Here is a 144,179-nt window from a genome sequence, read left to right as displayed (position 1 = left end):
CTGCAGTCATTGGATGGCAAAGCTAGCTGGACAATGTGGTGTCAAAGGCAAGTTGAATGCCCTATGCGTGAGCAACACAAAAAAAGAGAGAGACATCAAGAATGTGAAACTAACATTTCCAAAACCCATTCACTGCAAGGAGTGGGCAGATACCAGATCACATGGGTGGGAAGGGGTTGGTGCCTCCATTCTAGTCAATACGACACTTAGGGACATCTAGTGGACCCAAAATCAAGAGAGTTTGCTGATGATGATGACAGAGATGCAAAGTGAATGCCAATGATGCCAGGAACTGCTTTATGGCAGCAAAGGCCTGTATTTTTCTTAGGCGTGCAGACAATTCCATTCACTTCCAATTGTCCCTCATCATCTAAACTGAATAATATTAATCTAGTGGAAGCTCTTGTTGCTCCTGGCACTCCTGGCTCTGGAGGCGATGTTCATTTATGTAGCAAATGGGCAGGCTGGCAGGTAGTCTCGAAAAAGACTCCTGCACCAGATGTTCCAGAAGCGAGCCCTGTAAGGTTTAGCATCCCAAAGTGCCGATGGCTTCTCAGCTGGCAGCTTTGTGGAAACAGCCATTTCCAAGACTCCCGTGATATACTCTGACTGGTAACAATTTCTTGAGGGCACAGCACTTTGGCGCAGTCTACTCGCTGTCACAATAGACAGAACACTTGTTTACCAACAGGAGGTTCCCTTTTACTCAAATCTGTCAATTTGCCAATGCAAAACTATTCCCAATCACAAATGGACGTTTCAGAAGTTCACTTGTGGAAGTTTTTGTTCAGTAATTTTTTTATTAAAAAAAATGTAATGGGGGATCATCTACAAATGAGGCATTTCCATAAACAGGGTTTAGGCACAATAAAAACATATACATCTTATTCATGTGTTCCACATCTAAACCCATTAATATTTTCACTGGGTACCTTTATGCAGGGACGCGGGTGGCGCTGTGGGCTAAAGCCTCAACGCCTAGGGCTTGCCGATCGAAAGGTCAGCGGTTCGAATCCCCGCGGCGGGGTGCGCTCCCGCTGCTCGGTCCCAGCGCCTGCCCACCTAGCAGTTCGAAAGCACCCCCGGGGGCAAGTAGATAAATAGGTACCGCTTACCAGCGGGAAGGTAAACGGCGTTCCGTGTGCGGCTCTGGCTCGCCAGAGCAGCGATGTCACGCTGGCCACGTGACCCGGAAGTGTCCCCGGACAGCGCTGCCCCCGGCCAATAGATGTGAGATGGGCGCACAAACCCCACAGTCTGTCAAGACTGGCCCGTTCGGGCAGGGGTACCTTTACCTTTACCTTTACCTTTACCTTTATGCAACACACCATTGCAAGTTGTGCAAGACATATCTAGCAATAAAATCTGCTCTTGTCTAGGGTATCCCAGACCAATCATATAGCAAACAAATGGATGGGCAGAAGGTAGATTGGGATCAACTAGTAGATCTCCAAGTGATGTGCAGTAGATCAGCAAGCATTCTGGCTCCCAGTTGTTTAGCAAAAGGTGGCAGGACTGTGGGCTCCCTTCTGATAGTGAAAACAAATTCCTGGGCTTAGCATATTCTCAACACATCCTGTTCCTTAATTCTAGGAAAGTGTATCTGACTATGGTTGGTACATCTTGAGGTTTGAGTAAAAATCACCCTAAATGCAAGATGCCTAAAGTCTGCCCACCCCTGCTCTGAAGGTACCCCTTAGAGCCTCTTCTAAAGATCTTAAAATGGCCTTGGCCAAACTGATGCCCTCCAGATGTTTTTGACTACAACTCCTGCCAACCCCAGCTAGCCAGCACAGTTGGACTGGCTGGGGGTGATAAGAATCATAGTCCAAAACATCTGGAGGTCATCAGGTTGTCCAAGTTTGTCTTAAGATGTGGGAAGGCTGGCAAAGCTGATGGCATCAGGTATTTGGGTTCCAAGCCTAGACTTAACATGGAATGACTCAAGTGGGGAAACATTGCAGGGACAGTAAGTATTAGGGAGAGTTGGACACTTAGGTCCAGAGGCAACAGGTTGGCTTCAATGAAGTCATCCCATTGGCACAAGGACTTCTGCCTGCACAACAGGACTCCTTCTTCTCCTCCTCTCCCTTTGCTCTCCAACACACCCCCAACCTTTTTGGAGGTGGTTCCCCCAACCCCCTAGAGCAGGAGAGGGAGAAGAAGTCCAGTTCCACAGGCAGAAGTCCTTGTGCTAATGGAACAACTTTGTTGGATACAAGCCAATCCTTTCATAACCATAAACTCTAAAAAGCACAGCTTAATGATCAAATCTTACTTGCACTTTTAAGCTGCTGCTTCACTTCCATATCAGTCTACGATCTCGCTCTTTAAAAAAAATAAAAAATGACATAAGCTAGATTGATTTAGTCCAGTGAATTAAGTCTTTTAAACAAACAGTACGTCCATCTTTTCAGTCCAATTGACAACTCCATCGCAGACCCCAAGGGAGGAAACCAATAAACTTTTAGTTACTTTGCTATTGTTTTCCTAAAACAATTTGACTTCCTTTGCGATAGCCCCAGATTCCTTCATTAAAAATAGAGAGGCTGGGAGGCAGAGGAAGTGCTCGGCTAGAGCCAAGTCACTGCTTACAATAAAGCCTTCTTGGGACCACATTTATAACCCAATCCACCACGATGACTCTATAGGAGCCCGACAGCTGCTGGGGGATGTCACACGGCACTCAGAAGCTAGGAGACCCTACAGCCTGCTTCCTTCAGGTTTTTTGGGAACCTCCTGGCAGCTGCCTGATAAGAAGTCGTGCTGCTCTGACACTCTTCTGAGATTTGTTTATCCAATCTGAAGAGTCCTCCATCAGACAAGGATCCCTCCTGGATATACAAGCAGAGAAGGTATGTTCCTGCAAGTCCAAAGATCAACCCCAAAGCTAAATTATTAGTAGAAACCTCTTCATCCGTCTATTTTTGTGCCCCTACCTCTGTCTATCGAAAATCTGATAAAATGAATGGGGGGGGAGTATATTTTGTAGGTTCTTTTTGGGGTCTTACCCTGAAATTCTTTTGTTTAATGAGGTTTGAGCAGATTTTATGGATTCAAGATGATGTCCTGTGCAAATCACACATCATCCCAAATCACACTTTCTGCTCTGGGATGGTGGGTAGAAAGGAATTTCTCTCTGACTTGGTAGTAAGTCACAATGCATTTAGTGAAGTTTACATTCAACTGTGCACAGAATTGCAGCTTTAACTGAATGAATGTTGGCGGATAACAAGGGAAAAAAGCATAAAGAATGTGCAAAATAGCTACAAGTGCTGAATTGTTTTGCAATAGCTAATACAAAGTTCACATCGGGGAAGTCCTTACTTTAGGAAATATAATTACCTTTGGTTTGCCACTTTGCAAACTAGAATTTTTGTTTCTTACCCATTATGCAAATAGGATGGTCTTATTTCCCCTTTTACCAGTTGTACCTCTGAGTGGACTGATTGCCTTGATTTCTTGTGGCTGTGGGAGAGGAAGGCTGTTAAGGTATATAAGTGGAGAATAATATGAAGATAATGACGACGAATCTAAAGTTATAGGATTTAATCTCCAGAAGTGATCTATGCAAAAGATTGCTTCTATTATCTCTATTTAGAATCAAATGCCTCAAACAGTTACTGGAGTATAAGCATGCATAAAATTAAATTAAAATGCTGCATAAGGTTCAATGCACATAAGTGGACAATCTGTGACAGTTGACAAGCAGTAGTAGTTAGCATTTTTTGATGGCTGATGTGCAGAAGCTGTCATCACTTGACAGCATCTGAAATGCAGCAGCCGACATGAAATTAGTGTTAAATATGACACTGGACAGGCTGTAGCAATCAATAGTTGATAGCATAGGTCACATGGAACAGAATATAGAAACTTTATTTTCATCATATTCGTTAATGAAATTGACCATACTCCTGAAAATTGAATGATTTCAGATTTCATTTCTGAATTTCAGATGTCACCATTTGAGGTAAAATTTAAATTTTGAGTATTTCCCTGATTTTGACATTTTTTAAGTCAGAGCTGAGAGCTATGAAAGAAAGGCAATCAAAATTCACATTTTAAAAATGAAAAATCTCTGTACAGTTGAATAGTTTAATTTTAATGTTTTCAGCCTCATAGACTTTGTGTTTACGTCTGTCTTACAGAGCTTATCCTTAAACTAATCATTTTGTGCTAAAATACATTTGCGAGTGGGTTTGTTTTCTTTGAAAAAAATAAAAATCTGTATTTCTTCCTGGCTTCTAAATTCGGCTGAATGGGTGAAGAAACAGGAAAGAATTATGCATGCAAGCACATGGAAGGGCAAGCCCTTTGTGCACAATATCCTCACCTTAATTTGTTCATTTTAGCAAGACTCCCCACTTCTCAGTTCTCTCAGCTGTTCAGGTCAGCTGAGCTGTCCAGTAGGAAATCCCTTGGAGAACTTCAGGCTGATCCTGAACTACCCAGTCGGAGGGGTATAGAAGGCCAGAGATCATTTGTGTTTTCCAAATGTGGATAGCCTCATAGCTACTGCAGTCCTCAGCAATTAATAAAGTTCATTTTCAGTAGCAACAAACAGCTGTCTTATACCCACATGTTAAAGGGCCTCTCCAAACTGAGTGAATGAGTAGTAAAATGATCACAAAGTGATGCATGTCGGGGCAAAAAAATATAAATCTTTCTCTCTCTCTTTCTCTGATTTACACAATTTTCACATAAAATTCCATCACATACCGTAATGGCCCATATATAACCCGCACTTTCCCCCCCAAATTCCAATCGTGAAAAGTTTAAGTGTGGCTTATATTTGGGACCTTATTCAGCTGCTCATCGTCCCCCTGCCGCCAGCCCCTTCCACTCTCAAGACACAGGTAAGCAGCCACCGGTGCTCATCCAGTGCTGTGGAGAAGGGAGGGGAGAGTCGTGGGGGGGGGGATGGCTTACCTGAGTAGAATGTGTCCTTTTATTTAAAATGCACCTCTGGGTTATTTGTGGGAATTCGTTCATTCCCCCCCCCAATATATATATATATATATATATAGTCCGGGCCCCCACAAGGTCTGAGGGACAGTGGACCAGCCCCCTGCTGAAAAAGTTTGCTGACTCCTGATCTACTTGCACTGGTGTGCTTTCGAACTGCTAGGTTGGCAGAAGCTGGGACAGAGCAACGGGAGCTCACCCTGTCACACAAATTCGAACCGCCGACCTTCCGATCAGCAAGCCCAAGAGGCTCAGTGGTTTAGACCACAGCGCCACCCGCTCCCCTTCTAGCTCAGTACCATCTATAGACCAATTAGCGATGGCTTTCCATGGTTTCCGCCTTTCCTGGAGATCCCAGGGACTCAACCTTGAACCTTACACATGCAAAACATGTGACCCACCACTGAGCTATGGCTCTTCCCCAAAGGTAGTGAATACCCTTTCTTCACACTTTCCCTTCCCTTAGTTCACTGCGCCAGCCACTTTCTTCCACTCATAGCTTACTCTTCAGAAAGGTAGAAAAATGGAGCAACAGACATCCCTCTCCTGCATGATTTATTTACTGTGAAAAGGAAGACAGCCCTGTTTTATCTGTGAATGGGGCAATGGCATGAATAGCAACACTGGAACACCTGTAGTTCGGTCCTCATTCTCAACTTCCTTATGTTTCCATGTCTCATATGGGCATAATAATACTTGCCTGCCTTACAGAGCTGTTGTAGCAAATGCTAAAGTAACCTATAGAAGGAAGCACTAGTGGAAAGTGCAATGTGTTTATTGTTGTGCGGTATTATCAGTCTGTCTCACATGTCTGCTACCATTCCTGCAATCAGGGCAGCATGTAAGGAAAGTTCCTATTTTGTCTTTGCAACAATCTTGACAGCTCTCTTTGTATAACAATCCTGTTTTCAGAGGTTCCAGAGACCTCCCTTTTGAACAAATAGTAAGAAACAGTATAAAGTTTCTTGGTCAATCTACGCTAAACCGCTTTGAGGTTGTTGTTGTTGTTCTTACAATCAAACAGTGTTTGATTTTTTAATGAAATATATAAATAATACACTAATTGGCAGTAGCTCTTCAGGGTTTCAAGTACAGAACTCTTCCAGCCTTCCCTGGCAATGCCAGGGATTGAACCTGATGCTTTCTGCATGTAAGATGTTCTACCACTGCCATTCTCCAAGATATATATGTCTTCTTTACATTATAGAGCCTGGCCAGCAGATTCATCTCTCCCTTCCCTCCATCTCCCCCTGCCCTCCCCATAGCTCCTTCTATATTTAGGCCTTGGAATGCTTTTCTACAGTTGCTTCCCCAGTTCCCTGACTTTTTTGCAGGCTTCATCTTCTCCCCCCTACTCTCTTCTGAGGTTCTTGTTTTTTCGGTTCAGTTCCTTCCCTTCTTCAGCTCAGCCCCATCTGGACCCTAGGCTTACCGTCTACTCCTTAGCCCATCTGCCTCCTGAAAACTCTCCACTTTCAGCTTTCTAAACTGCAATCTCCCTGCCTAGGCCCTCCTGTCCAGCCCTAGGATGGACGAGAGCTTTCTCCAGCCAAATTGAAGCTGCAAGCTATTACTGTGAACTTTCCCCAAGACAGTTAGAATGTTTGTACATATTACATGACATCACCACGGTTTAGGCAATCTGCACCTAATGTGTCTCCTCCTTGCTGTCATCACATCATCATAAAATCCATTACAGGGGCTTTCTCTCTCCCTCTAGCAATGACTGAATGGTCTGGGCCAGTCTATCAAACTAAATGTGTAGAATAATGCAATGAATGTTCATGCTTTGCTTTGCTGCTCTGCCTTTATCTGCAAGTCAAAAAGAGCTCATACTCTTGCATTATACATGGGCTTTTGAATAAACATGTGTCATGACTCCACAAGTTCTTCTCTGAGCCTAAAAACCAAATGCATATTTAAGTATTATTTGCATTTGTAAAAGACATCCTCCCTGAGACAATGCATTTCTTTCCTTGCCGCAAAGGGACAAACTGCACATTGTTAACAATAGATATGGAGTAGGAGAGCGCTTCACAAGAAAGTTAGCTTTCTCCGGCCAAATTGAAGCTGATCAAAAAGTGGAGAAGGTGCTTAACTCTTTTATCACCCACTGTTTTCCCCACTCCAAACTTTTCCCCATTAGCCTCTGCAATGGGGTCTCCAAGCATAAACACAGACTTGGAGTTTTGATAGTAAAAGATGCTTGGGGAGAGATCTGGAGCAGGAAATTGGCAGGTAGGGAAAGGGTAAAGTACCACACCATATTCCCTATTCCAAATCGCACAAACAAACCACAGCAAGGAAAAAAATATTCCAGTCTTTTTCTGCATATTGCCTAAAGATACTTTTTCACCCTTCTACGACACAGACACCCTTTATACACACACACACACACACACACACACACACACACACACACACACACCTTTTAAGCACCACATTGATTGATTTGTGTAGAGGTGTGTAAGAACCTGAGTGTAATTTCATAATGTCAGACATAGTTGAAGTGAAGACCATTTTAAAAATTCGGTGTTGCAATTCCAAGAGAATGCGGTGTGCAGGTGAGGAGCGCCAGTTGAGATGCATGGCTAATGTAGCTACAGCTGGCCGTTTCACACAGCAACTATATTGCTTTCTTCCCCCAACCTCTCCCTTTCAGTGTTTTGCATTAAATAATACACCAATTTATTATGTTGTGAGCCATTTTATGCATATCTCACTGTTGGAAACTGCCATATAAATACCTCTTTTATCCATGATTGTGGATGAGGAGGCCAATCTTGCTTGTATCACCGAGACCTGGGTGGATGAAGAGAGTGGAGCTGGTCCCACTCAGCTGTGCCCACCTGTGTACATGGTACAGCATCAGGCCAGACTTGAGGGTCAGAGAGGGGAAGTTGCTGTGGTCTATAGAAATTCTCTCTGTCTCTCCAGGCTCTCTATCCAGTCAGGTGGGGGAGGGATCTAGAGTGTGTGTTTCTGGTGTTGTGCAATCGGGACAGATTAGGGATTCTGCTGGTTTACCACCCATTTCGCTGCGGTCTCGGAGGCAATGTTGAGGACTCCCAGACTGCTGGTTCTAGGGGACTTCAACATCCACACTGAGGCGACTGGCTCTGGGGTGGCTCAGGACTTCATGGCTGCTGTGACGATCTCCTCTGGCTGCCTTCTCATTTTAGGCAGAGAACATAACACTCATAATAGCAGAACAATGTACGTTTTATTAGAAGCCACACATATGAGAATAACTTCAGGCATACCCCTCACATTTACCACCCTGTGGGGAATATCTCGCCATTTGAAAATTTGACAGACAGAACTGAAAAAGAGGACAGGGTGGGAGTCTCAAAGTCAACAAACGACAATATTTCGTCCAAAATGGAGGGCATGCCACACACTGAGGGGAGACCTATGAAGTGTGGTTCACTCTTCCTAGCACACACCAAGCCTAAGTAAAACCTGTTTACTACAGGTAACATCCCTCAGTTGACACTTTCATCTGTAACAAAGCTCTTGCTCTCCACTGAAGCTTTGATATTGATGCTGGGTCACTCTCTATGTTCTTCTCAATAGGCTGTTCGTGTTGCAAACATGATCCAGAACCCGCTCCTTCTATTTTTAACTTTTGACCCATGCACAAATGTTGATTTATGTGCATGCGTATTTCCTCTGCTCTCCCCCCCCCCCGCCAACCAGGCTTGCTGGAAAGTATTCTTGTCAGAATAAGGGAATCTCAGAACATTAGGAATTATGCTTTGATTGGTTGCGCTTTCCAGAATCAACAAGGGACAGCCTGCCTCCGCCCCTCAACCCTAACCCTTTCCCTTCTTCGGCGGGTAAAACTGCCTTCAGAGAGCTCTGGTTGCAGAAGGGGCATCACTGTTCCTGACTTTCAAGGAAAGCTTGATAGTGACCTGCTATTTGAAGAGCGCTTGGTGTGCAGCGCTTGTCTCTCGACAAGGGAGAAGAGTCAGCATCGCAGGCCTGCAGAGACAAGGGGAAGACCTCAGAGGAAAGCGGAGAAGGGGTGGAGGAAACCTATAATATGACTCCTTTTTCTAGAACAGTGACCAGGGGAGGGGTGAGAAAGACAAAAGGTGAGGAGGGAAGCGGGTATACATAGAGGAAGGAGATACAAAGGGGGTGTGAGAAACCACAGGTGAAGGAAAGGAGGAAAGAAAAAGTGGTGGGAAGATGGTTCAAAAGTCCATGGTAAGACTCTACACGAAGTAACACAACAACGAGTCGTTTAAAGGCAAGAGGCCATTCAGGTGAGTAAAATGGTCAATGTGACAAACTGCGGGAAGCTCAGGGAGTAAGAATTTGGAACTGGTTTTCTTTAAATTTAAAACAAGCAATAGTAAGAACCATCAGAAATCTGAAGTGAGGCAGCCACCATCTCTCTGTTTACAGAAAAAGGACGATATGTGCTGGGTTATTTATATACTTTTGGAGTATTTTTCCTTGTTTAATAGTGTCCATCTAATGTGAGAAAGTTCACGTCCTTATGAATGCTGTCCTTGTTAGTTTTTATTACCTCCTAAACAGTAAGCCGTTTATGCTTTCCTGTTCAGCTTTTTCATATAAGACTGATATCTGATAACCAAAGAAAGCTTTAATGTCTAGAGAGAGTTTGACGTTATTTAATTTAAACGGATTCTTGTTGCTGAGAAGGCTATCTGATAACTGCAGAAACCTATAACCACTAGAGATGAACTTTGCTGTCATATGGCTGGATTCTTCTTGCTAGATTTAGTTGGAAGCTTTACATTGTTTCTTTTTTGTATGTGCACATTTTGTAGAATATTTGCTCTTCATTACATGCATAGTAAAACTGACAGCACTATCTTATACATACTCTACTCAGAAGCAGTTCCCTTGCATTAACTGGAGCTTACTCCCAGGTAAGTGTGCTGCTAAACAGCCTGATCTAAATAAGAATATTTTAGGGGTGGCTTCCAGGTCTGTTCTGACTTAACAGAGGCAGCCTCCAAGACAGCAAGAGATTGTTGACGAAGGAAAAACAAGGATGATTGAGGGTAATTATCCTTGCAAATTCCCCCCAAGGAAGGGGGGAATGGGCTTCACTTGCAGTTTGTCTTGGTACCTGGCTCTCCCTCTGGCATGGAATGTGGGGGGCAGGGAGGCGCTGAGTATAAAAGCACTTTGGCTGGCAAAAACCCTCCAGTGCCACCATTAAGAAACAGAGGTTTGCCTGTTAATTAGAGCTTAATTGGACTAAAGTACAGGTGCATGCTAGAAGAGATGAGATCACAAACTGTGGAACAAACCAACTGCAAGGACTTTAAGGTGTGAACTTGAGATAAGACTTCATTTGGTGCAAGTGTTTCCTGCTTGGCAGGGGGTTGGACTCGATGGCCCTTGTGGTCTCTTCCGATTCTATGATTCTATAAAAGACGGTGGGGGGAGGCGAGCCTATGGTTTCTTTATTTAAAGTTTTCTTCTCTAAATTTATGATTCGGCAACCGTCCTCTGAATGTTAGTTCAAATTATATTTATACAAGCAAGTATGGAATAAATTGGATTATAAATATGGACTATAGCATCAAACGGAATTGTGTGTGTCGAAAAAGGAAAAAGGGAAGCTCTATTTTGCAAAAAATTTATTATGAAGACTTAGAGCTGATTTGTCCCCATCCTTTATTATTTATGAAGTGAATAAAATGATTACAGATGTAATTGAAATTAATAAGATTTTGGAAAGCAGGAGTAATGAAAATCATCAAACCATCAAATCTAGCTTGCGGGGGGGGGGCGTTCTTTAGCTAAATTATATAATTCAGTATTTGAACGATTGATATTAACAATTGCATTATAAATTGGGGGTTTTTTAATAATGAGGCTATTATTGGACTGTAATTGAAAACTAATAAAAATATTATATAAAAAGTATATTTTAGTGGGGGTGATGAAGTCTGACAATATACTAATTTTAGGGAGGGGAACAAAACAAAAAAAGTCACATGATTTGGAAGTAGAAGACAGGACAAGAGCTTTCTTCTAGTTGCCATAACCTCTAGAAACCAACAGACTGTTCTGAGGCATTTTGACTTGAGACTATGTCCTACTTTATTTAATGGGACTTAGAAGAACCTGTACATAGAATTAGAGATCAAGGGCTACCTATGGTTAGAGACAGATGAGTGGTCTTGCTAACAGAAGTTTCTTCTTGACTTAAGTTATAAGAATGCTGGAGCTGGCCTCATCACAGTCAGGGAGTTATGGGAAGATGAATAGACCAGAGAAACCAAATGCTCTTGGACCAAGCTGTGTTAGACCACCAAGTACAATTGCATTGTTATTCTTTTGAAGTGGTTATTACTAGAGGCAAGCTGTGCAAAACCAGCCAACGTGCCCATGATCTGAATTCAGCTGAAACAGCTCTTTTGATCTCCCACTTTTCAATTTATTTTTTGTTTGGAATTCCTCAATATCTCTGCCAATAAATTCCCATATGATGATTATGTAGTGCATGCCCCATGTGAAACTAGATATCTGGTTTGTGAGTGTGTGTGATGTATTATCCCACTCCTATTGAACGTATCTATGTGTAGATATTTGCATGTCAGTCGATGTATGTTAGGTCTCTGGAAAAATCGAGGCCCTCTTGACCCTCAGCTGTTCAGTAAGGGAAAATAAAAAGTCCCATTCCATCAGGACTGATCCCCAAATACTATCATCACAAACTTGTGCTTTCACTTGGAATGTGTCCAATTTCATTCCAGTTAACAGACCACAAGTACTAGAATTGTTCTGTGAGGTACATTAGGTAGTGGTAGGGTCACAACTGCTGTATGGCACTGAGTATTTGAACTCTTTCCCCTCAGCCTTTGTACAAAACCCTAACCAGCATGTGGAAGGTGTTTGTTTGCATGTTTGTTTATTATTACATTTATACTCCGCCTTCCCTCCGTGGAGCTCAAGGTGGCAAGCATACTTCTCCTCCTCATTTTCTCCTCACAACAAGCCTGTGAGTTAGGTTAGGCTGAGATTGAGCGGCTGACCCAAGGTCACCCAGTGAGTTTCATGGCTGAGTGGGGATTCGAACCCTGGTCTCCCAGGTCCTAGTCCAGCACTACACCACACTGGCTCTCAACTGCACATGCTTGATCAGGCTATTTCATGCTTGGTACTCAACATTTTACGTTGCACCAGAGGCTGCAGCAGCAGAGGAGTATGTTTGCCTGTCCAGATATGGTGGTGGTGGTGATGCAGCCCATCTAGCAGTTGCCCCAGTCACTCGAGGCAGCTTCCAACAAATTAAAACACAGTAAGACATCAAACGTTTTAAACTTCCCTATAGAGGGCTGCTTTCAGATGTCTTTGAAAAATCAGATAGTTGTTTCTTTCCTTGCTTATGGTTCTAGCACAAATAATATTACATGGCTCCTCTTTGTACCAGTCCCTACATTAGCAAATTCTGGGTGATGCACTATATATAAAACCAATCAGACACCAAACTGAACAGTCTCAGCTGCCCCTGTGTCTTCTCTCTGGATTTTCCAATGGTGAGACAATTCCTAAGGGTTCAGAGTTCAGAATGGTGAGATTCTGAATCCACAGTCTCTTGGGAACTATGCAAAGCATTCTCACTGTTGCAAGCAAGTTATGCATTATTTTTATCACATACATTTTATTTTATCCCTGTACTTTGCCCTTGGGAATGTCAGTACTCGGTTGGAAGGAATCTGAAGCATACCAGCATAGGCAATCATTCCTCTTCCAGCTCCTTTCTCTTTGGCCTGTAGGCTGATTTCACATACCCTCCTCCACTGTCCTTGTCTCCTTTGTGTCCTCACGGCACTTGAAAGAAATAGAACGGATGAGCAGTTACGGGAGCAGTGGGGATCAAGAACAGACCAAAAGATCTCATCAGAGAACCAAAAAGAAAAAGAAAAAGTAGTAAATTGATTTCCCCTCCTTTTAAAAGGAGACTTTAAAAAATACAAAAAGCCCCGATATTTAAATATTGAGTGAATATCTACTGAAAAAACAAAACTGCTCAAAAATGTGTTTGATTAATTTGCTCCCATAAAAATTAAAAACCCAGCCCCCTCTGGATTGTGTTATGTTTCCCCTTTCTAGCTAATTTGTATGTAGGTTAGAATGTGGACATATTGTCACATGTTTGACAATGGACAGAAACATCTGTCCATTTATCTACTAGAACAGGTGTGGGAGAAAGGAAGGTCAGGATCTATTGGTAGATTGCTGGATAATTTGCAATGTAAGGATTTCCCGTCTCCCAGTCACAAGTTACAATACCTTACCTACCCCACCCTAAATTAGGTAGTTAGAATCCCTGATCTGTAGTGAACTAGATTTGTACTTACGTATATACAGGCCATTGCACTCATAGGTAATTTACCTGGCCTCTTGAGCCACTGTTTTGCACCCAAACCACGAGCTCCAATTGAGGAATCTTGAGGTTCTAGTAAAAAAAGATAAACTAAAAACCATTGATTCAGCAAGCCAGCGAACACATGGTGCCTTAAAAACTCACATAGAAGTTATGGCAGAAGCTTTTGTGAACTAAAGCCCACTGTGATGCATGGAGTGTTACCCGCAGTTAGATATTCTCTCTCATACACACATACACACACGTACATGAAAAGAGACTGGAAGGGGGTAGAGTAAACAGTGGAGCCAAGCACCATGGAATCCAAGAAATACAGCTTGTGATGCATCTGTGCAAAATTCAGATGTTCCATATAATGCTGAGAAAGCTGTATGATGTCCTTCTTTAGACCAGTATCATGCTAAGTTTTTGCTACGAGGCATTTATCCATGTTGTTCCCTGCGTCTCCTTAAATAAACAAATAAAAGCAATCTCCCTTTTACTGACTGCACCACAATACAGCCTCAAAAATGAAACTGTAGTCTTCTCTTTCCACCGCGCTCAGACTATGTCAATACAGTATTTCTTAATCTTCCTGGGTTCATCCGTATTATTTGGCTGTCCTCGCTGGCGTATCCAACACCTCCCAATTTAGTACCAGACATAAGATTTACATGCTTTGTTACATGCCAGTTCAGTCAGCTTTGAACTCGCTGATAAAGATACGAAGTAAAACACCCATCTGTGCAGCAGCATTCAGCACACTCACACCCAAGGTATGATAACGCCACTTAGCATTATCCTTTGCTTGCAGTCCTTCAACTCAGTATATTCACAGCATTCATAAACATGGAGGGAGGCTTTTGGAGTATACTTTCCAATTCAATTGTTTTACAATAATCTCTGTGGTTTCAGAGAGCAATGTGTAGCAAAACAACAGAGACTCTTACAGCACTTTAATGATGAGTCAGAAGACTCTCTGAAATTTCAGAGCATCTCAGAGACAACTAGCCTCTTTTCCCCCTCTCCCTTTCTAGTGTGAGTTCTAGATTGATTATTGTTAAGTATCTCGTTTATTTGGTACAGTTTTAAAAAGCAGCAACATAATGTTGAATGCTGCATTGATTTTAGATTGCCCTGCTGTAAGTCATCCCTGAGAGTCACTTTTTATTTTAATTAAAATGTATGTGTCTATTTGAGAGATTTATGTCCCACTTTGGGGCAGAAGCTCTCAAGGCACTTACAAAAACAATTTGACACTGGAGAAACCTTTTCTTGATACTTCAAAGTTTAAAGGCACTAGGCAAAGTTGCCTTGGGATAAATTTCTATCATGGGTGCCAACACAGTAAAAGCCCTTTCAGTGGTTAACTTCCAAATATGAAATTATTCTTCCATGAGGTTCATCCCACAGTGTGGCCATAATGCAGCCTTTTTCAGCCTTGGGTCCCCAGATGTTGTTGTACTACAAGTCCCATCATCCCTGCCCACTGGTCCTGCTAGCTAGGGATGATGGGAGTTGTAGTCCAACAACATATGTGGACCAAAGGATGAGAATGGTTGTCATAATGTTTAAAAGCTCAGCACTGCATTGGTGGTGCCATTTGTGCAAGTCCTTCATATATGATCGTAGCTGAACCAGAATCAGGAACCAACACAATTGGCCCCGATTGCACCGTGCCATACCGTTAAATGTTACAACCACACCATGGGATGAAGCTACGGAAAAACTATTCCAAAGCCACTGCTATAACATCTAAAAGGCACCAAAAGCAAACGCCATCAATGTTTTCCTTTTGAACGGACATCCTTGTTAAAGAATATCCATACTAGATGGGCTTAGCTTCGAGCATTCCTTTTGTGCAGTGAATATTGTAATATCTTAATTTCACCCATCACAAGTTCAGCATCCATCACAAGAAGCATTTGACAGAGAAGGCCCTGAAGGCAGACTCATATAGGCCCTTTTCCCCATTGCAAGGGGATTTCATTTCCTAGTAGAGATCTATGTGGAAAGGGTCTATGTGGAAAGGGTCCAAAAGTCAAGGTTCCCAAACTTATATTGGCCATACAGATTTTCATTCAAATTTGCACCAGCCAACAGACTTCCATGTACCATATGGTAGGGAAACGGCCATGCATTTTAAAAAATACATTTAATCACTAACCCTCTTCTGCAGGGCTAACAGTCTTTGGTCACCTTTCTTGTGGGAAAACATAGTGCTAGCTGTTGAGGTCTGCTATTTATATCACTGCAGATCCAATTTTAGCTAGGCCTCCAAGCTTTCTGTGTGTGTGTGTTTTAAGTGAAGGATTCTTGGCCTCCCTGCAGCAAATAACAGAAGTTCATACAAAGAGAGTTCTCTGAAGCAGAAGCTTACATGGGTGGAATGGTCTGCCCACCTCGTAACAGGGAGTTCTTTAAACTGCTTCGCTATTCTTTGCTTGTCAAGGACGCTGCTTTGTCTGGAGCAAAGAGTAATGGAGTACGGTGTCTCTGTCTTCCCTCTCATTCAGTGCATGTGATACCACAAGCAAAAGGAAGTTATGGCCATGAAAACAAGGAAGGGAAAACTTCCCTCCTCTGAAAGAAAGTAACAAAAGGTTTTTATAGCTGGGTGATCTCAAAGAAACAGTGCCATAGGGATGTCGACCGCAACATCCAGATGTGTAGACGCCCGCTCTCAAATGAACAGCATTCGCTCACTCAAAGTTGTGTTCTGCTGCCCAACTTACAATGGGACTGTTTTGAGGAAGGGAAATAGATACGCAAGTAGAGGCGTGGTGAATGGAAACACTGGAGAGTTTGGCTACTAGGTTAAATGAGGTCATCACACAGTGAGTTCATGGTAGACAGGCATGGGTGTATGACCAAAGACTTAGGCACGAGTGGTCCCATGCAAGGTGGCTGAGAGTACTTGTGATATGCTTAAAGAGGTGCTTTGATGTATAAAAGAAGCAGAACTGCAAGCTTTAGGCTTCAATCCACTGCCTACTTTTTTTGGGAGTACTCCCTCCTGGATTCAATGTGACTTGTTTCTAAGTAGACGTGTTTAGGATTATAATATTGTTAATCAATTTCTTTGCTAGATTAAACAACTAAAACAACACAGTGGGGCAAAATGTGAATTGGTGATGCTGAGACCAAGTGACACATTTTTCAGCTTTCCAGAAGTACTTTGACTTAGTCATCCTACTTCAGTATAGTACAGTGGTACCTTGGGTTAAGTACTTAATTCGTTCCGGAGGTCCGTTCTTAACCTGAAACTGTTCTTAACCTGAAGCACCACTTTAGCTAATGGGGCCTCCTGCTGCTGCCGCACCGCCAGAGCACGATTTCTGTTCTCATCCTGAAGTGAAGTTCTTAACCTGAGGTACTATTTCTGCGTTAGCGGAGTCCATAATCTGAAGCGTATGTAACCCGAGGTACCACTGTACTATAATGAAGTGGTATAATGCTTTATCTACAAAAAAAAAGTTGCCTTTGTCTGCTTCCACAGTTGCTTTTGTGGCAGTTTTGGAGCCTTTCAAATGCCACTCTATCTACAGAGGAAGTACTATTTATTGGCAATTATTTCTCTTCCATTGCATTTGCATTTGCATTTTTAAAAATGGTGTTATATGTTATAACATTGTATACTGCCCTGATATGAGATGATATGGAACTACAGAAGTACTTTTATGCATAAATAAGATTATTTCAGCAAGACACACACACACTCTCTCTCCTCTCTCTCTCCCTCAGAGACCAGTCTCTCTGCTGAGCCAAAATGGGTGACTGGAGCTTCCTAGGAGAATTCCTGGAGGAAGTCCACAAGCATTCCACAGTGGTGGGGAAAGTCTGGCTGACTGTGCTCTTTATCTTCCGAATGCTTGTCCTGGGCACAGCCGCAGAGTCTTCGTGGGGAGATGAACAGTCCGACTTCATGTGTGACACCCGGCAACCAGGTTGTGAGAATGTCTGCTACGACAAAGCTTTCCCCATCTCCCACATCAGGTACTGGGTCCTTCAGATCATCTTTGTCTCCACCCCTTCCCTGCTGTACATGGGACATGCAATGCACACAGTGCGCATGGAGGAGAAGAGGAAGCTAAAGGAGGCCAAAGAAGCGTCGACAGCAATTCAGAGCAAGGGAGATTCTTTCCACCAGCAGGAGTACCAAGCGCCCGAGAAGGCAGAGCTGTCCTGCTGGGATGAGCCAAGTGGGAGGATCATTCTTCAAGGCACTTTGTTGAACACCTACGTCTGCAGCATTTTAATCCGTACCACCATGGAGGTAGCATTCATCATTGGGCAGTATATGCTGTATGGAATCTTCCTTGAGACGCTCTATATCTGTCAACGGAAGCCTTGCCCCCATCCAGTCAACTGCTACGTCTCTCGGCCAACTGAGAAGAACATCTTTATCATTTTCATGCTGGCCGTAGCAGCACTCTCCCTGTTCTTAAGCCTGGCTGAACTATATCACTTGGGATGGAAGAAAGCCAAGCAGAAGTTCTCCCCTTCTTACAAACGCAGCCCCAGCCCAGTCGCCAGCAAACTGGAAACAGACCCCCAAGCAAAGATGAGCCAAAGCTGTACCCCTCCTCCAGATTTTAATCAGTGTTTGGCCAACCCTGGTGGAAAATTTATCAGTCCCTTCAGCAACAAAATGGCCTCTCAGCAGAACACTGCCAATTTTGCAACGGAGAGGGTTCACAACCAAGATGACGCAGACAGGGAAGCGCCATTTATCCAAGTTAACTATTCTCAGGCTTCGGAGGCCGCCAATAGCTCCACACCCACCCTGGTTCCCAATGGCTACTTCCATGACAAACGTAGGCTCAGCAAAACCAGCCGCGCCAGCAGTAAGGCTCGCTCTGATGACCTGTCCGTGTGAATTGTGTTCTGTGGGGGCAACAGGAAGGGAAGACTCTCTGATGTGACAAAAACTTGCAGTGTAGATTTTGAAACCCTGGCAGTCTGGGGTCCAGTCAGCCAGTTCAACTCATTAAGTGAATGGCCTGGCATATTGCAAAAAGTTTATGTCAAAGCTTATTTCATTATTTGAGTTTGTTAACATACAGTCAGAAAGGAGAGTGATCTATTTCAAAACAAATACTAAAGTAAGCTTTGGTTACTAGAGAGAAGACTGAAGCTGATGTATACTTCGAGTAGATATCACTCTACACTTAAACCAGCATATTCATTCTGATTTTTCCAAAGAATGCCGGAGTGATAATAATAAAAATAATCATTTTATTATTTATACCCTGCCCATCTGGCTGGGTTTCCCCAGCCACTCTGGGCGGCTCCCAACAGAACACTAAAAACAGAATAAAACTTCAAACATTAAAAACTTCCCTAAACAGGGCTGCCTTCAGATGTCTTCTAGAAGTCAGATAGTTGTTTATTTCCTCAACATCTGATGGGAGGGCGTTCCACAGGGCAGGTGCCACTATCGAGAAGGTGATAACTTTAGTGGAAGTCCCAAGCCCTTTCATAAATCCCTATATCACTATAAATCCCTAGATTTCTTGATTGGATTTATGATGGTTTCAATTTGCAGTGGCTTCAGTTGCTATTTTGGACAAATCCCTAAACTAGCAGACCCTAACACTCTGCTTTAATAGGGCGGTGCCATTGATTATGATATCCACTATTTCTCTCCTCTCAGATAAAGCAGAGACACTGACTTGCTGAGCTAAACCTTTACTTCCCAGATGAGGCTGGTTTCTTATATGCAGCACTGACCTGATGACTATGGGCCTCTGCTCCTCCACTTCTCCACTTCCCTTCTAGCATCATTTTCAGACATTTTGCAAGCACACCATGGGGCAGCTTCCCTTTTCCTGGAAAAGTGAAAAATAAAGTGGTCTTTCCTTCTCAACTTTCCACTGGACCCCACATACTATTCCAGCTTGCCCTACTTACCGTATGCCAAGTAAATGTGCAATGAATTCTACTTGAATTTTTGATATGTCTGTATATAACTACTTTAGAATTTGAATAGCCTCCTAGATAAAGACTAGCTCTGTATGACAGTAACTGAATAGACTTATTAGAGTTGTTTCAACAGAAATATTTACTCAATGGAAACAATATTTCCCATGGAAAATAATACTTCAATGAGAAACGTGAAGAAACAATGCTTTATTTCTAATAATGAGAAATAATACTTTAATGAGAAGCAACCCAATGTGGGGAAGCACATTCATATTTTGTAGTTTTTAAAATTTTGTACTCTTTTTAATCCATTCTTACTTTTAAATTTAGCGGTGATGTGTGTGTGTGTTTGTTTGTTTTAAAAAAATGATCAGGCAAGAATACACTCAGGATCAAAAGTAGAGAATGCAAAGGTTAAGAGGACCATTCCAACTAGAATGGCCTCTTGTATGCACAAAGGAGAGGAAATGTTTCACCAAGAAACAGGAGCCAAGAGGATGTGAATTCGTGTAAAATTTGTGTATGTTAATTTATAGAGAGATGCAAATTTAGAACTGATTCCTTTAATTGGTAGTAGTACACTTTGAGTTCATTCACACTTCTGCTTGTCCCATGCCTAGGAAGCACAGGTCCAAGAGGTTTTCTCATGCTCTCTAGATACTGGTCCGAGCAATTTTCCGTTTGCCCCGAGAAAACCCGCTCTTCACCACTGAATTGGAGCAAGCATCAATCTACAGAAAACCCAATTGATGTTTGCTCTAATTCAGCAGTAAAGAGCAGGACAAACAGAAGTGTGGATCAGAGCTACATCTCACCTTAGTGGGGAAGTCTGTGTGCCTGCTCGGTTTTCTGTTCAAATGTTAACTATCACAGCCAACTTCAAGGCACCTGCTCTTCCTTCTTTTGGTTTTTTAGCTTTAAACTGGACTTGGATCCAGTGGTGGTGGTGGTGGGTCAACACTGAAAATGGTAGGGTAAAGGCAGGGAGCCCCTCAGTGGGTGGAGCCAGAGCCAATGACAGGCAGAGTCAACTAATTCTAGTCTTGTCCCCATGCTCCTCCCTGCTGAGTTCTACAAGGGCAACACTGAGCCTAAGACGAAAGAAGCTGACAGGAATGGTCACCCCCCTGGACTGGATATAAGTAAGAAGGCTAGCCCCATTTACCCTAATGAACCAACCTCCACTGCTTGGACCAGGCAGGCCTTCAAACAGAAGGTTGTCCTCTGGCAGACCTTCATACAGATGACTATTCTCAGTGAAGTAGGATACATGGCCACCAGAATTTCAACATCATTTCTAGAGAGCTCTAAACCATTTCTGTACTCAATTAGCTGAGCAGGAAGCACTGGCAGAAGCAGATGAAAACTAGAAAAGCCACATAGTTTTGGCAGCTGGAGGAGGAGGGCAAGGGAATAATGAGGCACTCACCTTACAGGTGCAGCGGTCAGGAATCAGGCCCAAGCAATTTCTAGAGCCTCTAGCACTGTTGAAAGTCTAATCAGAGCTACAGGAAATTAACTTCTCATGAGTTAATTAAAATGATATGTTTCCTTATAGCTTCTCTTAGGTTTCCTGGAGTAGTTGTGTCTGGTCTTCATGCTCTATGAGTGACCAGGACCAGTTTCATACACTTGGGATGCCAAAGGCCCCTGAGGAGCCTCACAAGACCTATAAACATGATTCACTCATGCAAAGCCTTCACTGTCTTGCAAGTTCACTTCAACTTTGCCCTCACGTGACCGATTAAGAGTGGGAATATTATCTACTGATGGAGTGTCAAGTATGGCTGACACTTATTCCTAAAGAAACTAGAAAAATACTCAGTTGCATCCCACACCAACACCTTACAGTTTAGACTAGATGCTCAAGATAGCAAACACTACTAACCTTGTGAACTGCTCAGACGACACCCAAGAATAAGGGGGATCAGTTTGTTTATCACAAAATTCAGATAAGGGAAATTTTGTCATCCTTTCAGGAGGATCTAGTTTCCAACTAGTAATGTGTTCTGCTGCCCTTTCAAAACCATGTTTACTGAATTAATGTTGCATCCCACCACCTTATATTGAGCAGAGAGAACAAGCGCAAGGATGTATTTGTGATAGGAGGGTGGATGAGAAACAAAATCCTGTGCTTAATTAACATTTGCTTCCTTTATGGCTCCTGATTTCTCCATATTTCAAGAAGGAGGGTGGGAAGATGCGTGTTCTCTTTTAAAGAAGTTTCAAAACTATGCTTTGTTTTGTCCTAATAAAGTTTGGACTACAACTTCTCTGATTTGTGTCTGCTCTCAACAAAGCCAAGATGGGAAAATTTAAAACGCTACATAATAAAGCTTCAGACGGTGGATGAATTGTGGCCCCATATTTTCACCTTCAAAAATCGTAACTACTAGAAAGGCCTTGTATTTGGTAGGAGGAAATTCCAGCAAGTTAGCCTGGTTAGTTTTCTGCATTAACACAGCAGTTTATTATAGTAAAAATCCCTATGTCCAGAGACCATGTCGTCAAACCGTTCTTCCATTTTGCTAAACAGCTCTAGCATTTCATAGCATACAAGCAGAAATGAACTGGAAAACATATCGGTATAATTATAAGGTATATCCCAAGCTCAGGCTCATTGACATATCATTATATTCAGGGTAGACCTAAAGACAGAGAGCAGAAGACAACTATGGGTCTTTCCTGTCCTTTATTATATCCACCCAAAAGTCTCACCATAGGTTTGGGGGACCATCCTGAATAGCATGGGATGTGGTGGAAGTGACTGCTATGGAAGGGTGACTTTTTCCACTCATGTGAGACTTTTAAAAATTCTCTCCTCTCCTCTCACTGAAGTCCTATCAGGAAGGTCCCCCATTTGTCCAATGAGGCTTCTTGCAAGGTGAAAGGTTGAGGAAATGACAAGAAAGAGCCATTGCTTGAATGGTCTGCTCACCCAACTTTGGATTCAACACAAGATATTGAAAGATATGCAGATTCCACACTGGAAGTGTTTGTGTTCCTGCGTGAGTTGCACTCCTGTTTGTAACACTCAGGCAGACACTCCCCAAAACGTGTGTGCCTTCCCCACTGGAACACCCTAGCATGGACATCAGAAAGTTGTGGTGCAAATGTGCAGCCCATTGTAGCCCTACAGGATCTTTGACTGCAGCCCCTGTGCACGGGGATATTGTGAAGATCAGATGTGCTGCACAAACACATCTTATATCAACAACAATTTAAAAAAGGTATAGGCAGAGCCAGACCTCATCCAGATGCTTGGAATATGCTAGTTATGTAAAGTTTACACCCTGTTGCTTTGATCAGTGGCCTGTCTTCACAAGGGACAAAGGATCTTCAGTTGTCTTAGTTCAAGACACCACTGAACGCAACATAGTAAAACCCTTTGCCCGCAAGCAACATCACTGGTTTAATTTTTTTAAAAAAGCACAATGTTTCTTTCAAGAATCAGACTGCAGTCTGATTCTTCCCTTTCTCATTCTCCACTCTGCACTCTTGTTAGTGCTGTTCCCTTTCTCCCTTTCCCAAGCTAAGTACTGTGAATCCTACATATGTCCAAAATGTCTCCAGGGGTGCAATGCTAACATAGGGAGCACAGGGAGATTTATAGAATTGCACTATAAACTGAGACAATCTGGGGACTCTGTTTTCAGCTCACCAACAAAGTGCCTATAAACCCAGTGCCTAAAAATCCAGATGTAGCACTCCTAATGGGGAATCTGTGGTCCTCTAGGTATCTGCTCCCATCATCCCTGACCACTGACCACACTTACTGTTGTTGATGGGAATTGCAGTCCAGCAACAACTTGTGGGCCACAGGTACCTCACCTTTGGCCTAGAATTGGTTGCAATACCCTAGGTCTTTATGAGACTTGTACAGCTACTCCTTTTCAAAAATGAAAATGATGCAGAGGATATACATATCTCCATATGTGACTTGGAGAGGACCTCGTACACAGAGGTGGAGCCAATCCAGTACATCCAATAGGGCAACCACACCACTCTGAACTCCCAGCTGCCTTTCCCTCCACTCGTTAACCAGCAGTGATGCACAACACTGGGAAGCAAGGTGAGCCCCCACACCTCAACGGCTGTGCTGACCATTTTGCTTCACATGAAGAATTCAAGGACAGACACAGACATTTGGGATTGGTACTCCCAGCACTGTAACTCCTTCCAGAGAGGCTCTGCCTCAATCAAGCCCCAGCGTCCAGTCCAACTCTGGATTATTCCAGACAGTTGGCTAGGGATGGAAGGCTCTGTAAATGTTGGTTCTCTCGGTTTCTCATGTTCCCCATTATTTCTGCACCAGTTTGTGGATTTTCTTTTTTTAAAATCCTTTTGAAAATTCTTCAAATCCTTAGTGCATATATATTTTTTCTAATAAACACATTTTTGTATGCAGTTTTGACTGGCGCACTCCTTTTTGCAAGCATTTTCTCATGATGCAATGCATTTCTGTGCTATTTTTTAGAGAAAAAAATTCATTTTAGGCACAATTTGACCCAATATAAGGCATATTTTAAAACACTAGTTGGTTGGAGAACTGCATTGCAAAGTTCAGATAAGTGTGAATTTTGAAGAATGGCTCTGTTTCAGTTCTCATATTATTTCAAAAAGCAAAGCAAAATTCAAACCCAATCCATTGCTACCGGGCTGCATTCTCTTCATTTAAGGTGGCAGAAGAGAGATCTATGAGATCGGAGGGAAGGGGGGAATCCATGGTTTATGTTCACTCTCGCGGAGCAAAAGAAAGAGCTGGACCTTCTTTCTGCTTCCCTGCTTCCAGCCACTTACTGAAGACTGGATAAGGAACCCACATAATAATATTACTGCGGAGAGAGCATAGCATGGATTTGTTTTTTATGGAGAATGAAGATTTGATTGTGGGGCCACCTTAAACCTTCTTAAATCTTTTATTAGGAGCAACTTGGAGTTGGCTGTTTGGTTTGTGGGCTGAATTGGGGATCCTGCCCATGGATTTTCCTATGCTCCTAATGTGGAACGCCACCCCACTCTGAACTATTGTAGCACTGATTCTAAAGCTGTCTGATGATCAGCTGTTGAGACCCAAATGCCATTGCTGAGCCTGAGCTACGCAAGTACGGAATTCAGAATTAAGCCAAGAACTTCAAAGAGAAACAGAAATGATTTGAGAGAGAGGAGGGGGATGCACACTCATCATAAACCCATGAAATCAATGGCAACTACACAGGCGCAGGGTCTGAGGCAGGTTCTGGCAAACAGCAATGTTGCTCCTGCAACCTGGGGCGGGGTCCAACAGCCTTTTATCTTTGTCCGGGTAACGGCCGGTCCTGATCCCCCAGTGACTCACCTCCCTGTCTCGCCTGAAGGCAAGCACTCCTCCTGTGAGTACTCAGGTCTCTCCTTCTCTCAGACCTTACTCTCTGCAGCTCGGGAGATGTCAGTGGGTTACTAGACCCAGAGGCTGCCTCAGCCCCTCTTGACCCAACTGGTAGTGGAGCAGCTGTAAGTGATGGCCCAGCTGAAGGCAACGAGGTAGTCCCCACATCTGGAGCCAGGGCAGGCTCAGGCCCCTGACTCGGCCCAGCTGGTGCTTGTTGCAGGGGAACCTGTGCGGACTGGGGCTCTTCAGAATCAGGCCCCAGACTTGGTTCAGATGCCGCCTGAGGTAAAGGATCCAGTGCGGACTGAGACTCCTCTGGTTCCGAGTCCGAGCCCAAGTCCCAGGCCATTATACCAGCATCCTGTTCTCACAGTGGTCAGTGAGATGCCCAAGGGACACCTGCCATCAGAACCTGAGCACCACAACACTTTCCCCACCACCAGTTCTCAGCAAGTGGCATTCAGAAGCGCTCTGCCTCTGACAGCAAGACATAAGCAGTCATGACTAGTAACTGTGGATAGTCTTATGAATTTGTCTAATCCTCTTCTAAAGCCATCCTATCTGGTGGTTATCACTGCCTCTTGTGGAAATGAGCTCCATAGTTCAACTGTATGATTTAGTTCAAATTTATATAGGTACCTGGAAAGTACTAAATAGAGGGGAGGGAAGAAATTGATTAGAACTGAAGAAGGTGGGTTGGACTGGGGGGAGAAAGGGGGGAAAGGGGACTTTCTGGAACTCAGAAGCTGGACATTTAAAGGTCTCCTTCCTGTGGGGGGGATTGGGGGCACCCCCTTCTTTGTGCAACTTCCTCCTGAAGAAGGAAGACGTCTGTCTCTCTGAGGCAGAGACACCTTCAGGAAAATGAAGCTCATAATACCTTCTACTGCTAGTTCTTGGGCAGTTGCCTAACCAAGCCTTTACCTGCCTCCTGACCAGGGTGCTTTCAGGGTTACCTAAGAACAGGGTCATTTTGGCGCATTTCGTTTCATCATTTGGGACTTTGCCACCTGAGGCATGGGCTTCACCTCATCTAATGGCTGGGGAGACCAACCTGCTGCCAATTGCAGTCTGCTTGGCAGAAAAGCCCAGTTGACATTGTCTGATGACCATGTATTGTAAAGGTGGTGACATCCAAACAATTCCTGATAACTTCAGAAAACCCCATTTCAAGCCTAATTGATAACCATCAGTGGGCAGGAACGCAGCAAGAGAAAGAGAGAGGGAAAGAAGTTAAGAGGGTATTTGTGAGCTACAAATAGAACGAGAAGTTATAAACCTTTCAAAAAAAGGAGATTTATAATGGAAACTTTGACAAACATAACTATTCTGGCTGTCTTGGCCAGGCACCGTTATAATCTGCAGCATCTTTCAAATCAGTCGGAGCCATATCTGCTAAAAATATGTTCAGAAGTAGGGAAATAGATATTGTTAAGAGAGAGACAGGTGCTGTTGGGAAACAAAACTCAAAATGGGTCACACCCTTGGTTTAATTTAAGGCATTCTCATGGCCATTCATAAATCCAGTGTATTCCTACAGCCCTTTGGAAGGAACCTACGCATTCCAGTGGTGATTTGCACTGTCTATATTCAGAAGCCTCACTGAGTTGAATGGGACATTCTCCCAGGAAAGTATTATAGGATTGCAACCTCTTTTTTCTTCTTCAGCATCTTGCCTTCAAAAAGTCATGCCTACTCTTACCCAATCTTTTGCTCTTTTCTTCAATATTCTGCTAGGCTGCAAATTGATATCATCTCTTTGAAATGCTCTTGCCTTAGGGACTCCCAGAGCCTCTGCACCTCAGCTACCCGGCATATTCACACAATTCCACCCATGACCCCCCCCCCCCAGGGATTACTGAGCTTCTGAAAATAACACACATGCAACAGCTGGGAAGACCAGCAATGTCTTGAATGTGCATACCATGATCCCTAAGACAAGGCTAAAGCCCTCTCTATCCATTGCTGGATCCCCACTCATGTCCAGTAGTTGGATGGCAATGGAAACAGAAAGCAGTTCAGAAGGGGTTGAGAAACATGGTCCACATAGAAGTACCAAACTTTATTTACATCAATTACTTATCGGGTGTAGCAGCAGCGGGAGTCTACTACCTTTCAAACCTTTAAAATGACTGAAGGCTTTTCAACACCATTACACATTAGAACAAACTTATGACAGCAAATAAATGCTTAAGATTGAATATACAGGCATGGGGGTTACATTCTTGGGTACCAGGCATATATGTGAAATCGCATATAGTGGGGAACACCACAGAAAAAGCCTGTAAAACCTTGAAACCCCCTTTTAAAAAACCAGCAGCATTCGCCAGACTATCAAGAATGGTGGCTCTCAGTCTTCCTCATCACTGAAGGACAATGTGTAAGTAACAACAAATGGGGTAGATCACTACCTCAAAGTGCCTGGCTGTGATTCAGAAGTAGACAAGTAGACTGGTACCCCAAAATGTTTTGGATTACTAGATGTTTCCCCACTCTTTTCAGGCCATTTTTTTCAGTTTTCTCACTCTTTTCAAGCCATTTCCCCACAGTCCTGACCTTTTTGCAGTTTAAATTGATTTATTTAATTATTTCCCAGTGCCATATGTATACGGCGCCATGCGCAAGTCACACGAGTGTAAGTGGGGAGACGCCTATATTGTTATGTAATCTTCCCCAGCTACCTGAGAAATGGATGAGAAACAATGGAATTTTGAGGTGTCTTTGTAATAGTTCCTTCACTTACAAATTTCCCAGGTCTGAAGGTACATGAGGCCAACACTCTTGGTGAAGCTAAGCAGGCCTGGCTCTGGTCAGTGCCTGGATGGGTAACCATTGAAGAAGTACCAAGGACCTCTTCTGGGCACCCTTGTTATTGGGCATTCATGATTATTTGTGATCCCACTTTCAATACTGTCTGAATCTGCCAAAGTTTTGGGGTGGTCACATTGCTACGTTTCTGATCAGTCCATATTCATTAACCTCCTGCTGAAATCTGTAAGTTTTTATATCACAACTACCCCATTTCATTTTTGTCTCACTTTTGTTGCACTATATCCCCTCCAGGTAGAAATAATGTAGCAGCACTGGGGAAGCATTGCAGAACAACCTAAAGAAGACTAAATCCACCACTAATACAGTATTATTGTGTCAAGAACATGTTGCAGAAACATCCGCGATGAAAGAACGGTCTGGAGGGCTCCCCAGTTACTTTCCTTTTGGCATAATACCTTTGGCAGGCACCTGAAGGCAACTGCCTATAGAATAGCTTCTTAATGGAGCCGAGCAGGTGGAAATGCTCAGCCTTTACTGAAGTCACAATAAAACGGTTCACAATTAAAGTGCCATAGGGCTTATAAATGTTTTTTACCAATTATACTGACCCATTCAAGGCAATATTTGTGAAACTGTGCACCTCTTCCGATTAAATGCTGGATCTTCTCCACATACACACACTATCTGAGAAACTTGCCTAGTTCAGAATGTGTGCACACACACTCTGCACTGCTTTCCCATCATCAACTAGATCAATTTCTTTCTCTCTCTCTCTCTCTCTCTCTCACACACACACACACACACACACACACACACACTTTTCATACTTGGTCCCCATATGCACCTCTGACTGCTTATAGGTCTATTGCCACTACAATGTGCCAAATTATTAGCACCCTCCCACTGCCTGGTAGCTATCTACCATCACTTATTTCCCCTCATTCTCATGTACAGGTTTTGAAGGGAACCCGGGAGTAGAACTGCTTTGCATTGATAAAATATTATTTACAAGGAACTGTCAGCTGTTAAATATTTTTTATGATTGCCTGTTGACAAGAAGATAGATTACTTTCCTTATCTAGTTCTTTCCCCATGACACCCTCTTCCCCCACCCCTCTCTCTGGGGCATTCGGTTTAAACCCAGGAACATTTTGTTACAGTGCACAGTTTGCCTACTGCTTAAATGAAGAAACCATGAAATACCCAGCTTGGCTGGATGGGAAATCTTGCTTTGTTTTCTACCACTTAAAAGGAGAAGGAACTGCTTTCCACTCTTGGTTTCTACTCAACAGAAGGGTTTTTATTGAGCAGTACAATCCATTTCCAAATCCCACTATTGCTCTCTAGTGGACAAAAAGATTTTGAACACTTTATGCAAACCCACATTATAATTTCATATTAGATACTACTGCTTCTCTTACCTCCTCCTTTCCTCGACACCAGCAGCAGGGCTTTGGGGAAAAGGCGAGAGAATGGATAAAGGCACAGAACGCATAAAGTGAAAATACATCCCAAAAGCCTCTGGTTTGCGGGGAATGTCCTCTGCACAGTGACAGGACCAGCTAAGTTAAAAGCTTTCTGCAGTGTGGTTTAGTGGTTAGAGTGTTGGATTTGGATCTGGAATATCAGAGTTCAAATCCCTGCTTGGCCATGGAGTTCACTGAGTGACCTTGGGCCAACCACTCACTCTCAACCAAACCCACTGCACAGGAATTTTGTGAGGGTAAAATGGGGAAGAGAACTATGAACATGACTTTGAGCTCCTGGGAGGAAAACTGAGATATATAAATGCAATAAATAAATAAAGCCAGGCAGTAGCTTTCTACTTGGGTTCGTGTGCTGGGCCCGGGGGTAACTCGAGCAACGTGGTCCAGGTTCGGTCCCGGATCCAAGGGTTCTGCAAGGAGTCAGTCCGACAGGACCAAGGCAGGACACAAGGCAGGAAACCAGGCAAGGTCAGGCAAAGGGTCTCAGGCAGGTTCTGGCAAACAGCAATGTTGCTCCTGCAACCTGGGGCGGGGTCCAACAGCCTTTTATCTTTGTCTGGGTAACGGCCGGTCCTGATCCCCCAGTGACTCACCTCCCAGTCTCGCCCGAAGGCGAGCACTCCTCCTGTGAGTACTCAGGTCTCTCCTTCTCTCAAACCTTAGTCTCTGCAGCTCGGGAGATGTCGGTGGGTTACTAGACCCAGAGGCTGCCTCAGCCTCTCTTGACCCAACTGGTAGTGGAGCAGCTGTAAGTGATGGCCCAGCTGAAGGCAACGAGGTAATCCCCGCATCTGGAGCCAGGGCAGGCTCAGGCCCCTGACTCGGCCCAGCTGATGTTTGTTGCGGGGGAACCTGTGCAGACTGGGGCTCTTCAGAATCAGGCCCCAGACTTGGTTCAGATGCTGCCTGAGGCAAAGGATCCAGTGTGGACTGAGACTGCTCTGGTTCCAAGTCCGAGCCCGAGTCCCAGGCCATCACAGTTAGTTCCTATCCTCTGTCCCTTCCAAAAAGGACTGAGAGGAGAGCAGTAGTCTGGTTTGGTAAGTCCCCACTCAGAGCCTTGCCCGGCCCATGAGGCAGCTGCCTCAGGCAGCATCCCTCAAAGCATGGCACCCCAGTTCCGTGACCCAGATTTACCACTGGTCTCCCTGGCCTCTAAGAACAGAGAGGGACTGGCAGCAAAGCTCTGATGAACACTTCCGCTCCTGCCAAGATTACTTTCTTCTTGACAATCCTTACTGAGTTTGCTGACTCCAGCGCAGGGGAGTGGAGCATTTTTGCCCTAGGTGGCAAAATGCCTTGGGCCACCCTGCCCACACCCATGCCATGCCACTCACCCAGTGATTTGTGAAAAGCCCCTGGCAAGTCAGAGTGTCATGGAGCAATATATATGGTGTGTGAGTATGAATGGTTGTACCGACGCATTCCTCTGACTTGACAAGAGCTTAGATCATGCTGAATGCATGCAGAAGAACAGAAGAAGAGGCCTTCTGGATCAGGCCAACCAGATGCCTATGGGAAGCCCACAAGCAGGATCTGAGCAGAGCAGCACTCTCATCTCCTGTGGTTTCCAGCAACTGGTATTCAGAAGTATACTGTATCTGCCAGGTGTGTGTGCCTATGCCAGTATAATCAAATGAGAAGCCAGCATTATTCCTTTCTGGGTGAAATGCTCATATTATGATAGGCAGGCATGTATATTGCAGAAACTCTTGCCTCTGGTGAGCCCAGCATCTGGAATAGGTCCTACAACTCACCACTCTCTCAGTGGCATCGCATACAGGTTGACCCATACATCTCAGTTGGAGCCACTGAGAACAAGTCAGTTTCGATCTGCACAATAACCTTAAGAATGGAAAGCAGGGACTTTGGAAGTTGCTCATCAACAGTTAGCACCTGCACAGCTGGTTGATCATAGTCTTCCACACTGTGGTGAAATGTCCTGTTTTCCTATTTAAATAAATTCTTTATAAATCTATATTTATGAAAAGCACGTACAAATGTTTTGCGAATCCAGTATGCATTTCCTCCCCCTCCCCATCATTGGGAAAAGGTTTATGCAAGTAAATTCCACTCAACAAATTTGGACTTACATACGTGGGATTCGGCTGAAAGTGTTCAGAACTTCCCAGAGACAAGGAATGGCAGCTAACTGGACGAAGCAGAATAAAGTGCCCTACGCATTCACTAATAATTTGAAAACTGGACACACTGCAAAACCCAGCAAGATGGGAGAGCATAAATAAGACGAGTACAGCAAGATCGCCCATATGGGTTCAGTGAATGGTCCTGGGGAGAGAAGCGAGACATCTCTCAGATCCCACTGCCTTTCATGTTTGCTGCAGAGACCAACCAGAGGGCGGATTAAGCCCGCAGGCAAAGCTGTCCTCCCACTTCGCCGGCTGAAACATGCTCACAAGCCCGGCCGTGGGAACTCCCACGCCATACACGTGACCGGCTGGGAAAGAGCGCCCCGACGCCCGCTGGGAGATGTAGTCTTCTGGTGGCTCCTGGTCGGGGCAGGCGCCCGGCTGAAGAAACCGCATTTCCCAGGGTCCTCCTGGGGGTGGCGCCGAATCTCCTGCCGGCGAGCTGCTGCACCCGGGCGGCGTTGCTGAAAAGGGGGAGGAGGGAGGAGGTCTCTGTTCCGCGAGCCTCGGCGTTTCCTCGCGCCAGCGCTGCAAGAGGAAGGCGGGTTTCCCGTGAGGCAACAGCAGCAGCAGCAACTTTTGCTTTCGCAACTCTGCCGGCAGCTGCGCAAGCGGCGAGCTGCTCCGCTCTCGGACTCGCTGCGAGGGTCCCGCGCCACCTGCCTCGCTCCGTCAGCATGAGTTTGTGGGCTCGCGTAGGCATCTTGGGCACCCTGGCGTACTGCGTAGCGAGCAAGAGGAGAGCCCTGGCCGAGCCCAGGAGGAGCAAAGCGCCGCGCGGAAGCGGCGGCGGCGACGACGACCCGCTGGAGCTCAAGCTGGTGCAGGTTCTTTTCCGGCACGGCGCCCGCACTCCGCTGAGACCCATCCCCGATGTGGAGCAGGTGAGGGGTGGAAGGAGAGGGACGGAGCTGGCAGAGCAGGGCTCGCCGTCCCACTCGGCCACCAGCGGGTCACCGGGCCAGGCAGTCCCTCAGTCCAGCCGAACCTGCCTCCCAGTGTCGTCGTCGGGATGAAATGGGGAGAGGGGAAACCATCTATGCCGCCTTGAACCCCAGGCAGAAATGATGCAGTCAATGCATACATGCCTCTTCCCTTTCCCTCTGGCCCTTCCCAAAAACAAGGGCCATGGGGGAAGCATCAGCTTGGGGGGGGCGCCTTTCAGCAATATACCCCTCCCTGGGTTGGTTCGACCCCTCTTGGCTTCTTGCCCCCCACCATAGGTGCCAACTCCTAGGTAAGTAAAAGATTATTTGACCCCCCCCCATAAAATATTTGAGGTGGCTGCCCCCCAAGTTGATGGCCATTGTGGTTCAAATAGTATGTGTGCCTGCAGTGCCTTGTGATCAATTATATGGGGTTGGGGGTCACCTGCCCCCCATATTTTATTCAAGACAGCACCCCAGCACACCCACACACCCACTGTCTGTTCACTTGCATGCGTGCGCGCGCACACACCCATCCACACAATCACCCAAGTGGGAAGCACAAGGTAAGGGTCCCTTTTGCTCTTCTCGCTGTTTGCTGGCTAGGAAGATCTACAGAGTCAGACCGCTGATCCGTTGTCCACCCTGGCTATGCTTCAGGCAGGAGCTTTCCCCAGTCCTACCTGGAAACGCCCAGGGTTGAACTTGGGACTTCCTGCATGAACAGCTGATGCTTTGCAACTTTCCTGTTCCTAAGAGGGCAGGTGGGCAATGACAAAAGGAGGGCCAGGAGGCTCAGCAAGTGGGGGCTTTGAGTGGAGCCCCCTGGTACCGCCCCCTCTGATGCTGCCCCTGGATCTGGGCAACACAGGCAAGCCTCAGCCAAAATCAAACTGGGGGGAAACAGCTAGTTGGGGGTGCCTGGTTGTGATAGTAGTAAAAAAAGGGGGGGGTAAAAGAACATGTTAATATTGTGTCCTTAAGTGTTAAAAGTATCTCTGCTACATTGTCTCACTAATCTTTGTAACAACCCTACCAGGTATTATGCACCTGTGATTTTAAAAAATGTATTTATAACCCAGTGCTGTAAATTGGCATGAAAAGCAGCAGCTTGCCAAATAATTATCAGGCATGTTCATGCAGAAATACTAGTGGAGCCGATGATGCCCTGGGCCTTGGAAATTCCTGGTGCTAACAGCAATCAATTCCTAAAGAAGGTGCTGCATTTTTTCCCCAGCTGACCTAAAAAGCCATTTGGTACATCAGGAGCAGGTTGGAGGAAGCGGAAGTGGTCCGAGGAGCAGCAGAGGTTGCTGAGCTTCTAGCTCAGGGCTGTCAGTGTGGGCATTTTCACGAGGCAGCAGGTGAAGGAAGCATAGGTGGGAAATTTGGCTTTGCTCAGTGCCAGTAGCCACCAAGCGGAACGCAGGCCAAAGTACAGAAGGTACAGCAATAAGACACCTTTATACTGCCAACCCACAATCTGATAAAGTGGATATTTGCCCCAGAGTGCCTTGGCATAGAGAACATGGAAACAAACGTGGGAATTATGTTAAAATGTGGGCTGCCGCAGAGCTAAGGGAGTGAGCTCCATGTGAGGTCAACTCTATTGTGGTCACTTGCTTAATGCCTGCCATTCATACTGGTGGGGTATGCTAGCTTGGGCTGCTCTGCTGCCTGTCAACAATGAGATGCTTCCTTCATTACCAGCTGGGTGCTGCAGCCCCAAATTGTGAGCGCTGGAAGGTGTAAATGCAACTGTATGCCAGAGATGGGGAGTGTGCAGACATTGCTGGACAACAATTCCCATCATCATCCCTGACCACTGGCCATGTATGTTATGTGCCTATTGATGAGTAAGAATAGTGACTCATTTATAGTGCTAATTCTCTAGCCTTGTTTTGTGCATCTCCTCCTATCTTGAATGTTACCAACCCATAGGCTAACTAACCAAGTACTATAAATAATTTGATTGGGGTGCTTGCCTCTTGCCCTTTTAACTTCAGGAGATGCATGCATAAACATGCATTTGCATTAGAGCAGGATAGCAGTGAACATCAATCAGCCTGTAATAATAATAATAATAATAGTAATAATAATAATTATTATTATTATTATTATTTATATCCCGCCCGCCCTCCCCAGCCAAAGCCAGGCTCAGAGCGGCTGTATAGTCAGATTTGGAAATTTTTCACTCTGCTTCAACCAGATCAAAGTTTGTGTCACTGTCTTTCATAAACAGGTGATGAGAGAAGGCATTGCAACTTCTACTTACCCAGTTTATGAACTACTTACCCAGCACCTGCATTTCCTCTTGATTTTGTAGCTGGAATAGAATTAATGGTTGTGTTTATTTTTCCTTATGCACCATGTTTCTCTCTTGGCTCTACCTAGCAACTTGTGATAACTTCTGGTGATGAACAGATTTGGCAGATTTACCACCTAAATCAGTAGGAAGTGCAGTTGTGAAGAAATTGAGATTGCTCTTTTTAAAGTTCCTAAACTCATACACTTTAAAGTGTAAGTTGTGGGGAAGTGGCCAAGAACTACTGATGGCAGATATGCTTCTTAGGATGAATACAGAGAAACCCTGATATTTTAAACAGTCCAGAGCAAGCCTCATTTGTATTTTCTGTGTTGCAGTGTTTCCAAAGGCAAGTGCTTGGAATAGGGCAAGGATTGGGAGCCTACCAGCTTTTCCTCTGAGGACCAGCTGTTTAATAACTTAAGAGCCCTGCTGGATGAAGCATATCTAGTCTGGCACTATGTTCTCACAGTGGCCATCAGATGCCCGTGGGAGTACCATAAGCAGAACCTGAGTGCAACAGTGCTCTCACCACACATAACTGGTCTTCAGAGGTATTTTGTTTCGGGCAGTGGAGGTAGAATATAGCCTCCATAGCTGGTGGCCATTGATAGCTTTGTCCTCCACAAATCAGCTGAGCAGGGTAGGAACACCTGCCATAGGTGATGCTATAATTGCGGCATTGAGCAAGGACCATGACTTGGTTCTCTGTATTTGTAACCCTGACTAAAAGAATTGCAAGCAATCCTCTCTTGACTTTTTAACCAGCAAAATAGTTGGATATAGTATTTTAGCCCTGGCAGTTCTGCAGAGATCCATTTTCACAAGACTTCCTGATGTTGGTGTCCATAAGGCATGTGCAGCACATTTCATTAGGGATGTGCTTACCCAGTAAATTAAATTGAAACACAGTTCTTATGAAGCCGAACAAAGGGAGAGCGAAGTGGGAGGGGGTAAAAAGAAGGGATGGAGACACAGGTGAGCACACAGAGACTCCAGTCCACAAGCCCATCTGTGCCCCTCCCCGTCCCATTGTCACTACTTTGCATTATGGCTTCTGAGTCATCCCCAAAGCAAACCCAAAACTCCTCCTGGGCTGACCCCACTCCTGCTCCTCCACGAAGTCTAAGAATGACACAGAGGAACAAGCTATTCGCTGCTCCTGCTCCTCCTCTTGTTACACACACAAAGCAGAGCCAGCCAAGATGGCCTTGCCATGCTCTGACTGCTTCTCCAAACACGGGAGTAGGAGTGCTGCCTACTGCCATTGTAAAACATTGCTGAGGCTGCAGCCACTTTTTCTTTTTCAAGACATTAGAGTATGCATGGGCACACCCAGGAAGTATGCCTACATTGATGTTTTTGTATATTTCAAAATCCTGGAGTAAGAAGATTATAAAATGTGTCACTGCCTGCTCCTCTTGCAGCAGCACAGCCTGAGCGTTGAATGAGATGTTTTAGCACCAAGCTTGCAGTTTGCCATGCCTCTAAGCCCACTGAAATAAATTTGATTTTCCACAGTAGTGGGTTGTCAACCTCTTCTAGCTACTTGAAGGTCCCAGTTGCCTACTCAAATGCTTTTTCTTTTCCTTCATCCTTGTTTCTGGAACAGGTGGTATGGGACCCTGCTCTTTTGGAGACGCCTGCCGAAACAAAGTTTGACTACACAGTAACGAACCTGGCTGGTGGGCCAAGACCTTATTCTCCTTTCGAAGAAAGCTACAAAAAAACAGTGCTGAAGGTGACCCAACATGTATTCCTTTGGAAATGTTGCATCTCCGTTTATTTTTTCAGCCATTCAACAGAGCTTTTCTCTTCCCAGGGCGGAGTGAATGCAGGCCAGCTGACCAAAGTAGGAATGCAGCAGACGTTTGCACTGGGGAAACGGCTAAGGAGGCGTTACATTGAGGAGACCCATTTCCTCTCGCCAGCATTCAAACCTTCTGAGGTCTTGTGAGTCTCTGAACACTCCAGTTTCCTTCCTAACAGCTTTCTTGCTCTTCCTGCTGACTGTTCCGCTCCCTCCCAGCCCACACGGCATCATAAGCCTTAGCAAAGTTTCATCCAAAGTCCTCGCTTGCTTTCTCCCTCACACCACTGTGTTCAGTTTGATGTTAAGAATCTCCAGCTAGAACAGATAGCAGTGCTTGGTACTGCCATATTGGTGGCTCAGAGTGCTGAAACCCCTCAAGTCCCACCCCGTGTCAGTTTGTACAGGGAGCAGCCCACTGTGCTCCCATTTCATTGGCTGCCTTCTGTCTTTCAGTGTCCGTTCCACTAACATTGTTCGGAATCTGGAGTCCACGCGGTGTTTGCTAGCTGGGCTGTTCCAACAGCAGAAAGAAGGTCAGCAATGAAGGGGAGCTCCTTGCTCCTCTGTTCGCAGTCCTGCCTTGGAGTTTCTCTCCTAACAGAGATCATTGCCCTTTACACCACTGTTCTCTTTCTGGCTCTTCTGTTTATCACTGTCTATTATGCCATACCCTAGTGCAGTGTTTCTCAGACTTGGGTCCACAGCTGTTGTTGGACTACAACTCCCATCATCCCTATCTAGCAGGACCAATGGCCAGGAATGATGGGAGTTGTAGTCTAACAACAGCTGGGGACCTGAGCCTGAGAAACACTGCCCTAGTGGATTCTGATAGGCTACACTTGCACTCTAAATGAGGAATTTCACGTTTAGAAGGAACTGGTGACTACTCAGAAAAGGAGTGCTATGTTGGCTCCCTTGCTGCAACTCCTAGGGTAGAGGATGTAGTTTGCAAGGTTTGTGGTGTTGGTGGGCTTTTATTTATGCAGTCATGCAATTGGGTGCAGCTCATGCACTGCATCATTTTGGGAACGTTTTCAGTAGGTGAGCTCACCGTGGCAACTGCATCAGGCCCAGGAGCTAGTAGCATGTTGCAGAGCTGGCCTCAGAAGGGCCCAGACCCCTGCTGCTCCCACAAGTATACTTCTTGCTGCACGCCTGCTTCACAGACCTTTGTTAATGCATGCAGGTATTCTCTACATGCCTCCCTTTACCCAGGCAGGGCAAACATCGATCATAAGTTTCTGATACAGCAGAGAGCTTGACCCCCGTAGTCAGCACAACTTGCATCATGCCCATTGCACCCTACTACCCTTGAAAACTGAAGGAGATGGAAAATTCAGCAGCCAGGTTGATCACTGGAGCAAGACGGTCTGAGCATATTACACTGATCCTAGTCTGACTGCACTGGCCTACCAATTAGCTTCTGGCTCCAATACAAAGTCCTGGTTTGACCTATAAAGCCTTAACACAGTTCAGGACCACAATACCTCAAGGACCGCCTCTTTCCATATGAACCTACCTAGTCTCTCAGATCATCTTCTGAGACTCTCCTTCATGTGCCTCCTCCTTGAGAGGTCTGGAGGGTGGCAACACGAGAATGGGCCTTCTCTGCAGTGGCTCCCTGTCTGTGGAATGCTCTCCCCAGGGAAGTTCATCCGGCGCCTTCATTATACACCAGGCAAAAACGTTCCTTTTTAACCAGGCCTTTGATTGGCATTCTATGCCCTTTTAAAATGTGTTCTTTTGGGGGGGGTATTGGGTTGTTATTCTTTATTTTGATTATGTATTTTGTGGTTTTATATTTTGACTTTGTAAACCACCCTGAGACCTCTGGGCATGGGGTGGTATATTATTAATATTATTGAAATAAATAAATGCAAAATTTACAGAACAAAAAAAGAGACAAAGCAGGGAGAAAAAATGAGAAGGAAAAGGGGGGCAGAAAAGGAAATTGGCTAGTTCTATCTTCCTCCCAACTTCCATGATCAGAGTTGTGGTTCAAAACATGGGGAAGGCTGACCCAGCTATTAGTCCCATTTGCTTGGAATCGCAGGTGGTCAGAGCACTGTTGCACTCAGGTCCTGCCTGAGGGTTTCCCATAGGCAACTGGTCAGCCATTGTGGACTAGGTGGGCCCTTAGCTAATCCAGCAGGCTCTTCTTATGTTCCTAAGGAGAAGGTTCGAAATGATACTACAAACTGGCAGCCAGAACAAAACTTAAATGGGAAGGCAATGGCCATACTGCTTGTGCCATGCACCTTGAGGGTTCGGAATGAGCCTCTATTCAAAACCTTTAGTTGCCCAGCTTTAGAGAAAGATGGGTAACTTGGGTCCTCTTGATGTTGCTGGACTAAAACTCCCACCATCCCCGGCCATTGCCCATGCTGGCTGGAGCGGATGGGAGCTAGAGTTCCCAACCACATCCAGAGAGCCACAGATAACCGACCCGGCTCTCAAACGCTGCTCTGAACAGGCACCAAACTTATATGTGGAGCTGCACAGAGACCAGGAAGAAGAATGGAACAAACAAGTTAAATCTCAAAAGTTTTGATACTAGGATTAAGTAAATTGCAAAGTTCTGCTACCAAAACATTTGTGCATAAACCACTATTTCTTGCAGAAACTCTTATTGTGTTACACCTGATTATTGGGAAATGATTAGGAAGGGAAGAGCGCTGCGCTTACTTCTGGTTTTGTAAACCCCAATGTTTACAACGGTGGCTGTTACAAACTGCTTTGATTAAGATAATGGCATGCTGTGGTGTAAATTAAGTTACAAGTAAGAGAATCATGTGGTGTAAGTCGTTCTGTGTAAGAGTAGAATATATCACCAACAAGTATCTGAAGGCATGTGTTAATAAGTGTGCTTTGCTGAGCATTTAGCACAGTGGGCTCTTGCCTTATTAGAGCAGGCATGATTTAATGTTTACTTGAAGCACAAATGTAATTGGGAGCATAGACTTGTATGCTCCCAAGTGCAGGGGAAGTTCCCTAATGAGCTTTGCACAAATGAGGGTCGAGATGGGTAAGAGATTGTCCTAGGATTATAAACTATTTTAAATCAGTACAAGATGTGTTTGAATTAATTCTTAACAGCCCGAAACTTTAAACCATGAATTGCAAGTGCATTCAAGGTTTTTTTTTGTCTTGTACAGGACCCATTACCATAGTTACAGATGAAGCAGACTCTGAAATCCTTTATCCCAACCCGGTGAACTGCCATGGACTGAAACTCATGAACAGGTATCTTGCCACAAACATTCTGTCTGGTGCCATTGTGCAGACAGAAGGTGCAGTAGTTATTGCAGCAAGGCCTTTCAGAAGACCTTGACCTAAATTATATGCATGGCATCAGTTGATTGCCAAAAGCAATGTGCTCCCCTAAACCCTGTGAACAGTTCTGGACCTGTTCAAGCATTTAAAAGAACAGGTGGGAAGTGTTCAAACTGGGCAGAGGAGCATAGCTTAGCCACCCCTGCTCCTCCTTTTGCAAGGAGGATTGAGCTGCATTCAGAATCATCTTTATCAGGAACTTGTGCAGTCAACATGCAAAGGTTTGCTGGGCTGGGGAGCTGCACATTTTCACTTGTTTCAGTTTGAGCTTTCATACACGCTTGAACCTGAAAGACACCTTCTGACTTCCTGGGGGCGGTTGGCTTGTTGCATCCCTCACAGAACAGTTCCAGTGTTCCTCTGTGAAGCAAGCCCAGGCTTGCCATTCTTACCTTGCCTCTTTCCCTGCACCTTTTATGCCATTGCAAAAGTCTCCTTAGGGAATGACTGTGTGAGATCTAGCCATAGCCTAAAAGCTGCTGACGTGTAAGACTGCGAGACGAGAACAAAATAGCCAAAGCAAATCATGCTCTTATTGTATGTTAGAGCAGTTGTCCAACTATGTTGTGAATAAACTATTTTCAAACAATTTTAAAAAAGCAAGCAGTTGGAATGAAAACTTATGAAGTAGCCTACCATACTTCTGTGTCTCACAGCTTGACTATTTAAACCGCTCAGATGATAGCATTTGTTTCCCCAAACTTATACTGTAGCGACCGGTTGCATTTTGTGGAGCGGCTAATGTGCTTGCTGTAGGCTCCTCTGGGATTATGATGGGAAAGGGCTCTCTAATATGCTGCTTGACAATTCTAGTGATTCGGTGAACTGCGTAACTGGTGCCCAGTCAGCTCAAATAAAAGCAAGTATGATCATGCTTGTGTCAAAAGCCCATGGGACAGAGAGTGAACGCCAATTCCCTAACTCCTGGCAGAGCCAATACGATGCTATTATAATCACTATATTCTAAAACAACCCCATATGCAATTCTGCTTCTCTTTGAAGAACTGCATCAGTAACAGTTTCCTTTTCAGGGAAGCTGTGGCAAAATTAGGAATTTTCAAAGGTGGCTGTAGGCAAGCATGCCACCTTGTCCCTGCAATTCAAGGGGCCTGGGACCGTGCAACATCAGTGTGGCATGCACACATAATGCAAGCATGCCCCATGGCCCTGGCCCATGGCCGGCACCCCCCCACACACACACACCTTGGTGCCCCTGTCCATAGGCTACTCTTGTACAATGGTGCAGCTAACCTGTGGTCCCTTCCAGATATTGCTGGGCTCTCAAATTCCATCACTCCTGGCCATGCTGGCTGATGGGAGGTGGGATCCAGCAACATCTGGGGCGCCATTGGTCATTAACATCTTCCCTAGTGAGGCAAGAGCTATTTAGTTATTTGCCCTGAAATGATCCGAGTCAACTAAGGAAAAATTATTTTCACGTGCTTAAGACCTCTTGCTTTTTTGTAACTAATTCTGATGCATTTAGTTGTCTATTGCTCAAGCAATCATTTCAAGCCAAACAGCCCTGCACTCCTTTCTCCCTTCTAACAAGCACGGGGATCCAAGCACAGTAGCTTGTGCAGATTACCATTTATGCATTATTCTGAAGCTTTCGTTTTTCCACGACAGAGAGAGGCTGGCCAATGTGCTGCTTCGGCAGCCAGGAATTGCGGAGGATCTGAAGACCATTAAAGAGAAGATGGGCCTTGACAGCAAGAACGGGGCGGACTTCTTTCTCCTTTTGGACAACATTTTTGCAGAACAGGTACGCTGTGCCTTCGTAGGAACAAGCCTGTTTTCTTTAGCCATCCAAGTTGATTCATGCAGGTCTGTGGGAGAAGCTGTGCTGATGGGCTCCAGCTCCCATTAGCCCAAGCCAGAATACCCCATGCCCAGGGATGATGGGAGTTGTAGTCAAGCAATGTATGGAAGCCACGTGTTCACCATTTCTGTGCTAGCAACTATTCCGCAGAGTAGCTCTTGTTGCAAATCGGAAAATGGCCAAGACAGCTCTGGCAAGAGAGGAAACTATGTGTCTTCCTTCAACTCTCTCCTCAAATGTCACATTTTTTGTCTTTTGTCTTAATTGTTTAACATTTCCTTTTTATCTTTCTCTCCATCCCAAAAAAAATTGTTGCCTTTTACACCGGCAAAATAGATAAGCTCTTTCTTGCTGTTGTTGCTTATGAAAATCTCCAAAGTAGATTGTGTAATTATTTAATCGACTGAATTTCTGTTAATAGATCTTACCTAGGACCTGATGACACAGAAGTAGGTTACATGAAGCAGTTAGCATGATATCAGGGGTGGGCCCAATTCTGTAATTCCCTCCTTAGGATATATCTGTGCTCCCTATATTAGATTGATCCCCAGTGCATCATATGAACAGATAACACATCCCGAGTTGGACCTAGCCAGACTCTTAAGTGCTCCAAGGTGGGATATTGGCAAAGGCCTGCTACTCCACTTTATCTCAGGTTTGGCACTAAAGATTAAACTGGATGTGGGAAAAGCTTGCGTGCCGAGACATTTTAAGGGGTTACAGCAGAGGGAATACTGAATACTGTATGCTGAACATGACTATTACGGATGCTTAGGCTTTTAAGTGGCCAAGGATTGTTTTGTTGTTATATCTTATCCTGAGATCAATAGATATAGAGTAGGCTAGAAATGTTGTAATAGGAAAAATAATGCTCTAGCTGGGTAAACCAGTATAATTACCAATCAGTAAAAGCAAAGCATTTAACAGCAATAAAAATGTGTGCTTTCAACGTTCAGGGCTCCCTTTCTTTATGGATTTGTCTGAAAAAGCTGTGCACCGTCGTTATGGAGCTTCTTTCTCCGAGATGCTTCTAACCACCCCAGGGCTTCCTGTAGCCGAGTTTGAAAGCCATTTTTGTACAACTGAACTGAACTGAACTGAATACTTAAAACTTGTAGGAAATGAAATGTAATGAAACCCAGGTTCCTCATTGTAAACTTTCCCCTATCCTGCTGTTGTCCTTCTGATCCTGTCTCATAGAATTGTATGGTTGGAAAGGGGTCCTGGGATTCATCAAGTCCAACCCCTGCAGTGCAGGAATCCTGCCTACCGATGTCCCAGGGTGGGCTCGAACCACCAACCTTCTGGTTAACAGCCAGATGCACTGACCCATTATGCAATTGTTTTAAAATTACTGGTTTTATATTTTAATTTTTTAATGTACCGTATATACTTGAGTATAAGCCGACCCGAATATAAGCCGAAGCACCTAATTTTACCACACAAAAACTGGGAAAATTTATTGGCTCAAGTATAAGCCAGTTCACCACACCACAAACCTCCTGATGGGCCGGAGTGTGTGTAGATGGCGACTAACAGGCAAACAAGCAGAAAACTGACAGTGGCAAAGGCGGAGGAGGAAGGAGCAGCCAGAAAGGGCTGCTTTCAGGCTGCTCATTCCTCCGCCGCTGCCGTCTCTGACAGTGGCAAAGGGGACCCTCACTCGAGTATAAGCCAAGGAGAGCTTTTTCAGCATAAAAAATGTGCTGGAAAGGTCGGCTTATACACGAGTATATATGGTAACTTGCTGTTTGGTTTTTATATTGCTTTTGTAAACTGCTTGGGTCTTTCTTTTTGAAGTAAGCAGTATATAAATTTGTTAAATAAACAAACAAAATTAATATTGTGCCACTTCAGGTAATTACGTTGCCTGACTGTGGCAGCCAGCATTGTAGTAGGTAACATAAGACATGGGAGGAAATGGTAATCAAGACATTCATATGTCTTGAACTGAAATCTGTCCACTACATGAAGATGTTTTCAGGTTGTCCAAGTTAAAACTAAAGGCTTGTTGTTGTTTTTAAAGGGAATCACTCACTTGCTTATTGTAACAGTAATATAACTATTCATATATCTATCTGTTCACATTGTTCTTCGTCTTTAGACTTAGAGGAATGGCCTAGTTCCTTGTCTAACACAACTTGTTCAAGTGCATGTCCATGTTATGATATCTAACGATAAGCACATGCGTGTCCATGCCTGATCTAAAGTAGTGGTGCCATTTGTCACTGCAGCCTTAGAGTTGTTATTTTAATTCACACTATGCTGTCTTTTAGGCACACAATCTGCCTAGTTGCCCTATTCTGAAGAGTTTCATGGAACTGATCGAGCAGAGGGCTATAGACACACTCCTTTATGTCACAAAATTGAATTTAAGGTGAGCAGTCCCAGGGATGGTATGGGTGGTAAGCCTGGGGATATCTGCAAGACAAAACACAGGATCACTCTTCTGTTTTAAAACATGGACTTCTTGTACAGACAAGTCATGTGTGTCCCTGCTAGCCTTTACTTTTAAACCTGCTCCTGTTCCAATTAAGTTCTGCCAGTTATCTAGAACTGTTAAAAGATGTTGCAACTCTTGTTAGAAACATTTTTTAAAAAATTGATCTGTTTTGTTATATTTCTGACTAGAGAGACTCTCAAGATGTCAGTTGGTCCTCTACTCAATATAATAGAGAATAACATTAAGGCGGCAATGAACCCTTCCTCTCCTGAAATCAAGGCCAGGTATGTAGATTATTGGTATTTACGGTCTTGGCAGAACATCCCATTGAGCAGCATCTACAAGCTAAAAACATTAAAAGGGGAAATGGGACAAATCAAGGGCAGCCGGAGTTGATGGAACAGTGACAATTGCACCATTTAAGATTTGTGTATATATTTTTAACTGGGTAAAGGTGACTTGTAAATATCCTAACTTTAAACGGGAGTTATGTAGAACTTGGCTCACAAAAGCAGTTTCATATAAACAAATACCAACTTGGTGCTCGCATGTGGAAGACAGAACAAAAAGCAGAGGAAGGAATGCTATTACCCTGATAATTCTCAATTTAGCTTATTACATCTACCAACTGACTTGAGATTCAGTGTAAATGGAAAATGCAGCTGCAATGGCTGCTATACACAATGTATGTCATCAGCAAGACTGAATTATTGGTCACTTCTTCTTTTATTTTAGAAAGCTTGCTCTGTATGCTATTCATGATGTTACCCTCTTCGCACTGCTACTGGCTCTGGGGGTCTTTGATTCCAAGTGGCCTCCATACGCAGCAGACATGACAATAGAACTTTACCAGCGTTCCAAGGACTGGTTTATACGGCTGCTCTACAATGGAGAGGTAGGAGACTCCATGGTGGTGATGTTACACATATAAATGGGACCTCAAGTGAGATTTGGGCAGGAGACAAATTCCATACTCTAGCTTGCACAACATCTAAATACAAAGGCTGTTAACAGATAAATCACTGAATCTGGAATGCGGGGATCGTATACCTGTTTCAAGCTAACTTTTGGTAACTTTTAAAGCAACTCTCTTCTCTTTGCAAGGCTGGCAGTAGTGATGCTGTATGTCAGGATATCAGGACTCTGGCCCTCTAGTTGTTACTTGACTACAAATCCCATCATCTCTGACCACTGACTGGTACTATTAGGAGTCTAATAGAATCTGGAGGACCACAAAGTTTACAAGATATTTTTGTTTGCCCAAGGGCCTCTTGTAATGGCAGCTTTTTTGTGACGTAAATGTTGATTTGTCTTGTCTTTCTGCAGGAGCTGGTTCCAAGAGGATGCAGAGCTGGTCTCTGTCCACTGGAGGATTTTCTAAATGCCCTTTCAACTTACAGTGCTAATCCAGAGGAATATAAAATGCTTTGCTCTCAGTGAGAAGAGGCGTAGAACAGATAAATGATTAGTAATACTAAAACATGATTCACAACATTTGTCTTTTCAAACGCCATAAAGAAAAGTGTCATTAACTTGTGGTTTAACTCTGCTAACAGGACAGTTCAAGTAATGTAAAGTATAACAGGGATGAATGCTGCTGCTACATTTTGGAAATTGGGTCCCTGGCTGCGGTGAGAGTTGGTGGTGGCTTAATATCCAAAAAGTTGTTACTGTAACCCAGTTTTTCAAATTAATGGAATCTTGCAGATGGCAGCCAAGTGATGGCCCTCTGCTGACAGAAGGCATACACCAGTGAAAAGGGGAGGCAGGGCAATTTTAAATAATCCCTGCCCCTAGCCAAAGCTGCTCCAAAAGATCCCAACCTGGAAACGGGGGGTTCCTGAAAATTGCCTGCCAGTAAGAGAACATTAATTGGACACCAACCACTCTGCACCTACTGCTACATTTGCTTTTGAGCTCCACTAAGACATTCAATGTGCTGAAGCTAGTGCTACTCTTTGTTTTAAGTTCCCTGTGGTCCTTTAGCAGCTAACCTGAACCACTAAACTAGTCTTTCAAAATTCTCAATTAAGGCGTTTTACTGGAGCTTAACTTTCATTCCAGGACACCTATATATAGCCTTGCTGCTGTCAGAAGCTACAGCCATTAGCAGGGCAAAGTCTCTTTCCTTGGAACCTTCAACCAACCACTTTATTATAATTATTGCCATATTCACTTTATAACCGAAGTGTTGCTTGATACGGCTAGGTAGGCCAGAGGTGAACTGTTGTGGAAATGCTACAGTTAGCTAAAATGCAAAAACATGGAAGTGGGCCGATAGAAGCCTGGAAAGATGTAATTGGATACAAGCACTTTGTCAGACTGAATGCTAAAAGCAGGCAGCAATGTTAATATAACCAACCCAAAGACAAGACAGGTGGATAGTCACTGGGTATTCAAAATGGCTGTTACTTGTTGTAACAGAAGCATGTTGAATCAGATTGGTGTTGTGCCCTGTGGGTTATAGGGAATACAAATTGACGACCCGAATCAGTGTGAATGCTACAGCAACCTCTGTACCTGAAACATAGGGTTAGTAATAGTTTGCTCCCTGTAGTAAAAGGGAAATGAAACCTGGAAGAACCTGTTTTGTGTAGCTGGAGAAAACTTGACACATCACAAATATGGATCTTCCAAAGGAATACTGGGGTAGGTGAGGCTAGTTGTTGAAACAGACTTGAAAATAAAGAGGTAAGAAGTCTCAAGGTTTTTATATACAAAGGTGCTAGCTCACTGGCCCTTTCCTAATGAATGTAAACAGATACCAAACTCATGGCTGTTCAAATATTCAGTTGATACTATGATTGTATTACAACTGATTCCGAGGAAATGGGAGTTACTACCTACAGCTTGATCAGTACTCAGGCTTTGGAGTTGGAGATCTTCATCTGAAACTTATTTTGGATTACTGAAGGTAAACATTTTACAACTTAATTCATTTTCTGGTTGCCTGGCTAGAGTGGATATCTCTGTTCCTGAGCAGCTGCTCACTGCTAGGGGATCTTCACCTGTGTGCCCATGTTAAGGCTAACCTGCCCCCATGACAAAGGTGAGACCGGCAGCACAGCCATGCCCTTCTACACCAAGATAGAGGGTGAAAGGGGTTTAAGAAGCGGCCTACCAGGTGTGCAACATAAAAACCTTATCAGAAGGATGCGATCTGAAACGCACATATACGGCAAGCACTTTCAACCCGATACAAACAGACATATTTAGAAGCAAGCTAGACTGTAGCAAAGGAGGAAAGAATAGCTTTTGTAAGAAACAATATATTTTATTTTTCTGACACCACAGCCCTGGCAAGTGGTTTTGTACCAAATTTAATGGAGGTTACACAGAGAACGTTTTACGCTGGGGAACAAAAAAAAAGATAGCCACAAAAAAGGTCAGGATAACTTTTAGTGTCTGTTCCACTCCCACATTAATAAAGTCACCAGGGGGGGGGGGGGTCCTAAGAAAAGGAGAACGAACAGTAAGACTACTGTAGAATGTAACAGTGTCAAAGTCCAGCCTCCTTCTGAAAGTAGCAACACTCTCAGAATGAGAAGGGGCTCTCCTACATATACTCCCCAAAAATAATACAATGTATTGCAGCTGCCAGAGGAGGAGACAGTAAAGGGAGGGGGGGCAAGATGCCTTTTTTTTTTAAGAGTGGGAGGGAGAGACAAAGGTGCTCAACAGCACTCCATAATTTGAAAAATATGTCCTTAACTTATTTTTTTTTAAGATTCCCCCTCACTGAACTTAAGTTCCTTTTGTGCTTTTCATTAATACTCTGCTCTGAGGTCGTAGTTTGGTTTTTCTATACATTGGAGTTGAAGGAAAATAGTCCAAAGTTCTGAAGATGGATTTTCCACCTAAAAGTAAACAGCCTCTCACCCCAAAGACTAAAGTCTCTGCTAAAATCCCTTTTACAATATAGTACAGTACACAAAAATAACCCCCCCAAAATAACCAAGAGTCCTGGGAGAAGCCAGTCCAAAGGACGTAAACATACAGAGAGAATGGTGCAACTTGTGACAAATGGCAATTCTCAAAATACAGCTACAGATTCTCAAAGCATGTGCCATCACAGGATATCCAAGTACACAAAAATAATTTTTAAAAAATAAATTTTAAAAAAACAACCTGTTAAAATGAATTCATTTGTTTTCAGGTAATTCCATACATTCGAGATTTCCCAAAGCATCCTCTGGTCTGTTTTTTTTACCTATTGCATGGCCAAACTGTGCTCCTGGAGCTCTCAGGCAGCCCTCAGGACCTGGAATCTCATCTCAACAAGGATCGAACCATCCAGTCTTATGTAGCAGCTTAAAACATCATGTTCCCTGGATTTCCAGGGCCTTGGCTAAATCCTCCCATTCCTACATCAGCAGCCATTCCCCGGGGTCTCATCTGTGGAGGAATCATGATGTTCTGTTGGGGTCCTATCATGCCCTGCATTGACATCATCATACCAGGTGAACCCACAGGTCCCGGATGGCTGTAGAGCCCAGTAGGAGCGCGGTCCTTGCCTGGAATCATGCCTACTGGGTTGCTCATTAGAGTGGGCTGGCCAGGCATGGTTGGTTGTGCTGGTGACATCATCCGATGGTGAGGTCCCATCATGCCTTGTTGCAGGAAGGCAGGAGGTCTCATTGGGTTGTGACCTGGCATGGATGACGCTCCTCCAAGAGAAATATCAGGTGCGCCCACCGGCCCCCCCATGCCAGCTAACGCCAGCCCCATTCTCGGGTTCTGTTCTGCCATCATTCCCTGCATGTGAGAAAACCCAGGCCCCACACCCTGTGGCTGCTTGCGGCCCGGTACTTCCCCACGAGGGAAATACTGTAGTGTCTGGCTAGGCTTCTCTGATGGAATAATCCTGGACAGGTCAAATTCTGGTATTCCAGTAGCTCCAGGGCGAATCACTTCCTGCAGCTCCGGATCGGTAAAAACTGAAGGCATGTTGTTTCCTAGGACAGTGAAAGAATCGGGTCCTCCGGGACCTCCAGACTTGCAAAGTGCGGGATCCGTTGAACTTTGGGGCATGCTGGTGGGACGTCCCAGAGGTCCCTCGCCGTGGAAGCTCATTCCAGCTGGGAAGTTGCCTTGTCCTCCACTTGGTCCATTATGTGGAAATGGCACCTGCTGGGGAGGGGACTGTACTGGAGGAAACCCTTGTGGGAAGCCCAGGCGTCCTTGAGGTACCATTGGTGGATCCTGGGAACTATGACCCATCATTGGATTGTGTGACATCAGGCCAGGGACCCCATGAGGAGGTATACTGGGTCCCATAGCATTTGGAGAGGGCATCTGGTTACTGTGAGTTAGAGGCTGTGTCATTCCCATTGGGCTAAGAGTTGGCATCGGGCCCACCTGGTTGGGACCTGAACTGCGAGGATTCTGGGGGTTAATGCCCATTCCTAGAGAGAATGGGAGGGGGAAAAGGTTAAGATTAGACCAAGTAGGTGATAATACAAAAAGCTTTCAGGAATGGCAAGTACTGCATACGTGACTTCTAATGTGGAAATGAGTAATCTATGGATAGCTAAATATCTCCTTGCTATACTACAGCCTCGCATAAAATAAGGACCACGTCAAAAGCACACCAACACAAAGAGGTTGTCCCAAATGCTGACATATTTTCTATCAGAGACCGTTGCACATACTGGAATCTCTCAATACAAAGACAAATGTCAAAGGGGAGGTTTCATGCTAGTGAAGGTAACAATTGCTGAAATGAGGGAACCCTTTCCATTGTTGACTTCCCTGCCAAGGCAACCCGGTCACACTGTAATAAGGCATGATTAAGGGTTCACACAGGACAAGGGAAGCCCCAAGTATGCCCTAGAAAACATCCACCATTTTCACCAGGGTGAATCGGAAGTATTACGCAAGCTTAAAAAGAATGGGGGGGTAACAATTTGGTCTTTTCCTTGAGGTATTCCATAGGTGACTGATACAACAGCAGAACAATGGAATTTAACCCTTCTCTAGAAGGGAAAACGATGCAAGTTTACTCCAAATCCTTCTGCAAGAAGCCACTAAAGGAGAAGGCAGTTATAGGAAAGGTCTCCAGGAATAACATTGCCTACAAAAAGAGGGGGTCCAGAACAGAGGCAGAGTGTGTCATTCTGGAGTTGCTTGGCACAGCTAAGCTCCAAATCTTCCACAACCATCTCACTACATTTTACTGTTGTAGGATTCTAGTCACTTGAACCGATTTATCTCACTATTTCCATCAGGTTGGTTAAAAGAGCAAAATAGAAGTACTACCACCTAAAGTCTAACCATCCTGGAACCTGAATCAAGATCCTGGACACACTTAATCTAAGCCTCAACACCTTTCTGTGAAGAAGAGAAGTTGTCACTCTTCTAAATCAGCTTAACATAAACTCAACAGCTTTTAAAACTCCTCTTAATCCAATTGGAGTCAAACAAAATCTGACATCATTTCTCACTTCCTTGGGTAGAACTTGTTTCTGGGTTCTAAGAAAGACCCAACTGAAACAGCCACAAGCAAGTCACAGAACACACTACATCAATATCAGAATGATTCTTAAGACTAGTAAGTAGCTCTCATGTAAGCTATGATAAAACGTGATCACTTGAGACACACAGAGACATAATCCCTAGTCTTTTTTCACAAATTACACTTGGTGTAATAGTTTGCGCTATACTTGCAAGTCAAAATGCTCCATTTTCAATGTGGATAACTACTGTTGGAAAGTTAAAACTGAAAAAAGAGAGAAGGGTATGATAATTTATGTAACCGCCTACATCAGCAGCCTCCTGCCAAACACTTGGGTTAAGTTACACAGGCTGTTTGCTGCCCCCACCTTAAGCTGTCCATCCTAGGTGAGTAGTTCCTGACAACTCAATTTCAGTGAGGCTATTTCAGTGTGTCACTGTTTTGCCACATGCAAGTTGCAATTTCATTAGCTTCTCCCTATGATATTCTCCAAACCACAGACTACCAGCCACAGCACACCTATACAGCATTTGTTTCTTACCCGAAAGATTGTTCATAGGTGGCAGGTTTGGGGAACGTGCTGGAGGAGAGTCATCATCTGAGGAAGCTACAGTCTTGATAGCATCATGGTAGAGTGGAGTAGAACTGGGCATTGCAAACTTGGACATCCGGGACATCATGATGGAGAGAGGATTTTGAGACAGAGTAGGCTCTGGGGGCATTGTGTATGGACTGCTAGAAGGAAGATTTCCAGGAAGAGTCACAGGAGCAGCCTGGCTAACCGTTGAAGGGGGTGCACCACCTAAATAAATAAATACAAGTTAGCCTTTAACAACTAGTTACCTTGCTTAGAATACTTTGGAAGTTTCACTCAACAGCTTCCTGTTGGGTCTGGGTTAAATGCCAATTTGACCATATGAAACTTATTTATATCCAATAATATCACTGGCCCTGTATTACTGACTACTCTGATGGGCAGCAGCTGTCCTCAGGCAGAGCGCTTTCCCCCAGCCCTGAAAAAGGGAACTGTGCCCCTCCTTCGCTCCTTCACCCCTCTCTCATGCATACCACAGTACATCAATACCACAAGGCAACATAATCAGGCTGTCTGCAGTTTATTTCATGTTTCATTCTCTATGACACAAACGTTACCCTACACTATATGCAACAGGAAGTTCATTTTCAGCCACACACAAGGACAACACTTGTGTACCACAAAGTCCAGGTATCTGAGGACAACCAAGCCTTCAAGATGCTGTGACACTCTTACATTGGACCAAGAGGGTTCTGACTTAAGAGGCATCAATCATAATCCCACAAGTTCACCCCGACTGGCTTCTCTGCTAATACACCAAATGCTCAGAGAAAAGCACACATCCCTATAAGGAGTGGACTTTGGTTCCCTCTTAAATCCACTAAAACAACTGTATTGCAATGAAGTTGTTGTGAGCTGTCCCGTGTGGTAGGCACTAAAAGCGTAGGATATAAAATTTTAAATAAATAAATCTTTGGGACAATAGCAAGCCATAACAGCAATAGCAACTACACAACCCTGTCCATCAATGGTCTTTCTGCATAAATGAAGCTTGAGTGTGTGTACATCAGGGACTAGATCTACTTTCTCCTGCTAACACTAGTCCCATAAGTACTTACAAGGATGGTACTATAATCTGCAGTTATGCACGAAATACACACTGTATTACCATAAACTGAATTTCAGACCTTGTTACAAAATAATTATATGAATCAGGGTATTCAGACAAATCAACCAAGAGGAAGAACTAATGAAATAACTGCGGGAAAGGGAAGAGGAGAGGCTATTTTCATACTGGATCCTTCAAGCCATTTGCTTTTTGAGAGCCCAGGTGTCAGAATCTCAACAAAATGCTACTTTCCATGCTAAATCCCAGTTTCTCAGCAATCTGGACAGTTTATTATCACCACAACTGCTAGAAAAAACTATTTTACACCCAGCAAATGCAGCTACTATGCCTGGTTTTTTGTGTGCAGAACACCAGAATCTCTCAAGACTAGAAGGACAGGCACTAACTGGATAATGCCCCTTGACATCCCTACCAGCCATAGTAGCTCCAAACATCCATGCATGCTTCATGCCATTCAGCAATGCCTGCTGCTGAGACAAAGGAGGGAGGACCTGGCTCACAGAGAGACCAGGAGAGCAAGTGCCTTTAAAAAAAAAGGCTCAATTTCATAAATACAACTAATAGTGGAGAGAACAAACTTGCCTGTGCAAAAATGTACACCCTCCAGCTATCTAATGGTTGGAATCCCAACAAACAGAACAGTTACCCTGTGATGAAGGGTATGAAGCAAAGCTGAACAGCTTGGGAGAGTTCAGAAGTTTAAACGCTATTATTAAATGTGCTGTTTCACATAAGAGCACTAACCAGCTTACTAAAAGTTCCATTTCTTATTCAACAATGCACCATGAGCTATCACTGCGTATTTTTAACACATGTCAGACAAGGTCAACGTTTTCCACTGTCAACCCAAGTCTCTCAAGCAAGATTTCATTCCAATTGTGATGGAATGAAATCAGGAGTGTCTGGATTTGTCTGCAGACAGAAGAAATGGCAGTGACTATGCATTGGCTGCAAATCTAGCTACCATCAACTAAAGCATCAAGTTGACGGAGGGGAGATGGAGAGAAACTTGTTCCAAATCTAGTGTTTTTCAATGCGGTCTCAAATGCTATTCTATAGTTTCAGAGTTATTTCTAACTCTTATTGAGTTTTATCAAAATGTAACTTAGATAATGTGTACTATTTGTCTAGAATAAAGTGTATGTAGGTCCCAATAAACCTAAGAATGTTTTATCACAGTAAAACCCATTGGAGAGCTGGGCCTCAGAGCTACAGAACTCCAAAAAGAGGGGTGGGGGAAAGCATGCCATTGCAGTGATTGCTCTGAAACAGTAGAGGGCAATGCAGTCAAAGTGTTGTCTTGGTTGCCTTCCTAATTCCTGGAATAATGTGATTTCACAGACTGAAGAGCTCCCAAGGCTGGCTCCATCAAACAACTGCATGCAAACATTGCACACCTGGGGACTTCCTTTATTAGAACCTTGCAGGATGAGAACAGCCAGTTGACTTTAAGCTATAAATCTGAAAGATTCAATGAGACTTGCAATTCTGTAGGGCAAACAGGACCATGTGAAGCAAGAGAGGGGCTTATATTTTGTGTAAAGGCAAAAACCATTGCAGAAATCAGCTGGGCATCTGCCTAAAAACCATTCACAGCCAAATCTGTGATCTAATGTTAAACCAACTTCCTCCCAGGAGGGATCTGTGAAGCCAAGCAAGACACAAAGTTTACCAAATGCTGTTTACCATCTGAATTGTTCGGTGAGGACAACCCTTCACAAAATGTCATTGTTTCAGGAATTTATATACAATAATCCTTACAATACAAAAATACTACAGGAACCAGCTTGTGATATGCAAGGGAGCTGGTTCTAAGTTTCCATGGGAGGAACTCTCAAATCTGCAACAAATTTGCTTCAGAACAAGGCAAAGGAGTTTACTTTCCCCCCTTCTCACATCTATCCCACTTTGGCATACGAGGTTGGATCCAGACATGCATGCCCTTCTGAGAAACATCTCAGATCCAGCAGAGGTTCCTGCTGGAGGAAAGGAGAGCAATTTTTGAAGTTACCCCCCCCCTGAGGCCTCCAACAACACTTCCCATGGTGTTCCAGAAGGTCCCTCAATTCCCTAGTAGCTACAGAAGGAACTGCCTCTAGCAGAGTGTTCTGCAAATAGAACTCAATTTACCCAACACACAATACACTAGTAATCGCTCCAAGTCTACCCCGTTTCAACCTAGCCTGTATACAAAAGACTATGTTTCTAAGCTAGTGAGAGTAATCAGTTTGTGCATCCATCTCTTCACAGTTCAATTATGTCCATACATCAACTAGTACTATGACAATATCTTTACGGACCCTGATCTTGTGCCCAACACAAAGCAGTTTAGGAGCGGAAAGGTAACAAGCTAGCCTGCCAAGTCTGGTGCATCAGGTTGTAATTAAAAGGAATCAGAGCAGAGTTTGTTTAAAAGAAAGGTAGCACCTTAGTGATTAAGAAAAAGTGAAGAAAAAGGATGGTAGGGAAAGTGAGCACAACTGACCTGATTCAACATTTCCCATCATGGCTGGTGAAGACATGGCAAGAGATGCTTTGTGGTTGGGGGGTATTCCAGGACTCTGCAGTGGGGGCTTTGGAGATGAAGTCCATCCAGGAGAAGGTGCAGGGAGGGACGGAGACTTGAGATGGACTGGAGAAGCGGCAGCAGAGCCCATAACAGGAGGAGATTTGATTGAAGCAGCAGCTGCTGCAGTCGGCCCTGCGAGTATCCCTGCCAGCTGGGATGGAGTCTGGGGGGACTTGAGGTTCCCGGAGGGCGAACCCAGCATGGGAGACTGGACCTGGCGCATGGTGGGGGACTTCAGTGGATTTATGCCTGGAGAATGAACCTGGCTGGCACCAACGGAAACATCCAAGGGCTTGCGTCCAAGGTTGCGCTGAACAGGAGGAGCTGTGTTGAGGCTGTTTGGGTTGCTGGAGGGATTCAGAGGTAGTGGTGGCATGTGGCTAAGCCGGTTGTTAGTCCTTTGGTCGGGCCCCATTTGTTCTCTGTGATTCCGGAGACCAACACCTGGGCCCTGAGACATAGGATGGAAAGGTCTCGGGCCCATTCCATAGTCCTGCTGGGGATGCTCACCAAATGGCATGGGCACCATTTTCTGCTGCGAGGGGAGTATCTCCGAGACACCTGGGCGCATTTTCATCATTTCCTCCGGGCCCACTCCAGCTTCCCTCATCTTCTGAGGTATCATTGGTGGATTAGAACTCATGTTGACATTCAGATTCACATCCCCCTTCATGCTACCAGGGCCCATCCCAAATTCCAAGTCCCTACCAGCTGCCATCTGAGGTGGCATCCCTTTGGGGAAGTCTCCCCTGGAGGGGCTCATGGACCCTTCAACCGGCATACGTGGGAAGATGGGGTTATTGCCAGGCTCCATGTGTCTTTGAGAGGGAATCATCCGGTTCATTTCCATGCCAGGCCTGATGCCTTCAAGGCTCATGCCAGGGGGAAGTCCGAGCTGTTTTTCTGCCAGCTGCTGTTGAAAGATCTCCTCAGGCAGGCCCTGAGGATTGGGGAACCTCTCCCCTCGCCCAGGCCCACTGAACACACCTTGCCCAGGAGGGAAGTTTCGGCCATCTGGCATTTTTGGCACATCTTCCGGCCAAGGGACACCTGAAAGCCCAGGTCTAGAAGTGGCGTTTGGGACATTGGGACCCTCTATGTCAGGGTTTATCATTCCAGCAAACCCAGGCAGCCGCATCTGACCACCAGGCACATTGGGATGGGGGGCCATGCCCCTTGGGGGCAGTGAATGGGACATAGTCATACTTTCAGGAAAGGGCTCTGGGCCCCCAGGACCCCAGCCCTCACCTGGGGTCATCTGGTATGGAGGTGGGGGGCCTCTGACCAATCCTCGAGGCCCATGCTGGTGAACCATCATGTCTTGTAAAGAACACTGCTGTACAACCTGCTCCTGCTTCCTCCTCTTTTCTTCGTAGAACTCCTGTTGCAACTTCAGCCAGGCCACCTGCTCGGGGGTCATGTGATCCAGGTGCTCTGGTCCTATGGGACCAGACTGAGAGTTTAAGGATGGTGGCCCAACTTCATCTGGTGAGAAGGGCATGTCTCGGTGCCCTGGAGGGCCAAAGGGAGCCCCTCCTTCTGTCCGGGGTCCTGGCCCTTTACCTAAACTTTGGGATTGAGCCATCAAGGCCTGTATTGGCCCTTCAGGCTTCTTTTGGGGACCATCCAGCACTCCAGAATTGGGCGGGGGAGGCCCAGCTTGGCCTCCAGTGAACTCCTTCTCATCTGGGAAAAGCATACGCTGAATATCTCGCAGAGTCTGCAGGGAACGTTCTCTATGCTCCAGCTGCTCCTGGGACAGTCCATCTGGATTTTCACCCATATTTGGTGGGTCCCCACCAGATACCTGCTGGTTGGGACCTTTAGGGTCCGCAGTGGAACTGTTACTTCCTTGGGAAACTGGACTAACGGCTCTATTACTGGGGGTTGAAGTTTGCCCAAATCCTTCAGTTTGTAGAGGGGTGGAGTTTGCAGGACTTCCTGCTGACATCACTTTACTTTCTAATCCAGGATTGTCCTGCTCAATAGGACACGGAGGGCCAGTAGGTTTGGGTGCTGGTGCCGGCACTGGAATGGGTGGAGTCTGCTGCATTTTGGCATTCTGGGGAGGAGTCTGCTCTTGAGAAGCAGGCAGCTGCGATGGAGCTTGGGGCTTTGTATCATTTCGAAGTGGTGGAATCTGAGTGTTCTGAAGAAAAAGGAAGACAAGTTAGTAATTTCACATGGCTCAAATGAAGCCTAGTTCTAGGGCAATAAGGAAGGCCAAGCTCTGAGTTCACCTTTCGCCAATCATGCTTTAACCATTCTGTCAAACCACTGGCAGCCTCACCCCTCCTGCCCACACTGTCTTCTCCATCTGTTAAGTTACTTACCAAAGGTGCAGTGTTTCGTTCCACCTTGTTAGAGATGTTCTGAATGTGAAAAGATACAATGGTTTCCACTTGTCCTTTCAGCACAGCTTCTGCAGCCCTGAAGACAAACACAAGCAGCTGAAACATCACAGGGCATGTCAGTCCCTGTCAACAAAAGTCTGCACCCCTTTCTGTAATTGATAACATGCTAGCTGTCTTTTTTCTTAATCGCTCTTCATAGAAAGATTCCAGGACAGTGTACAAAACTAAGCGAAATTCGCACAATCAAACAAGATACAAAACAATATAAAATATTAAGAACTAACATCAGGATAAAGTACAATTAAAAAGAAAATAATCTAAAATCTATAAAATCTTGGCAAATGGAAAGGTCTTCCCCAGTGCAAAAAGCTTGCTGGTGCCAGGCATACCCCATCCCATTAAAAATGGCATTCCAAAGTCCGTCAGTTACCATTCAGTAGGCCCTCTTTATGTAAACGTAATATACCTCTACTAAAGAGGGCAACATCTAACGAAGATGTTATTTTATGATTTAATTGGTTTCTATACCACCCTCTATCAGGGTGCTTTACAAATGCACAATTAAGTGCCAAATTGTCCACAAGGCAAAACACAGTTTTTCATTTTCCTAGAAGGATTCTCTTTCAACGTAGAACACACATTCATGCCCTTCCTCGTATGATGTGATGGAGATACAGGTACCTATTTAAGCAGATATGGTTGCAAGTGGAAGCCATGAATGGATATAACTTGTCATCATGTATAAGCAACAAGCAGAACTAAACCGGAGGCTTTGGCTACTACATTCAATGTAAACTAAAGTGTCACTTACTTATTAGCCATCTCTGTTGAAAAGACATAGACCACTTTGGATGGAGTCTTCTGCATACTACCTGGCTCTGAAGGGGCCGCCTGACCATGAGAAGGCGTGGAAGATCTTGGGGCTGAGGCATTTGAAGGAGCCAAGGAGTGTGCAGTATGCTGGGACTCTTGCGATTTTGCATGGTCAGCAGAGCCAAGATCTGAAACGGAAGTAGTGGAGAGGTCTCAGTCTCAAGAAAGATAGCAAAATTCCATTCCCATCTTTCAGTAGCTCACTTAGTAGCACTTTCATTTTAGATACAGTACAATCACCCACCATAAGATTCATTTGTTCTGGCATTTATATAAGACAATTATTTCTTATGAATGCCCATCCTAATATTGATAGCTGGCATTTACAACTTCAGGCTTTTTCTCCCATTTGCACCACAGCTTCTACTATTACACTTTGTGTGATTTAAAATCCAGTCATTCATAGTATACTCTTGTACATTTGTCAATTTCCACACATCCACAAGGAAAACTCTTAAAGAGTATTTTGGCCTGAGGGCCACATTCATCTTTGGCCAATCCTCCAGGGTCTGCATGCCAGCAGCGGGTATAGCAAACCTATACACTTTTAATGAAAACTTCCGTATGTGTGCGCACACAAAGGACGTGGTTTCACCCCTCCTCAGCTGATCCATGAAGATTCCCCCCCCCCCGAAACAGGAAAGGAGTGATTCTCCATCCTCATCAGGGTACCCAGCTTCACCCACCAAATTATTGTGCATGGTTCCTCCCCGCCCCCATCACCATTGATGCCAAAAGTCATTGGGATCTCGGGGGCAGAGCAAGGATCAGTCACAGCTGTTGTAAAAAAAATCTGACTGGTTTCAAATGAGGAGTGTGTGTAGAATCCTCCACCGGCAAAGCTACTGAACCTTCCACATTGTTCAGCTAGATAACACTTTCCCACAGTTTGCCTCAAACTGAGACGGCCTGCCCATAGTTGTTTAGATGTTTTAGTTTAAGACATACTGTAAATTCTACCAAGGTAAGACTAACCTAGGACAATTGCTCCCACCTTGACACACCAACAATGACAACAGCACACAGGAGATTGTTCTTAGAAGCTTTACACCACTTCATTGCCTTTCCCAAGAAATACACTAGAGTCAAATCCTAGAGTCTACTCAAAATCAGTACAAAGCTGATGTGTAAGCAATGTGCAAGCTGATGTATGCATAGGCCAGAGCATTTTGGCTGTATAGATTTTCTCAGCATATTTAGTGTAATATTTTCACATTCAAATTGCTCTTACCCAACACATGAGACATGGGGGTTGGTTCGGAGGCTAAGTGAGATTCAAATGGTTTCCGAAACTTTAAGAAGTCCACACCACACAATACACAGTAATCAAGTAATAAAGTTTCAAGATCCACATATGGCGAGACAAAACACTTTTATTTTATTTTCTTTGCAAAACATCATAAGCCAAGTAAAATGAGAAACAAGTCATGTGTTGAAAAATGTGCCGATGGGACAAAAAATGCCCTAATCCTCAGCTATGAACCCGTCATGATCAAAGCGCCCCAAACTCGAAGGTGCTGCGCAAAAATTAAATACACAACATAATCTCACCTGTAGGCTTGCAATCAAATAACAGAAGGGAAAGCAAAAAGTAAAATAAAAGAGAAGAAGAGGAATTTGGGGGGGGGGGTGGCCAGATATAATTGCATGCTTCAGCTCACTTGAATTCAGCTAGTGGCCCCTGTGAATATCTTGAACCCAGCAGCCTCAGGACTGAGTAGAATTCAAGCAAAGCGTGACACATTTGGGCTTATGTGGAGAACACTGGCCACTATCACACGAATTATGTTAGCCACTGAAGACAGTCCCAAGCACATGTGATTTACATAAACAGCACTTCCACAAGTGCAACAACACTCGTAAGACTAACATGAACAGTCCCTATGATATTCCAGGCAGAACAGGACTTCTGAGATTGACAGATTAGAGCTGCATTCCTGTAGTCTAAGACACCATACAGCAACAACAGAAAGACTTTCCCTACCCCAATCAAAGCTATATTTCAAGTGGGTGGAAATGATGGTCATCAATTATAAGCTGTGAAAATATCTGACTGCTCAGAGACCAGCCTTACTGAGCTGGGATATACAGGAACAAGCACTACTCTAGAGCAAAAGTTCCTCTCTGGGGGCTAAGATCCTCTTACTACTTCCATCGTATCCTGAAGTGGGCAAGGATGCACAGCATTAATCTAGTTCTTCCCAACCTGTGAAACACAGACTATTTATCATCTGTCCTACTCCAAATTTTGTTTCACAAGCTATTGCTTTCCTTATAGGCCTTCTCCAAGGGGACTAATGTTCCTCTACCGAGGTTTTTAACCCTCTCTATCCCAAGAGGGTCTCAGTGGATTAACATATCTATGAAATGAACATGTCAACACAATGAAAAAACAAAAATACCCATTTAAATATCCTGCACACAAACAACAGATTGTGTCATTTTTGAGAAGCAAAGCAAAACCCATTCTTTTAACACTTACAGAAATACAGGCTCAGATTTTGATGGCTGCTCCTTATGCGACATTACATAATTCACTAGAGATACCCAAGCACAGAATACACTCAGATCATGTCAATTACGAATGGCACTCGGGCCTTTTTATAGTGTGGTGTTTGCGTTTAAACCTATGGAAAAGACACCCTCTTCCTGAGAAAATGAGACCTTTGCCTGCAGCGGAAGAAAGGTCCACCGCTAGGCACATATCAAAACTGACCACAGCTTGCTGTGGGGTTCGTGGGACCTGCCTTCTTATCAAACAAATCAAACGAAACACTCTTGAAAAGGCAAATTGTTTGCCTCTTTTTACACTTGAGGAACTATTAGTTTAAAAGGGGGTCACTGTGACAAGTTTCAGAACATGTGCTTTGGCAGGAAGCTGCTTTTTCCAAGTCTTCCAATCCAATTGTCAAAAAACTTCCTCCATGCCGATATACAGAACTGACTCATTTTGGCTGGTACAATATCTAGGGTTCAGAGCAAGTTAAAAAAAAATCACAGAGCCTCTCAGTAAAAGCTGACACCCACTCATTTTTCTGCCCCTTCACATGTAGACATACCTTTGATTTCAGATTCATCACTGGGAGTCCCAGCATCTCTTTGTTCAAATGAGTCCGCTGAAATGCTCCTCTCTCTCTTCCCTTTCCCTTTTGAACCATTGCCAGCCCCGTTCTTCAACCCCATGCTTCCTCCTTGTCCTGGGAGCACTTTTGGTGTGTGGCCCCCACTCTTGGGGTCGCAGGGAGAGGGCTGGGATTGGCCAGTTGAGCCCCCCTGTTTACCCTGGTTGGAGAATTTAGAGTCCAGCTGGGGGTTGCCAGATGGGGACATCACTGTAGGCGGACGGACCATCACCTCCTGCTTTGATTTGGGACTACTGGAAAATAAAGGTGGGGAAGAAGAGTAATTTGTAATAAAAGATATAAGAATGCCAATTTACACAGCAGTAGCCACCAGCTCAGCTTATTTTACAGAGTGTGGCCAGCACCAGTAAGTTAAATTCATCCACATGCATATTGTCCAGCAGCTATCTAAAAAAATGCCTTATTATCCAGCTTGAGGTATTACTACTTAAGCAAACAGAGAAAGGCAGCAACTACCCAGATCCTAGGAACCAGTCAGTCACATGGGGATGTACCTCTGTCACTTCTGTCAATAAAGACAATGGTTTCTATGTACAAAGACATGCCTCACACTAAGACCAGCACAAAGCAAATAAGCAGGGCACCATAAAGTTCACAATGCCACCCATCTGGATTCAAACAACACAGCTCAACTGTCGGGGGGGGGGGGGATGTTTTTCCATGAAAGTTCAACTGAATTTATACACAACTCTGAATTTCTATCCATTACCTGCCAGCGGAATGTAAGTTTTAAAAAGGCTCGTTTCAGTTACTTTCAACTGTTAGAGGCAAAAATTGCATCTTTCTGAAAACAAGTGCAAAAGAATATTGTAAAATAGCACTGAACTAGATTTCATCAGCACAGTAGATGTGGGGGAAATATATCAAATAAAAAGAGCTGAACCTCAGAACTGATCCATAATTATAGTCAGCAGCCACAATGTATATGTAGCCAACTTGCATGAAGAGGAACACACCAGATCAGGGGTAGACCTCCCTGATAATGGAAGCTGGTCTGTAAGATCACTCAATTTCTTTGACTCGTAGATTACTTGAAAGAGCTGTAAGATGCACATGAGTGGCAGAAGATATGAATCAGCTCTCAGATACAATGTAATAAAAAAACCAGCAATAAAGATGAGAAGGAACCCACCTGCCCCTTCCCCAATCCAATAATATACACAGGGTACAAATGTGCTTCTGGGCACAATTATTTTGAAACGGATTAGGTCCAGGATACTTCAAGGATCCCCTCCACTCATACCATTCCTAAGATCATAAGGAGAGACCCTTCTCTGTGTCCTATCAAAGGTAGAAGTATGGCTGGATGAGATAGGAGAGAGGACTTGCTCCATGTCAACAACCAGACTACCATATTCATTTGGCCCATGGTTGGTCACTTCCTACACAGCTTTTCCCCCCAGTTACTGAATAACTGTTTTCCCCCAGAAGGCTTTTATAATATGAGGCAGATAATGCTTTTTATGATTTTTTAAACTGCTAACTCTGCCTCTTTTGCAATTGTTTTCAACCATTTTCATGAAACTGGTTTTTCTATATTGTAAGTTATCCTAAGCGGCATGAAGTTTGGGGTATTAATGCTCTGATAAACTAATAATAATAATAATTAAGAGATCTGGTTACCTCAGGCAAAATAGCTACAATTTCCATTCAATTTTGTGTTCTAAGGATGTTTCTTTGCACTTCTACTTATTTGGGGGGGGGTGTTTTTGTTCCGTCTATACGAAGAATATGCTTCCCCCCTGAACACCAAGACAGAAGTGACATGGGAACACTTCCTCTATGTGCCAATATTTACCTTCCCCGTAAAATGGAAGTGGAAGCACTGTGTGCTGTCAAGTGGAATGGTCAAAACTGTCACCCTCTCAAAGGCTGTTTTGTCAAATTAGAGGATTATGCCAGAGATACTCAATGGGGGCAAAAAACAACAAGAAAACACAAGCGACTACAAAATCAAGAACCTCAAAAGAGATTGCAAAAACTTGTAATTTCTTATGAAATATCATATAAAGGCAGAGAGAACCAGCAAATGAAGAGAATTCTCCATATCAGAATAAACTTGAATAGCACTCAGCAGAGTGGGGTTCCAATTAAAGTACAGAAGGCAAATAGCGATTCATGTCATAATGCCACCAGAGAGACACAGAGAGAGGGGAAGAATATATATATATATATAAATGTATGCTATTTACCTCTGGGCATTTCCTGATGGGGAATTTCTCACTTTGGGGTTACTGGAATGCATTGACAGAAATCCTAAGCACACAGCCACACGCACTGAGGGGGGCTTCTTGTCAAGTTCCTCTGTTGCTGCTGGCAGTTCTGAAGCACTTTCTGTCCCTTGCTTTCCTCAGTGCTGTCGGTCTGCTTGTCTTTTTCCTTTTTGCTTCTCTCTGTTGTTGCACTGGGCCTTTCCCTCTCGCAGCTCCAGCATTCTCCAAATGTGTGACTCCTGCTGTTGTGAGGAAGTCTCGCATCTCCAGGGCAAACTGAACCAAACCCAGTCAAAGAACCAAAAAAAAGACTATTAAAAAGGGGAGGAATCTAGAACTAAATGAGATCAGTATATGGCCTTTTTTCTCCACCTTTTTAACTGGAAGGGCAAGATGAGAAAGCTCAACCAGATGGAAGCTGAATGTACATTCCGATTATAAAATAAATGCTTTTCCGGTATTAGCTACGTAAGCAACAACCAGGTGCGCTAGATCTAACAGATGAGAGGGAGGAAGTTTCTCTGTACTCCAATCCAAGATCATGTACAAACACATTTATGTGTAGAGAAGCAAGTTGCTCATATCAATCAGTTCAAGCTTTCTAAAAGTACTATGCAGGCCACATCACTGCAAAAAGATATAGCAACATTTTTAGAAGATCACACAATTATTAGCACATCTTAAAAACAGGTAACAATTACCCTAGTGAAACACAAGATGGTGATGGGAGGAGGGATCATTTCATGACTTCTGAATAATCAATATCCACCATCAAAATTACTGCATCGAAGTGCTAAGTATCCTATGTCAAAGTTGCTAGGCCCAATTTTCTAGACTATTGTCAATAAATACTATGTCTCAATCTACATTTAAATGAAAAGTTAGAAACATTGAACATTATGGTGTTTGAGCAGATTTTAACACAGGGCTTATTCATCACTACTATTACTAAAGGAATCAAAAATGTTTTTCTTCTTCGTGCTGAATAGTTTTGGAACAATTTTATATCAGATTCAATTTATTATCACAGTTTTTATATCAAAACAATTTTTGTATCTGAATGAAAACTAGATTACCAACCTCTAACACTGGATGATAATATTCAAATTAAGTATTTTCTCATAATTCATAAGTTTATAAGCTATGAAGAAAGTAAAAGTATAAGAAAGTAGTATTTACTGGTCAGATTTCTTTGAAACACAGCAGTATATTTTGAAAGCAAAAAAAAACCCCTTTTGTGCTGCTGAAACATACTGCAAGCTTTTTCATATGACAATGTCGTAATACTGAATTTTGTCACTCTATGACACAGCATCAACATATCTTAATATCAGAAGATAGCAACAGGACATTTAAGTTCTTTTCCTCCTTCTACCATTCCTTCCAAGTCTGAAGGAAGGAAGTCCTACAAATTTGGCAAAGGATCCCCATACTCGAAGTGCGTAAGGCAACAGAGATTTTAAAAAGATTTATTATTTTTGCTCATTGCAAGGAGAGGAATGTGCCAATTAAATTTCAGATAAGGTCACAGGACAGCTATTACTAATGCTGATGCTTAAGAACCTACAAGAAATACAATCCAATCTGCATTACCGGACTGTTTTTGACATAAGCCATATACAGAGTTATTGTGAGATCTTGTTCTCACAAGCACAGGACTCATTCTGCCTGAGAGCATATGCTAATGCCCACAAATGAGACTTGGTGGTTTTGAGAAACTGAGACTTCTAGAAGCATTTTTAGTAGAAGTGGACAGGCATGCTTATTTAAACATTTTGGATTGTGCCACATCTGAATCTGCTATAAACCAGGCTGTATTTCTACCCCTTCACCCGTAAAACACTCAAACACAAGATGGTAGGCATGCTTTCACTGAGGACAAAAGACCATAGCAGACTACACAGAATATGAAGCAGGAGATGAATTCAAACACTCCTGTCTACTACAAATCATCCCAATATAATGGGCACTAATTTCACTTATCAATCCCAAAAGGCAAATTTTATTATTATTTTCTAGGTTAATGAAGCTAAAATGCAAGTCATCTTTTGGGACATGTTGGACAGGGCATATGTCTTACAGAAAAGCAAGCTTTGCCAGCCTCGTTTCTGTTAATGCCACTGTCTCAGAAGAAACAATCCACAAAAGTTACTTTCAACCCAAAGTGCAGAGATCACTGCAATCAGGACATCAATGGTCCATTCGTTCTTTTTGTAATATACTTATTATACGCAGCCATTTGACTTCATCCCTGGAGGCACACTCCATTGTCTCTCGAGACAGACGGATGCCAACAATATTATGCTGTCAAATGTTACAGCCAAGCAGACCATTATTAAAACCAATTTCAGTAGCTCATTCTTCAATATAATGTAGGGAACCCTGTATTTCTGCAAGCCTTTTGGCCTGTTCCCTTTGCTTCTAAAGGCAGCTTACCAGAACTCCAGTGTCACGACATTGTACTGATCATCCTGAAAATGGGTTCAGAAGCCCTTTGTAGACAAAAAGATCACCTGAAATAAGACAAAGCTTCATCAAGCAAAATCCACAGCAAAATGAGTTTTGCCCAATGCAAAAGAAGATACACCCACCCAGTTTTGGAAATACAGTGCCAAATTAAACTAACTAGTTCCACTACTGGAAGCCTGAACAAAGTCTCCTGTAGCGCAACAGGGGGGGGCCCATACCCCTCAATGGCTTGAGGTGTGTGTGTGTTGGGAGACCCCCTCCCACAACAGAGCACAAGGGGGGGAAAGGGGAGATTGTTCCATCATGCAAGCAGAAAGCTTGTGCTGACAAAACATTGTTAACAGCATGACACTGTGTTCCTCCCACCGCATCTGGAAGCATACAGTACTTGACAGCTTATCTGCCCTGATGTTTAAGGATTGGTAGACAAGGTGTATTACAAAAGACCTGCTAAGGAGGCAATTGCTCAACAAGTTGCACTGAAACAGAAGAACTGTCTCATCCAAATGATGGAGAGATGGATAGAAAGAGGGACACAATCCTCATCCCAAAATTAAAGATGTAGTGGTACGTAAAGAATGCTTGAGGGGAACAGAAGTCTACTGCCTTGAACAGAATACTTGTTCCAGCAGTTACGATCCTCTTTTAGCCATTTAATATCTATTCTGCCCAACAGTTAATGGGAACAACATTCAACTCTGAATTGTTATGTTCTTTTCATAGATCCATTGAAATACAAACTAGATACTCTTGAGCCAGGTCTGAGGTACAAAACACACAGAAAAAAACAGGATAGATCCTTCATGCTGCTGCTATTGAAAGGGTGATCACAAATGTGTCATCCCTGGATCTGTAGCTGATTAAGCAAAAATATTACAGCCTACTGCGCCAGCCAAGTTTCAGTGACTGATATGTAATTTCTGAAGAGATCTAAAACTTGATTATGACCTAGACCTTCTGCTGCAGCATTTCCCAACTGGGGTACAATTCTAGAGAAAGGGTGGGTCAATATTATTTTTAAATATTGCATGTATTTTCAGCATTTTTGTATTATGTTCCAATTCCATCACTGTCTTCGTCACCTACTATAAGATACAGAAAGTTGCTCTTATCTATAAGATATGCTATGGAAATGATTCTACAGTGCTAGAAGGGAACTCATAGCCAAGCTACTGAACAATAGCTGGAATACCCTTTGAAACCAAGAGGCGAAGAAAAATAGAGCTCAACTGATGCAAAAACCCAAATTCTTTCACAAAGTATTGCTAGCTTCCTTGAGTCATGAAAACTGATGGCTCTGCTGCCTATCTTCCCTTTTGTCCTTCCTCTCTCATTTTCCCCCCTTTGTCTTGTTCTCTTTTGTGCAGTGACTGTGTGCATTGGAGTGAGTGTGTCTGTATACAAAAGAAAACTTTATCAAAACAGATCCTAGACAGAGGAGGAGTCTAGAGATGGCACACTGATGAATCTAAGATGGAAATGCACAGAGTTCACACCTTAGAAGAGGCACTTCCACATTCCAAATAGGAATGCAGTGCATCTGCACAAATATGACAACCCACTTCTATTTCAGCAGCAATACCCCAACAGATGGTAAAGCAGCTCATGCTGAAGCTGGAAACCTTACTGGAATCAAAGCAGAATGCAACCCAACAGTATATTCAATCCCAGCAATAAACCATCACACACAGTTCAAGTGAGCAAGATCTACATAGCAAAGTGCAATATCTACCGAGGGCTCCTAGAAAAGACCATTAGTAGCAGTAGTGGTAGTAGTTAGAGCATTCTGATTTAGAAAATACAAATTGGAGACCTGTGAGCAGTTGTGGATAGAGTAGTAAGCTGAAAAGCACAAAATGGTTAAACTGCCTGTTCAACTAGACCTGAACCTCAGCAAACTAGTAATTGCTAAATTGGGATTAGGCTCATCTAGCCCTGAACCTAAACAAGATGTGTACTTACCTCTCCCACCCTGCTCTGTACAGGAGTGTTTGGGTGGAGAATTGGAGTCAGGGTAAATGTGCGGACACACATGTAAAAGCATCCAGCCAAGTATACAAGGAATAAAAGAAGTGACTAAACTGTAGTCCAGATCCAGCATAGCAAACTGCAGAAGTTGCCCACCAACTCCTTTGACCTTAGCACTGGAGTAATGAGTGGCTAGGGAAACCCAGCCAGATGGGCGGGGTATGAATAATAAATCATTATATTATTATGAGAGCAGAAGTAGTCAGATAAAGGACTCTGCCTGCTATTTAAGAGACTGATCTCTGAAGCACTTTATCTCCCCCTCTCAGTGCTGTGGAGCTCTGCCTTGGAAATAGGGGAAAGGGCTGTGTGCACGCTAGCATGTCTGAGAGTGTGCTCAGTGCCTGTATGTTGGGTAAGCATGCACACATGCATATTAAGTATGCACAGGGCATTACCACGGCTGGCATGTGGCCCTCAAGATGGGTGGCTAACCAACAATGCAGCCCTCAGGTGAAAAATATACAGTGGTGCCCCGCATGACGAATGCCTCGCAAGAAGAAAAACTCGCTAGACGAAAGGGTTTTTTGGTTTTGCGTTGCTTCGCTAGACGAATTTCCCTATGGGCTTGCTTCGCAAGACGAAAACGTCTTGTGCTTTTTTCTTAAAGCCGCTTGAAGAGGCGCAGTTGCGACGGGCCGTGCTTCACAAGACGAAAAACATCGCAAGACAAAAAGACTCGTGGAACGAATTATTTTCGTCTTGCGAGGCACCACTGTATTGGCCACTGAATGTGCTATTTTCATTCAAAATCTTGGAAAAGATGCAGCTATATTAAACCACTCTCTCTTATGAATCAAAATCCCTGGTTCGCGACAGGTTAAAATTACATCATGCAAACTTTGGAAGTTGCAGGTTTCCTTTATGGCAGACAAAGAATAAAGGTTCCACAGCACACAAAGAGAAGAAATATTCTCTCCCACTCAGTGTACCTCTTTTCTCAGATGATTAATAGAGTTTGAGTTGGGCAGAAACAACTGTTAAGAATACTGGATGATGAATGGCCAAGGGTTGATATCTCTGACATACAATGTCCTATGATAAAGATCTATAAGCAGAGACTGTCAATAGTTCAATAAAAAATACATTATGACAGACACCCACACACACCCTGGTCTGCAAATGCTCAAAGTCCATGTTACACAGTTCCCATACAGTTCTTTAACATCCACAAAATATACCAATGAGGTACGTAGACTTGGAAGTGTAGTCTATATGATCTGTTTTCCAAGTATGTGGCAGTTTAATTGCTTCTGCAACACAGTCTCCTTCAGAGGACATTAATACACATCTCCAATGGAGACTTTCCATGCCATGTCTATCTAATACTGACTTTTCAAGAATAAAGGGCTTTTAAAGGTAAAGGTAACGGTACCCCTGCCCGTTCGGTCCAGTCTTGACAGACTCTAGGGTTGTGCGCTCATCTCACTCTATAGGCCGGGAGCCAGCGCTGTCCGCAGACACTTCCGGGTCACGTGGCCAGCGTGACAAGCTGCATCTGGCGAGCCAGCGCAGCACACGGAACGCCATTTACCTTCCCGCTGGTAAGCGGCCCCTATTTATCTACTTGCACCCGGAGGTACTTTCGAACTGCTAGGTTGGCAGGCGCTGGGACTGAACGACGGGAGCGCACCCCGCCGCGGGGATTCGAACCGCCGACCTGACGATCGGCAAGTCCTAGGCGCTGAGGTTTTACCCACAGCGCCACCCGCGTCCTAGAAGACCTATAAAAGAAAAATGATAGCAGAGGAATGTAAAGGTGGCAGCACACAGGGAAGAATGCAACAGGTTTCTCTCCATCTTGGCAGCTCACTAAGTTTCAATGCAGAAGGTGTACACAACAGGTACTTTAAATCTAAAACTGTAATTTTGCCTGCTCCCACAAGATAGATAATACTACATGCCAGGAAAAGGTATTCCATTTTTAAAAAAAGAATATGCAAGTTTTCAAGTTACAGAATTTGTCACACCATGTAATCATAGCTTGTATGCAGTAGAGAAATGCAAGTAATGTAGGTGAAAAATGCAAGTAATGTATGGATCTGTGTGTTTCTTAACCGTGCAACTGTGTGTTCCAGTTGTGCCTGGTTGGCAGGAGGGTGCAGAGAAGAGAAAGCTGGAACCTTAATATCCTAATGGCACAATGAAACCAAGTCTACACAAAAGTAAGTCTGACTGAATCCAGTGGGGCTTATTCCCAGTTAAGTAGGACTAGGATTGCAGACTAAGTCCCCTATGTTGAGAGATATTGAAGAAATGTGCATATCAGGAATGCTTTGATTTCATTTCCTTGCAGATCCCCCACCAAAAACCAGTCTCTTCCAAGGTTCAGGAATTGTGGGTGGGGGTCCTGAGGAGGAAGGAAAATCCCTGAAAATCAAGAGGGGGCACCATCTCCAAAGTAGAAAGATACCTTCACTCTTATTATGGGGCATGCCTTCCTCCTCAGCCTCCTCATCCCACAGCTTATTGCATTCAGCAGGGTAGGAAAGCCTGTTTCCTCTAAACCTGTTCTACAGGCTTTTCTCTGGATCCATCCCACCACCCCTTTACAATTTCTGTGCATTAACCTCAATGCTCCCCTTTAACTGGGAAACTGGAACAAACATCAGATGTGATGTAAGCAATGGCCATTACAGGGACAAGAATCAAGACTACTGGCTTGCACTGCTGTAGCTAGCATGTGATCCAATGCCCGAGAGTTAGCGCAGAGATAAATGAAGACTATGGCCAAGATTAAAATCATGAAGAAGATTCATTTATTTTAGAAATATCTATCTTGTGCCAATTACCATAACTTAAGGCTTTTGTTAACACTTGGCAACGATCTCAACATTGCTCCGATACTTTGCACATATTTTCTTTATGATTTTAAATTTATAGAATTGATTTGTGAAGCAAAATTGTCTGTATGTTGATGCAATGTAACTTTAAAAATTGAACAGTAAACAATATGCACAGACAATTCCATCATTCACATTTAAAAGCCACTAAAAATAATTAAAGAGTACCTTGAACTTAAAAAAATAATTCAAGCGAAGAGGTTTTTGCCTGTTGAAGGATAAATGCAAACAGGTTTTCAAAGCTAGTGGTTAGAACACCAATATAAGTAAGATCAGTTGTCTGAACAGGTGGATAACTTTGACAGTTTCAGCCATGGTCTGCTTCAAACTGCCTGCCCTAGAGATAGATAAAATTTTGATTCTTTGACATACTTGAGGCACTAGCCAACACTTACTGTCCAATAGGCTGAGAATAGATGGGTGGATTCAACACCACCTATAAAAGGAAGTCCTTGGACATTCAACTAATCCCTGTGACTACAGCATTTAAAACAACTGCAATATCAAAAGAGGTAAATTATCTAATTAACAGATGTAGTCTCTTGCCCTAGCTTTAAACATCAGCAGTTACTTCGAAGTTTCAAGTTGATGGTGAACAGTCTCCCACCCCACTGTTTTCACAGTTGTTTCTGCTGCTTGGATAGCCAGTCACTTATCTTACTGTAATGTACAGATGCTATGGTTGTGTTCAACAGCTTCCCGCAACTGCTACTGATTTAGTGCTAAAGATAAACAAAGGATACATATTTTCAAGCTGGCTTCTGCAAGCATCCTGGGGGACTCTGTGGTTTGGACTTTACTACCTCTGCCAACCCCACCAATTTCCCAGTCTGCCATTTGAACTGACAGGGACCTGCAGTTCCTTCTGTGATTTGTGGGATCTGGGTGCAATGAACAACATACCCAACACCCAAAAACCCTCCAACTGGAAGGGAGCTAACTTTTGGCCTGAGGGGGTGTGTGATACTACCTTGTGCCTTGTATCATTGTTCTGTTTGTACACAGTTTAGAGCACCCATGAAAGATGGGGAAAACGAAAGAGCCAAACAAATCTTATTGTGCACATTGTAGGACTGTCAGTCTGAATTCTCATCTACTTCCATATTCAGATGTTACATTCAATGACCAGACTAAGATAATTCCTTTAGTCCAGATGGATAATTTGCTATAAGGCACTTTAACATGGATATTTAAGCAAATAAAATTGTGTGATAAAGGTTCAGAGGCCCCAAACCTCAAATAACCAAGGAGTTCCTTATGCAAGGATATTTGACTTTCCTAAGAAGATATGAATAACAGACCCATACCAAAGATTAAGCCATATGGTAAGGGCATGTACCCTCAAGGTAAATATTAACTAGCCTAACATCTGCTAAAGGAAATACTGTCTTGAGAGCTACTGCTGAAGTTCTTCATCAAATCTTAAAACTCAATTATAAAACATTTTCAAATAACTAGCAGAATAAGCTATGTTAAGACAACATTTGCACTGTTCCTTTTGTCAAAGGGTTCCAGTTTCTTCAGTAAGGAAACCTAACAGCAGAATGTTATCTTTGCAACCAGTAAGTGAACTACAGCTTCTTTAAATGCCATCCTACCCTCAAATACATTTACAATATATTTGGGGGAAAGAGGACTCAATATCCATCCCTTGTTTATTAGTGCTTTAAATGTTGAGAATAGCAGGATCAATTTCATATGGGGGTGGGGGAGAAAAGAGAATGATTTCCCCCCCCCCCCAAGCTTAGAGTGGCTCATTAAAAGATCCTACAAGGTATTTTGAATAAACACCCTGAATTATACATTAATAAAGAGGTACAAAATTTAGCTGAAGTTCAGTGAAATCACATTCTCCAGAGACTGAAAATTTGTCCATCAACAGTCAACCTCCTAAAATTCTGTATCAAAAGTGTGCTGTGATAACTATTACTCATTATGTTGAAATCTTCTCACTGCTATAGCTGGAAGATGTTACACTCAAATTCTTGGCCAAGAATAAGCAATTGCAATCCATACAAAACAGATGTGAATAGCTCCAACTTGGTAACAAGACATATAAATACCTTGTGGTCTAGTGTGCCTGTTTAAATTACAGGTGAACAGCAGTACAGTGGTGCCCCGCAAGACGAATGCCTCGCAAGACGGAAAACTCGCTAGACGAAAGAGTTTTCCGTTTTGGAGGTGCTTTGCAAAACAAATTTCCTATGGGCTTGCTTCGCAAGACGACAATGTCTTGCGAGTTCCTGCTGGTTCCCCCCCCCTTTTTCTAAGCCGCTAAGCCGCTTATCAGCTGATCCGATCAGCAGATAAGCCACTAAAAGCCGCTAATAGCGCTAATCCGTCAATGGGCTTGCTTCGCAAGACGAAAAAACCGCTAGACGAAGAGAATCACAGAATGGATTCTTTTCGTCTTGCGAGGCACCACTGTAAAAGAGCAGTGTAAGAATGTCTGAAAATCCGTAAGTAGAATTTGAAATCAGAAAGTTCCTTCATACCTATAGCTGATATGTTAATTATAAGCAGTACCATAATAAATATCCTCTTTTGGATTATGTAAGAACTGACTTCTTAAACTGGCCTAATAGTGGGCTTTCCTGTAACCATAAGAACAAGCTATATTCTAAAACTGGGATGGGGAACCTATTGCTCTTCAGATGCTGCTGGCACAGCCAATGGTCATGGCTGGTCCAACAAAAGTTTTGGAGGGCCACAGGTTGCCCATCCCTGATTAAAATTAAAAGAGCAAGTATGTAACACTGCACTGGTTTGCATGACACTGTAATCTGAAATATGGCTTAGCAGGGACCATGCAAGCATGCAGACTCCTAGAGGGGATCTTGCAGGCACTTTACTGCTCCCTGGTCTCATGGCATGTTGAGCTAAGCCAAAGTTTGGCTTAGTGTGTCACCTGAACCCAGGCTCATGGTTATATTTTCTCCTCATTATCAAAGGGCTGGAGCCAACAGCAGATTTCTGCTTAATTTCTGCTTAATTTCTGTGTGGCACAGGAGCAAAAAAGGACCAGGGAACAGCAAATTGGCTGTGAGCTCCTATACATTCACACAGTCCCAGTACACCATAGTTTGGCTTACCGGATTGTTGTGCAAACCAGGCCACTGTCTCACATAAGAACATACAAAGCTGCTTTATATCAGTTCAAACTACTGGTTCACTAGACAGTGCCATCTATTACAACTGAAAGACACACTAGATCCTCAAGGAGAAGGTCTTTCCCTGGTTATTTTAAATCTGGAGATGCTACAGGCAGAATCTGGGGTCTTCTACATGTACCACCGGGTACAATGCAAGCTTTGATAACAGAAAAACCAGCCAAATGTGCACCCCCCATTTGTAGTACTAACTCCACAGGCACTAGTGAGCGACACATTAGAGCACACCATGTTTCTCAGCAAATATCAATGTTATCCTAAAACATAGCAACTGAAGACAAAACACAGTGCATTTCTAACAGATTAGCATGCAAATGAAGGTTCTTTGGAAACAGAGAACTACAAGTCAAGATATAAAATTCTATAAGGAAGAAAAGTGTGATCTTACCATGATCGGAATATTAAACAAAGTACAGCATCAGTTCTGGGTATCTTTGAGCAGTTCGTCTCACGAACACGTCCAGCATTTAGTTGTCTAGGAGAAAAGGATACAGGAATGTAGTAGGTATCTCTACTGAACGTAAAAGCTATGGATCACTACAGATGTTTAGAGCTGTATAAACAGTAGAGTCAAAGTTTCTTTTCACAGCAGCTGAATCCTGAAGTATCACTATTTTGCTTATGGTTCTGTGATCAAGAAAACCGTTTTCCTAACTGGGACTTAGGTTAACTTTGTCACACTCATGTAATAAAGATCAAGAATATAGACTTTTACTTTTATTTTTTGGTAAGGAATTTAAGGGAAGTGGTAATTTCAGATTCCTAGACAACAGCACAAAGTTTCAGCTGCCAAGCCCTGTGCTACACTGTTTAAAAAGCACCACCTTCAGCTACTAGATGTTCTGCCATTACCATCTCCCATTTCTAAGCTTTTTGTACATAAGTTTTATTCACAACCACAGGAAAACTTGCTTTGGCTAAAATAAAATGCAAGCACTCTCACCGTAAAGGGAAGCAATGTAATCTAAGCAACATTTCATGCTGTAATCTTGGCCACACGGGTATCTAAGCCTCACATATGGCCTGGTTCTGATAGTATGGCTAAACCATGGTTTGGCTCTTAGGGCTCTGCCCTGGGTTCACAGACTCTCCTCTCTCTGGAGCTCCAATTATCTCCTCCACTTTCCAGTTTATGGAAACCACAAAAGAAGAATATTGCTTAAGGTGGGGAGAGGAGAAAACATCCATGTGCAACCCGAAGTCTAGAAATCTTAGCTGGTCTAGCCAACTTGGTCACCAAGACTTTTCTCCTCTTCTCTATGCAAGGTCAAGAAAAATCCCCTGCTCTTCAGACCTGCAAATATAAATGAAGCTCAGGTGCGGGGCTGTTCCTGCACTTTGGCCTTCAGCCCCAGCCCAGATTTGCAGAAATCAGAGATGATTCCTACTCATGAAGAAGCCCAAGGTGCACACAGCACCATCTGTAGTCCAGCCTAACTTCTAGAATGATCCCGCTTCCCCCTGATAGCCACTGTGGAGAAGTTGTTTGATTCAGAGTAGGATTGCGACTCTGTTCAACAACCCACCTCAATCAGCCAATAACTGTTTCTCCACTTAACTATATCTGTGAAACCATGTAGGGTTAGGGAAATAAAGTGGGATATAAATACAAAATAGGTATCTAGAGCTTGTTCGTGCACTAAGAGCACTTTGGAAGCCAAGGAACAAAGAGACAAACCCAAATAATCCTTTCTAGATATAGAGAAGGGTGCAATAATGTTCCCTTTTCCTTACTCTGCTCCATGTAATTCTAAAGTCCAGCATAACTGTGGAGACATATCCATGTTCCACCAGTAGGGCCAAGAGATTTATCATCCTCCGCAGAGGATGATGGACCATTCAACATGAGCAGTGATGTTATGGCTCCCTATAGGCAGTTTCTTTGAAGAGATGTCAATATACAGTAGTTTCAATCAGGACCCCCCCCCAAAAAAAAAAAAACCATAAAAGACTAGTAACTTCTGCTAGGAAAAAATAATTCAGCTCCTGGAAAGAAGCTTTCTCAAAACATTTTCACAAAAGGAACATGCCTTCAAAGGGAGTGATCCTGGAGCTATCATAGAAAAGGTCCTCCCCAGCAGTCTCTTAAAGGAGGGCCTGTTCAACAGGTCAATATCATCCAGAAAACCTTAAACTACCACAAAATAATTATGAAGGAGGCTTCAACTGTACTTCCCTCGCCCAAGCAAGCCAACACTCCTCTACATCTTTCAATCCTCTTCACTGAAAGGAATATTTATTTTATTTAACTTAACTTATAGACCACTTAATAAAAAAAATACAGTGGTGCCTCACAAGACGAAATTAATCCGTTCTGCCAGTCTCTTCGTCTAGCGGTTTTTTCGTCTTGCGAAGCAACCCTATTAGCGGCTTAGCGGATTAGCGCTATTAGCGGTTTAGCGGCTATTAAAGGCTTAGTAGCTATTAAAGGCTTAGCGGATTAGCGGCTAAAAGGCTATTAGCGGTTTAGCGGCTTAGAAAAGGGGGGGAGTGGGAAAAAATCGGAACACTCGCAAGACGTTTTCGTCTTGCAAAGCAAGCCCATAGGGAAAATCGTCTTGCGAAGCAGTTCAAAAACGGAAAACCCTTTCATCTAGCGGGTTTTCCGTCTTGCAAGGCATTCGTCTTGCGGGGCACCACTGTACCTAAGAGGTCCACACAGCAGAAATTCAACTCCTCTCATGAGGGACACACAAGTAAATGAAAGGGAAACTGGCCTCTCTCACTGACCATCCCTTTAAAATAGATAAAATAATATAAAATAATACTCTCTACTTTTCAAAATCCTGACAGCTTCAAACAAGCCCATATCAAAAAATCATGGGTAGACCCACTCTGAGCACCATCACCTCCAGCAGGCAAACATCAGCTCTCACCAAAAAGTCTCTTACACAGACCAGAAAACAAACCCCTTCTCTTCAAACACATAGGTGAGATTGGCACATTACTTAACTAACTAGTCAACAGTCAATTGACTATGTATTATTTGACCATGGTCAAATATTTTCAATATTCCACAAAACGATGATGCTTGAAAATTTGGCCAGCTGCTTATTTAGCACAGCTGTCTTTTTTTAAAAAAAAAAGTTTTTTGTTTAATAGCTGCTACTATATAGTTTTATTTCTGTCTTCATTTTTTTGAAGTACTGCAACTGCAGGTTGGCTGTTCCAGGATAAAAGCCCAAGAGAACTTTTCCGTGAATTGCACGCAATTGTAAAAGCGTTGCCTAATACCACTGAGTTATACTTTACATGAACAGGTCGTTACTAAAGCTGGTATAAAAAGTGGCAGCCAAGATCCATTTCACACAGCACACCAGAATGACACCTATTCCCACACCAACCTGCCAGTGCCTTGAGAATTCTGCTGAAGCCCTTCTCCAGATGCCCCCAGTGGTGAAGGCATGTTAGGGGTCAGTGGGAAAGGGATTGAAAAGAAAGCTGCCAATACTGTGGTACCTTTCCAGAAATTTATGGTGTGACCACATTTGGCAAACTCTGTACAACTCTTGTCGCTGCATCTCAAGGAAGATATTGTAGAGTTGGGCAAGGTGAAGAAAAGAGCCACAAAAATTACCAGAGCGCTACAGCAAGACACCTATAAGGAACAGCTACAACATTTGAATCCAATTGGTAGTGGAGTGGTGGAAGAGTAAGGCAGGCATGATAAAAGTGTAATAAAATTAAGCACCAAGTAGAGGAAGTGAATAGAGAGAAGTTTTTTCCTTCTTCTCTCATAATACTAAAAGCAAGGGTCATCCAATGAAGCTGAGAGCTGGGAGATTCAGGACAAAAAAAAAAAAAAGACTTCTTCACAAAGCAGAGTTAAACTTTGGAATTCACTGCAACAAGATGTATTAAGAGTTTTAATTAGTTTTATCTGCCATGAATTTGTCTCCCAAGGGTTACTAATCATGACGGCTACTTATGAGCTCCAGGATCAGAGGCAGCAAGCCACTGAATACCAGTATCAGAAGAGCAGAGAGTGCTTTTCTGTTCATATCCTACTTTTGGGACTCTGGGAGGCATTTAGTTGGCCACTGTGAGAAATCAGATGCTGGATTAGACAGGCCTTTGAACTGATGCTAAAGGGCTCTTCTTCTTTTCTTACACAATCGCAAAGGAGTTTGCTTTTTCAGCATTGGCACCCCATTTATGGAATGTCGTCCCTAAAGTGGTTTGGCATGGCACCTATGCTGCACTCTTTTCAGCACCAGGCAAAAGTTTTACTCAACCAAACATTTAAATTGGCTTTCTTTGTAGTTCTGCTTTTAGGGGTTCTATTTGATATCATCTTCTAGTTGTTTCTCATACTACAATATAATTTGATTATACACTGCCTTAATATACAACCAGGATAAAGGATGGTATTGAAATGTGTGTGTGCGTACGTATGTATACTTCTCTTAAATAATTAGATTAATATTCAGTTATGTATTATCCACATGCTTGTCCTATAGTTCAGACTGCAATACTATGGTCTCTTGGAGGGCATCTGAGGGGCTTTAGGAAAGATCAGATCTACCTCTCCAACATGAGAGTGAGAGATCCAATGTTGAGGCCTTCTTATTTAACTGCAATGAGTCTTCCAGCACCCTGGCCCAACCAACATCCAACACTGGATGGTCCAAGAAGGAATACGGAAGGAAGGAGCTGGGATCCTGAGTCCTCCCAGTCTCCTGTCACACACCCAAACCAGGTTTGTTTATTTATTTAAGTAACACTTCTGAACATGTTTAAATCTCTTCTTCCACTCCCTCTAGTAAAAATGGAAAGGGAAATGTCAAAACAGAAAAACATAGCAGGAAATGGACGGAAGAACCCAAAGGCCTTCCACCACTCTCACTTTCATCCTGCTAGCTCAACTCGCAGGATTTTCAATTAAGGCAGTTGAATCTCCTTTGGATTTTGCTCCTCCCCTAACATTAGGATTGCAGTCTTAATCACTAAAGCAAATCAATGTATCTTCCAGATACAGCAAGTTAAAGGATTCTTCTCTATGTAAATGAAGAAATGATTTGCTCATTTATCAGATATGAATACTTGCACAAAACACAAGCTTATGTTCACCTGGTGAAAATAAGTTTCCCTTGTCTGTCCAGTTACTATCAAATATTGTATTTTTTTGTTTTTAGGAGGGTGGAGCTAGCCCAAGGCAGAATGAAACAGAAAGGAGCAATACTGGAAAAAAGAAGAAAAGAAAAAAATGCCCAGTGTGCAGATTCCCACACTTAGGCTGCAATCCTAGACTCAGCTGCTGGGGAGTAAATGCCTTTGAATGCAATGGGATTTACTTCTGAGTAGATACTACAAGACTGCACTGTCTTGTGCAAGACTCAAACTGTTATAGGAGTTGGTTGTAAGACACAACCTATATTGAATGGTCTCTGTATAGATGAAAAACAAACTAAAGCATGCAAAAAGGATCTAGGAGTCTTGGTTGACCACAAACTTGACATGAGCCAACAGTGTGACGCGGCAGCTAAAAAAGCCAATGCAATTCTGGGCTGCATCAATAGGAGTATAGCATCTAGATCAAGGGAAGTAATAGTGCCACTGTATTCTGCTCTGGTCGGGGACGCGGGTGGCGCTGTGGGTTAAAGCCTCAGCGCCTAGGGCTTGCCGATCGAAAGGTCGGCGGTTCGAATCCCCGCGGCGGGGTGCGCTCCCGCTGCTCGGTCCCAGCGCCTGCCAACCTAGCAGTTCGAAAGCACCCCCGGGTGCAAGTAGATAAATAGGGACCGCTTACCAGCGGGAAGGTAAACGGCGTTCCGTGTGCTGCGCTGGCTCGCCAGATGCAGCTTTGTCACGCTGGCCACGTGACCCGGAAGTGTCTCCGGACAGCGCTGGCCCCCGGCCTCTTGAGTGAGATGGGCGCACAAACCCCAGAGTCTGTCAAGACTGGCCAGTTCGGGCAGGGGTACCTTTACCTTTACCTTTTATTCTGCTCTGGTCAGACCACACCTGGAGTACTGTGTCCAGTTCTGGGCACCACAATTCAAGAAGGACACTGACAAACTGGAACGTGTCCAGAGGAGGGCAACCAAAATGGTCAAAGGCCTGGAAACGATGCCTTATGAGGAACGGCTAAGGGAGCTGGGCATGTTTAGCCTGGAGAAGAGGAGGTTAAGGGGGTGATATGATAGCCATGTTCAAATATATAAAAGGATGTCACATAGAGGAGGGAGAAAGGTTGTTTTCTGCTGCTCCGGAGAAGCGGACACGGAGCAATGGATCCAAACTACAAGAAAGAAGATTCCACCTAAACATTAGGAAGAACTTCCTGACAGTAAGAGCTGTTCGACAGTGGAATTTGCTGCCAAGGAGTGTAGTGGAGTCTCCTACTTTGGAGGTCTTTAAGCAGAGGCTTGACAACCATATGTCAGGAGTGCTCTGATGGTGTTTCCTGCTTGGCAGGGGGTTGGACTCGATGGCCCTTGTGGTCTCTTCCAACTCTATGATTCTATGATTCTATGATTCTATGAAATTTACACAATGTGACAAAGTCAATGAAAGGAGGCCTGGTTGTAATAATGAACCACTGTAGATAATATTCTAGTTGTAAATCAACAAGGTATACACATCAGATTTAGGAAATATATGAAGTTGTATAGGCCTTGTTCCTTACTAATTTAACTCAATTCACTCTGTTACTATGTCAGGAAATTAACTGGAAGCTATTGTGGCTCACATGGCTTCCAATTAGTAACCTGGCACAATTTAAGGTTGTTAGTAACCTGGCACAATTACCTATGAAGCTCAAAATAGTTTGCAGCCAGGTTATTTAATGGAACACATCCACCCACACAAGTCTTCCCAACATTTAGGATAATCATCAGATCCCCTGCTCCATGTCCTTTCCATTCAGAGCCATGGATGGTAGGATGATTGGTGGGGATAGGACAGGGCCTTTTCAGAAGTGGTGTCAAGGCTACCTTCCCCTGGAAAACTAGTTGGGTCACACTCTCATAATCTTTAGATAGATGATCAATATCTTATTTTAACCTGGTTTTTGGAATTTTTTAACTTTGCATCCTACTGCTACAAATGATTTATTGCTGGGTTTTAATACTATTTTATTACAATACTTTATGTTTTTAATATATTGTAAGCTCTTCAGGGGGCTCTTTTAACCCAAAACATGAGATATAAATATTCAAAAATAAACAACTTGCACACAAAAATCAAATGCCAAGAACACAAATCCAATTCTCAAGCTTGGAGCTTATGAAGAAGTGGGAGATTTGTCTCAGCAGCTGCAGAGTGCTTTGGAGATGTTCTCAGGCCCCTTCCACGAATCCTTAAGGCCTCTCCTTAGCTCTAAGCAAGGGACCCCATCACTTGAAGCAAGGGCATGGTGATAATGTTTGGAAGCCACAACTTTTTGGGTGGCCACACAAAGTTCGTATGCCCCTGACAAACTGAACTCCTTTGTTTTTGAAATTAGAAGCCTCAAACTTGTTGATTACTGAAGTATCTTTTTTGTTCTAAAAAGATTAATGCTTACACATACTTGTAAACTATTTAACCAATCGCTTTTTAAAGGTCAAGGGCACAACTATAATAATTAGATAGCCTATAGAATGCTGTCAGATGAAAGCACAGTAGGCTGTGGTAAAGGTAAAGAGACCCCTGACCATTAGGTCCAGTCGTGGACGACTCTGGGGTTGCGACACTCGTCTCGCTTTACTAGCCAAGGGAGCCAGCGTACAGCTTCCGGGTCATGTGGCTAGCATGACTAAGCCGCTTCTGGCGAACCAGAGCAGTGCACGGAAACGCCATTTACCTTCCCGCCGGAGCAGTACCTATTTATCTACTGGCCATTTGTGCTTTCGAACTGCTAGGCTGTGGAGCACCCATTAAGGGTAACACCATGCCTCAATTCAGCTGCTCACTGTTACCTGGAGGGATTGGGAAGTGCAGAAACAAAAAAGTTTTTACTTCCTCTAGTCAAAATGAGATGCTACTGCTCAGCTAAGAAAGCAACATGACTAGTATTAGTTTGGCAACTCCCTCTTATCAGCAACCATTTCACTTCTCTCTCTCTCTCTCTCTCTCTCTCACACACACACACACACACACACACACCCAGATGAGGTCCCAGGTCACTCTTATTTGGCTTAAAACCAAAAGTGAGAACAACAAAAATCCTGAGCATCATTATTTAAAAGTGCAACATCTTCCAAGTTCAATAAAGATAGTCCATGTTCACCATATTTTAATGCACATGACTCATAAATGCAACATCTAACTTGACACCAAAAGAATATGTCAAGTGACACGCTTTAGATAAATGTAAATCAGTGTAAACTAGCTGCAGCTCTTCTCCTGGATCCCCCCCCCCCCAGCACACATTGACCAGGTTGCTGAGCCCTACCTCAAGCTAAGCAAAATCAAGTTTATTTCAAGTAGGAAATAAATGTACAGTATGTTGAATTAGTTTTACATTCCAAATTTGGTTTATGGACCAAAAATCTACCAGGTAGTTTTGAGGAAAACTAGTTCACATTCATCACACTATTCCAACCAACTGGCTAAATTTCATTTCATCTGTAAGCTGAATGGAAGAGTCATAATAATGAGAACATACATGCCATTTAAAAGCATTTCTTAGACAACAGTATTCAACGTGATATATAAATGAAGTTCTTAGCTTCATTTGTGGAAGTGCCCTCAGTTCCCCTCAGATAGAAAGTACTGAGGAACTACCCCTCCAGGAATCGCTGCAATGACTACAGACTGTGTACACTTGAATATATGAATTAAAAATAAAGCTGAATGGAAGCAAGTGATATTTGTGGATGATATGATGTGCCCACGCTGCTATACTCCAATGTGCTTTTCTTTTAACTACTTTTACACAAATGTTTTCTACCTCGCCACCATTTTACAACACATTAAAATAACTCAAGTTTCAGTGCGAACCAAAATAGACATTTTTTTCCTCTCCTCTTAACACAAGTTGATGGACTGCATTTTAGTCAGCCTACTCTGTTGTTTATTTAAATGGAGCATTAGTTTAGTAAGAAAAAAGTAGCAAACAGGGAGGTAGGATAAACTGAACGCAAAGATTGACAATCTGAAGTTAAGATAGCACACCAGAGTATTTAGCATTTCAGGAAAAAACCAAGTTCTCTTTGTATACTACCCCTTCAATGCTACATCAACATTCAAGTGACCTAAAGACCAGACTCAAGAAAGGCTAGGAGAAAAAGGCCCTACTGAATTGTGTGGCCTCTCCTACCCAATTCAGCTTTGAAACTCTGTACTAATTCTACATATCACAGGTCAAAACTTAGGAAAATGTCTGTCTCCCCATTTACAAAAATGGTTTTGGAATGTAAGAGCAATTAGTCTATTACTTTAAGACCAATGCATAGTATGATCTAATCTGTATGTGGTTCTAACTACAGAACTAAAAAATGACTGAATGTGTAAATTTCCAGGGTGGAGATAACCTCAACAGATTTGCACCATCTACCTACGCATGCAATTAAGCAAACAGGGACTGATCAATATTCACAGCACTTCAGGAGAAATTATCAAGCCCCTGATTTTTATCCCCCCCCCCCCCCAAGATCTACAGCTCCCTTTAACTAGCAATGTGGAATAGTACTCCTTGCAGACTGGGCATCTAGTTCACAATCCCTCTGACGAGCATTGTTGGGAGGGGGAGCACTATGCTCTCTGATCATGTACAGAAAGACCTCTTAAACAGCTCTGCACACCTGACTTTCTTAACAGCCTTGCGGAGGGTCGCCTACGGCCACCCCATTTCCATGCACTGGATCCACAAACCGTTTTCTTATGCCCTTGCACTTTTATTCTTCTGAACTGTCCCCTAAGGCCCATGGCGACTGCCTAGGTAGCCCAGAAGACACAAACAAACACTCCGTCCCTCTCCTCCCCCCCCCCCCACCTCAAAGCCTAAAGCAGCTCCTCACCTCCAGAAGCATCTGCAAAATCCTCCCCCTTTCAGCGGCGACCCACAATAGCAAATCCCCTTATTTAACTGGAACGGGGAGAAGGAAAACGGGGGTGGGGGAGTGTGAAGCGTTCCTTACCCCCAAATTCCCAGGCTCACTCCGTAACCCAGGCTGCCTTCCTCCGTTACCCACAGAGACGCACGAAGCCCCCCCCCCGCCCCAGAGGGCTGGCATCTCCTGCCCAGACACCCGCCTTGCCACAACACGCACACCATCCACACACACACCCAAGCGCATCCACATACTACTCCGTGTACACAGATAGCCCACCCGCCCCCCTTTTCCCAGACTCAAGGTTTCTCTCCCCCCCCCCGGCCGTTTGTTCTTCCCCTCATGCGATGGACACGCCTCCTCCCTCCGGCCTCCTCCACGGCTCTCCTTCCAACCCGCCCCCCCCGCCCGCCCGCCTCGGGCGACTAGTCGGAGCCGCCCCCACCCCCGCCTTGCTTTGCCAAGCGCCGACCCCTCCCGCCTCTCTCCCTCCCGCCCGCGCCCCCACCTCACGCTCCCCGCGCCCGCCCGCGCCAGGTTTTTCGACCAGCCCCCAAACTCCGAAACTTTCCCCCGAACAGGCAGGCGGGATGGCGGTTACCCGGCGGCCCCTCGTCCTCTCGCCGCGTCGCCCCCCCCCCAGCACCACCTCAACACACGCGCGCGCACAGCCCGCCTCCCCACGGCCCGCAGTTTCCACGGGTGCCGCTGGCACCATGCGGAGGATCCTCCTGCCCGCCTCCCTCCGCACGCTCACCGCTCTTGCCCACCAAGGGCGGAGGGGCCTGGCCCGGCCGGGGGGCACCTCTCAGCCCCGGGCAGGAGGCGGCGGCGGCGCAGCGTCTCCCCCCGGCGACGGCGAACTCGCTCCTTTCCCGCAAACACACACAGGCTCCATTGTCCGCCAGCCAGCCAGCCAGCCTCCCTCCTTCTCCTCCTCCCCCTCTCCCACATGGTACCGCCCATCGCCCCTCGGCCTCCCTCCTTCTCTTGCGCCCCCCCCCCCGCGAATGAAGCAGCCTATCGCGCGCGCGCGCTTTCCCCCAACCCCCCCCCCGGCCCACCCAATCAATGGAACGTCCCCTCCTCACTCACGGGCAGACTTTGACTTCTCCAAGCCATCGGGGCCGCCTCGCCTCCCCAGCAACGGGAATGGTAGTGTCCCGATGGAGAGGAGAGGGGGGGCTAGATCCCCCCTTCCCTCTCTCACGGAATGGTATCAACTGATTCCTTAAAGAGACAGGCCTTGAATGCATGGGTCCTTCCTCCCCTGTAAAGCAGCACCGCCCTCACCTCCTTCCATTCATCCTGGCACCGCCCCCGCAATTAGCATAGGCCAGCCCCATACCTCAAGGTAGTTTTCTTTCCGCCGCCTCTTCCCTCTTAAAGACGCAGCCACCCAATGGCACTTCTTAAAGCGACATGCTGCCCTTTAAAAATATATATATATTCTTTCCCCCCACCGCACACACACACCCCGCAAAGCCATCTCCACCAGGAACTCCTCGGAGCCAGCCTGGAATCTCGGCACGTTTATTTCAAGGCATAGAAGTGTCTCTGTGGCAATGCGAGGGGGAGGCACACGTCCCAAGCCTAAGCCACACCCAGGCAGGGCGCGCACACACAAAACACACACACGGACGCTCTGCACACTTCCCACACCTCAGGGCCCCCGTCTCCCAGGTACGGCAGCCGCGCCGCACGCTGCAAAAGCACACACGACACCTCGCCGCGCTGAGATGCGTAAGCCTGAAGCAGGCTCTTACCAAAATCGAGAGACAGGGCGAGTGAGGCAGGGAGTCGGGCTGCGGCGCAGCACAGGGCGAACACACGTTCTCCTCCCGCCTCCACTTGCCCACCCCCCACCCACAAAATAGCAGACACTGATTTAAAGAGCACCATCCATCTCAATTGCAGGCGCACAAATTGGATTTTGCAGAATTAAAAGCCGAGCTCTCTGGCCGGGAGGTCGGGGTCGTCGTATTAATTCAGGAGATGCATTCCATCTCGGCGATCGGGCGGTCCCCGAATCTGATCGGCTCCCAGATTTATTCTCTCCTTCCAACCTCACACGCCCGCTCCTCCGTCTTGTGTGCCCTATTACATAAACCCTGCGGGCTATCAACAAAACCAAACGCATCTCACGCTTTAATTTTGCTAGGTATACTCCAGATCCATTAAAATCTATGGAATTGTGCTCATTGGTTTCGATAGGTATGTGGATTGCACCCGTATGACACTTCGTTGGCAAAACAGACATAAAAAAGCCAAAAGGCGGCGGGGGAACCATGTTCATATTGATTTAATACAGCTCCTCTTGGCCTGTGGATTGTGGCTAGCTACAGATATCCACAAACCACAGTGGTTATAATGAATTTGCAGGGATTAGCTTCCAGCATTTTTAATTTCCACACGTCTTTACAATTAAACGGCAATGAGATGAAATGAAAATTTGTGCCTCCTTTTCTTGTCTCTAGGAGGCAGGAGACTTAACCCTCTCCACCATATACTCTTACTAAAGTTCAATTCTCAAGTCTAACCCGTAATATATTTCCTCCTGTTTCCTTTCCTCACCCTCACCTTCAAGTGGGAATTTTGCACCTTACATTTGCCCATCCCCTCTCAAACCCACCCCCACAACAGATAGAAAACAGAATTGGCACTAACTTTTGTGAATATAGCTGTCTTTCAGAAGGCTGTCTTTCAGAAAGCACAGGTTAAAAATCTGTTGCAATAATGATAATATTTAGTACTTGTGTTGCACTTTATAGTGTTCCAAGCACTCCATGTACATTGTGATTCTTGTTACACTCCTCGAAAGTAGGTCAGCATTATTACACCCATATTGCAGATACAATTTCCATATCAGTTGCCTGTATCCACCCACTAAGTTTGCAGCTGGGGCAACCTCTTTGCACAGTTGACACTATTGGATAGCAGATCTCCTAAAATAATTTTCTTATTATTAATTTTTATTTTTATTTAGTTTGCTAGTTGCCTTACAAAGACAGCCTGGAGGCAACATACTAGAAATCTGAAACAAAAAGTTTTTTTTAAAACCACACAGACACACATAAAGAATTAAGATTATAATGTTTAAAAGCATATCAACTTCATTTATTTAAAATGGGATTAGATATTTTCATGGGAGGCAGGTCCTTGAACAGGCACTAGCCACAATTACTAAACCAAGCTTCCCAATTCAGAGACGACATTCCTTTGAATATCAGTTCTTGGAGGGTAGGCAAACAACAATAGAACTTTTGCCTGAATGCCCAGAACTGTCTGGTTGACTACAGTTGGAAAAAGAATGCTGTACTAGAAAGAGCCTTGCGTCTTTCCAGCAGGGCTCCTGCATTCATAAAACCAGCGCAACAAGCAAGGTTTATATGCTAGTTTTTAAAGAAGCACTTTTTAAAAATGGTGTTCTCTATCCTCAGGCTAAAGAGGTGGAGTGCTTTCTGTCACCTCACCATTCCCCCACCTAGTTCCCAATTCATTTTGATGCATGTGTAGGGCTTTTTCAGTGCTAGCACCCCATCTCTGGAGTTCACATGATCTCACAGAGGTTTGCCAGATTCAAGCACTGCACTTTTTAGTGCCAGATGAAGACCTTTTTATCTTCCCAGGCTTTTTAGAAGTTTATAATTGCTGTTTGATCTAACAGTTTTAAATCCTTTTTGCCTCTGGCTAATTTTGGTTTTATTGTTCTGCCCTTTACAGTTATTCGGTGGCTTTATGCTATTATTATATTTCCATCTGGTGGCAATGCAATCACTAATTTACCATTAGATATTCGGCCAAACTTATACAGTTATTACACCAGGAGGACATGCATGACCATAATGCCACAAACCAGTTCCTTGTTAGTTAACAACTGTCTTTTCGTTTTCAAAAGTGATTTCAGTGTGGTACTGTTCAATTAGCTGATTTGTCTTTATAAACAGTAACAGTGAGAGGTTTTTGTTATTGCAGTTTTGGCACATGTTCAGGTTTCTGATGATGCAAAAGCTAACTTCACAAGAGAGTTCACTCTATGCAGAGTAGTTTGCTGACATTGGCAACAAAGTTGTTTTTGAAGTCTAAGTATTCACTGAAGCTACTATTTATCTCTGGGTTCATGGCAGCATCTTTAAATGCCCAAGGACGTATCCTTCCAGTTCAACCCCAAATTGAAGCTGGATTGGACCTCTGATTCAGAAACTGTCAGGACTTTTGTGGCATTCTGCAGAGGCCACATATAGTTCCACAGTGCAGAAATGGACAAAATAACCCACCAAATACAGTAACTTGCTCTCATAGAAAGGTCTTTCTACCTGTCATTGTAACCTGAGCTCTTCTTAATTGTGTCTAACAGAGCCCTCAAATTATGCCAGGGCCAGAAATACACCTCTGCTGCATGGCCAGGAGAAAAAGGGAACATACATACAAAAAATATTAAAGATGCATTAGAATGATAGACACTCCCACAGTGTCCCAGGAAACACCACCACAGCCTAACAACAACAACAATTTATTATTTATACCCCAGCCACTCTGGGCCACAATTGGGGACTGTACTGCCACCAGTGCCCACATGACCCCCCCCATACAAGGAGCTAATGGCAATGTAGAAATCCCAGCCCACCCTGGCACACACTCTTACATCACCACGAGAACAAGACACAAAAAAAGCCCACAGCTTGTAACCCTGTTACAGGCAGTCCCAAGGCAACCTCACGGTCAGGGGTTCAAATCCCCTTATACCATTCACATACACTGTTTTAGCTACAAAGCACAAAGAAAGAGAAGGAGAAAACACACCCACATAACGCCCTGGGCAGAATGACTGCAGAGAAAACACACAAACACACGAACACAGAAAGAGAGAGAGAGAGAGAGAGCTCCTGAATCAAAGATTTTGAGACCTACCCAGAGAAAGGAAAAAGTTTTTTTTGCCAAATAGCTAAGGGGAGGAACCAGGACAGGCAACCAAGGCAGCCAAAGACACACACGGAGAGCAGCAGCCTCCAATGGCTCACTGCACAGCACTGAACATAGGTTCGAATTCCCATGACAGGGTGAGCTCCCGTTGTTCAGTCCCAGCTTCTACCCACCTAGCAGTTCAAAAGCACAAGTAGATAAATAGGTACCGCTCTGGCGGGAAGGTAAACAGCGTTTCCGTGCACTGCTCTGGTTTGCCAGAAGCAGCTTAGTCATGCTGGCCACATGACCCGGAAGCTGTACGCCGGCTCCCTCGGCTAATAAAGCGAGATGAGCGCCGCAACCCCAGAGTCTGTCACGACTGGACCTAATGGTCAGGGGTCCCTTTACCTTTTTAAGGAGGGCAGACAGTCATCTCAGGAGTAAAAGAGAGGGAGCTGAAAACTCTGCAAGGCAGCTCCCTAGCCAGTTGGTTACAGCAGAGCTCAGTCACTGCATGAGGTCTTTGTCCCGTCCCCTGCCTCCCCCCCCACCCCCACAAGCACAGGGGATGCATTAGGAACTATCTGCACAGAATGGCTCATGTTTTGCATAGTGAAGACCATGATTCAAATCAAGACACACACACCCCACCCTCATGCTAGAAAACAGGAGGGATGTTGGGTCTCCATACAAACAGGAGCAGCACTGCATGAACCAATACCCTTGTCCCCGAATAGAGCAATTGCCTTTTGGCCCACTCTTTCATCTGATGTGGCCATCTCCCACCCAATGCTGCCTCATATGCCAACCCTGTCATGTAGCATCCTAGAAGGCTTCAATGCCCTTCCTGATCTCTTCTGCATTATACCCATCCTTCGCTTTCCTAACCCAGTAACTGCAAAATACACCCCCAGCACCAATCCCACTTGTGCAATCTGACAGACCCCAGGGAAATGGGGTGATCGGGGTGGGGGAGACCCATATCCACCACCTTCAGCAAAGAAGCAACACATGTCGCAAAACTGAAATCCTTTATGGAACAGTATCCAGGAGGCAGGAGATTCTGAAAGGGAAGTCAAATGTGTGGAATGCCAGCCAGGCACTCTAGTAAGGTTCTTGTGCCTTGGACAGTGGCAGGCCAGGACGTTATGGCACCAGCTCCACGGTAGAAACAACTCCACCTGTTGCATAGCTGTCTGTTTTCCAGGATACAGGAGCCTGCCTAGCACACATATGTTAACATGAAAGAACAGTCAACAATATCTGGGTCATTGCTGCTGATCACCAGGATGGGCTTGTCGAGGTGTGGGGTGGACCTCTCTACCTTTGGGACAGTGGCCTGCAGAGAGCCCGGGAAGACAGAAAGAGGACAATGAGCAATGGTCAGCAGCTGGAGCATGTAGTCCTTGAATCTAGTTGCACAGCAGGTGATTATGATGCCGAGAGAATGAGTGGTGCTATCTAAGCGCGGACCTGAGAAAAACAATACAGGCATATAGCTCCCCCTTGCAGAGAGCCAGTGTGGTGTAGTGGTTAAGAGCGGTAGTCACGTAATCTGGGTAACCGGGTTCGCGTCTCCGCTCCCCCACATGCAGCTGCTGGGTGACCTTGGGCCAGTCACACTTCTTTGAAGTCTCTCAGCCCCACTCACCTCACAGAGTGTTTGTTGTGGGGGAGGAAGGGAAAGGAGATTGTTAGCCGCTTTGAGACTCCTGAAGGGGAGTGAAAGGCGGGATATCAAATCCAAATCCATAGTAGTGAAACTGTGTGCACAAGGGCGGTTTGTTCTGCTCCGTGCATCTGGGCTGTGATCCTGCAAGGCAAAAGACCTCTTGAGCCTCTGCCCAGTGATAATGGTGTTTGCCAACAGAGAGCTTACCTGCATGTGGGAGTGAATCTTTCTCCTTTGTGGAGATTACTGCTCCCCACAGTTAAGGGAGAAGAGTGCTAGAGCAAAAACAGTTTGTGCAAGACACAGTATTCACTCATGGCAAAGTGGCTGGGCGAGACAAGGGAAACAGTTGTAGCAGTTATACATGATAACAGGTGTTCCCCTTTCCCTTGCTTACTTGTGTGATGCTCTGTTTTGGCACCCCCAGTTTTGGGAATGGAGTCTGTTTGTGTCTGGAGTCCTATGCTGAGGTCCTATGCTGTAAAGGTTATATGCAGAGAAGTGCTATCAATGAGCTCAAGTTCATTCACGTAAATCTGCCTTGTGGAGACAGGCTGCTTTGCACTATCTTTGTGTGCAAAGCACCCTTTTCCCCATAGTTAGTCATCACCAGAGATCTTTCTTGTGAGCCATTAGCAGGCAGGCAGCTGTAGCTATTTGCCCTCTCATCTGAGGGCTTGGATACACTTCCGCCTAGAAAGCAGAGGTCCAAGCAGTTTTGCCTTTGCCCCACAACTTCCCCCTAGAAAACTCACTCTTTAGTGATAAACTGGAACAAACTGCAATCTGTGGAAAACCCAATTGCCATTTGCTCCTTCAGTGCTAAACAACGGGTTTCCCCAGAGGAAAGCGGTGGGCTAAATCGAAGTCTGGATAAGCCCTCAGTTGTGGTCTCCCTCTGTGACAGTGGTTGCTAACCAGTGGGCTATAGTTGTGCCCACCCCCATAAGTTTTCTGTGGCTTCCTAATAATGTATCTTTAAATATATATATATATTCGTTTTAAAAACAAAACAAAAACAAACTATAAGTCCCTCACTATGATGCCAAAAGGTTTTGTTGTCGCTGCACAAGGAGTCTCCAATTTTTGTCCATTTTGATTTTTTTAAAGACATTTTAATTATTACTTTTAAAAGAAATCTCCCAGCTTTCATAGGTGCCCTGATGTGATTCCCCAATTTGTCATAATTTTAATTTTAAAAAAAGATTACACTGCACTCCCCCCTCTGCTGTGATTCCCTGATGCCAAAAGGTATTTTTCACCCCTATTTCTACTTAGAAAAGAAATAGTCACACCCCTTTTAAAAACTTTGGCCATGTCCACTTTCATACTTTCATCACTCCCACTCTGGCGTGTGAAGCCCTCCAGAGGGTTGGCCATCAGTCAACTTAAACATATTTGTCTTGGGGCATGTGCAAAAGTAGTTATCAAATACACAATTACCCCATCCAATCACTGAAGGAACACAAGAAGAACCTGCTTGACCAGGCCAGTGACCATCAAGTCCAGCATCCTGTTCTCACTGCTGCCAACCACATGCCTATGGGAAGCCCATGCACAGAACCCGAGTGCAAGAGCACTCTCGTCCCCTGCAGTTCAGAACTCAGCTGGTATTCAGAAGCATACTGCCTCCAAAAGCGGATGTAATAGCCCCCTGGAGTTAATAGCCAGTGGTAGCCTTATCCTCCATGGGCTACTCTTTTAAAGCCGTCCAAGTTCGTAGCCATCATTGCCTCTTGTGGGAGCAAATTCCATACTTAAATTATACACTGTGTGGAAAAACTACTTTTTTTGTCTGTCCTGAATATTGCAACATTTAGCTTCATTGGATGTCCACAAGTTCTGGTGTTAGGAGGGAGAGAGAGAAATTTCTCTAACCACTTTTTCCATGCCATGCATAATTTTATAAATTTCTATCATATCACCTCTTATTTGCCTTTTCTCTAAACAAAAATGTCCCCAAAAGCTGAAGCTTTTCCTCATCCCCTTTGATCATTTTGATTGCACTTTTCTGAACCTTTTCCATCTCTACAATATCCTTTTTCAGATGAGGTGACCAGAAGTGCACATGGTATTCCAAATGTGGTCCCACCATAGATCTGTATACTGCCATTATGATATCAGCAGGTTTGTTTTCAATACCTTTCCTAATGATCCCTAGCATGTAATTTGCCTTTTTCACAGCTGCTACACACAAGGTTGACATCTTCATTGAATTATCCGCTACAGCCCCAAGGTCTTCTTCCTGGTCAGTTGCTACCAGTTCAGACCCTCATGAGTGTACCTCAAAGTGCATCATTCTACACTTGTTTACACTGAATTGCATTTGCCATTTTACTGCTCATTTACTCACTTTGGCTTTGTAAAGCCTTTCTGTTTATTGACCACCTTTTTAAAGCAGGGGTGGCCAACCTGTGGCCCTCAAGATGTTCTTGGTCTTCCATTCCCATCAGCCCCAGCCAAAATGGACAATAGTTGTCAAGGACTGGTTGGATGCAGAGTGGGAGGAACCAGCTGGGGAACCAGCAAGGGAAGAAGGCTCAGAGCCCAGTGGTGGCGGGACAACCATGAGTGGTCAGAGGGACAAGACTGGGAAGAGGAGGTGTTGGAAGCTGAAGGGGCAACAGGGCATAGTGAGCTGGGAGTCTGTTCTAGGGAGAAGTCAACATTCAGAAGCTGAAGCTGGCAAGTGAGAGGAGGAAGGTCAAGAGGCAGAGTCAGGCTGATCAAGAGTCACAGGGTTCTCCCTTTCCTGCTGTGCTCCACTACCCCCTCCCCATGTCTTTCATAACCAGGAGAGGCATGAAAAGGGCAGAGGAGAGATTGGCTGCATGAAGGCATAGTCTCTGATTGCTTGGTAAAAGACCTGGAGAGGAAGAGACAGACAGCTGTGGAGATGTAGGGACCTTTAGTCTTGGCAACTAATTTCATGGAGGAAGAGCCACTGGGAATGAGCTGCTGTGTTCATTAGGCCTGACACTCAGCCAAGTCTGTGGAGATCTTGTTTTTGCTAATACAAAATTAACTCCAACTTTGGATTACTGACCAGCACGTTCTGTGACAGTGGTTAAGGACTGTGGAAATTGCAGCCCAGCACCAGCTGTAGAACCACAGTTTCCCTATCTCTGGATTTAGAGAATCATCAAGACTGGCTCCTGAATAAAAGAAGAAACCAGTTCTTTGCACACACACACATACCCCAATTGATGAATCTAGTAGTGAATGAGAAAACGAGATTGTCAAAGAATGTAGGAGTGCATAATCCAGCTTTCAGATGCTGGATGCTCTCTGGTCCACAGTTAGCAACCTGCTGAAAAACGTTTTGAGAAAGGGTATGTTCCAAGTGATGGCTCAGACGTCACCCCAGACTTCCCACATCATTAATAAGGGCAAATGAACTTTCAAAGACAAGTCAGAAACCTATTCTGGACAATAGAAACTATAGGAAATCCATCCCTGGATGATGTCCCAGACTTAGTAATACTTGACAGATGGAACTCTGCTGATGATCCAATTGTTGATTCATTTCACAAACGAGAAGATAAATGCAAAAAGCAGCACCAGGATTTTCAGAAGGATGACGCTGAAAATTGTGCACGTAATATCTATGATACTAACGGAAAGAACTTCCTTGCTCTTTTCAACAGCCCACAACCGAAGGCAAAGACAAAAATACAAGTGCATGATGGTGCCATCATTATTCATTATTTGCTGGCACATGCACATTTTGATAACTATGCACATTTCACGTTATCCTCACATTAACTGGTGCCTCTTTCCTTTGGTGTGTGTGTGCGCGCGCGCACACGCACACACACAAATTCAGGTTTGGCACTTAGGCCACTGAACCAAGCATGAAAGAAACTGCTGCCTGACAAGACTTTGTTTACTCTCCATAATTTCTCCTTCCTCAATATGTTTTCCTTTTCTATTTTGGATGCTCCTCGGAAAAAAAAAAGTCAGCATGCTTTCCTCATTTTTAAAGTTACGTTAGTACTCAGCCTTGTCAACTGTGGGAATCAGCTGCAGCAACTGCCTTGGGGAATGAATTCCCAAAGCAGGGATTCTCATAAGAGAAATCCCTACTGAGGCATTTCACCATGGGAGCAAACAGCAGTGCATCTCGGCTGAAGTAAATTGCTGCTTGACAGGTTGTATGCTAAGAACCAGGCTCAGGTGGAGAGGTCCCAGGCTATTTGGGATTTAACAGTCATTGCCAACAACGTGAATTGGACTGTGAATGGAGGACTTTCCTTTACAAATAACACAACACTCCCATCTCTTTAGCCTATTATAGCAAATCTATTACTATCTAGAATCGCCATTGCCGCTGACACAGCTCCCTGTACCACAGCTGAGACTATACTTCAAACTCTGAGGGGTCAGCATCAGTTTTTTCAGACCTTTCAAGTGCTAGTCTCAAGCCTGGCTAACTAAAGTAAATGCATCCAAGCATTTAACATAACATCACAACTGTTTTGGCCATCAGTGTGCGTAGGAGTGAAGCTTTAAATTGCTACACCAAAAACAAATTCCTTTGGACCAGCATTTAACTTAACAATAACAATACTTGCTATTTATATACATTTTTGAGTGTTCAAAACACTTCACATCCATTATCTCAATGCTACAGATACTTCCAGGTACTCAGGCAGCCTAGCACATGGGATTTCCCCAACCCTATTATGTATTGGTTCTGCAAATACCCACTTGGATTCCGAGCTATTTATTTCAATGTGTCTCTGGGGCAGAAAGCCGAGCTACTTAGATTTCACACTGCCAGAAGAAGACAAACTGTATGTTCATGAACTCTATGAATATATATATACGAATTCCAATATTTGTACCAGCTTGTGTATTGTTTGCCCGATTCAGTGCAAGTCAGAGTTCCCATGACTTTAAAAGTTGCATAGTATTAGCAATTGCAGATTCTCCTCCCATAATGGAGTGCTAGAAGAAGCTGTATCTTGCAAAATTCTCTACTCCTATGAACTACATTAGATACAGCTCTGCAACGTTTTCTTTTTAAGGAAAAGGAGTTGCAAGTGCCTGTAATACAGCGAAAGTACTAGTGGAGGAAAATATGCCTGCTCCTGGCTGCCACCCAATCCTTGGGCTATTTTCTTACTCAGCTTCCCCAACTACTTCCTTCCCTTATGGGAAAAGGTACAGTATGTGGACCTAGATCTTTTCACAAGGAAAGGTAAAATAAAGGGCAGGCTAGGTCACATACACAGCATACATTTAAAACACAGGGTTTGCCCCAAAGGGTGCTGGGAAGTGGATCTGTGAGGGTGTAAATGACAGTTCCCAAGATTCTTTGGGGGAAGCCATGTTCTTTAAATGTATGTTGCGGATGTGACCTTAGAGGGGCACTTTGAGCAGGAAAACTGAAGAGAGGGAAAGGATTAACTACCTTCTTCCCACCACCTGCTTCTCCAGTCCCACTTACCCACACTGGAAGTGGCTTTTGCTATTTCACATGTCGGTTGGGATATCTAGGGCATCAACATGTTTAATGCTGAAAAATGTTTTCTGTGCAGTTGAAACAATACAGCAGTTGCTGTAAAAGACATTATCTTTGCATGGAAAGTGCTTTGAGAATGAGTCTGGTAGTGTGGAGAGTTTCCATAGAACAGTGCTGATCCACATGTAGCCATGTGAAGACCTTCCATGTAGAAATATTTTTGGGAGGAATCATGCTGCAGCCATAACACTGATATGAAGCAGCTCTGGAGGAGGAATCGGCACATGTGCTGGTTGGAGCAAGAATAGTTAGTTCAATATCAATGTATTAGGTAAAGGTAAAGGGACCCCTGACCTTTAGGTCCAGTCGCGGACGACTCTGGGGTTGCAGCGCTCATCTCACTTTACTGGCTGAGGGAAGTGGCATACAGCTTCCAGGTCATGTGGCCAGCATGACTAAGCTGCTTCTAGCGAACCAGAGCAGTGCACAGAAACACCGTTTACCTTCCTGCTGCAGCAGTACTTATTTAACTACTTGCACTTTGACGTGCTTTCGAACTGCTAAGTTGGCAGGAGCAGGGACCAAGCAATGGGAGCTCACCCTGTTGCAGGGATTTGAACCATCAACCTTCTGATCGGCAAGCCCTAGGCTCTGTGGTTTAACCCACAGCACCACCCACGTCCCATCAACGTACAGTGGTACCTCAGGTTAAATACGCTTCAGGTTACAGACTCTGCTAACCCAGAAATATTACCTTGGGTTAATAACTTTGCTTCAGGATAAGAACAGAAATCGTGCTCCGGCGGTGCAGCGGCAGCTGGAGGCCCCATTAGCTAAAGTGGTGCTTCAGGTTAAGAACAGTTTCAGGTTAAGAACGGACCTCCAGAATGAATTAAGTACTTAACCCTAGGTACCACTGTATTACAAAATTATAAATAAAACTACAGTACACTGGTGTGCTTAACTTGACCCTTGTGACCTATTCTGAATAAAGGGATTTAGCTTTGCGAACTGATCTACATAGAAGAAACCCAATGTTGAAATGAAGAACTCCTTCTGCAATGTATCTTGAGCCGAGTACAAAATGCACGCACCTCATTTCAGCTTTCAACGATACATAGGTGGAAAGAAGATTCCACCTAAACATTAGGAAGAACTTCCTGACAGTAAGAGCTGTTCGACAGTGGAATTTGCTGCCAAGGAGGGTGGTGGAGTCTCCTTCTTTGGAGGTCTTTAAGCAGAGGCTTGACAACCATATGTCACGAGTGCTCTGATGGTGTTTCCTGCTTGGCAGGGGGTTGGACTCGACAGCCCTTGTGGTCTATTCCAACTCTATGATTCTATGATTCTATGTGTTATATGCGGCCTTTCACTTTCAAAATGGTTAAAAGCCGTGCCTAGCAACGGGCCAGTGGCTGCAGATGTTTTGAAGAGTAAAGCTGCCAACGTGTTCATGTGCTATTGACTAAATGTCAGAGGACACATGCACTTTGCATGTGCTGGGTTAGAATTCGAGTGCATGGTATTATCTAAAGGGCTACTTAAAGTCGCGTTCGTCCAAGAGCCTGCATAGAAGCAAAACAATCAAATGCTGCCTCTGAATTAACAGCCAATGTCCCAGCACAACAGAAACCAGAAGACTAAAAAAGATGATGCACTGAGAGAGTTAAATTCCCTTCCAGGAATACGTAGGCGTTGTTGTCTGTTTTGCAGGGCAGAAATCAATATTCCCGCCTCTTCTCCTTCTGTTATTTCACCTTGAGATACTTGCACTCAGACAGATGAGTTTTGAATCTTATTCTCTGTTACTACAACTTATTTCCTTCTAACAATTCGCAGGGTCACAGATGTTCATGCAGCATTAACTTGCCTGTAATTTGCTTCCCAGCTCTCTAAACGGAATGCCATTAGTGCTTCAGCTACACTTACTCTTTCTGCAGATCACAAAGCTACTTCTACTTGGCTGTGTCTGTGCTGTCCCAATCACGGCCATCTACTTAGTGACCCAATATCCAACTTTTTCCTGTCCTAGCATCTTGTCCTCCTTTTATCATCATATGTTGTCCAGCCTTTGCCTTTCAGGAGCAATTGCACAGAATGCACACTTAATTAGACCACGTGCTCTTTTTTCCTACTGGATTAACTAGTTCCTCTCGTTATGCTCCAAATTCATTTTGTCCAAGAACATACATGAATGAAAGCCCGTTAGGTATTGCTGCGTCTAATTAACTTTATCCCACTCACGACCCTTGATCTCCCAGGTTCCCATTCCAACACTCTAACTACTACACCACACTGGATTCCTAGAGTTATTCTGCTACTTACCTATTTAAGTAGGTAAATAAATATGAGGAAAGCAAAATGTCACCTAAAGAAGGATCCGAAATATTTTCCTTGAAGCTTGAATTTGTTTTATTCTGGGTTGTTTTATTAATTTGATGTTTTAATGTGTTGTAAACAGCTTTGAGATTTTTTCCTTTAAAATATAAAGCGGTATAGGAATGAAATTAACAACAACTTTATGACGGGCAGAAATTTAGCAGGTATATTTTACCCAGCACTGTTTCCTCGTGCTGAGAAACATGGTACTTATACCATCAATCGCTGCTGTGTACAGTGGTACCTCTAGTTAAAAACTTAATTCATTCCGGAGGTCCATTCTTAACCTGAAACTGTTCTTAACTAGAAGCGTGCTTTCGCTAATGGGGCCTCTTGCTGCCGCTGCACTGCCAGCCCACGATTTCCGTTCTCATCGTCAAGCAAAGTTCTTAACCCGAGGTAACTCTTCCAGGTTAGCAGAGTTTGTAACCTGAGGCGTTTGTAACTCGAGGTACCATTGTACCTTGCAAAGAAGACTGCAAGCCTACTCCCATTGTTTGCTGTTCAACTATTGAAAACTTACCAGCTCCTCTTGGATCCTCTCTATATTGCTATTATTATTTAAATTTAATACCACTCTGCATTCGAAGATTACAGGATGATTTACAGTATAAAAACACAAAAAATACATAGCAAAACAACAACAACCAGTACTATTATTCAAGCTATTGTGCTATAATTCAAATTATTTGAAAATATGCACTATTCACTGCAATCATAGGGACACAATGCACCATTTTACCACATGGTAGGATGTCCACCATGTGGCTGCATAGCCGTTTATGTTACTAGCATGGTGTATTCTTCCCCCGCCGCATGCTCTAAAGGCTGGTGTGACTTGAGGCTTCTTCACATTTTTCTTGTGAATGAACAGTCATCTGTATTAATAATTCATGGCTGATTATGTTGAATGGGGAAAGTAACCTCACAAGCTATAGTTTAATACTGTACCTAGATTATTGTCTTGACTTCCCTGTCCCCGCCTGCTCCCTAATTTTCGGATTACTTTCCTGTTGTTTTTGTGCATGAGCTTAAATCATTTATATTTTGATGTGTTTAATCGTTAATGTTTTCCTCCCCTTACTATGAAAAAGTCTATACTGTAGTTTCTCTGAAGTCATGTTTGCTTGTGTTTTGTATGGCATATATGCAGTTAGTCTTGATTTTTACATCCAAAGTGAAATTTTGCAGGACTCCCCCCCTCCATGCACGCACACCTCATTTTTTTTTATATTAATGGCACAGGTTATGCATACATTACTGAAAGTCCATGAAAAATTACCAGGATATTTCTTTTTTGAAAAAAAATAAAATACATATTTGGAAACCAAAGCAAGGAACACTATTATCATTCTGAGTAAACTTTTAAGGCTATGGGAAGAGATTAAAACGTCTTACTTCCACAAAGGAATAAATAGAAAGCAGTGATAAAACACTGCAGAAATGCCTGAAGAGATAGGTAGAACTAATGATTTCACTCCATAGCAACAGAACAAGTCAGTAACTAGGGGTGGTTCAACAGCAACCAAAATACTTCAAAACCAAACAAAACACTAGCTATGGTCATTTGTATTTATGTACTTAGCACACATTTAAGAAACGGCCAATTATGCCCACATTTCCTGCATGGCAGGTTGGTGGATTACATTACTGTACTTGCAAGTGGACGTGTACAGGAGCGATATACCAGTCTGTGCATCTTCTGTACAATTTTGTGCAGTCATGTGGGCGGCTGGCATTTGCCAAACTCAACTAGTAGCAGCAAAAGACAAGCGAGGTGTCACAGCGCTGTCAGGCAAGGCACGTCCAGAGTCAGGAACCATAGAATCGTAGTGTGCAGAAGGGACCACAAGGATTAACTCTTTATTGTCAAAGGTACACTTACAAGTTAGGAAGTCTGTCAGTCCTACATCCCTCAGGTACTCCTAGATGTGCACCTAATGAGGTAGTTGCCCATGGCTTCGGCTTATGCACCTCCCTTATCCGAGCTGAACAAGCAAGCGAAGACTGCATCTGCATGTAACTTGATTCTGCTCTTCCCTCTTCAGTTCTCTCCTGGTCCTGGGAGACAGTGGAGCAGGAGAAGTGGGGGAAGAAGGAGGCAGTGTCAAAGCCCTCGACTCTACACCAGCCTTCTGCACCAGTTCTTCGCTCTCCAATCCTGCAGCTTCCTCCACATCACTGATCCCTTCTCCCAAGTAAGTCTCCAACGCCCCTTTTCCCGGTTCCCACTCCTCAGGATCCAGCCAGCCCCTGACATGTTGTTAGCTGGGAATCAGTACACAGCAAGATGTGGATATTTGCTTCTTTAGTTGAAGGTAGCTGGTCACCATTTGAGGTATGGATTCACAAGTTTAGGGCTGCATCAGTCTCTCACAGTCTACCAGAACAACTAGCAACAAGTGGTTTGACCACAAGCCTGAGGCAAGCTCTCTTGATTGAATTTACATTCATCAATGTCTCTGTGAACTCAAGAGTACTATAATGTAAAGGTAACAGGACCCCTGACAATTAAGTCCAGTCGCAGACGACTCTGGGGTTGCGGCGCTCATCTCGCTTTACTGGCCGTGGGAACCAGTGTTTGTCCGCAGTTTTTCCAGGTCATGTGGCCAGCATGACTAAGCCGCTTCTGGCGCAACGGAACACCAAAACCAAAGCAGCGGATGGAAACACCATTTACCTTCCCACCGGAGTGGTACCTATTTATCTACTTGCACTGGCATGCTTTCAAACTGCTAGGTTGGCAGGAGCTGGGACAGAGCAACGGGAGCTCACCCCATTGTGGGGATTCGAACTGCTGACCTTCTGATCGGCAAGTCCAAGAGGCTCAATGGTTTAGACCACAGCACCACCCACGTCCCTATAATGTACTCCACCTTAAATGAATTGCTCTCAGATAGTTTCCTTTAAAAGCCCAGGAACAGGATTTTGCATTTGACTAGGACATTCCCACCTAAGGCCAGTAAATACCCCCCCTGAACCCCCTTTTGAAACGCATTCTCTGGTTAGCAATCAGGAAACCTACCTGGGTAGGGTTTGTATTGCACACTTGTGGGTCCTCCTGATGCACCACTTAGAAACCAATGGCTCAAAATGACCCATAGAGGGGGTCAACAAATAGGTTCAACAACCCATTGTTAAACCTGCATGTCATCATGATGAACATGTGATGTGACTCATGCTCCATGTCCTGGACCCACTGCATTACAGTCTTCGAGGCAATATGAAAAACGTTGCTTTTCAGTAACAATTTCTTAACCAATCTGGAACTAGTTTTTTTGACAGACTCTCCTTACACTGCATTGCTCAGAGGGAAATGAATGCACATTCCCTTTGATGAACCAATACTTCATTGCTCTGGAATTCAGGAAATTTCTCCAGCAGGTTAATTACTCAAATTATCATACGGGTGCTAAAACACCGTATTTCCTCTCCCCACCACCCTACTCAAATGATATTTTAGTAGCTGAGAATATGGTCCTTATAGACTGAAATAAGATAGTATGAAAGTTGAGGACAAGAAGGAGTTGTGCAAGGTAAGGACACTTGGGAAGGTGCTTGAGATATGAAGGATCTTCAATTGCTTTCTTGGAATTACAATGGGGAAGGAATTGACTCAGAATCAATCTTAAATTGCATTAGAAAATTCTTAAACGTGTGTCCCTGAAATCTATTTGGGATACCATTCAGTGATGATGTATTTATCTGCCAATCTTCCAGCAGAACTTCCATCTCCTTCCTTTCTTTTTGTTAGCCCTCCAGACTTTCTTATCAGACTCCCCTTCATCTCATTCACTTGCTATTATTGCCTTTCCTCCTCTCATATCTTAAAGTACCTTTTACCACCCCAGTACTTATTTGAATTTCTCTCCCCTTTGTCTTTTGTGGTAATGCAAGCTAAATGGAAGCAGAAGCAAGGAAATAATTCCAGAGACTCTGTTGCTGATAAATAGCACAAAGTACATAACAAAAGCTATTTGAGAAGTCATGCCTTATTTCTGCACATAACCAATACCAATGGTTCATTCGTCAGCTCATCTTCCAAACTGTATATCTGCAAGCAATGCCCTTCTCCATTCTGCATAGGGCACAATGCAAAAGAATCAATGGGCATACGTAAATCTGGTATAAAAGGATGCAATACTCATAAACCAGTGGGAGAACATTGCCGTCTACCAGGCCACTCTGTCACGGAGGTTAAGGTGGCTATACCTGAACAAAGGAATTTCAGAGGGAGGCTCCAGGGTGAAACTGTTGAATTAAATGTAATCAAGAAGTCCAGCTCTATTCATCTGGGTCTGAATAAAGACAATGGGTTTGTTTCCCAATATAGAAGTTAATTAACTCAGCATTGCCAAGTTGATTGTTTTATCACGTACTATTGTAAAGAGTCGCCATGATTATTTTGCATATAGTCTAGCTCTAATCTAGATTAGATTAAAGCCTGTGTGCTTCATACCTGCCTTACGTACAGAATAATTCAATTTTCCTCATGAGGAGGATGGCAAGCAAAATCATGGAATTTCATCCCAGAGCTTCTTTTCTGTTTTCTAGGGAGGAAAACAATCCACCTTGAGTTCCATGATGGAAGAAAGGCAGGATATACTGTAAATGTATTCAATAAATACATATTGGTCAAGCAGACATTCAACAGGCGCAGCTTTCAATTTGCAAATCTCTGCAAGTTGAACTTGTCTGTTGTGCAGCTGATGAAGGCATAGCACCTTCGTAAATTTGGGGAGGGGGTACTGCAAGCCTGCTTAAAGTCACACGTAAAGAGAGATGTTTGGGTGCCTTCTCCCTCCGTTAAAAATAATTGATTCATTAGGAGGCCCTGGAAAACATATTATATGTTGCCCCTATTCAATCTGGCTTTTGGTAAGGAAATCTGTAGTTGCAATAGCCAAATGGAAACTGTGCAGCAACCATAGCTCATTCGGTGGAGCATGAGACTCTTAATCTCAGGTTTGTGGGTTCAAGCCCCATGCTGGGCCAAAAAAAATCCTGCATTGCAGGTTGGATTAGATGAGCTTTGTGGACCCTTCCAACTCTACAATTCTATGACTCTGTGAGTCTATAATTCTACTAGAACAAAGACTTTCTTTCAATGTCTCAGAAGAGTCAGAGAATTCCCACAATGGCAGGCAAAGACAGGACAGGGAACTGTCAAACCTCAAGAAATGTAGCTGAGGCAAAATGTCCTGTACGTTAACATGTGGACATGTTATGTCACAAAGGATGTATATGAGACACCAGGTTTAAAAGAAGAATGGATATATGAATTCAAATGATGCTTCCTGTAGAGATGTTGGCAATAGGACTGTGTACTTGAGGAAACTAGAAATTCAGTGCATGGAGATCCACTGGCCTTACCCTATATAAATTGGGCTTAACCACTGATGAATTCTGCCTTAGATTATTTCGTTTTTTAAAAAAAGGTTACAGATTTTCATGTTTAAGAAAAGTACATATAGCATCTCCATTTTCAATTCATAAACTCTTTTTCACATTTCAATTACATTCGGTGCGAGACACCGCTGTCGTAGACACTGTGTTCCACCTTTGATTCTGAGGCTCCATGTTTACTGGAACAGAATTCAAAATTTCAGAATCTGTGGTTCTTACAAAGGTGTATTTTCAGAATTTTGCAAGACATAAACAATAATAATAATAAATCATTTGTTAACATGGTTTTTCAGAACCATAAAGGTGGAGATTTAAAAATAAAACCACACACATGAAGAGGAATATGGGTTATGTTTGTTTAATTGGGGGGGGGGACTAGTGGGTTTTTTGTTTTAAAAAAGCATAAATGGTGGGTGATTTACGCCATTTAAAATTATTATTGTGAGGGCACACACACATAATCCATTACTGACATTCCAAAATCTGCAATTCCTGACGAAATCCAAATAGAGCGGAACCCAAGGGATATCGGAATGTTGGAACAGTAATGGAGTGGAACTGACAGAATCCACTTATCCCTAGTAAAAATGCAGATTGCAGGCGCTGCAGAGTGCCAATGGGCACACAGCTTGAATGTGCATAGGTCTCTACAGAAGACATGCTCAGTGCAGAAAGGTGGGGGACAGGATGTGTGGGCATAATCCTGATCCCTCCATGTTTAATTTTTGATGTTTTCTATATTGTCTGTGCAGGGCTAACAGAGAAAACCATAATTCAGGGTGGTGATTTTTTAAAATTGTGGTTTGTGGAGTGCTTTCAAGTGACTTATTTTTCACAACGAAAATGAAAACAAGGCCTTTTAAAAGAACAGGCCCAAACTCCACATTAAAACTCAGCACTGTTTTCATACTCTGATGCAGCTGCACTGAGTGCAGAGAGTAAAAGGAAAGGTGGAAAACTGCAACTGCTTTAAACTCCCCCTGTTTACCAAGGACAGTTTCTTTTTTTCTGGCACCTGCTCCTGGTCAATTGGTTACAAGTCTCAGTATATCATGCCTCTGTGGGAGAGAGATGTTGGGAGTGTCTCTTTTTAAAAAAAGCTAGTTTATACTATAGCTCTTGGTGTTTCAGTTGCTTCCCACAGAGAAGTGAAATTTCTGAGCGGAGGGGCAGATGCAGACACGTGGGACACAAATGCCAGCACACTTCTTCCCTTCCACACACATCCTGAACTGCCTGTACCTTGAGTTGCAACTATTTATAATTAGGACAACCAGATTCACTGTAATATCACATTCCTATTTTTTAAAACAAACAATTATAGTGGCATTACTAACACGCCCTGTTTTGCATGTCATTGAAGGAGACAGCTGTAGAGTAAATGAATACAGTGGACGCTCGGGTTGCAAACGTAATCCGTGCAGGATGCACGTTCGCAACCCGCAGAGTTCGCAACCCACATCTGCGCACGCGCAGGTTGCGATTCAGCACTTCTGCACATGCACAAAGCACGATTTAGTGCTTTTGCGCATGCGTGACCGCCAAAATCCGGAAGTAACCCATTCCTATACTTCCGGGTTTCGGCAGTCTGTAACCCGGAAAAAAACGCAACCTGAAGCGGCTGTAACCCGAGGTATGACTGTACAGCATATACAAGGGCCAGGCGACCGGAGGCCTGCAGGTGACCCTCCGCTTAATTTAATGCACAGGGAAGGTGAGCCCAGAGGGAAGGGAAGGCGACTGGAGAAGGGAGAATTTGGGAGGGGGCAGACAAACTCATGGAGCAATGGAAAGAGGAGGGGAAGTTCAGGCCTCTTAGCATCTTAATTAGCTAAGATGTACAAATCAGAGTCTAAAATGTGCTGGAAATGTAAAGAAAAAGAGGGTACTTTTTCTCATATGTAAGACAATAAAAGACTTCTGGGAAATGATATATAATGAACTGAAAAAAATGTTGAAAATAACTTTTCCTAAGAAACCAGAAGCTTTTCTTTTGGGTATTATAGGACCAGAGATCTCGAAGGACCAGACAAAACCACGGCTGCATGGCCTCTCTTAGCCCAGAACTGGAAAGATGGCACAACTCTGACCAAAGAAGAGTGGCAGACAAAATTGATGAACTATGCCGAGATGGAAAAACTTACAGGAAGAATTAGAAGCCAGGAAGAGGAGGTCTTTAATAAAGAATGGGGAAAGTTTATAATTCATTTGAAAAGCTATTGTAAACAATTACATTCATTGGTAGGATTGAGAGAAAACTTGTAGTAAAATTTTGAATTATGGATTGACAAAGGATTTATAAAAATAGAATTATGATAGAGATGCAGAGGGGGAAATCATTACATTAAGATCCACAATGAGGCGGGCGGAGGAGTCAGAAGGGATTATATGTTTATGTATTTAACTCATTTGTTTATGTAAAATAGAAAATGCAAAAATAAAATGTATTTTTTTTAAAAAAAAGGTAAGTTTTGGTCTCTGGTCAGAGAAATCTCTCTTTCCCCTCCTGCCTGCTGGGGGTGGGGGGAAGAAGAGAGAAAGGATGGGGTGTCTGAAAGAGACACACCGCCAATATTTGCCTACAGGAGATACATGGTGCAATGTCACTGCACTCAGTGTTTTCTCATGTGCAGGCACACACAAGCAGTAGGTCACTATGATGTGGACCAATGGAAGGGAAACACTGACTCTGATGATGTCACATCTTGCATCGTTAACCGAACATCATCAGGGAAACGCAGCAACACATTCATCATAAGTTGTGGTTGCACTCAGCATGTTGCAACTGCAGAAATGTCTCCACTTTTCATCGCAGAAATGCAGGGGGTTGTCGGCAAAGTAGATGGCAGAAGACTCACACTGTGGAGCTTCCATTCCAGGTCTTAAGCTGGAGGTTAAGGCTATACCGTTCAAAGCTCTGAAGCCATGAGAAAGGGCTCTGTTTCTCCCACTCATCTCTTCACGCACCATCCTCTCCCATGCCGCCCACTGTGAGGTAGAACGAGAGTCCTGTTTGCTACAGCAGGCAAGAGAGTTATGGAAGAAGGGAACTGGTACGGCAGTGGGTCCCAGTGCCTTGGAATATTAAAAAGAACAGGCACCATCTCCAAGTTAGAAACTGGAAACCCAGAATGGGACCAGGGATAACAAAACACATCCATGGCATGTTGTTGTTGTTTAGTTGTGTCCGACTCTTCGTGACCCCATGGACCAGAGCACGCCAGGCACTCCTGTCTTCCACTGCCTCCCGCAGTTTGGTCAGACTCATGCTGGTAGCTTCGAGAACACTGTCCAAACATCTCATCCTCTGTTGTCCCCTTCTCCTTGTGCCCTCCATCTTTCCCAACATCAGGGTCTTTTCCAGGGAGTCTTCTCTTCTCATGAGGTGGCCAAAGTATTGGAGCCTCAGCTTCAGGATCTGTCCTTCCAGTGAGCACTCAGGGCTGATTTCCTTCAGAATGGAGAGGTTTGATCCCCTTCATGGATCACTGCCTTGCTGTGGCAAAGGGGCTTGAATAACTCAGAGAAGCTATAAGCTATGCCGTGCAGGGCCACCCAAGATGGACAGGTCATAGTGGAGAGTTTTGACCAAACGTGATCCACCTGGAGCAGGAACCGGCAAGCCACTCCAGTATCCCTGCCAAGAAAACTCCATGGACAAAGGCAACAGGCATCCATGGCACAGACTTCCCCTTATTCAGCCAGTGTCACAATGAAACAGAGCAGTACAGAACCAGCAACACTTTCCCTTCACATTCATTTATTTGGTTGCAATAGAAGTATAGCTTCTAGAATAAAGTGGCAGCCACAATGTGGGGTAAAGGGGTGAAGAAAACCAAGGCAGTGGTCATTTCATACAATGAAGTTAAGAATAATTTAAGCAGTATTCTGCCAAATGCTACAGTCGCTTTCCCAAACTTAAGTATTTACATGTCACCTTTTCTTCATTTTTACACATCATTCTCTAGACAAGTCAGGAATTGGGCAAAATGTGAGTCATCTGGAGGAAATGATGGGGTATCAGCCCCAACATCCCTAAGCCCTGTTTTGCATGGCACACAGCCAATTAAAGCACTAGTCACTAACCTGATGAGTCAATCTCTTCCTATTCAATGTCTGATTTTGTGTGGGCCATAGGACATGCTCAGGTAAAGAAGCAAGATGTGGACACAAAAGGCTAGCAGGCACATGCAGTTATCCTATACGCACAAAGAATAAAAAGTTAGACTTGAGTGCTAAACTAGGCATGACATATCTGTTTGTCTCCCTCTGTGCAAACAATCAGGGAGGGGGTTTAAACCATTACGGTATCTGTATGTGTCCACAAGAGATGAAAATGATAACTGAAGAGGGTCAGTGTTTTTGGGAAGTGGGTGAATCAATTCCTTCTCCCCTCATACAGTGAACTTCATCCAAATCAAGAAAAAAGAGGCCTTGCAGTTGCATTTACCTTTTCACACAACTGCACAGGATCCAGTCATAGATCTTCTCGTGCCATGCCTATTTTTGGACCTAAGTTGGTAAATTCTATATACAGTGGTACCTCGGTTTAAGAACAGCCCTGTTTACTATTCGGTTTACGAACTCCTCATCACCGGAAGTAGTGTCCCGGTTTGCAAACTTTACCTCAGTTTACAAACAGAAGCCGACCAGTGGAAGGGTACCGGCAGTGGGAGGACACATTAGGGAAAGCATGCCTCGGTTTAAGAACCGTTTTGGTTTAAGAATGGACTTCCGGAAGGGAATAAGTTCGTAAACCGAGGTACCAATGTACTGTCATTTTAAACTGCACTTGTTTTTTTGGTTTTTTTAATGCTACTCCAGTACACACAAAAATCTTAGACATAATAAGCCTGCATATCAGAGAGAAAAGTTAGTGTAGCTCTCTCCCTGATGTGCCAATTTGCTACTGCAGCCAGAACATAATACTGTAATTTAGATTTTTACTCCAAGGCTACGCCCAGACTGTTGTTTTTAATTTGTTGCTTTTAATTGTAGTTAAATGTGAAACTAATCGCTGTATCTGTTGAATCCTGGCACCCAATATTCCTCTCGGTATCAGCAATGCTGCTCTCTCAAGCAGATGTTTGATGCACTTCTGTGCAACGATACTTTCAGATCTTCTGCCTTGTGAAGACTTTAATCTCTTCCAAATGGCTGGTGCAGTCATAGATAACGTTTCTGATACAAAACATATATCGATAGAAAAGCAAACACCCTCTCAAATTTATCTTCATTTTGTCCTCAGCTCTTTCAAATTGGCACTATTTAAACAGCTCTCTTTCAACTGTTAACTGCATATACGGTCAGAGATTCTGGAGCAGTCCTGGAGGGAACTGAAAATGGAGTGCATAATGACAATTATACACACACACACAAACTATATAGATATAGATATAGATATAGATATAGATATAGATGATATAGATGATATAGATATAGATATAGATATAGATATAGATATAGAGTGTGTGTGTGTATAATGTATATGTATATAATAATAATAATTTATTATTTATACCCCGCCCTTCTGGCTGGGTCTCCCCAGACACTCTGGGCAGCCCCAACTGAATATTAAAAACACCATGCAGCATTAAACATTAACAACTTCCCTAAAAAGGGCTGCCTTCAGATGTCTTTCAAAAGTCAGATAGTTGCTTATTTCCTTGACATCTGCTGGGAGGGTGTTCCTCGGGGCAGGCGCCACTACCGAGCAGGCCCTCTGCCTGGTTCCCTGTAACCTCATTTCTCGCAGTGAGGGAACTGCGAGAAGGCCCTCAGTGCTGGATATCAGTGTCCGGGCTGAACGGTGGGGGTCCACAAATATTACATATATATATATAGAGTGTCCCCAAATGCTTATCAATACACCATTAAGCCCTCTCCAAAGTTGGTCCAGGAAATCCTCTGGAACAAAATGGGATCTGGCATGGCCAGCTGCAGGAGGTAGAGGAACGCAGAAGCAGGGGGCTGATTGCATCATGCCTCAGCTAAGGGCAAAGCCACCACTGGATGCAAACTATACAAAGTATGCTTCTTTCTTCACATGCAACCTTATGCATATTTAATTAAGTAACTATTACACAGTGCAATCATAAGCATGTTTACTCTGAAGTACGTTTGTTGAGTTCCCTAACACTTACTCCCTGAGTAAGTGTGCTTACGTTAGCTTCCTAAAACTCACATGATTAACTGATGAAGACAGAGACAAGTGTCAAGAGCCAACATCTCTGGATCAGCTGCCAAGGTCCACAAGCCTACAGGAGGCCCACAACCGACCCTGGAGCTTTCTGGATCTGATCCTCCTCCTTGCTGTCACTGCCTGGTGAACTGCCCTCTGCAAGCTTGCAAGCAGTAACAAGAGGGAAGGGATGGAGTTACAGTCCCCGCTTACCTGGTGATCTCTTTCTCTGGGCAATCGTACAGATCAGGTCCAGAGGAAAGGGGCAAACAAGGAAGAAGTGGGTCCGGTCAGAAGAGGAGACCCACTGAGGACATTGTGTCCAAGGACCCCCTAAACCTGGAGCCAGCATTGGACCAAGATATCTTTAGCAGGGTGGCAAGCCCTAGATCTCTTATAGTCAGTTACACTACCTGCATTATTGAACATGCACTGTATAGTGCCATTCAGTTTCTGTAAGGTTTCTCCTCTAGACAAATGAATATCTGCTGTAGCTGTATAATAACCTCAGGTCTATTTCCATATTATTTCAAGCCCTGAGGATATAACATCACAGCCATATTCATTTATTCTGTTATTTTGGAGACAAGTATTCAATATATTATATTATAAAAATATTACTCTGAAAGCAATACAATTTAACAATTGATTAGCTCAAATGTTAATATTCTTCATCCCCCCCCCCCCGATTTTATTAGGGAAAGCTATCTTCCCCGCCTCAAGTGAAATTAAACATCACAGGTCTGGTAAAATCTGTGACACCTAGGTGGAAGCAGCGTAGAGACAATGTGCTGCAGCCTAGACATTGTAATTGTTTTCCTAGCCATGAACAGAATCTTACTTGCTTTTCCAAATTTGAATTATTTTCTCATCCCTGATCACAGCTACTTGCAGCTCAAGCTTAAGAATATTTTTATATTGTAAACCACCTTGTGATCCTCAGATGAAAGGCAGTATAGTAATAACAGTAATAGTAACAGTAACAGTAATACCTTCTGTGGCAACATGTAGTTGATTTGAATGGGTTCCAGTGTCAAAAAAGCAGGACATTGTGATAGCGATGATGTGTTGGAATCACAGACAGATGTATCAGTGGAAATGTTTTTGACAGTGTAGCTATCAGAGATGTAATGTGCAGCGTATTTTCCTGTCCTAAATAGACACCATTAATAATATTGCAGTGGAGCAGCCATGTCAGTGTCTTGCAGAAGCTTTTGTGGACTAATGTCAACATCACCACATGCATGAAGTTTTACCCTCAGTTGAAAGGTATCCCTATGGGTGAGGTCAAAAATCAACGAGATGCAAAAAATAAAATCTGAGACAATTCAATTAAGTGACCTTTCACAGCAGCAATCATTGGTGATAGCACCACCATTCTAGCATTGTTAACTTGATTAACTCTTGTAGTTGGAAAGGAACCCATTGTCTGCTCTTGATTAGTATTGCAAGGTTATGGATCAGGGCCAACTCCAGAGGGCAGAAGTGAGGCGGAGCTTTTGCCAAGGGCCCAAGACTAACACCGGGCCCAGACCCAGCTTCCCAACACCACTTCCAACCTCACTATTCAAAGCAGTATTCTTGATTTGCATGCCCTGCCTCTTCCAGGTGAATGAGGAGAAGGTATCTTGCCTGAATGCCATGAAATCCTGAAGTTGAACTCTATATCATAGCAAAGAGAAAATGTCCTGCTGGAAACGTATATAAAGGAAGTCTTTCTAAAGGAACAGGTTGCCCAAACAAATGCACTCACCGTACATAAATCCTTAATGATATCTTATACTTCCAGGAAAGCCTCACCCTCTACCCCTCACACTTCCTTTAAAGGGGGGGGGGAATAAGCAACAACAGATAATGCAATACACCTGATAGAGCAATAATCCTCACCTAGCAAAATCTGATTTTCACGCCTAAGAAGTGAAATAACTGCTGTGACCCATGGTCAAGGTCAGAGGCTGAGGTGAGTTGTTAATGGAAGGGTTCAGGACTTCACATCACATAATGGCTCTTCAGGGAACACCTTTTTTATTTAGTGTTCTTTTCATGTGCAGTCCTCGCGTGGGAAGCCTGACCTGAAAACACAGTTTGCACATACTGAAGTCACTGTCACACTACCAGGGCTTGTGATCATGCAGAAATCTTCTGATCGTTTGGGTTGAACTGGTTTGCATTCCAGCGGACTGAAAGCCGGGAATGCTCATTGTTTGTTCTCTCACAGGAGCTACCCCGCATTCCTCTGCTAGGCTCCTAGCATGACTCCGGCAGCACACTGGTGTCAATCTTCTGCATGGTTTTTTCTCACAGGCAAAGAAGCTGACCATAAGGGACAAGGGAGGCAAAGGTACAGAAAATCCAAGGGATCTCCCAATTATGAAGCAAGCAATTCAGGCGCATGCAGAGAAAGCCTCCTCCAGTTCATTTTAAATAGTGTAAATGAGGAGAAAGCATCAACAAATCAGTGCGCTGGTAGCCATTGCATCAAATTCTGCTCTTAAATCAACAAACAAGGCGCAGGCTCTGCCAGATGCAAAATGTGTCAATCACCGACAAACAACTGGGGATCTGAAATCCATGCAGAATCTGCAATGAGGATGAAGACCGCAATGTAGGACTGAAACCCGGAATCAAAATACAAACAGAACCCCAACAGAACTTGGCTCACAAGCAAATCATCACTAAACCCAAAGCAAGACATGACTTTGTAAAAGCTGGGGGAAAGTGGGGATGCACTGAATAACCGAATAGGGAGTAGGGGGAGGGAAGCTGGGATAGGATTAAATATCAGGAAACAGTACACTTCCTAGTTGTTTCCACATTTGTTCCAAATTATTCATCAGTAACTGATCTCAAAGAAAAACATTCTCTAAGACTTTAAAATACAGACTATTTTGCTCATCATGGAATCACAGAACCACAGAGCTGGAAGGTTAAAAAAAATAAAGCATCCGCTCAAGTACATAGCAGGGCAGAATCATTCACACACCAGGTCCCACTAATAAAGCCACAGCATCTAGTCCACAGTGTGCCACACAAAAACAGAGGACGTGTACTGCAAGAGAGTTGCCAACTCAGTTAACTAACAAACAACAACAACAACAAATCTTTCAAAGGAAATGCTTTGCAGCTAAGAACTGGTGCCTAAGTTTGCTTTTTTTCCTTCTCCCTCGCAATCCCCTTTCCTTTTGTGTCATGTATTGAGGGCAGGGACTGTATTACTACTGACGATTACTAGTGGTATGAGGGATTGATATATGGCTGTCTGGGAAGGGTGTGTTATCCTTTGCCTAATTGTCAATTGTGTTATTTTAAAAGGTAGAATAATGCTTTTTAGTTTATTGGCATGCATATTTTACTTCGTGGTGTTTGGAGGATTTTTTGTTTAGTTGTTTATTTAACATGATTTTTTTTATAGCTGATTTCTATGTGTAGTGTTTATTTTGTGGGAGGCTCCAATCATGCATGACTGTTGGTTAGTGTGTGAAGTCGTTTAATATAGATAGATATACTCAATCACATCATGCCCCCTGCTCCTCCAGAGCAGAAGTAAAGCTTCTTTCCTCTCTTTCTGTCTACATTATGTAACAGCAAAGAATAATGTGTGTGACCTTGCTCTCAAGCTTACAACATATGTTTGGAACTATATTCTGTACTTTCCACCCAATATTTTGCCTGTGTTTCTCTTTGCAGCTGCACGGAACAGTACATGAATCAGACCTATCAATATGTAAGTAAAGCATGTTTAACTTACTTAGCAGTGTGTGTTCTGTTCCTTGCAAAAGGGGTAGAAAGAGGGGATTATTGTAACCGGGATAAGAAAAGTCTAGCAACCTATATTCCTAATGCTTCGCTGTGCTGCTTATTTTTTGTCTGTTTAATACTCTGCTACTGGGGCTCTCTGTATGCAAGCCCCACGTTTTGAATCCAGGCACCCAGCTATTTCTTTTGTTGTTCATCTACGCCTGCAGGTCCACAGTGTGTATTTAATTTCCCACTTATTTTGAAACTAAGGAGAATGCTCTATTTAGTTCTTAATACTGTTTCATAGAACACAGAAATTCTGAAATTCTCTAGTTGCTTTATTATTTAAGTTGTTTTAACCTTTGTTGTAAACTTCTCAGAATTTTCTTCAAATTGATTATTAAGTCACAGCTACACAACTTGTGACTCAGCAAGCCAAAAGTAGCATGCCTCCCATTCTGCAGTTTCATTTAGGAAGCAAAAACAGAAGATTTCTCAAAATCCTGGTGGGCCACCAATAAATGGCTGGTGGGCTGCTCTCGGCTTTACAGGTAGGGGAGTTATGCTGATCTGTATCAGGGGGACATGCCCGTCACACCCAACAATTTCTGACTATAGGAGTAGCCAGTGCCTCAGGCAGATGAGATTCCTAATCCTAGAGGAGACAGGATTCTTAATTCTTAATTTGCTTCACAATAATGAAATAGTAATTCTCCATAAAATCCCTTAAAAAAAAATCTCACAATGAGTAATTTTTTTGCAACCAACTGTCTTAGGATACACACACCCCATTATGCCCCACCCCATCCCCTTTACAACCCTGTTATGCCATCTTTCGGAGAACCATACATCAGCGATCCTGCGTCAATTGGACGCACCTAAAATGGTCACCCTGTTTATTAGTTCTTGATATATTGGAATACTGAATATGTCATTTTAGTACTGGTGTTTCTATACTGTATTTATGTGTTTTTACCATAAGTCACTTTAAGTATTGTTTAAACTGTAAGATGGACCATAAATGTTAAATAAACTATACTATATTATACTTCTGGCTTTTTATCAGGGATTAAAACAAAATCTTTCACATACACACACACACAAACATTTTAACATCTGGTTTATCATATGCCAGCCTATCCACCAAGATCTATTTTTCTATTTGTTTTCTGTCCTGATTTTGTATACATGCATACAGACGCCTACACACCTCACTTTATTTTATTTAGCTCCCTTTGTAGTTCTCTTCTAGTGGTTTTGCACACCCACGCAAATTCAGCAGGTGATAGGTGTTATATCTAGTTGCATCCAAATTTGGTATCATTTTTAAAAGGAAAAAATAAAAGTACAGAAAAGTAACTGCAAGGCAAGGTACAATGCTGTGAAGACCACAACAGGGCTTCTTCACTGCAGTTCACAACGCTAGTGCTGACAATGGATTTCTGCCATGGCAACTGTTATATTTTGTTTTTGTCCTTATCATACTTTTATGATGCCCCTAGTACTCATGTTAGACCCTCATTCCATGTTGATCCCACCATGTGGTGTCTACAACTTAGCAGGAAAACTGCCACGAAGATCTGAATGTATACTGTTAAAGGCTGAAAGGCGATCTTTCACAAAATATACTGGAGAGAGACTGTGCAGATGATACCACAGCTGGCTAATCCCTAATGTCTGTAAGTAACGTAAAGTCTGCAGCAGGGACATACAGGGAAGACTGCAGTGACGATTTTGTGAATATAAACACTGCAATATGCATTTTTTCTACTCACAGAAATAGCCGCTGCAGTCTTTCATGTGTCCCAAAGCATTTTACATGGAGGAGCATTCAGAATTCAGCCCACCCACATTTGCTGTCTGAAGTAGTACAGCTCAGACGTCAAGTACCTTCCACAACAATCCCATAGCCGGCTACTCAAATGTTACATCCTGCTGACGCCCCAGTTAAGTGTCTACCGGGTTATAGCCTCATTATGTCTGACATGGCTGTAAAATTACGGCTCTTCAATGCATAATTACTTTTCCCCAACAACAACATTTTGAATTATTAGTGCTATAACCAGGCCTGTACAACTTGGCTTCCGTGTCTATTTGTGGGGAAATACCTAATACGACCTCTGTCTCATTTTTTGGAATATCTAAAGCCCACCTACAGTAAGCCCATCAGAAGTGAGTCTAGGGATGGGGAGATGTTGTTTGCATTGCTCCACCTGCGTTGCTCATTCACTCCCTGGATTCAGAGGCCCATAAATTTGAGTTTGTACCACTTCTGAAGCATGTTGCCCCCAGTCAATCATACTACACTGGTCATCTGTGCCTTGGGACCATATTAGCGCCAATGATGTCCACTTCCTACAGAAGCCCACCATCTGGTTTGAGGCAGCAGCAAGGGCAAAGAGTTATAAATCCCCTCCCCCTCCTCAAGGTTGCATAGCCCTCCCCCCAATGCAGTTGCTATTATTATTATTTTTTAATGCCAACTATGCAAGGGCCAATCATGTGCTCACCATCACATTGTCTACTTTGCCCTTAGATTCCTGAACTGATATACAGTGGTACCTCGGGTTACATACACTTCAGGTTACGTACGCTTCAGGTTACAGACTCCACTAGTACCTCGGGTTAAGAACTTTGCTTCAGGATGAGAACAGAAGTTGTGCTCTGGCAGCACGGCAGCAGCAGGAGGCCCCAATAGCTAAAGTGGTGCTTCAGGTTAAGAACAGTTTCAGGTTAAGAACGGACCTCTGGAATGAATTAAGTACTTAACCTGAGGTACCACTGTAAATTGTCGGGACACTGAGATCCCTTGTGTGCTGCTGCTATTCAACTCACAAGTAGCAGAGCTATGGCAAGGGTGGGGAATGGGGAATAGATCATACAGAATGAAATCAGGGAGGGAGGGAGACTTAGGGATGAGTGGGCAGAGAGACTTGTGAGGCAAGGAAATAAATAAAAGGGTACATAAGGAAAGAGGGTGCAACGATACCTGTGGAGTGAGGGAAAATGTGAGCTTAAAGGCTGTAGTGAGAGGTGGGTGCAGGAGAGATCTGTAACTGGAGAAACAGAAAAAGAAAGCAACCAGGATGGAGGAGCAGAGAATCCCATGGTGGTGTAGACAGAAGAGAGTAAGATAGGGTACAGGGAGAGAAAGATATGGTGGGTGAGAAATGAAGTTTCAGGGGCGCCCTGTGGGTGGGGAAGCAGAAAAAGAGAACAGATGAAAAATGGAGCTACAGAGCGTTCAGGGTAGTAGGCAAACAGATATTCGGAGCAGCACAAATAGAGTGAGAGAGGGAGAGGGAGAGGGAGAGGGAGAGAGAGAGAGAGAGAGAGAGAGAGAGAGAGAGAGAGAGAGAAAACAACACCTGTGCTCTTGCAAAGTGAGTGCTTTCACTTGCACAGTGAAAAGGAGGGGGTGACTTAGAGACAGACTGCCTGCCTGAAGTCTTTCAGAAGGGTGAGGAGAGGAGAGATATGGATTAAGAAGAAACAGGAGCTCACAAAAAACAGGAGCTGCAATCTTAGCCCCACTTACCTGGGAGCAACTCCCATTGAATTCAACGGGACTTACTTCTGAGTAGACATAGTCAAGACTGAGCTATTAGGAAAAAAGCATACCGAGGAAACAAAAATACTTAGCATTGAATGTAGTGGGGTGGCTGTCTTGAGTCTGCAAGAATATATAAAATGTGGCCCCATCAGTATGTTGGGGACCCCTGCTATAAACAGAGCCACACATCTCAATCTAGGAGCATGAGGTTGTAGAGGCAAGAAACCCTGTCTGCTACTTTCAGATGAGTGTATGATATTCCTTGAAGAGGAGGAAGCTGCAGAGCAGCTTTCAGATGAGCAAATGTCAAATCTTCTGGCCACAAAAAGGAAAGTGGTAACCTCTTCATTTCCTTTGTGGCTTTTCACCTAAACCACAGCTTCTGCCTTTGGCTTACAAGAGTTTTCTATGCATTCAGATAACTGTGAGTACATTTCAGCATGTATGCTGTTATCTCACTGCCCTTTGGAAACTTCCTCTCTTTCCACCCAACAAGTTCTCCTCTTCTCATAAAGAGCAGTGGCTTTCAGCAGATGACCCTCACATGTCCATTCCTCCACAAATGTGACTGTTAACAGGTACATTTTTGGAAAGCAGGCCACATCTTCACCATTCCAGGGCCAGAAATCACATTTCTGAAGCTATTTGAACTTCCAAGGAATGCCTCCTCTGAAATGCGAATAGCAGCTTCAGAGATACTATTTTTGTCTGGGAGAGGAAGAGTTAAACTAATTCACCACCCTTAACTGGTCCTGGGGTTGCCCTTGGGTTTCCCCAGGACTTCTACTTACGTAACAAAAACCATGAACAGTAGTTTCATTTAGTAGTTAACTAGGTCTAGGTAAAGGTAAAGGTACCCCTGCCCGTACGGGCAAGTCGTGTCCGACTCTAGGGTTGTGCGCCCATCTCACTTAAGAGGCCGGGGGCCAGCGCTGTCCGGAGACACTTCCAGGTCACGTGGCCAGCGTGACGAAGCTGCTCTGGCGAGCCTGCACCAGCGCAGCACACGGAAACACCGTTTACCTTCCCGCTATAAAGCGGTCCCTATTTATCTACTTGCACTTAGGGGTGCTTTCGAACTGCTAGGTGGGCAGGAGCTGGGACCAAAAGACGGGAGCTCACCCCGCCGGGGGGATTCGAACCGCCGACCATGCGATCAGCAAGGCCTAGGTGCTGAGGTTTTACCCACAGCACCACCCGCGTCCAACTAGGTCTAGTTTGACAAAATTATAGCCATACTGAAACGGTTATAATATAGGCAGAAATACTTAAGTTAGGCTAGAATCCCCTTGGGTTGGAGGGATTAGTAATTTACTACTGACCAGCATGCTCTATGACAATTATTTCACAAGTCTATCGCCTAATGAAGCAAGACTAAGTAAGGAGAAAGGCTTTTCTATGGTGGCACGTCATTTGTGGAATACCCTTCCCAGAAAGGTTCCTCTGCTGCCTACACCAGCCTTTGCCAACCTGGTGCCCTCCATGCTGGCTGGGACTCATGAGGGATTTGGTCCAAAATATCTGGATACAAGCTTGGTGAAAATTAGGCTAAAGAATGGCCCTTTATACACCAGGTAAATACCTTTATATTTCCCCAGCACTTTTTGACATACAACTGTCACATATTTTGGGTGGTTTTTAAAAAGTTGTTCCACTAGTTCATTTTCTCCTTCCGAGATTTTATGCTGGTTTTAGTTCACTGCATGCTGCTTGTGTTTATTGTGACCTTTTTTGGGTGAGGGTAGGTGGGGAGTATTCTGCTGATCTGTATTGTATGTAGTTTGTTGGTGCTGCTTTTACATTTTTCAATTGCATTTTGCATTTTGTAAATTGCCCAGAGGACTTAATGAATGGTATAGAGACGAAATAAATAAATAAATAAATAAATAAACAAACAAACAAACAAACAAACCTCTTTGCTTATTTATTATTTTTTTAAAAAATGTGTAAATAAATTATTAATTTTAAAAGTGGGATAAAATATTAAATAAATAAACTATATTCTTATATACGCTCAGCTAATATTCCCACACCCATCAGATAAAAGTGATTGTTACCTGATTGATAGGTCACTCAACTGCAGGAGCTGGGCCCACCAACTATGGATTTCCTATCTGTATATATGTTTGGCCTTCATCATATCACATTGATAGGGTTCACCTGCCCAATTTGGGAGCCTACATTCAGAATAGGATATGTACTGTGCTGAGTATACCCGACTGGAGGGAGAACAAGCTAGTTGTTGCTGGTATTCTCTAGACAAGAATAATTGAGCAATTCTTAGAATCAATGCTATTTTTCTAGAAAAAGAGGTCTTGGAACTCATCCTGAACACCTCCTTTGTTCTCTTATGGTGCCCACCTGAGACGTGCCGGAACTGAGTTCTGACAAGTTCCAGCTGAAAAAAAGTCCTGCTTAGAATTAAGGGCTTTTTTGGTAGGAAGCCTTTGAAACGAAGTTCACAGCCCACTTTTAGGCAATGGCTGATGCCATCATTCCTGATTTACTCCTCTGACATCAGAGTCTGGAATCTTAAGCCCTTTAGTAAAAGGATTTGAACTGCTAGGTTCAGCCAGTCATCAGGAGATGGGGGTATCTTTTCAGACCTTCAGTTTCAGGTTAGGAGATGGGAAATAAGATTCTACATTTTCTAGCTTCCTGTCCAAATGATGCTATCTCCGTTTTTTCTCCTTGTACTCAGTTTTGCTGGTTGAGTGAGGATCTAGGAACTGTTCCAAACTTGCCAGAGACCTGCAATGTCAGTTTGATCAAGTATCTAACTGGTACAAGTCTTGCTTCCTTCATCCTAATTCTAAAACAGTTCCAGTAGTGCAGTAAATTTTGCTCTCGATTTATCAATACATTCATTTGCAGTTCTTGACTGAAGGCTGGTGTAGCAATCTAGCTGTGGAGTTTTTTTTTTCCTCCCCCCCCCCCTTCAAGTGTGAAGCAGCACAGCTGCCACAAAACCATTAAGTCTGACGGCTAAGTTGCAGGCTGCAATATGACAAGGCAATGGAATGCAGTGGGGCTGTATCATCTGAGAACCAGGGCAAGCTGTACTCCACATAGGGCTATTAGAACAAAACAATGTGATGCTTTCTATAACTCACCCTGAAAGGCAGGGCAAGTTGCAATCTGAATATTACATAAACCGAGTCGCTGCCCTCGTCTTGGTTTAACACAAAGGTTACATCTGAAATTGTGCATTCAAACATTTCTCAAATTGACTTTAAACATTTTTATCTTGTTTTGCCAAGAGGGTGCTGTGCAAATGCTTTTTTAAACCAAAAAATAAAATCATTTTTTAAATGGAAACAACATCAGCCAGGATATTCCAAATATTCGAAAATTTAATTCATTTCAAAAACTGCATGGAAATATCTCATTCAAAAAGTTGCCTTTGAAAATGAAAGGTCAGAATTAACAAATGAACAAAGAAAACAATTCTGAATAGACAATGGCTTTCGGTATGTTTATTAATTGCTTTCAAATGAAGTCATACTATGCATTATTTAGATTCTCTCCCCTCAGTCTCTTGCCCCAGCTCCAAGAATCTCTGCACGTTAACTGATTCACGACAGTCTATAATTCAACAGGTGATGTTTTCTTTGGAGTTCTAGAACATGGAAAGCATTTCAAGATGAGCAGCTGTTTTGGTCTCTTGTGGCAAAAACAATAACATTTATTATAACCTAAGCTTTTGTGGACTCAAATCCACTTCACCAAATACAGGAAGTGAAATTTTAATTTGCAGGTACATAAAGGCGGAAATCGTAAGGTGCAAATTGAATGGCAATGAAATGCAAATATTACAGCCAGTGATAATTAGATCTTAACCAGCAGGTTAGATAAACACACCTTTAATCCTTTTACAGGAGCAGACTGGAGATGAGCATTGTATTAACAGTTGCAGTGGGGCAGGAGAGAATGAGAAAGAAACAGTCACAGATTGCACAGATATACTGGTATTGGTAAGCAAAATAACACGGAATGATAAAAACTCTTTGTCCCACTTTAGCCTGCAAGTGACAGCATTAAACTGTTTTCATACTACCGTACATTCTTTCCTTTTTTAAAGTCTTTTGAATAGCCAACTCAAGGTCAATTACAGAGTTTCCTGGGAAGTTTCAATGTTTTCCCACCGATTATGAATACTGCCTAAAACCTGAGCTTATGAACATCGCATATGAGGTCCCTCCTCTCACCTTTTGTGTCCAGTGAAGAAAACAGACCCTGGAAGAGTCATAGCTCAGTATTAGAACATCTGCTTTGCGTTTTGAAGGTTCAGACAGCAGCTTCTCCACACAGGGCTGAGACAAGACTCTGTCTGAAACTCTGGAAAGCCACTTATAGTAAGGTTAGCAGACGTCCCCATTTCCTGGGGACGGTCCCCGGATTTACAAATCAGCCCACATACAAAATCCATCTATTTAGTAGGAAGTCGAAAAGTGTTCCCGGATTCATTGAATTATTTTTTTGTAACCTTAACTTATAGACAATACTGAGCTAGGTGGACATGTAGCTTCCTATGTTCACACTGGGCAAAGAAATGCTCGACAAATAAATCTTTTGTTTGCCCACAACGCCTATGGAACTTGGGGAAAGGGCATTCACTCATGTTGTGTTGTGTTTTGGTACACTCAGAAGACAAATTCTTTCTGCTCTGATTGTCTCTCAGCTTGGTGCAAAGTTGGAGGCAGAACCCTTTCCTTTCCCACAAGTTTTTAATGGATGTCCATGGACAGGGCAAAGGCGGTTTGGAGAGATTACAGATAATGGCCTGAAACCAAAACAAGTCACATTTACTGTATGTACGCCGCCACCACCACCCAGTAACCTGTTTAGGGAAGCTTTTAATGTTTGATAGACTATTGTATTTTAATATTTTGTTGGAAGCCGCCCAGAGTGGCTAGGGAAACCCAGCCAGGTGGGCGGGGTATAAATAATAATAATAATAATAATAATAATAATAATAATAATAATTATTATTATTATTATTATTATTATTATTATTATTCCTAGGATTAACTATACTCAGGAGTTCATCCAAATGAAAACAAAACTGTGTCACAAGTTCACAACAGGTAACTACACTTCCAAATCTATTTGTTAGGAGAACTTGAATAGCGGGATGCATGGATACCTTTGCGGGGGGGGAATCATAAATGGGAAGAAACAAACGCCAGATCATATGGCAGTCAACTACACTTGGTCCTGCGTCTGCTGATCACAGATGCAGATGTTAACCTGCAGTCAGCTGAGTATGTAATTGCCAAAGTACACGTTCAAATGCGTGCACACTTTTAATGTGCATTATATAGAGGTCATACACTCTAGGCGGAATTGGCCCCTACTGCAACTTCATTAATTCTAGAGGAGTTGCAGAACATATTAATTTGGCTTGGACCACTTCTACAGATAGATTTCATCATACACACACATACAACGAGGGATAGCAATCTTCTGAATCAGTTGCTCAATGGTCTCCTTGAGGCTGCTGGACTCCCTGTTTAATCAGACATAAAACAAATCGCTTGCGGAGGCAGAGGCGTATAAGCTGGCTTTAATTACAATATTGTAACACCAATTAGAGATCTATCTAATCGAGGACTCAGTACTTCCTACTTGGGTATTACTCCCATGTTGGGATAATTGCTGCTAATTAAGCTTGGAACTAATTAGGCCAAATGATCTCATTTATACCCACAAATATGACTTCCAGGAGTCCACAAGAAAAACAAGGGTGATTCTTGGACTTTTCAACCTTTTGCTTTTTATATGGGACATTGCTTCCGAAAAGCAGTTATTTCCCTCCATAATTCCCTTCACTTAGTCCCCAAAGAACCTGATTTATTCTGCAGAAGAAATTGTGCTTCCACGTGCTAGAAACTCAACCACAAATTTTAGGTGGGCAGAAATTTCAAGGCTTGCACATATTAAAAAGCGCAATGATTTAATTTTTAACTGCTCTGCAACCCATCATATAACCAAAATGGCTTTAATTTGCAGAGCACTTAAAAGCCAAGGTTTGGCTTAGTGTGTCATCTAAACTCAGACTTTGCGGTCAAGCTCCTGCCTTGCTAACCACAAGCTGTAGTCAAGACTTGCTTTTAATCCCTATTTCAGTTGCGGAGAGCCTTCGGCCACCAGATGCTGCTAAACTACAACTCCCATGAGCTCAAGCAAGCACAGATAATGGGAGTTGTAGTTCAGCAACATCAGGAGGGCCAAAGGCTCCAGACACTTGCTCCAGTGATTCCACACTACATTAACTTTTGAGGCCTCCCCAATACTCTAGCTAACTCTTGCATAGGGCGTTATTCCTTGCTCAGATGGCTCCATCCGTACAGCATGAGACTCAATCTGTTGTGAGTTTGAGCCCCACGTTGGGCAAAAGATACCTGAATTGCAGGGGGTTGGATTAGATAATCCCTCATGGTCCCTTCCAACTCTACAAGTCTATTATTCTATTATTTGCTTTGTTTACCAGCCGGTTTTTAAGCACTGTGATGAGACAAGTAAAAGCCTGGGAGAACCTAGAAGACACCATCCAGGAACTGTACCAGAGGAAAACAAGGCACCAGGGTATTTGGTTCTGAAATTCGCTTACAGTAGTAGCTTTTCTTGCATGACATACTTTTTAAAAGGTATCTCCCAACTCTTAACATTGGCTCATTCTGAACGAGTTAATAGGGACCCAACTGCAGAAAGGAAGTCATTCATCTTTTACATAAATCTCTCTTAGAGTCTGTGGAATGTTCTGCATCATAGATGATTTTGTATAATCTTGTCCTGACCAATGTTGCCCAAAATGGAGTTCTCAGTAGCATTCCAGTGATGTCAACACATAAAAAAACATGGTGATTGGCAATTCCCCTCATTCACATCTCAAGGCCACAGACAATAGATTTCACCAATGTCTGTGGATAAGGACTTCCTTTCGTCAGCAAATCATTTTACATTTCTCCTAAATTTTAAAATGCTGTATTCAACAGCTAAAGCTTCTTGCCCATAAATAAACTTTTCCGGAAGCCTGCATAAAACTCATTCTGCTACCGGGAGGCTTTTGGCCATGTGTATGATCAGTAGAAATCAAACCAGAAACAAAATGTTTTTAGTTTTACTAGACTCAGCCAACTACAGACCTCCTTATCTTAAAACCACAAACTTGTATCCCTGCCTGTGTTTATACAGCAAGATTGTCCTCCTGTTTTGGTGCTTCTGGGCTGCCACTCTTTTAAGGTGGGATTCAATCACATACCAGCAAATTCAAGTTGTGCTAGGAAAGTTGATTTAGAACGCTTCTGGAACAAACCCACTTTGCCCACAAAATCAGATTTTTGGCAATAAGGTAAGGGGCAGGATAATACACTGGAAAAACCCAACATTTGTTTGATGAAGCATCATCTAAACTCCCTGAAAACAAATCAGAATTCTCAGTGAATAACTAGCATTGTCTAATCGTCCCACCAATAAATCAGGATAAATGTCTGATCAACAGATCGTCTGGAAACAATCTTGTTCTAGGCTGAGGCCAAACTTTGCTTTATATTAATGGCCATTTCTTGGAAATATATGATGCTCAACAACAATTCTTACTGTTTAGGAGAAAGGCTTACAACTTCTCAAGTCCCCAACCCTTGAAGAACACTTCATGTCCAAATACTGTGATACCTGCCAGGGTGGATTTGATTTAAATCAAATTGATTTAAATCACAATTTAAATCACTAGTCAGTAACACCTGATTTAAATCTTTTCTCCCCCCCAGAAAGACTCATTCTGGCAGGCATAATCTTAATATTTACAACCAGAGGAAGGTTTCATTTTTGGAATAATAAATTTTTCAGAGTAGTTTTTACAGTTATATCAAAAATTACTGATTTGGTTATACTATTAGAAATACATAGACAGTTAATTATGGAATTATTGTAAGGTTTAATAAGTTAACTGTTTATATTTGGACAACTTTTCTGCTGTACTTTATTGGAAGGAGGAAAATAATCATTTCCTTAGTATCATTTTAAACAATTTATTTAACTAAAGCAATAACATTATAGTATATGTATCCATGTTTGTTAACTGATGTGGTTAAACGTGCTGTTGGGGTTTTTTTAAAAAAACAACTTAGACTGAGTTTTAGCACACATGCAAAACTTACAACAAATCCTTATTTCCTGATGAATAGCCTTTGGACTATAATGTAACTTAAATAGAAAACTATCTTTAGGGGAAAAAATTCCCCCAAAAGCATTTTATTTTAAAAATCTGATTTAAATAAAAGAAATTTGATTTAAATAAAAAAATCTGATTTTTAAAATTATTTTTAAAAAATCATTGATTTTTATCCACTCTGATACCTGCACATCAAATACATTTCTAGCTGGCAGCACGAAAGCTTCCTTCATTCTCCTGTGGTCCTACGTGTTCAAGAAAGATCCAACCAAAGCAAGCACTTTTAACAATAGTTTAGATTCACTTCCTTTCCGAGTTCATCGCTAGTTACTTAGTGCTACTTATTTTTCTTAAAATGATTCCTTTGTCCATCAGCGTGGCACAAGGGGTCGTTAGGAAAACCAGCATGGGCTCCTTTGATTTCACAACGAAGGGTAAGATGGTATACTGGGATTGTCCCTCTTAGATACTCTTTGTCAGGAGATTTTTCTCAAGCAAGAATTAGGAGAAGGACCTCTGAAGACATATTCCAATTCTTTCTGGAGAAATGACTCATTATGGTTCTGTCGAAAAGTCAAGCTCTGGTGATCTTTCAAGAGCTGACCTAGAGCTGTGAATCAAGCTTGCAATGGCAAGAATCATGAAGACTGCAGTCACTTCTCTGAGTTCAACCTTGATTGAGGCAACCACTGCTGTCGTGTATATATTTCAAACTGCCCTTCCATGAACACAAGTCAGGGCTCAGGCTGGAACATACCAACTTCCTCTTTCTTCCTCTCTGAGTCTGATTCATGTCTGATAGCAATGGTATAAGGCAGCTTTGTACACAGAGCATCTTCTGAAACTCCAGCAATTATCTGCTTTTTCTTCAGTTATCTTACAGAGAGCAAGCATGATGAAGAGGGAGCGTAGCAATCATGATCAGCCTGAGCTTCAAGCATGCTTTGTACAATGGCGAAAGCATTGCACTGGGCACAATTCACAAGGATGTTCTTGTAGTGCTACTATTTCATCCAATGTGGGAGAAATTCTGGTGATCTGAGACTACTGATTCTCCAAGGTACACAGTCACTCTTGGCCTTGGACCAGCTTAAGCAGGTTGCTTGCAGAGCTGAATTACAGTGGCACTTTGGGTTAAGAACTTAATTCGTTCTGGAGGTCTGTTCTTAACCTGAAACTGTTCTTAACCTGAGGCACCACTTTAGCTAATGGGGCCTCCTGCTGTGCCGCCACTGTGCAATTTCTGTTCTCATCCTGAAGCAAAGTTCTTAACCCAAGGTACTATTTCTGGGTTAGCGGAGTCTGTAACCTGAAGCGCCTGTAACCCGAGGTACCACTGTATTTGACATCTTCTATTTGGTACAAGAAGAGAAGGGTTGGAAGGAGTGGGGCATAATAAGCAAAAGAAAGAAAGAAGAAAAGGAAAAGTAGCAGAAGGGAAAAGATGGAAATGATGGCAAGCTTGCAGTGTGGGGAGAGGGAGTGAAAAGGGATGCCAGAGGGAGGACAGATGAGAAAACTGTCACACACAGAAGAATGGAGACATGCAAAGAGAGAAAATGGAAAATGACACGAACAGAAGGGAGGGTGGTACATGAGGAAGGGAAACACACAAAAGGCAGAAACAAAGATAAGGATCTCAACAGCAAGGAAAAGAGGCGGAGGAGAAACAAAGTTCTCTTCCAGGAAGAGAGCCACAATGTACACAACCGTTCCATTACACCAGGAATTGCAACCTGTCATCCTTATGAAAAGATGTATTATTAAGTCCCCTAGGCTGGCCTGATTTCACAAACAGTACTTCAGGGAAGCAATATTTTTAAGGGTGCTGATGGGGAGTGATGTGCAATTTGAGGAGTACATTTCAGGAATTCATGCAGTGTCACAGAAGATGCTGGGATGCAACTCTGGGATCATATGACCATTCTGCAATTTGATCCCCAGCATCCTCTGCGACACTTCAAGGAACCCTGAAATGCATGTCTTGGATTGCTGATCCCATAGCCTCTTGGGGAATCAGGTAAATCTATTGGGACAAATCCCAGGCTAACCCCCTGCCCCATCCAACAGAGGGAGGAAAAAGAGAGCTTGCACAACTTGCTCAGTGTGACAGTTTGAGAGAAATCAAATCTTCTCATTTCTATTATTAATGACTTGTAATTGCTCTTACAGCTGTAATGTAAGTGCATTCTCTGTGTGTCATTTCCCTTCACAACAACCCCCAACACCCCAAAATAAATGGAAATTCTTATTCCCACTTTCAAGACAAGGAATTGAGTCAAAGATCGTGATTTGCCCAGGGTCTTTCAGAGAGTCCACAGCTGAAGTAGAACTTGAGTTGAAGTCTTCTAGGGCAAAGTCTTAATGGAAAAGCTGTTTTTCATCTGCACTCCCCAGGTTACTCCAAGTTTCAAGGCAAGAATTTATTCATTTTTAAAATAAGGATAATGAAATTATTGCAAGGGCCACTTCACCCATGGTGGTTGTTTTTAATTTTATCTATTTAACAAAAATTATATACTGCCTTTTTGTAAAGAGAACCTCTAAAAAACAATGATAAAACAGGTTGTTGGTTTTTTAAAAAAATCGAAACGTAATTAAAATCAAACCCAAAAGCTAAAAACAGACTAAAATGCATGTTAGCTTCTACATGCCCAAATAGTCTTACCAGAACAGAAACATTTTTAGCAGGCACTTAAAAGAATACATTCGTACCTTGGATCCCGGACACCCTGGAACTTGGACATTTCGGCTTCCGAACATCGCAAACCCAGAAGTGATTGTTCCAGTTTGCGAATGTTCTTTTGGAACCCAAACATCTGACAGGGCTTCTGCAGCTTCCTGCAGCCAATCAGAAGCCACGATTTGGTTTTCGAAGGTTTTGGAAATCGAACAGACTTCCAAAACGGATTCTGTTCCACTTCCAAAGGCACTTCCTTGTTATCAACAGGCAAGAAGTTCTAAAGTGTTGGTGCTCCTGAGCTAAAATATCAATCGGAAGAGATATAATATTTGTTTGCTTATTTAACTAAATTTATAAAACATTTTACAAGTACACATAACATATAATGGATTAATAGGACCATGTATATTATACATGAACACCTAGCAGGAAATGGTGGGAAGCCACAGATCATCAACTGAATCACCACTTAATGTGTAAAGTGATCCCAAGAGCTCCAGAAACAATTCTGCATCTTTAGAAATACCTCTAAGGCTGTAATCATTTGCACACTTAACTGGGAGCAAGCCCCACTGAACACGATAGAGCTTACTTCTGATCACCAGGCATAGACATTTACAGGAGAAATATGCTCTTGTTTCTCTCTGCAAGTTTATAACCTGTTCTCCAAGAAGTTTGCTATGTAAGTGTCTTAAGTCACAAACCTGAGGCCTGCTGTGGCTATGTTCTGGTAGAATCTTGGGAGACTTAATTTTAAAATGGTGTTTTGGGGTTGGGGAGGGTACTGGATTGTTTTTGAATTGATTTTTATTATGTATTTTGTGCTTTTATATTGTGATTTTAATTTTGTAACTGCCCTGAGACCTGCAGGTATAGGGCAGTATACAAATTTAAACAACAACAACACATGGGAAATGGAGGAGGGGCTAGATAATATCCTAATTCAGGCATAGGCAAACTCCGACCCTCCAGATGTTTGGGACTACGGTTCCCATCATCCCAAGCTAACAGGACCAGTGGTCAGGGATGATGGGGAATTGTAGTCCCAAACACCTGGAGGGCTGGAGTTTGCCTATGCCTGCCCTAATTCCTTTGCAATCAGTGGTGGGAGGAGGGTTGGGGGAGAATGGCTCATTTAAGTCAAAGCCAGGGAAGACGTTTGCCCATTAAAAACAGTGGGCTTTCATAGCCAATGTACGCATATCTGGTGCCATTTGCAGAACATATTTATATCATTTAAAAGTGGTGGATCTTTCTTTGTCTCCTGTTAAAATGTGTACATTATAGAAGATCATAATAACAATTATAAGCCACTAAGCCATATATATAGGTAAAGGTAAAGGGACCCCTGACCATTAGGTCCAGTTGCGGATGACTAGGGTTGTGGCGCTCATCTCACTTTATTGGCCGAGAGAGCCAGCGTACAGCTTCTGGGTCATGTGGCCAGCATGACAGACCCCCCACCCCAAAAAGAGGTTTGACTTTTCTCCCTCCTTTAACTGTCCCCACTGAGAACAAACTGAGAGCCATTGCTGTGGTCTAGTCAGCTTCAGGACTGATACTCCAGGGTTTGTGCTCAATGCTACATTCATCTATAAGTACATTTGCATTCCATTCAGGATTTTCAAAAGCATCATAATCTCTGGAAGTCAGGGGCTTTCAGAATCTTCCTTCTGCTCATTGCATTTAATGTCATTTAATTGCATTTAATGTCAGAGTAGCACTGAGTCCCCGTATCTTTCATTTCTGAAATAATCGCCAATCCACACTCCCCCTCCCCTCCCCAATCAAAATGCACCAGGACAAAGAGCACAAATCCTTAAGAAATATTTAGCGGATTTCTTCCTTCAAAATCTGACTGACCGTAGGCAACACATCTGAATAAATTTTCCTTTGAAAGAGACAGATTGGCAACATGCGCACAGCTCCCCCAGTAATCGCTCAGTGCATCAAACCACAGGAATTAGGTGAAATCTTACGTCGGCTTCACCTACACCAACGGTGTTTCACCTCACGAGCAAAGGATAGCCTAGATGTTCCCTGCACATGAGTGACGAAGGTCTGGCTGCCATAAACTGCTGTCGATAGCAAGGTGTGTGTTTTGTTTGTTTATTCCCAAGGAGGCATGTTTACCATGGCTGTCAGGGATTATAAAAATATTTCCATGCCTTGAGACAGCTTGATATTGTAGCATGCAACTAAACGTGTGGGTAAATGTGCAGGTGGAACACTGAAATAAACAAGAAATCTTCCATAAGAAGCTTAAGTTATGATCCCCATGGATGGCAGCAGAATAAAGCTAAGGGTAGGGAGGGGAACACAAAGCGTTGGGAGGGGAAGCAGCATCAGGCAAAACACAAGGGAAGCTTGTTGTGTACATAGTCTCCCATCCAATGTGCTCAGGAATGCACGCAATGCCATGTGATCATGCAATAGGAGTGAGAAACAGACCCTTTGGTGCAATCAGAAGACTGAACCAAAATCCTGAATAGATATAGATGATATAGATACAGATGTATATAAAGATACCTTTCTAGCCCTCAAGATTGCAGCTGAAATCATAATACCAAAAATAGTGAAGGACCCAGAGATATATATAGCTGCTTTAAAAGGCACCCACATAAACTTGCTTTTTCTTCCAGCTGCTTGGGTTTTCCCCCAGTAGTCACGATTTCTACATTTACATAGCAAGATTTTACAGGTTCTGACTCAGATTTTTCAAAAAAACCAAAAAAAAAACCCCCATACATTTCAAATGGAGGATATTGTATCTTACTAGGCCTTATGTTAATTGGAAGAAACAATGGCTGCTGTTACGAGAGACAATGTGGGCGGACAGATATAATTAGACTGTGAACTGGATCAAGCCATCCTACCTTTGCAACAAACTCATTGTGTGTTCTTAGGTCTTTCAGCATCCTCCCATGTGTAAACTGGAGACAAGGGTGAATGAGAAGTTGTGAGCACAGTGGGAATTATAAGGCACTTTGCAAATTAGAGGGTCTGTTCTTATGGCAATTTTACCTGGGAGTTATGTGATGAGGTCATCATGGGTTGATTTACCACCACTACCCCAGGGGATTTCTGTAGCACTTCCCAACCTTAGGAATGTCAAAAATGCATTCCCAAGAGTGTTGTTCACAACACCTTGGAAAACTTTAATGAAGTGGATTGATATACATAAGGCCAGCCTGAGAACAGGGGTCACTGAAGGAGGAAATATTTTGAGGAGTGTCCACAATGCAGAATGCAAGCTGGGAGATAAACCCAAAGACTCTCTGTAGCACTTGTGGTGATTCTGGGGTGCCCTTGGTGGACTTTGGGATGGACCCACTCAAGGCAGCAAAATGTCTTGAGCAGGAACTCACCTAGGTGTCAAAAGACCTGTGGCTTAAGTTCCCAATGATACAGCAGAGAAAAAGATGTCAGCTTAAGGCAATGGTGGTCAACTTACGTTACCGAATGAAAAAAGGATCAATAAGAAACAGTGATAACTGGATCTGAGGGTGAAGTCAAGACACTTTGCTGTCCTCTTAAGGAACTTAATTTGTGGCAGGGCTGCCAGAGTTTTCAGCAGAGTCTGGAAGAATATGAGTTACTACTGCAGAAGAAGTAGCTCTGAATGTGTACAGAGTGTGTTTCTATCAAGACTAAGTGAACCCACATACAGGATTTAAAAACAGCACTTTCCAAGGCTTCTCTTTTTAGAAACGATAGTAGCTCCAATGAGGTTGCATTCACACAGGGTTTTGTTCTGTTTCCCCAGCATTGCCCTAATTTCCGTATTATATTTGAGCTTTCACACAACATAAACGCCACTTCTGGAAACCTAGTGGAATACAGTGGAAGTTTAGTTCTCATTTCCATGTTAATTGGTTCCAGAAATAATCTGCTTGCAACACCATTAAACCAGAAAATCGTGGGAGTAAAGTGATGAAATTTGGGGAGGGATACTGGCAAACAGTTGTTTCCTGCTGTTTTTATGGTTGACTCACGAGGGAACGACATTCATTGTGCCACACTGTGTGAATGAACTTTAATGCAACATGCCAGTATACCAGTGAAAAAAGCCACCGTTCCATAATGCAACAGGTACTGCAGTGTGAAAGGAATGCTAGAAAACAGGACAGAAGCACTAGCATTATAATCAGGAAAAGTAACAGAATATATCCCATGTCGGAATGCACCCAAAATGAGGTTAAATAATAATAATTGTCTCTCTTAGACAGAATTTTTTTTTAGGTAGTGACAAATAATACTACTGAAAATAAATAATCATTAGGGATAATTTATGGTGTTACATTTATATCCCACCTTTCTGCCATCGTGGACCCCAAGGCAGCCTACAAGTGCCTCCCAAGTGGTGTCTCATCCAGACACTATCCCAGCTCATAGCCGCTTAGGCTTCAATTCAGCAAGGCAGCGGCTTCATGTGTCTTCAGGCCATACACTGGGACCACAGGTGGTTTCAACAGCTAGATGAGGCTTCCCACTGTCAGGTCACCAAGTGCAAATCCACACCATACATTCAGTGCACATTTTAAGGCACATGGCTTCCTTCCAAGAACCCTGAAAAATGTAGTTTGTGCTGGGAATTGTAGCTCAATGGAAGGGAAACTACATTTCACAGGATACTTTGGGGGAAGCCAGCTGCATTGGATGTTCTTTATATGCATGGTATGGATCTGCCCCCTCAAAAGCTGGAATGGAGGCTTTTAAAGTCTCTGAATCTGTGGGTCTTCCCTGCTATCACTGGCTAAAACTGCTACTTCTTTGTTTTTCCCCCATAGGGGCTGAAAGGTATGTATGTATGTATGTATGTACAGTATGTATGTATGTATGTATGTATCTGTGTGTGTGTGTGTTTAATTGCTTTTTGACTGAAGCTTTCCATGGCTGTTTAGCCTGACTGTTGGATTTTGTTGGGCTTGTTTTTATTTGTATTTCTTCTTACTTGTTTGTAAACTACTTTGAACAATTGGAAAAGTAGTATATAAGTATTTTAATAAAATGAGGCAATAAATACAAGTTTGAAAAGGAGGAGGAACTGAACAAGGAGGCAAGATGTGTCGCCCTTGAGATGCTTTTCTGGGGGGGGGAATAGTAACCACAGAACAGGTGGGGTTTGGTTGGGTTTTTTTTGCTAAATATCGTTCTTTACTTCTCAGCATTTAGCACAAGAGAAGCCAATTTTTAACAAGATGGTTACACAGGGGAATAATGTGTCTTAAAGGGTGTGATGCTAACATGTTTCCCGAAACACATTATCTAACATGCATTTGAATGTTTGGAGACAGTCTACTGCACGTTAGCAAATACACTGCAAAAACAATAACACTCTTTGCTATGTGTCAACCCCTTGTGTGGATGGGCCCTTAGAGACTAAATGTTGCTACCACCTGAGTGTTGCTAAGAGGCATATACAAAATGAGATCAGCAGCCTTCAGCCAGACAGCAGAAATCTATGGTGCAACTGGCCCTAGTAGCAATGCTGTGTTAGCAGCAGCAGCAAAAAAGAAAAGAAAAGAAAGGGGGGGTATCCAGGAATGAACAACGAAAGAGGCACACACTCTGAGAGAGAGCTACAGCAAACACATATCTGTGAACAAGTGTTCTCCGATATAGCCTATAAATCTGCCCGTAGATTGGTTCCATTAGAAAAAGCTTAAGGTCCACTGCAGCCTCCGTTCTGCCTTTCACAGTTTAGTGACAATCTATGATTAATACAAGGTTCATATTCGCCCCCCCAAAAAAAGCCCATCACCATATTTATTTAAATTTTCACAAGATATAATCTGTGAAAATCAGGAGCCTGAACTTTCCACCGTTCTCTTTAATTTGTGGCAGAATGATAACTCATCAGGGATAGGTCTTCCTATCTGTCAATTTCAAGACTTCTAAAATAATCTTCAGCTGTTTATACTCCAAATGTGGAACCTGATTCTATGCATGTTTACCCGGAAGTGAAATTCTCTTGTTCAGCAGGGTCTGCTTCCAAGTATGAATAGGATTTCAGCCTTAATATCACAAAGAATAAGGCACACAAATTACCCACTCGGCAGTAATATACCTAATCCTCTTCCATCTTTTCACGTGGATTGTTGTGTCACTAACTCAGTGGAACTTGTGTGTAAAGCCAAAGCAAGTAATTTGGCTGTAACCAGAACCCAGTTGTGTGATTTAAAGGCTAACCTGCTGCGCCACAGTTTACATCATTTCTATCTTATAGCTCCCACTACAGCATATTTGCATTTTGACCATCTGCTTCTTCCTGCACTCCACTATTAAATGTGCTTTCTGTGCCTGTGCAGGTTGAGTCCTTTGGGAGCTAATGGATTGTCCTTAGGGATGCACAGGTGCGATTTAGTTGTTACTTCACCTCTGAGGTCCTGGCTTCCCCCCTTAAAAAAACAATTAAAAACTGCCAAACTTTGCTTCTGTGCACTGCAATTGTGGCTGCTTTTTTACTAAGCCTCTTTCACATCTCCCTCGTTTGTTTAAGTCGCTTTTGTAAAACACCTACTGTATTCATCTTTCAGATGCTAACAATTAAGACTTCACTTGGAAAACTGTGCAGAAAATTAACATTTAAGGAGCCAACATGTATCAACAAACAAGGGTGTGGGATCAATCACTATTGAACTGCTCCCCTTCCAAATATCCCACGTTAGACTATTAAAGAAAGGGTAGTCAATATTAGGAATCAATCTGCCCCCCCTTTTTTTAGCTAAATTCAAAGTCAGTGTGCTACAATGTCCGGAATGTTGGACTTAGACTAGGGAAATGCAAGTTCAGGCACCAACTGACCTTTGGGACAGTCACTCTATCTTACTCTGCCTACCTGCCCTGCAGGGTTGTTGTGAGGGTAAAATGAGAAAACCCCATGCATAAGTTCATTGAAGAACAGTCAGTGTAAAAATGCAATAGGTAAGTACCAGAGAGACACAACTGCCACGCTGCCTGAAGCAAAACTGGTCTCCACTGAGTTCTGAGTGCTGCCAAGGAGTGTGGTGGAGTCTCCTTCTTTGGAGGTCTTTAAGCAGAGACTTGACAACCATATGTCAGGAGTGCTCTGATGGTGTTTCCTGCTTGGCAGGGGGTTGGACTCGATGGCCCTTGTGGTCTCTTCCAACTCTATGATTCTGTGATTCTGTACCCATGTAAAATTGTGCATAAGACCTTTATGAATATAATTTTTAAACAGTCACGTAACTGAGGGCTTTTAGCTAGTTAAAACTCTTACTGAGGCTTCAATTCATTCATTTAATGCCTGCATACTTCAGAGCCCATAACACCAGAACTGGTTGCCTAAGCAATTATTTATTTATTTATTTATTTATTTATTTAAGTGAACAGGGCCATTGGTTCCCTACCAAACCCTAGGACTCTGGTGCTCCTTAAAAGTTGCATGGCTAACAGACTCTGAAGGAGCATTTCTGCGTACATGTGCTCAATGGGCCACTTTCATATGATGCCATGAGCCCCAAACTTTGCATCACATAATTATTCTTCAAATGATTAATCAAGGTCTGAACTAATACCAAAAATTGAGTAGGCAACCTCAGTATGAACATATTGGAACTCCAGAATTTGCCCATGAAAGTGAGCATGGAACTCTCATTAACTTAATTATTCATTAATTTATTATTTGTTAAATTTGTATACCACCCTTCATCCATAGATCTCAGGGCGCCACTCTCTTCTGACACCATGCCGGGGAACTGGTTCTGTAGTGATACAGGGAAGAGGAATGGCAAACCCACCCGAAACCATTTCCTACAGTCCTCTGGCTTTACACTGGGCTGACCAGATCCTGATCAAACATTAGTTCAGTTGGTTTTGTTTGCATCAGAGATGCTTAATAACTGCTACAGATGTTTTAGCATACATTGAGAGTATGTATAATGGGTGGGTTTATTTACTTGTGAGGGGATTTTGGTTTATTCATTTCACAAATTTGTTTCGCAAAAAAGGGGAAGCCCTCGTCCGCTTAGATGCATGATATTTTGTGCTACTCAATGCCTTTCATAGTGCTACAACTATTGTGAAATTTAGGCACATTTAATTAACAGGTCAATCAACTAATCAACTTCTATCAATTTAAAATATTCCTTAAAATTGGGTTGAAGCCCTAATAAAAATGCATACCAGTTCCATCAGCTATCTGGGTTTCTTCTCTTGTCCATTGGCCTGCAGACAAATCCCTTGCCACAGAAGCTATTCATCCACAACTCTCTTTTCCTTCTAAGGCTGACAACTAAGAGAGCTACATGGCAGCACCAGTGAGATTGGGGGCAGGGGTAGGTTTTGTCCAGTGTTAACTGCTTACACATAGTACACAGGCTTAGTAAAGTGCTGTTGTTGTTAATTTTAAACAAAGCAGACCAGACTGCTTGAGAACTATGCAATTTCCATACTTAATTTTTTGAGTTTGTCATTTTCCCTGGTCTGTTAATGATTTCTCATTTCCCCAGTAAATACCAGGAAGAAAGAACAAGAGCCCTGGTGGATCAGGCTAAACAGACATCTAGTCCTGGTCTCACAGTGCCCAACCTGTGGGAAGCCACAAGAAACTGGTAAAAGCTTATAGTTATGAGTCACCTGTTCAAAACCAGTTCCCACTCACTGCAGGAAATTGCCAATTCTGGTGGTGAATGAATGAGCTCATGAACATGTAGTGTTCTAAAAAGGGGGGGGGAGCCAAGTGGCCCACCTGAAGCACGGGGGAGAAGCAAAAATATCAACTGAACCAGCATTCAATTTGCCAGTTTGCACACTTGGCATTTCAGTTGTGAAGTCAGGAAGAAACCAAGCTCATCCCACACCTGAAGGATGCATTGCAAGTTCTATTTTTATAATACATTGTCTTCAACCTTACATCTATGTTAACGCACTGAGAAAACATATTTGCAGTGTCTACGTACAACATGTGTGGTGGTCTGTGCAAATGTTTGCTGTCCAGCATCCTTGCCCCCATAACTCTGGAGGGACTGCCTTGTAGAGGAAGATGCCTCTGCCTTGTATGATGTGCAAATACTGTGGATGTACATGAAGCAATAGCTGCTGACCACAAACTTAAGAGCCCTGCAACATTAGACAACTGAGTAATGCTTCATAAACAAACAACACACATGACAAATATATTTATCACTCGGATAACAGGATTTGTCTACGTCTCGAAGTAACAGAAGTCGAACAAAAAGAAGGAAAGAGTTAATCCTGGTTTGATGACAGATTTGCCTCAGGCTACACCTCAAATAGTGACTTCCAGGACCTCTCTGCTCAGTCCACTAGAACATACTGTCTCTCTAGCATGCCTGGTGAAGCAGAAAACAAGAACACTTGTGTTAGCTGAGATGCATATGTACATCTGGCCACGCTGTGTGCAGCAAAAGAATTATAATAAAAAAATGAACACCTTCCCTGTTCAGGGTGTATGTTTATGCGTATGAGTGCTCATAAGCAAGGAATGTCTAGAGTCAATGGGAAACAAGCAAGAGAACTTGTGGCCTATCCATTTTTGATAAGTTTTGCGGCTTATGAATATTCTAAGCAGGGTAACCATGTTTGTGGCTTGAGTGTCTGCTAGACAGGAACTATGTTGGTGGAGAAAGCTAGTAAAGCAAATACCAACAACCTTGCTGTCTGTTAACTCTAGCCTGCCCAATATCCTGCCTAGGAAAATGAGGCCTGCCGGAGGAGTTCTTGAGAACCACTTGGCAAGTGACCACCGGTATGATTCATGCAAGCTTAACGACAATTAAATACCCAGTTTAGCCTCTCTCGCTCTCTCTTCCAGTGACAATAGAGCAGAAGCCGTCAAATGGCAGGCGCATCTAGATGCCCTTCCGCTTTCTTTCCAGGGTGGTGGTTGCACCTTAATGCATAAGTGGTACAAAAGGAGTACTTGTTTGTGGCCTTGAGTCAGGCTTGCAAATGAGTGGATTTTTTTGGCATTTAAAAAACAAATATCTGATTAGATCAACACAGCTCTCAAAGAGGAAAATGGTACAAAAACCTGCACGGGTATTTCCCTTTGTCCCAAGTCTGCCACTTGTATGAAGAGACAGCAATAGCAACCTGTTGTCCTTTCTAAAAATGAACTCTCGCCCTTCATATAGTGCCAGTTTTTGACCTCGCTAGCCCCGATTTGCTGCTCAGTGTTTCTTGCAGAGCTGGAGGGCCCGTCACCCCATTTTTCTTTTCCTCTTAACGCTCCTTGGCAGCGTTTATTCTCCGTCTGCTACCAAGGGGCCAATTAGTGCTTCACTGTTGTTGAGCTTTGTGATTTACCTAATAGGAACTAGATTGGAATTAAATAGGGCACCAAACAGCCATGAGCAAGTATCAGCATTATGGGCTGCATTCAAACAGGTGGGGATCCTTGATGCGAAGCAGTAAGCGCAAAGAACAACAGCAGTATGATAGGTCTTTCATGCCAAAAAGCTTTTCAATGAAACAAAACACATACTGGACATGCTTAACTATGCTACAAAACTGTAAAAAATAAAGCAATGCTGGAAGCAGAGGCTCTCACAACAATGAAATCACTCCCTGAGCAACATAATACGCGTTACTCTGGACCCAATGTGATGACATGCGTATTTAGTAAGAACATGGGAAGATGAAGACGGTGTCTCCAAGTGAGACAGAAATAGGAAAGTCCAGCACCTGTGTGGAGTATGTCATGAAAGGGACGCAGGTGGCGCTGTGATCTAAACCACTAAGCCTCTTGGGCTTGCCTATCAAAAGGTTGGCAGTTCGAATTCGCACAGTGGCATGAGCTCCCGTTGCTTTGCCCCAGTTTCTGCCAACCTAGCAGTTCGAAAGCATACCAGTGCAAGTAAATAAATAGGTACCGCTGTAGCGGGAAGATAAACGACGTTTACGTTTGCTCTGGCTTCCGTCACAGTGTCCTGTTGCACCACAAGCAGTTTAGTCATGTTGGCAGCATGACCGCGAAAGCTGTCTGTGGACAAACGCCAGCTCCCTTGGCCTGAAGCAAGATGAGCGCCGCACCCCATAATTGCCTTTGACTGGACTTAACCATCCAGGGGTCCTTTACGTTTACCATGTAATGAAGTTATACAACTGGGGTGCATCTAGGCTGTCTAGCAACTCTTAGCACTCCTCAAATCATTGCCTTTCTGCTGTAATCCACATGCCGAACTGCAATTGACTTTCTGCACTTCAGGGGTTGCAACGCTCCATACATCCCACTGTTCCGTTTACACTACTTGCAAGTTTCAGCCACGTTAATGGTGGGGAAGAGACAATAATTGCCAGCACAGCATTTTAGAAATCAATTATTTAATTTATGTTAAAATGCTTAAAAATAAAAAAGATGCTTTTGCAAAACCTTGGTGGCATTTTAAAAGGAAGGCTAAAAAGTGTTAAATGAATTAGGATGGGGAGCCCCAACCCCAAAGTGTTAAAACAGTACCGACTGGAAAAGCAGCATGGGTTTTCAAATCAATTTCTAAACTTACCCTAAAACCCTTTTTAAAAACTATATAAACACTATTGTGCAAATATTTCAATTATCTTTTAAAATATATATTAAAATTATGCATTTTAGCATAACTCAGAAGTTTAATTAAAGCAAACTTAACTCACTGACCCCCAAAAAATGTAAACAATGAAGTTATGCTGTAGTAGATGCGAGGTGAGAGATTCACTCATCCATCACTGCACACATAAAAGCCACACCTCTTTTAAAATGTGAGTGAGTAGTGTTAAAAATAACCCATACTTGTGGTCCTTATGGGGATGGTCTATAGAGAGAGTAGGGTTATAAGGGTAACTAGCCTCTGTCCTATCTTCTTGCTTTGTGGCCTTCTTCTATCTGATGGGGGAAGGCAGACACTTGTAGATCACCATGGCACCTTTTCTATAGTGACAGAGAAATGAAGAGGTAGAGCCCTACCCTCCAATCGCAGACCGGAGCCAACTGCCCTCCCCAGCCTCTGAGATGCTGCTCCTTGCCGCCCCCTGCATATTCAGGTTCTCCTCCTTGCCACCCCCCATGAACTCCTTGCTATGGGCATTACTTCAGAAGGTCAACAGCAGTGGTGTAGCAAGGTCAGGTGGTACCCGGTACAGAAAATCTCTTGACACACACCCCCATTGAAATTATTTTTTTAAAAAGGAAAAATAAGATAATTACAGTTGTAAGTGTTATTTTCTGGTTTATTAACATTGTGAGCATAAGCACTTAAAAACCTTTCTTTTGCGATGGGAATTTCTTAATTTAAAAACACATATTTTTGCCATTTTGTCACCCCCCTCAGTTAGCTCAGTTGGTTAGACCATGGTGCTGAGAACACCAAGGTTGCAGGTTCAATCCCTGTATGGACCAGCTGCATATTCCTGTGTTGCAGGGAGTTGGACTAGATGATCCTTGGGGGTCCCTTCCAACTCTACAGTTCTATGATTCTATGATTCTATGACACCCGGGTCGGCCCGCACCCACCACACCTCCCTTCCTATGCCACTGGTCACCAGCACACTTCTAGTAAATCAAATGATGAAATTCTGCACCTTATAACACATTCAAGTTTTACACAACAATTCCAGGGAACACACAAAACTCAGATGGTAACACACAAGAGCAGAAACATTCTAATCTCATGTTCTGTTATGAGGTACAGAAGATACGTTTCTGCACCTCGTAAAGGAATACATCTGACATTTTTGTGAAGTATTCGGCATTTGTATTTATTGTATTAACCATTAGAATAGGGTAGAATTTTATGCCTCCTTTGTGCTGCTGTAAATGCCTATTAGACATGGAAAGGAAATAAGCTCGTCTGGCATTAATACAGGTATTATATATTTATGGCATACATATGTTTTTCCTCATGAAAGAAGCGTGCTTTATGTAGACAGAAACTCTTTGCCACATGCATTTTCCGTATTGTGCGACTGCTCATTCTGATATGCATCTGTGAACATTTATAACCATGTATGAAATAAACCAACAAATTTAGTCTTAATATCAATATAAGAAAGTGCACAGATTGACCAGTGGTAGATGCCCAATTCTGCACAATACACACAAATGTAATGAGCAATACCACATTGTTAAGATAAGAGTTAGAGCTTCAGGATCTCTGCTTCTTCACTAGATCACCAACAGAGATCCTTCCTTCTCCACCAAAACCTCACTAAAACTTCAATCCTCACTCACTTATAATCCTTCCTACAAGGCCTATCTACATAATTCTCATAATTTTATAAATATATCTACCTCCCTTTTCACAAACAAACAGCAATGCTCAGTTGTATCCCTCTCATTTTCAACAACAACCAAGAGCTCCTCTTTCATGTCAAAATGCACCTTGCAGAAAGAGCTTTCACGGATTATTCTGAACCTCAGTTCTGGAGTCGCCCTGTCACCTTATCTGCATATTTGCATTGTTTCTCTCCCCCTTCATACTACCTCGATCCAACTATACACATTTTCGCACTCATAATTTCACCCATACACCTGCACATACGCAATAACACTTTCCCAGTATGTGAATATGCAGCACGCATACACACACACACAAAACACATGTAGAATTTTCACCTATAGTGGTGCGCATAGATGTAACCACTCTTTCTCCCGATATCTGTTTGGGTAAAGTGTCATGTGCAAAGCAGCCCTGCATTAAGAAAAAAACGTGCCCTTCCTCTCTTTTTCTCTCTTCAGCCTGTCCCGCACCCAATGGTCTCAAAACTTGGGTTCCTTCTCTTATCCTGACTTACTACACTTTGATATTCCTTCCTCCTATTTACTCCTATAACTGCATTGTACATTGTGAGCTGCACCTAACATTAAAGATACTATCTCACCCAAATAAAGTTTGGGGGTGTGGGGGGGGGTGGGGGTGTAGAGGGATGGGACTAGTCACTAGACAGAATTCATGCTTTGCACTTTGCAGAGGCAGAAGAGAGCCTCCATTTTCCTTGCTAGACTGAGGAGGGTCTCAGGCCAATTTTGTCTCCCTCCCCCTTTCTCCCATCCTGCTCAGTCTTTTAACGCACATGGTAATCTCCTACAGGCCTGGGCTGGGAAAGCATTAAACCTCTTTCTCCCTCTTTTCCTCACCCTCCTCAACCCGCTCCTGTATGGTTCCAGTTGCATTGGGGGACATTGGGGAGGGGGGAGTATTTGTGCCAGTCAAGACTTCTACAGATTTCTAGATTCTTGCTATTTGTCCAAAAGTAATGCACTCCAGACTTATGGTGTGTGATAAAAGCTATGAGACCTCAGAGAATCCAGTTTCAGTTAAAATCCCATCAATATTTTAAACATAATGGGAATCCACAGGAACGAAGAGCAACGTTATTATTTGTAAGGAGCAGCAATAGCGAAACAGCTCTTCTCTCCCTTTTTGAGCACTGCCTCAACAGCAGTTAAGGTTATCCCCTCCAAAAGCAGCAGCAGCATTGAGCACACAGCCCCCTTACATTGTTGCCCCTCACACTCGGCCAGCTAGTTGCTGAATGATAAATAGCACCGTTCTGTACATAAAATGTTGTTTACTCTCTCAAATCCATAAGAGATGTTGCCCTAAAAAAACACAACCCGCAAGCTTTATTGCAAACCGTCTAGATTTGGACGTGTCCGCTAGACTCAGAACAACCCAAGATTCTGGATATAACAATGACAAAAGATTCATGGTCTCATTCTTCCTGGCATCCAGCTTTTTTAAAGGGGGGGGGGCAAAAGAACACAACATATGTACAATTAGAGAGGCGGGTGAAAAAACCCGATTCCTCCTCCCACCTCATTCTCAATATCAATCGCCCAGTAAATCTTGCAAAAAAGACACAACAGAACACGACAAGGAGCCAACAGGTGGGGGTGGGGGGGGCGAGTTAAAACATTTTCCTACAAGAAAAGCTTTGTGTTCATTTGCAAACGGCCGAGCTCCTTTCCTTCGCCTCTTTGTAAATCGGAGGGGCTCAAGCTTTCTGAAACGCGATTAAAAAGACAAATATATAAAAACCGCGCCAAGTTTGACCTTCTCATTAACCCCTGTGGCCAGCGAGAACAATTTTAACGCCGCCACAGTGAAACAATTCCCTTGGGTGGGTTAGATGGGTGTGCATCTTTTCTTTTCTTACGGGGGGGGGACTGAGGCGCATGGCAAGGAGGCGGAGATCGCCGCCGCCACCCCTAGTGGGAAAAGTTTCGTGATGCTCCTTCCTTCCCTGCCCCACTCCAGTCTCAGCCCTGCAACCTCGGTGCATCTTTCGCTCAGCAGTAGTGGCGGCGGCAGCCCCAAAGCTGGGCTGGGTCTTGTGCAGAGGCGCGCCCCCCCGCCCCCCCAGCCAAGAGGGCTGTTGCTCGCCAAGCAAGCGGCTGTGGAGGCTGCTTTTAGCCGGGCCAGCAGCAGCAGAAGCCCTTGCGCTCTCCGAAGCTGTGAATGAAGGAGCAAAGGGGAGGTGGGGAAGCTTGGAGCTGCGAGGCCGCCAGCCAGGAGCCTGCTGCTCCGCGCGCGCGCCCCTCCGCTTGCCCAGCAGCGGCAGCCGCCCCCCTTCTCTTGGGCTTCGCGGGGCGAGGAAGGAGACGGAAAGCGGCGGCAGCGGCGGGGGGGGGGGAGGGAGAGAAGAGAAGCGCAACTGCAACCAAATAACAGCGCCTACCAGGAGCCACCTCCAATACATGCATGCATAGGGAGAGCGGGAGAGAGAGGAGCACGCATTCCCGGGCTCGCTCTCCCCGGAGCGCCTGCGAGGCGACCAGCCGCCTGCCACTCACTGGCCCCCAACCCGGCGAGGCAGCTCCAGCAATGCGTGGTCCCCCTCCTCCTTGGCTGGGGAGCAAACAAGCTCCTCTCGGGCTCGTGTTGCTGCTGTTTTGTGGTGCCACACAGAAGGGGAAGGGAATGTAGCCTCTCTCTTACCTGTTTTTCTTTCTCTCTCTCTGTCTCTTTTTCCCCCCCCTCTCCCTCTCTCTTTTCTCTTTTTTAAATTGTGTGTTATGAGGAGAATTTCTGGAGAATCATTTTCCGCCAAGGCGAAAAAAGGAAAAAAGGGGGGGTGGAAAGTGAAAGGAAACAAAAAAACAAAAACAACCCCCGAGCCCCTTTCCTTGCAAGCCCCCCGGCCTCCTGGTACCAAGACACGAGGACAACATCAAAGCAACTTGGGGGGAACACTTGAGGGGCCTATTGTCTGCTCCGGGCGGCTCTGTTTTTCCTTCGGCCTCCCCCCTCTCGCTGCCGGGAGACTTGGTACGGCCCAGGCATTCATGCCAAGTAGCTTTCACACATGGAAGCTTGTCTCAAGCAATTGCTGACAAGCCACAAACAAGACATTCTCCCTCCCTTCTCCCTCCCCCTCCTCCTTTCTTCAGAATGCAAACTAAAACTCCAGTGACAGGCAGGCGGGTTTGGCTTAGCCCCCCCACTCCTCCCTCTACACACACACACGCAGAGCTCAGCTCACTGCTGTACTGGTGGAGTTAAGAGACAAGGAAAAAAGCCCAGGCTGAGTTGGGGGCAGGGAAAGAGCTGTCTGCTGTGTCCCAGTAAAATGGCAGAGAGAGAGAGAGAAGCTGTGCACATAACATTGCAAAGCATTTGCCTTCTTC

At 43.6% G+C, this 144,179-nt stretch overlaps 3 protein-coding genes and 1 long non-coding RNA gene across 14 annotated transcripts in view; 2 read left to right on the top strand and 2 right to left on the bottom strand.

Annotated features, from left to right (window-relative positions):
* Positions 1-4,732, bottom strand: part of LOC309531797 — a 9,138-nt gene extending 4,406 nt beyond the window's left edge. Inside the window, exons 1-4 of one of the 5 annotated variants that reach the window (XR_014219457.1) lie at positions 4,334-4,729; positions 3,388-3,468; positions 2,279-2,328; positions 1-61 (exon numbers count right to left, since the gene is read on the bottom strand). The exon at positions 1-61 is cut by the window's left edge and continues 649 nt beyond it. This is a non-coding gene — a long non-coding RNA (uncharacterized lncRNA). Of the gene's footprint in view, positions 62-87; positions 933-1,313; positions 2,329-3,387; positions 3,469-4,333 lie in introns of those variants that run through there. The other 4 variants (XR_014219455.1, XR_014219456.1, XR_014219458.1 and 1 more) reach the window with 4 other exon arrangements.
* Positions 2,420-21,521, top strand: GJA5 (gap junction protein alpha 5). 3 transcript variants are annotated; one of them, XM_082221497.1, is made up of 2 exons: positions 2,420-2,855; positions 17,072-21,521. In XM_082221497.1, the coding sequence occupies exon 2, from the start codon at positions 17,097-17,099 to the stop codon at positions 18,204-18,206; it is 1,110 nt and encodes a 369-aa protein (XP_082077623.1). In that variant the 5' UTR covers positions 2,420-2,855; positions 17,072-17,096; the 3' UTR covers positions 18,207-21,521. The 3 variants fall into 3 exon arrangements, with proteins under 3 accessions (XP_082077623.1, XP_082077624.1, XP_082077622.1); XM_082221498.1 differs by lacking the exon at positions 2,420-2,855 and adding an exon at positions 4,833-4,856; XM_082221496.1 differs by lacking the exon at positions 2,420-2,855 and adding an exon at positions 8,763-9,239.
* A 9,960-nt stretch (positions 21,522-31,481) lies between these two features.
* ACP6 (acid phosphatase 6, lysophosphatidic) lies at positions 31,482-45,204 on the top strand. Its single transcript, XM_082220772.1, has 10 exons — positions 31,482-31,916; positions 35,876-36,004; positions 36,086-36,216; positions 36,530-36,609; positions 39,232-39,319; positions 41,039-41,174; positions 43,508-43,608; positions 43,863-43,958; positions 44,410-44,569; positions 45,001-45,204. The coding sequence occupies exons 1-10, from the start codon at positions 31,710-31,712 to the stop codon at positions 45,112-45,114; spliced, it is 1,242 nt and encodes a 413-aa protein (XP_082076898.1). The 5' UTR covers positions 31,482-31,709; the 3' UTR covers positions 45,115-45,204.
* Positions 45,205-46,927: 1,723 nt separating this feature from the next.
* Positions 46,928-143,607, bottom strand: BCL9 (BCL9 transcription coactivator). 5 transcript variants are annotated; one of them, XM_082220712.1, is made up of 10 exons: positions 143,491-143,607; positions 73,843-73,929; positions 65,381-65,457; positions 62,924-63,220; positions 60,648-60,964; positions 57,527-57,716; positions 56,695-56,791; positions 54,278-56,510; positions 50,670-50,930; positions 46,928-49,079 (listed from the first exon to the last, which is right to left on the bottom strand). In XM_082220712.1, the coding sequence occupies exons 4-10, from the start codon at positions 62,974-62,976 to the stop codon at positions 47,986-47,988; spliced, it is 4,245 nt and encodes a 1,414-aa protein (XP_082076838.1). In that variant the 5' UTR covers positions 62,977-63,220; positions 65,381-65,457; positions 73,843-73,929; positions 143,491-143,607; the 3' UTR covers positions 46,928-47,985. The 5 variants fall into 5 exon arrangements, with proteins under 5 accessions (XP_082076838.1, XP_082076839.1, XP_082076837.1 ...); XM_082220713.1 differs by lacking the exon at positions 143,491-143,607 and adding an exon at positions 84,780-84,889; XM_082220711.1 differs by lacking the exon at positions 143,491-143,607 and adding an exon at positions 84,527-84,692.
* Positions 143,608-144,179: the final 572 nt, after the last annotated feature.

Source organism: Podarcis vaucheri, assembly GCF_965113315.1.
Source record: "Podarcis vaucheri genome assembly, chromosome: 4".
Classification (NCBI taxonomy): domain Eukaryota; kingdom Metazoa; phylum Chordata; class Lepidosauria; order Squamata; family Lacertidae; genus Podarcis; species Podarcis vaucheri.
The sequence above is the reverse complement of the archived record's forward strand: the minus strand, read 5'-3'. Positions and strand labels throughout refer to the sequence as shown.

Coding starts and splice junctions, on each gene's coding strand:
- GJA5 (XM_082221497.1), top strand. CDS start 17,097: ATGGGTGACTGGAGCTTCCTAGGAGAATTCCTGGAGGAAGTCCACAAG.
- ACP6 (XM_082220772.1), top strand. CDS start 31,710: ATGAGTTTGTGGGCTCGCGTAGGCATCTTGGGCACCCTGGCGTACTGC. Junction 36,217..36,529: donor TTCAAACCTTCTGAGGTCTT/GTGAGTCTCTGA, acceptor TCTGTCTTTCAG/TGTCCGTTCCACTAACATTG. Junction 39,320..41,038: donor GGACTGAAACTCATGAACAG/GTATCTTGCCAC, acceptor TTTCCACGACAG/AGAGAGGCTGGCCAATGTGC.
- BCL9 (XM_082220712.1), bottom strand. CDS start 62,976: ATGCATTCCAGTAACCCCAAAGTGAGAAATTCCCCATCAGGAAATGCC. Junction 60,965..62,923: donor CCATCAGGAAATGCCCAGAG/GTAAATAGCATA, acceptor TTTATTTTCCAG/TAGTCCCAAATCAAAGCAGG. Junction 49,080..50,669: donor ACCTATGAACAATCTTTCGG/GTAAGAAACAAA, acceptor CATTCTCTCTAG/GAATGGGCATTAACCCCCAG.